Source organism: Thamnophis elegans, chromosome 2, assembly GCF_009769535.1.
Source record: "Thamnophis elegans isolate rThaEle1 chromosome 2, rThaEle1.pri, whole genome shotgun sequence".
Lineage (NCBI taxonomy): Eukaryota > Metazoa > Chordata > Lepidosauria > Squamata > Colubridae > Thamnophis > Thamnophis elegans.
In genome coordinates this window covers 162,201,579-162,345,467 of record NC_045542.1, presented here as the reverse complement: position 1 = coordinate 162,345,467, position 143,889 = coordinate 162,201,579, and the positions used below count along the sequence as shown (strand labels likewise).

The window sequence follows — 143,889 nt, the reverse complement described above, 5'->3', positions numbered from 1 at the left end:
GGCCCCAGTGCACAATGTCTACTGCCATATCCACTCCAACAGCTGGCTGCCTTGTACCCATCCCTCTCCGTGCAGCAGGGGGTCTTCGTTGTCCTGCTCAGGAGACAGAGCTCGGGGAGGAAGGAAAGGGCGGTTCAGACGGTCTCGCCCCACATCCCGGCCAATGGTAGAGCGGCCCAGGAGCCCTTCAGAGGCAATGGACTCAAGCGCTCCTCTTGGTGGGGTGGAGGTTCTTACCAGCTCCTGGCCTAAAGCCTCACAACCCCCCCCCCAGCCTGTCAAGTATGCCTCACTGCACCGGGAGTCACCTGGTGCTGCTGGTGGGTCTCAATGGCAACAGATGGTTGGTTGAGGTAGTGCCTCCTCCAGCCTAGATGCTTGACTTCAAGCCAAGGCCTCAGGGCTTCTGGAATGGCCCATGTGTGAAGAGCACTCAGTTGGCTCTGGCTGCTGGATCTCCGGATCTTGCGGCTTTTTCAGGATTTTTTTTAAAAATAGCCTCTCCAGATGAAAACTTCTGAGGTTGCTTTGGGAGGGGTCAGATGGGCCGCATTCCCCTCCTCCCCAGGAACCTATAGCCTCGGAGCCTGCTGCTACTCCCGGCCCTTGCATAGTAAAGAAAAACTTCCCAGGAGTGTGAGAAGTTGTTAATTGCCTTGCACTCATGAGAAATTTTTCTTTACTGTTCAAGGTTTTTCCTGCACATAACAGCTGAGAGACACTCACAGTGGGGTGCAATTTGGGTCAACCCCTCATCCCAAGGCAAGGCCAATCAACCATGGTTCGACTCAAGAAGCCAAGGGTTGCTCCCTCGACCAGTTCCACCAAAGATCCCCTTCATCCTTTTTGAGTTGATCGGCTTTTCTGCCCAAGGAACAACTGAGCCAAACTGCTCCTGCCTGGTGGCACCCCACCACTCCCCGTGCCAGACCACTAAGCCAACCGATGGTACTCAATGGGAGTTGACTGGGCACAAAGCTGGGGTGACAATGAACCTTCAAGGTCACCCTCCTGCCTGCTTGCCCAGCACTCATTCAGCCACCCCTTTCAATCCCCCGGCTGAATGCAGGCACTCACTGGTGACTGGAAAGCGAGGTTGTCCACCGCCTGTTTGCCCAATGACCCCCTACCCACCTATCTCTTCCTCCCTCCCACTCCTAACCATCCCTCCAGCCCCCGCAACATCCCCCTGCTTGGGTGCAGCCACTCACTGTCCAGCAGAAAGCAAGATCAGTGACCCCCTACCCACTTATCCCTCCCTCCCAGTCCAACTCCACTGGCTAGGCTCAGCCAATCACGGGCTCTTTCTTCTTCTGTTTCCAAACTAAGCCCCGGTTGATTGGTTAAAGTGTGGGTTGGATCCTAATGCTCCATCACTGGAGGCTTTTAAAAGGGAGAACTTTTTGGTAGCCGGCTGGCAAAGAAAGCTCTCAGCCAGCTGGGCGGGCAAAGGGAGTGGGCAGCAGCTGCAGCCTCAGTTTGGTGCGAGCTGCGGGCCTGGTCTGGGGAGGTGGAGAGTGGCTCGCCTGGGTGGCTGCTGTGATAGCTGCGGGAGGAGCACCCTTTCTCGCCTCTGACGGGACTCCCCCACAGTTGCAGCCGTAGCACCCCGCTCCTGCTGGTGTATTGAGCCAGGCAACAGAGCCAGCCGGGTCCCATCTGCATGTTGTACCCCCTCCCAGCCTTCACCCATGGTGTCAGGCCTGCAGTCATATTTCTTGTTGGATCTTTGGCCTGCCACACTCTCTAATGTTTTACTGTGCTGTTTCATTAGTGGGGAATTGGGAGGGGGAATAGTAAGGAGTAGAATGTGTTGTTGTCAAAATAAAAAATTCCTTTCTAGAAATCAAGATCATTTTTTTTCTCCACACCTCTGAGCCTGACTGGAGCTGGATGGGTAGAAGCTGCCAGCGTGGCAGTGGAAGATTGGACCATGTGATGGACTGGTGGGTGTGGGAGCAAGATCATAAATTTTCAACTGGGTGGGGAACCCAAGGAAGTTTTCAGATTCGGGTTTCCACAGATGTGCCAACATGACTCTCTTAATAAATTGGAACTTTGAGGAATATTTTGCCTTGGATTCTGATTTAACTTTGGATGATATGTGGAATGCTGACATTAACCCAAATCTCCTTTAAAATACTTCATCAGCTATCCCAAGCTGGGAAGTGGTTAGGGGTACTGAACCCTGTGCAGTACAAAATTTCAATGAAGATGGAGGAAGAAAAAAAGGCAGCAAAGAAGGCCAAAGATGACGGATCGCCTGTATTTGTCGAGACCATCTATGCATCTTCTAAAGAGGTAGTCAAGGCTGCAGAACCTAAAGGAAGGGAGCTTTAGGTTGGGGCTCGGCGAAAGGAACCTACCCCTAGACCTCCCTCACAGACAGATCTAGCACTGCAAGGCAAAGCTTCGGGATTTATGATCTCTAAGGAATTTCTGCTGGAAAGAGAGAGGGTTGCCAGGGAAATTCCAGCACACGACTTGAGGAAATGCCAGAACATTCGACACAAACAATCTCAATAATATTTTTCCACCTTGATTTCACACTAAATCCTTGTGGGCTGTTTCCATGGCTTTGGAAATCCATAAAAGGGATTGTAGAGAGAGAGGACCTGGGGAGGTGTTTTCTCCTCTCTACTTCAGAAATGAAGCCTTGACTGGATTCTGTCTGAAATAAGAAATCTATCTTCCACTTCGCCTTCTCACATTTTCTTCAAACTTTATACAGGGTTGGAGGCTCCATCAGGAAGACATCATGTTGCTGCTCCTTTTGCTGTTTCTGTGGACACAGGGAGTCTGCTGTGTGCTCAAAGGCAAATGTCCCCTGACTCTACAAAGAGGTAAATTAGACCCAAATAATTATTACAGGCCAGGAGACTTTTACATTACTGGCATATACTCTTCAATCAAGGCATTTTTAAAAAAAGTAACTTTCCGAGAAAAGCCTTCATCTCAAGTATCCTCGTAAGTAAATCTTCTTTACTGCATATTCTATATCATACTTATTTCAGCCGTTTCCTCCAGGCATTGTGTCATTTCATCTTTGCTGATATATTTTAAATCTTGCAGCTCATTAGCTTCCTTTGTAATTAGCAAGTAAATCATCAAGTAGGAATCTTCAGTTTCTCTTGACTTTGAAGAACAAATACTTTTCTTAATACCTTTGAAAGAGATCTGGACTGTGGACAGATAGGAGTGCCAATTTGGCATTTGTTATTTCCTTAAGTTGCTATGTCCGTGATTCCCATTTTGAATTGATAACAAATGCCATAATGTTATAATGACTTGAATGTAAATTTAAATCTTCAGTCAAAGTCTTTTGAGAGAGGAAATTAAAGTACAGAATTGTGCAGGATTGGAGAACTTACTGAATTTGTGAAGATTCAGAGCTCATTTTCTGTGTTGTTTGTGTCTGTGCATTCATTCTGGATTTATCATTTAAACAACTTCAATATTAAATACCAAAGAACATAAATAGAAGGAAAAAAGGGAATATATAAATCTTAGACCAACTGCAATGATACTGACAACCACAAGACCAAGCCAAAGCTAATGATAGATTTCTTTAAAGCTAAGTTGTGTCTTAAAACAAAATGTACCATAAAGTTAATGAATCTCAGTTCCATTAAAATACGAAAGGTCCACTGTGTTGGAAATGTGGAAGAAGGGATGGCACATTCTACCATATTTGGTGGTCCTGTACTGAGGCCACGAAATACTGGAGAAGGATTCAAAACTGGCTAAAAGAGGTTACCGGAGCAAGTATGGAATGGAAACCCGAGACTTTTTTACTAAGCATAAAACCAGAAAACATGACTAAATCTATATGGCATTTGAGCCTACATATAATTGTGGCCACATGAATACCCTATGTGCAATTTTGGAAATCTACTACCATACCATCGGAAGATGCCATAATTAAAAAGATTTATGAATGTGCAGAAATGGACAGAATGATGGGTTGGCTGAGGGACAAAGGAGAAACGGAACATTATCTTAGCTGGAACCTATGGTATATGTGGGCGACAAGGAGAACAGCAGGGACTTAAAATGGGGAAAGTTAAATAGCAGTTGTTAACAATGGGAACTAAAAGTGAACATGGGTATTGTAATAGATCCCTGAACTTTGTAACGAGAAAATGCTGGTTAGAGGCTAAACAATGAGGAAGGGAAAAAAAAGTTGGGCTGTGAATGACTGTCACCGCGGGGGGGTGGGGTTGTTTGTTTAAAGTTGTATTTGTATTTGTATGTCTTATTTTAAAAAATTATGTATAACCAATAAAGATTATTTTAAAATAAAATAAAATACGAAAGGTATCTGGGGTAAACTTTTAGCCTTCTTTGGATATATGAAGTAATCCATCCCGATATGCCAACAAACTTTGTCAACCTCCTCACTTCTCACATACTTGGTTAGTGCTTTTGAAGTATAATCAGATATGGCTGATTACCAAAAGCTGCTCAATGATGACGCAGCCTTCCATTTTTCAGAGGTTGGTAAAATGAGCACCCAGATTGTTGGAGGCAATATGCCGACTCTGTAAACAGCCTAGAGAGCGCTGTAAAGCATTGTGAAGCAGCGCATAAGTCTAAGGCAGTGGTTCTCAACCTTCCCAATGCCGTGACCCTTTAATACAGTTGCTCATGTTGTGGTGACACCCAACCATAAGATTGGTGTCTCGGTTCCTAAGACCATGGAAAATATGTGTTTTTCAATAGTCTTAGGCGACCCCTGTGAAAGGCTCATTCAACCCCCAAAGGGGTCCCGACCCACAAGTTGAGAACCACTGGTCTAAGGCTATTTCCTTTGCTTTTAATTATGATTTTATTACATTTTTTTTCCATTGTTCTAATTCATCTAGAAAAATTCCTGTAGTAAAAGGAATGGTAAAAAGAGATTAAATAAAATATTCTTTTCACTGATTAGTGTACATTTAATACATTATCTTTGTAGGAACTATGTAATGGAATACTCGAAATTGCTATCCTTCTGCTGAGCTGTCCAAGAGATCAACCAAGATTCCCGTTTCTTGCCCAATATCACCCTGGGTTACACTATCTATGACAATTATTACACTGCAGTAAAGACCTCAGATGCTTTGCTGGACCTGCTCTCAGAGGGGGAAGCCAATGTCCCCAACTACAGTTGTGGGAGACAGAGAAACACAGTGGCTGTTCTGGAAGGGGCTGAAACTGGCTTCTCCATCCAGATATCATCCATGTTGGGCATCTACAAAATCCCACAGGTGAGTCTTTGCTGGGAAGACCATTTTTAATCATGCAGCTTTCACTGAGGGAAAAAGTAAAGCAAACATAGCCACTCTGACCATGGTCCCAGCCCAGATTTGGGGACCTTCTGTTCTTCTGGGTTAAAAAAATTCTCTCCAGGAGAAAAGGGAGAGAAGCAGAGCATGAAGCAATGGGTGAGTAGAGGATACTCACTTCAAGGACTGAAATTAAGTCCTCATAATGGACGGACTTGTCATCTTTACATTTTGGCTTTCCTGGGTCTACAATGAAAGAATTTTTTTTTCCATTCCTTTTCAGATTAGTTACAATTTTGTTTCCCAGACTCTGATGGATAAAACAGGCTTTCCTTTCTTCTACCCGATGCTCCCTGCAGAAGGATTCCAGTATTCAGGGATGGTCAAGCTGCTCCTCCATTTCAAGTGGACCTTGGTTGGCCTGATTGCCATCGACACCGAGAAGGGGGAGAAATTCCTGACCATCATGACTTCCATGCTGATAAGGAACGGCATCGCTCCAGTTATCACGCAGATCTTTTCACCAACTTTTAATAGACTTTCGGTAGATGGCAATGTATATCGCAAATGGAGACAAGCAAATGTCTTTCTTTTTGTTACAGAGAGCCATTCAATTGATGCAGGAACATCCTGTTTAAATATTGTACATAACTATCTAAAAGAACCTGTTGCAGGAAAAATCCTGATGGCAACAGTGCTATCGGACTTAACCTTTTATTTGTCCGATAGAAGTTGGATCTCTCGTGAACAATTTCGTAGCCTCCTTTCCTTTGTTCTGCAGGGAAAGCAAAGGCTGGATTATCATCAACATAAGATGTTCCATTCTTACATGAGCCGCTTTATAATAAAGTCCTTTAGGTGCTCAGAAACCAAGGATGCCTTTTCTGTAAAAGTCTGGAGACGGTGCAGAGAGAGAGGAAACTTGCAGGGTCGTCCGCTACAGGTGAAAGATCGGATCCTATCTCTAGACAACTATATCATTTACAGCACCATCTGGACTGTGGCACAAGCCTTACATGCAGCCTTATTGTCCAAATCCAGGAGGAGAAAGATGGAAAGAGTTAAGAGCTTAGAAGCTCCAATGCTGAAGGCTTGGCAGGTATTTCATTTATGTTATGTGCGACTCTCATTCAGGCAACATTCCATTTTATAATTTTATGAACTGTGCAAATATTCTGAAAGAAAATCAATTGTTTTGACCAAAAAAAGAAAGAAACAGAATTCCAAGTTTCCTCTCACTTTAAGATTTAACTCAGTCTTTTCCCTTCTTTAGCAACATATTTTCCTTTGAAATTATTATTTTTTAAACCAACAAAGGAATAAAGAAGTGGAGAAAAAGCAGTCTTGTTCACCCAGCCTTCTCTTCATTTGCAAAAGAGAGAAGGCTGTGACAGTTAAGGATCTGGGAAGGTTCAGTGAGAGGGAATATGTTGAAGGATTGTAAGATTCTGGTGTAACTGAGCCAGAGGGACAGTCTGTCCCTTCAATGTCATTTCCTTAGAAAGCTATAGAAAGAAAGGCTGTCCAGGTTACCCTGAAATGTATATTATAGTTCATAAATCCTAACTTTGATGAAGACAAGAAGATTTTCAAACAATTTCTTGCCTTCTTCAATAATGGCATTAATCCAAACAATTTTGGGCAAATGGTTTTCATGGTGGTTATTATTATGAAATTGGTCATCAATGTTTTATCCAGTATTCAGCTGATTGAAAGAAAAGAAAATTGAGAATACTTTACACATAGATAAAGGTTTAGACAGCCTCTGTAGTCTCTTAACAGATCTTTAAGATAGGGAAGGTCAAGAAACAGGTAATTCAGTGATTCCTGGAATACTACTATATTTCTCATGTCATTCATGACATGGTGGTCCAAAAGGTGCTTTCTTTCAAAAGGCACCTGGATTTTCTTTTTTTGTAGAAGACGTTTCGCTTCTCCTCCAAGAAGCCTCTTCTGTTCTGGCTGAATGGTGGATAATGGAACTATTTATATTGCTTGCAGTCATGTGCCCTAGCTTTCTCCATGATCCAGCATATATTGGCAATTTGATCTCTAGTTCCTCTGCCTCCTGCCTGTACTTCTGGAACTTCTCAATCCACATACTGCCTTGAGCCTAGCTTGTAGGTTTTTGAGTATAACTTTACTAGAATGTGAAATGAGTGCAACGGTGCTGATAGTTTGAACATTCTTTGGCATTTCCTTTCTTTGGAATTGGAATGTAAGCTGACCTTTCCCAATCCTGTGGCCACTGTTGAGTTTTCCAAATTTGCTGGCAAATTGAGGGTAGCACTTTTACTGCATCGTCTTTTAGGATTTTGAATAGCTCAGCTGGAATACTGTCCCCTCCATTAGCCTTGTTATTGCTCAGATTTCCTAAGGCCCATTTGACTTCTGCATGCAACTGGTTGTCCCTTCTTTCCTCAGCTATTTGCAAAGTTTCCTCAAACAGCCATTCTTCTTTCTTGTATTTATTTTTCTATGGGATGGTTTTAGTTGTTAACTCTTGTACAATGTTACGAACCTCCGTCCATAGTTCTTCAGGCATTCCGTCTATCAGATCTAATTCCTTAAATCTATTTGTTACCTCAACTGTATATTCATCAGGGATATGATTTAGTTCATACTTGAGTGCGGTAGTGTTTTTCCCTACTTTCTTCACTTTAAGCCTACATTTTGCAATGAGAAGCTCATGATCTGAGCCACAGTCAGCTCCTGGTCTTGTTTTTACTGACTTTATAGAGCTTCTCCATCTTTGGTTGCAGAGCACATAGTCAATTTTATTTCTGTGCTGACCGTCTGGTGATGTCAATGTGTAGAGTCATATTTTGTGTTATTGGAAAAGAGTATTTGCTATGACCATTGTATTCTCTTGGCAAAATACTATCAGCCTGTGCCCTGCTTCGTTTTGTACAGAGAACTTTCATTTCCCTTGTCATGCAAACAGAGGGACTTGCAAAGGAAATATGGACAACCTGTCTAAGCATTGATATAATCTCTTCCATTCCAGACTTATTCTTTCCTTGAAAACTCTGGGTTTTACAATAAATCCATAGACGGAATGTATCTGGATGAGAAGGGAGATCTGGTCATAGACCTGAATGTTGTCAGCTGGCTGTTTCATAACAAGTCACTCCGCAGAGTGAATTTAGGCAGTCTAGAAAAACGGGGATCCCTGAATTTCAAGCTTATGGTCAATCCAAAGGGTTTGGAAGAGATGGATAAGCTGAACAAGGTGGGGAAAATCTTTCTTTCAGTCTTAGTTTGTTACCAACAGATTGCTTTCCTGAATTAAACAGAGCTTTTGAATGTCACCAACATCCTCAAAGATCGGCAACAAAGTCTTTCTATAGATATCAAGTTATATGTGAGAAATAAATCCTTAACCATTTAAGTAAACTATTTGCTAGTTTTCTGTGAACGGAAGTACATGTGAGTCAGGGATGGTTTCAGTTTATTTCCCCCAAAGGAATAGAAATAAATTTTACCTTGAACAGTTTAATATGTACATTTAGAGTCTAAACCAGCAATGGTGAACCTTTTTGGCTTGCGTGCTATAAGCAGGGGGAGTGCAGGGGGATTGTGCACGGGCGTGCCACACCCATAATGCAATGTGCGACACCCCCCCCCCATGGAAGTCACTTCCGGTCTGCCCATAGGGCTAGTTTTTTGCCCTCCAGAGGCTTCAGGGAAGCTCCTGAAACCTCCGGAGGGCCTCCAGAGGGGGCGGGGAAGGCTGTTGTCGCCTTCCCCAGGCTCCTATAAAGTCTCTGGAGCCTGGGGAGGACGAAAAATGGCTTTAAAAAAGTCTGAACTCAGCTTACCAGCATGTGCATGCGCTCTGGCCAGCTGACAGGGCAACGCCTCACGTGCCCTGACAAATGGCTCTGCATGCCACCTGTGGCACACGTGCCATAGGTAGGCCATCCCGGGTCTAAACTAAAATCGATATGTACAAAATTGTCAAGGAATTGAGCAGCAGGTGTCCAAATGAAGTCAGAGACACCGACACAAACTTGTAGTTAAATAAATATATTTTAAATCTATAGTTACAACAAACCAGATAGTCAGGCAGACATCATGAGATTTGATGACAGAGCACAAGCAGAAGAAAAAGGAGGGGAAAAGGGAAACTCCCCTTCCACACCCAAAGCAATCAATCAGAGCACAGATTCCCTCGTGCATGAGCCAGGACTCTGCAACCAATCAACTATAACTGTGTGTTCTGGCTCACTGCACCATCCCACTGCTCTAGCTTCTGAATTTAAATACCTTAACAAAATATTAATAAGAGAGAAGAAAAGGGAAGCAACATGCGACCAAATGATCTTTGAACTCTTTTTTATTTATTTTATTTTTTATTTGCAAACATACAAAATACACGCACAGAGAACTTAGATGTACACTACATTTACACAATACAGTACAAACAGGAACTTCCTGTTCTTTCTAATAGCAATTTCAAATCGATACAATTCTCCTTATGTTATTTCCCCTTCTAATATATTTCATTTGTGTTTCATCATTTTTAACTCTCTTATTTTACTTAACTATCTGCTATATTGAGTGATTACCTCTAATAAATTTAAGCTCTCGTGTGTGTGTGTGTGTGTGTGTGTGTGTGTGTTAGTTCTCCTTAACTTCTATTTTGGGGCTTTATTGGCTTCTTTCATTGATCCTTGTTTTTTTTCCTATCTCCACCTATACCATTTTCCCCATATCTGATAATATTCTGTTTCTTCTTTTCCCTGGATTTCTTTTGTTAATTTGTCCATTTTGGCACAGTCCATAACCTTTCTTAATATTTCATCTTCGCTTGGTATCAATTTATTTGTCCATTTCTGAGCAAAGGCAATCCTCGCCACCGTAATTATCTGTGAAATTAAATACTAGATTTCTTTTTTATATTTCGTTGTCATTATTCCTAGTAAAAAAAAAACCTTCTGGTTTCCAATCAATTTTGACTCCTCTTGATTCTAGCCAATTTTTAATCCTTTTCCAATACTTTTTAACCTCCTCACACGTCCACCATATGTGACAATATGTTCCATGTGTTAATTCACATTTCCAACATTTTGGTGAAATATTTACTGAGATTTTTGCTAACCTTCTGGTGCTAGGTCCATCTGTAAAACATTTTCTACTGGTTTTTCTTGTATGCAACTGATAATGTCATTTTTAAATTTGTCCCCCCAAATTTTTCCCATTGATCTAATTCAATATTGTAGGCAAAGTTCTGTGGTCATGTTACCCTTTGTTCTTTCACAATTTCTTCTTCCATTTTATATTTCAGAAGACATTTATATATTCTCCCTATTATCTTTCTTTCTGTGCTTTGGATTATTTTGTCTAATTCATGTGGTTCCATTTGGATGCCATATAATTTAGTATCGTTATTGATTTGCAAGTAGGTTAGCCAGTCAACTTTCATATTCTGTTCTGCCAATTCTTCGATTGTTTTTAAATTTTCCTGGCCATTAATTAAGTCTCAGTATCTTAACACTTTATTCATATCTGTAAAATTTGGGTGTGTCGTCCTTTCTGTCAGGTTTGAACTCTTATAATGTGCTTCAACTGTAGCAACTCTAAGCCTTGAACTAGAGATCATCAATCTCTTTCATTTTTATCCCCTTCTGGAAATTAAATCATAACCCTTTTTCTGGATGATCTTCCTCTCTCTGCTCAGTCCCTGCCTCCTTCCAGATGTGTTGACAGCTGCCATCCTGGATTTATGAAGGTGCCTCAAGAAGGGAGGCCTATCTCCTGCTATGACTGTTTTCCCTGTCCTGAAGGAACCATCTCCACCATGGAAGGTGGGTGGCATCAAAAGTCAATCTTTGGGTAGACCACACATCTCAACATTTTCTATGAGGGCATTATGATATGCTTTTTACCAAATTTACAGACACAGGCTAGGTTCATCAGCTTGATTCCAAAAGTCAGATTTTCAGGGTCATTTTACCCAAACAGGGCTTACAAGAACAGCCCATCAGAACAGGAAATCAGACTGTTGTTTCCAAGTAGAAACACAGGACAGGGGTGCCTGTTAGAATGGAATGGAATGGAATGGAATGGAATGGAATAGAATAGAATAGAATAGAATAGAATAGAATAGAATAGAATAGAATAGAATAGAATAGAATAGAATAGAATAGAACAGCAGAATTGGAAGGGACCTTAGAGGTCTTCTAGGCCAACCTCCTGCCTAGGCAGGAAACCTACACCACTTCAGACAAATGGCTAGCCAACATCTTCTTAAAAACCTGTAGTGTTGGAGCATTCACAACTTCTGGAGGCAAGTTGTTCTACTGATTAATTGCTCTGTCAGGAAATGTGTCCTTAGTTTTAAGTTGCTTCTCTCCTTGACTTGGTATTGTGCTAGACTAGGTTTTTATAATCTTAAATCAGGTTTTAGCCAGCTATGCTCAATTAAAATACTTAATTGAACATTGCTTGTGTTAAAAGTCTTTTCATTGCTTCTCCTTAGTTCTCTGCTCTACTGGCATCATAGAATAGAATAGACTTGAATTCTTTATTGGCCGAGTGTTATTGGACACACAAGGAATTTGTTTTTGGTGTATATGCTCTCAGTGTACATAAAAGGCGAGATACATTCATCAAGAATCATAAGGTACAACACTTAATTATAGACATAGGGTACACATAAGCAATCAGGAAACATTAAATATCAATATAAATCGTAAACATACAAGCAACATCTGACTGATCCAGCTGTTCTGATGATTCCTCTGTTTGATCAACCTCAGGTAATTCATGGCTTTGTGCCTGCTGAGGCTGATATTCCATTGTTCAGCTTGATTACCTGCCAGGCATAGCAGTGAATCTGTTTCTTCTTGACTTTATTTCTCCAGGCATAGATGAGAGAAGTAAGGAAAACAGAGGAAAACACCAATAAGGATAAACATTGACCAGACACTAAAATTTCATCTCCAGGTGATAGTCTGGAAATGCACTTTTTAAAATTTGCTACAGCAGACCTTGGCACATAAACTGGAGGCAAGTGGCTGGTTTTATCAGAGAAATATATATCCATTAGAAGAATCAGACTTGGAAGGGATGGTTGAGGCCATAAGTTCAATGCATTGCTCATTTCACCAAGCTGAATTAACCTTCCTCAAGAGCATTTCAATCGGGGATTTAGGCATTATACAAAGCAACAAGCTTTAAGTTGAATGTTACCTTTGCTCTTTTTCAGATGCAGAAAAATGCAGCAAATGTCCAGCAGATCAATATTCAAACGACAGCCGAGATCACTGTATTCCAAAGATTAAAACTTTCCTATCCTATCAAGAACAATTGGGGATCATCTTGGCTTCCATTGCCTTCTTCCTCTCTTTAATCACATGCTTTGTCTTGGGAGCTTTCATTAAATTCCAAGAAACTCCCATAGTCAAAGCCAACAATCGGGACCTCTCTTATATTCTTCTTGTTTGTCTTCTGCTTTCCTTCTTCACCCCCTTCTTGTTCATTGGCCAGCCAAGAAGAGTCACCTGCCTTCTACGACAAACAGCCTTCAGCATCATCTTCTCTGCTGCCATTTCTTGTGTCTTGGCCAAAACCATCACAGTGGTGCTGGCCTTCTGGGCCACAAAACCAGGGAATAAAGTGCAAGGGTGGCTGGGAAAGAGCTTTGCCTACTCCATCATCCTTTCTTGTTCTGGTCTCCAAGTTGTCCACTGCAGCATCTGGTTAGGTGCGTTCCCTCCATTTCCTGAGTCTGACATGCATTCACACTCTAGAGAAATCATTCTACAGTGCAATGAAGGCTCTGTTGCCATGTTCTATGGTGCCCTTGGCTACATGGGCTTGTTGGCTGCCATCTGCTTCACAATGGCTTTCCTGGCCAGGAATCTGCCAGGGTCTTTCAATGAAGCGAAACTGATCACCTTCAGCATGCTGATCTTCTGCAGTGTCTGGGTGTCCTTCCTGCCCACCTACATGAGTACCAAAGGAAAGTACATGGTGGCTGTGCAGGTCTTCTCCATCTTGGCCTCCAGTGCAGGACTTCTGGGCTGCATCTTCATCCCCAAGTGCTTCATTATTTTCCTAAGACCAGATCTGAATACAAAAGAACATGTGATGTCAAAATAAAATATAAATGTCAGTTTTGTGTAAGCATGTTCCAAAATCTCAGTTAATAATTCTTACAAGGAACCTTTGATATTTCAATGTTTCTCCTGAGAGGAAAAAAACATTCTTAGACAAAGGGGAGTGTGTTATCAAAATAGAAACATAAAAGTAATACATGCTAATTGGCACATAAAAAAGGGAACCTTGAAGTATCTATTATTCAAGGAGTTTTTTAGAATTTCTATGGCAATGTAACTCACAAATGTCTTTCTCCCAAGGTGATATGTTTTCTATAGCAGATAGTAACAGTAGAAGGGTACTGAAGTAATTTGAGGTTTGCTAATTATAAATATCTATGCTTACATCATCTATTACCTATGCATATTTATAACGGCACTGTTTTCTCCTCTTTTCCAAAATATATAAAAATGAATACGTCCTTTTATCTGTAGGAATCTCTCCCATTATTCTCTGATGGTAATACCTCCAGTGCACATTTTTAAATAAATAACTACTACAGTGATTCTTGATTATTGGTTTCTGATTCCTGTATTTGATTCCACATAAACTGGTATGTGGGTTCTCAATCATCCAGCTGTGACCAGGGTCAGCAGCTGGGGCAGCAGCCCTACAGGTTGAGTGTTATGAGACTGATCCCATGCCCCTTCCTGCTATCACATAAAGAGAGTGTATAAGGCAGGTGTCTATGTTTAAAAGTCTATTTTGCCTAGGGAGGGTTTTGAACATGTGTGGCTCATACTATTCCAATTCTCACCTGCTCCTGACCCTGCTCTGAGCTGAAGTGAGCAAAGACCAGAACTGTCCAGAAAGCAAAGGGGAAATTGGTTTTGGTGGAGTGAGTGGGACATTTTTGTCAGGGGTGGGATCCTACTGGTTTAATAACCAGTTCGCTGAGCATGTATGCAGTTTGCAGGGGAATCACCCACATTAATGCTGCGGAGAAAAGCAGCAGAGGTGCAGCAATCCGTTCTGCCATGCCGATCAGAAAATGGAATATAGGTGAGTGTAGCGCAGGGGTGCATAGGCAGGGTGGTCCAGCCAATATTAGTGCAATAGTGTCTGGTGGGTTGAGGCTCTACTACTATCACAAAGGAAAAGTGTTCTGACCCCCCTCCGTCTGGTGATTAACGCCAACACAGGCTTAGTAGTTTGCCACTCTTTATTTACTGCAATTACAATCCTGTTGGCTGAAAGCCCAACACGACTCACTGGCAAGACATTAGGAGCAACCCAGACTCCCACAGACAAGAGATACAATACAAACAAGAGCTTCTCCAGCTTGTTATGAACAATTGTGTCCTGCAAAAGGGCTCCTCCCAAAGTCTCTTCTTATATACTCTCTTGGGAGGAGCCAAGCCACAACCACCTGGGCTTGATTATCTCTTATGAGTCTGTCTCCATAACTGCTGCCTCTGTTTCTCCGCCCTTCGTTGCTGGGCATCAGTGACAAACTCCCTTTGATCTTCCCCACTACTCCATGCCTCAGGCACCTCCTGGTGGCCAACCAGTCTCCCTGGTCCCTGCTCGGAGTCTGAACCCTGCCCAGGGTCCTCCACATCCTCCATAGCCGACTCATAGGGTTCCTCGCTATCGGAGTCCATCGGCAGCTCCAATGGCTCCTGCTGAGCCACAACAGAAAAGTATGAACATTAATGTATGTGAGGTTATGGAAAGTTGGATGCCAGAGGCTCAACTGAGCAGTGTTTCAATAGTGAGTCTTGATAATTGGATTGGTTGAGGATTTGAAAGCTCAGTGCCAGCTGAAAAGCAAAGTGGGTTCATCACTCTGAGTGATGAGCCGAAGTGGCTCAGTGGTTAGAATGCAGTAATGCAGGCTACTTCAGCTGACTGCTAGCTGCAGTTCGGCAGTTCAAATCTCACCGGCTCAAGGTTGACTCAGCCTTCCATCCTTCCCAAGTGGGTAAAATGAGGACCCAGATTGTTGGGGGTAATAGGCTGGCTCTGTAAACCGCTTAGACGGGGCTGTAAAGCACTATAAAGTGGTATATAATTCTAAGTGCTATTGCTATTGCTATCAACCCAGGCAGGAGTAGGCAGGGGTAGTTACAGCTCTTTAGTGTTGGACCAAGGGAGACAAAGTGGGAAGTATTGGATGGGCAGGAACAAGGCAAGGTGCTTCTATAATCTAGTGGTGAGCCTGACTTCCATTTTGTGGTCCAGGGTTAATTGCTAAATATCTTGGCCTCAATGTGCCAGTGCTTAATGCCTATCTGCTTACACAAAGACTACCAACAATTCATGATGGACTATGCAACAGTTCTGGCACAAGTTACTGAAATCAGGTTGGCCAAAGCAGTAATGTTACCTTGTCTTAAAGCAGGATAGTGGTAGCCTTTGTTCATGAGAGTCCTTATCATTAGACTCCCTGCTCAGCATTACCAGAGAGACCAAATGTAAAGCACAGCCAAATAAACCAGTTATAATTTATTGTAAAGCTACATTGTTGTTATTATTGGCTTTATTGATTAGACACAGGCCTTATTAAAGCACAAGGTTCAAACACATCACCCATAAAATCCCATGCAAACAATTTAAAATAAGAGTATGGTAAAATAAAATAGTTATAGAATAGTATACAATATAATTTAATACATAAATATGTAAAAATAGAATAAAATGACATAAAAATATATTTCAATGTCACCTTTACAATCTACCCTAATCAATCTCACGTATGCAGATGTCAACCGAACCATTTTGTTTAAGTCCTGTGCTGTGTTAAATGTTATTTTCAGATTCTGGGCACACAACTTACAAGGTAAGGTCAAATAGGATGTGAGCCAGGTCTTCTACCTCTGCCGCTCCGCAAATGCAGAGATGCTCATGGTAGGGTATAGAATGGAATCTGACCATGTGTCAAGCTGTTCGAATCTCCCTTGCATAAATATCCCTCTAAGATGTTTTGGCAGTTGTAACCTCAAATAGCTGTGTACTTGAAAAGTATGTTGGTATTTGCTCAGCCATCTCAGGTTACCCACCTTACTAAGGATAGCTACATCATTTTGTGCATCTATATCCTTAATTCGTTGGGCAGCTCTTTTTTTGAATTGTTCTCCTGTTACACAAGAGACAGGAAGGCCACAGATTCTTACAAAATTTGTTATTTTGGTGAGCCAGGAGATTTGTGATTGTAATTTTATTTGCTCTAATAGATAAAACTTGGGGAGTCTATCAGACTTCATTTCATTGACTTTGCACCAGTAGTTCTATGCTCTAATTTTTGCATAGTGCATGAATTGTATGAATTCCCAATTCAGCTCTAACTGCTGCAGCAGATGTTCTTGGATCTACACTCAAAATACATCTCAAATGGTGGGACTGTGTTTGTTCTGGACTGTGGTTGAGTATACACCCCAAAGATCTGCTCCATACAAGTGCATAGGGGTAATCTTAGCTTTATATACTTTAATTAATGGTACTAGGGAGTAAGCGTTTATTAACCCTGGTTAATGTCAGGGTTCCAAATAGCATCCAAAATTAAATCAGAATCCAAGGCAAAAGATTCCTCAAAGTTCCAATTTATCAAAAGGGCCATGTTGACACATCTTGGAAAACCCAAATCTGAAAGCTTCCAGGTTTTTCCCACCCAGCTGAATGTTCAAGATCCTGCCCCAATACCCACAAGTCCATCACATGGTCCAATCTTCCACTGCCACGAAGACAGATTCCTCCCATCCAGTTCCAGCAAATACTGAGACAAAGATGACCTTGAGTTTCTAAGAAGAATGTTATTATGGCTACACATCACCCAACTCCATATAATCCCTCCTCCCATTTTCCCACAACAGAAAGTAGACAGTAGAAAGTGTGGCAGACTTGAAATCCAAAAGAAAAAAAATGCTTGCAGGCATGACAGGTAGATTAAAAGTGTCTTGCAAATCTGAAAGTTCAATTCTCTTGCCATCATCTTTACAGTCTGAGAACCAAGGAACAGTCCATTAGGAACATCTTGCTCCAAGAAACATGCAGCTGCGTGCCATGCTGCCTCTTATTTGACCATTCCCAGCATCTCTTTGCATTATCTCCCAAGGTCATTTGACATACCATTATGTGCTCCAGGATGTCAACATGTTAGTCTGGAATGTAGAGACAAACTGAGTTACCTACTGGCATAACAACTGTCTGACGGTATCCTTTCTCAGGCTTCTGGAGTTGTTTCTACAGGGGAACTTCATAAGGAGATCTGATAAAGACCAGGGGTTTGTGGTCTCCTTGGCAACTATGAGTTTCTCTCATGAAATCTCAGGCCAGACACCTCAAGGCAGGTGCACATTAAACTTCTTCTTTATCTCAGAGCAGATGTCACACTCCAGAGTTGGAAGGCCAGCACCATGTTGCTATAGTGAGATCACAATTTAATTGTGAGTAGAAAGTACCTTGGACCAGAAATTTGTCACTTAGTCCCTTTGACGGGACTCTCAGTCTAGAGAGTTCTTGCCTTCTTCTTGGTACCCATGTTGACCAGAGAGGAATCAGAAGAAGGACCTTAAAGGGTATCAATGCTTGATTCACTGTCTGGTGAGTCTGCAGGCAAAACTCTAGGTGGGACTGAATCCACCCGTGCCTTATAACCTGACTCTGATGTCATAAAAGCCACTCATCCTTATTCATGTACTTTTCTATACAATTGACTGCAAATAGAAAAAGGGAAATAATATTTATTAAAAGTGATACAGGTAGACCTGGACTTATGACCATAGTTGAGCCTCAAATTTCTGTTGGTCAGTAAGGCATTTGTTAACTGTGCTTTGCCCCATATCATGACCTTTCTTGCTTCAACTGTAACTGAATCATTGCAATTGTTAAGTTAGTAACCTGGTTGTTAAGTGAATCTTGACTTGGCATTTCAGAAGGTCACAGAAGGTAATCACATGGACACTGGACACCACAACTGTAATAACTATGGGTCAGTTGACAAGTATCTGATCCTGTAATGATTCGGATGGTCATAAGTCATTTTTTTCAGTGCTGTTGCAACTTTGACCAATCACTAAACAAATTGTTGTAAGTCAAGGACTAGCTGTAATCCTTTTCTATCATTACTTGAAATAACCTTGACTTTCTGGAGTGGGTTTTAGGAGTGGGAAATTAAAATGTCAAAAGTTGCTTGTCAGAATTATTAACTGATTTTTGGAACATCTTGCCCAAATCTCACATTTCTATTTTATTTTGACATCACATATTCTTTTGTATTGAGACCAGGTCTTAGGAAAATAATGAAACACTTGGGCATGAAGATGCAGCCCAGAAGTCCAGCACTAGAGGTCAAGATGGAGAAGACCTGCACGGCCACCATGTACTTCCCTTTGGTGCTCAGTTAAGTGGGCAGAAAGGACACCCAAACACTGCAGAAGACCAGCATGCTGAAAGTGATCAGCTTGGCTTCATTGAAGGCCCAAGGCAGATTCCTGGCCAGGAAAGCCACTGTGAAGCAGATGGCAGCCAGCAAGCCCATGTAACCAAGGGCACCATAAAACATGGCGACAGAGCCTTCATTGCACTGCAGAATGATTTCTTTTGATTGTGAATGCATGTCAAACTCAGGGAAAGGGGGAAAAGCACCCAGCCAGATGCTGCAGAAGACAACTTGAATACCAGAGCAGAAAAGGATGATATAGTTGGCCAAAGTTTTTCCCAGCCATCTCTGCACTTGATTCCCTGGTTTTGTGGCCAAGAAAGCCAGCACCACTGTGATAGTTTTGGCTAAGACAGAAGAAATGGCAGCTGAGAAGACGATGCTGAAGGCTGTTTGTCGAAGAAGGCATGTGGCTCTCCTTGGCTGACCAATGAACAAGAAGGGGGTGAAGAAGGAAAACAGGAGACAAACAAGAAGGATATAAGAGAGGTCCCGATTGTTGGCTTTGACTATGGGAGTTTCTTGGAATTTAATGAATATTTCCAAAACAAAGCATGTGGTTAAAGAGAGGAACAAGGCAATGGAAGTTAATATGATCCCCAGGTTTTCTTGATAGGATAGGAAAGTCTTAATCTTTGGGATACAATGATCTTGGTTGTTGTTTGAATGTTGATCTGCTGGACATTTGCTGCATTTTTCTGCATCTGAAAAAAGAGTAACATTGACCTTCAAGCTTGTTCTACTTTTTATAATACTAACCTCCCCTATTGAAATGTTGGCTGAGCTGCCAGCTGTTGAGCAAAAGTTGGAACCTTCGTCTCAGTACTCCCTTCCAAATTATATTCTTCTGAAAGGGTATCTAATGAAACAAGCTATTCCTCTTCCACATATAGACAACATGTTATTGAAGCTAATTTTTTTTTAAATTCCCAGATTTAATCCTGGGGCTGCAATTTTATTGTTTGGTCTTTGGCCATCCCTATTGGTAGCTTTCCCTGCTTTTTTGCCCATCTCATCCCTGACTAGACAGCAAGGTACCATCACTTCCCTTTGGACATGCATTGTGAAGGCTAATGCTTCCTCCAGTCACTCCATGCAGAAGGGAACAAGTAAGCAAGCAACAGGTAACATTTTATTTCCACACTGCTGTCCCTGTTTTTTTTAATAAAAGATTCAGCCTGTGTATCAGTGTATCAAGATAAAATGTAAGAGTCAGATGATCCCAATTTTATTGGAGAAGAACAAACAAATGAACAAAGCAAAACCCAGAGGTTCACTGCTACACTGGAAAGGCAGCCAAGCAGCACACAATGAAAGGACCTGTCTGATTTAAGAGTTCCCTTGTTGGAAAATGTCCAGTGAAACCGGCAGATGGAATCAAGAGAAAAATTAACAATGAGTTATTATGCAGCCGTGGGACGTGGTGGCTCAGTGGCTAAGATGCTGAACTTGTCGATCAGGAAGGTTGGCAGTTTGGCAGTTCAAATCATGAGTTATTGTGCAGCCACAAGAGATTCATGACTGAGTCCTTCCTAATCTCCATGGAACAGGGTCCGAAACCCCAGGCAGTAGACTGATACTAGTCCATGGTCTGTTAGGAACCAGGCCAACCACCTGAAGGTCAGCCTTGCAGCTACTCCCCATCACTAGCATCATTGTCTCAGCTTTGCCTCAGATCATCAGGCATTAGATTCTCATAGGAGTGTGAACCCTACTATAAACTGCACATGTGACGCATGTAGTTTGTGTGCTCCTCTCCTCTATGGAAAATTTGTCTTCCATAAAATGGTCCAAAAAGGTTGAAGCCCACTGCCTTGGAACATTATCAATCTGTTCCAAATGGAAGACAAACATTCTTGGGGAGATTCCTGTATTATAGGCAGAATAATGGTTGCCTGCCTCTGACCTAATACATAGCATTATGCTCTGGAACCTCTCACTTTTGTAGGAAATGGGCTGCATAATAATTTGAAACATGAAAAGTGTGATGGACAAAGGGTAAGAGAGATCATCATCTTGGTAAAATTAGTTTTTTATGTTCTGCTCCCACTTTAACCTCGATAGTTAAACCTCTTGTCACTTAGTAGGGAAATATTATATATATATATGATGGGAATTACTAAAAATCTTATCAAAATGCCCTCATGGAAAAAAAATTGGTACGTGGTATTCCTAGAAAGGAAAGTTTGCCTCTTCCTCTGGTGCCACTCACCTTCCATGGTGGAGATGGTTCCTTCTGCACAAGGACGACAATTGTAGCAGCAGATGGGCTTTCCTTCCTGAGGCACCTTCATGAATCCAGGATGGCAGCTTTCCACACACCTGGAAGGAGGCAAGGACTGAGCAGAGGGAGGAAAGCCAGAAAACGATTTATTATTTAATTTTCAGAAAGGATCACAAGAGAGAATTTGGTGATCCCCTGCTCATATTTAGCTTTGCTAAATATAATACTTCCATAAAGATTAGATTTTTTTTTTAGATTACTTTATTTGTATGCCGCCCTTTTCCCTGAGGGGACTCAGGGCGGCTCACAATTCAAGGGAAGGGAAAGGACAAACAGGTTACAAACATGAAGACAATACATCGTTAAAAAGCGCAACAGTCATACTATTCGAGTGGGGTTGAAGTCTTTAGCCCCAGGCCTGTCGGGACAGCCAGGTTTTAAGTGCTACGCGGAAGGTCTGGAGGGTGGTGAGGGTATGAATCTCCATGGGGAGTTCGTTCCAAAGGGTCGGAGCAGCCACAGAGAAGGCTCTCCTCCAGGTAGTTGCCAGTCGACATTGGCCGGCTGATGGGATTCAGAGGAGGCCTAATCTATGGGATCTTATTGGCCTAGTGGAGGTAATTGGCAGTAGGCGGTCTCTCAAGTACCCAGATCCAATACCATGAAGGGCTTTGTAGGTGACAACTAGCACCTTGAAGCGCACCAGGAGATCAACAGGCAGCAAGTGCAGCTCGCGGAGGATAGGTGTTATGTGGGTCAAGCGAGGTGCACCCACGATCGCTCGCGCGGCTGCATTCTGGACCAGCTGAAGTCGCCAAATACTCTTCAAGGGCAGCCCCATGTAGAGCACATTGCAGTACTCCAGCCTAGAGGTCACAAGGGCACGAGTGACTGTTGTGAGAGCCTCCCGGTTCAGGTAGGGACGCAACTGGTGCACCAGGCGAACCTGGGCAAATGCCCCCCTGGTCACAGCTGACAGATGATGTTCAAAAGTCAGCTGTGGGTCCAGGAGGACTCCCAAGTTGCGTACCCTATCTGAGGGGCATAGTATTTGACCCCCCAGCCTGAGAGATGGAACACTTGGCCAATTAGTGGGAGGGAAGCACAACAGCCACTCGGTCTTATCTGGATTGAGAACAAGCTTGTTAACCCCCATCCAGTCTCTAACAGCTTCAAGGCCCTGGCTCATCACGTCCATCGCTTCATTGAGTTGGCATGGGGTGGACAGATACAACTGTGTATCGTCCGCATACTGGTGGTATTTTATCCCGTGCCATCGAATGATCTCGCCCAGCGGTTTCATGTAGATATTAAAAAGAAGGGGGGACAGGACCGAACCCTGCGGCACCCCATATGTTAGGGGCCTAGGGGTCGATCTCTGCCCTCCGACTAACACCGACTGCGACCTGTCCGAGAGGTAAGAGGAGAACCACCGTAAGACAGTGCCTCCCACCCCCACCTCCCGCAGTCGTCGCAGAAGGATACCATGGTCGATGGTATCGAAAGCCGCAGAGAGGTCAAGGAGTACCAGGATGGAGGCATGGCCTCCATCCCTGGCTCTCCAGAGATCATTGGTCAATGCGACCAAAGCGGTTTCTGTGCTGTAGCCAGGCCTGAAGCCTGACTGGAATGGATCAAGATAACTGGCTTCCTCCAAGGACCGCTGGAGCTGAAAGGCCACCACCTTCTCAACAACCTTCCCCACAAAGGGGAGGTTGGAGACTGGACGATAGTTGTTTAGAATGGCTGGATCCAAAGATGGTTTCTTCAGGAGGGGTCTCACCACTGCCGCCTTTAAAGCGGGGGGAAAGACCCCCTCCCGTAGGGAGGCGGCAACAACCGCCTGGATCCAGCCCTGGTCGGTTCCTCCTCCCTACAGTGGGGGTTTGGTCTCCAAAAGTCAAGCCTCAGTAGGTAGTGAGAGCTCAGAAATGTGTTTGTTTGCATGTTGCTTCCACTCTTTTTACTAATATTGTGTACACATGCATTTTAGTTTAGCTTCTAAATGTACATGTTAAATTGCTAAATATAATGTTTAATGCATTTTTTTCCTTTGGGGAAAACCTACCCTGGGTCAAACATTCCTCAATTCTGAGATGACTAGTGAATAGTTTCCTTAAACAGGCAGATATATTTCTAAAAAACAACTTGATATCTACCTAACAAGTTTATTGCTTCTCTTGGGGGATGTAAATGACATTCAAAATCACTCTCTGTCCCAAGACAGCAACCCTGTTGGCAAGTGATTCATAAAAACAATGATTTTCTCCACCTTGTTCAGTTTACTGATTTCTGCCACACCCTTTGGATTGGACATAAACTTGAAATCCAGGGATCCCTGTTTGTCTAGGCTGCCAAACATCACTTTCCTAATTGACCTGTTGTGAAATAGCCAATTGACAATGTCCAGGTCTACTGTTAGTTCTCCCTTCTCATCCAGACAGACTCCTTCTATTGATTTATTGTAAAATTCAGAACTTCCAAGGAAGGGATGAAGCTGTAATGGAAGGAAAAAATGGGAAGGTTTAGATAAGATGTCCAGAAAGGAGAGAAATGGAAAGTTGGAATTCAATTGTCCCAATGTTTTTTTTTTCAAGAGGCAACTGGACTTTCTGGTTTTTCTTTTTTTTTTGAGAATTTTTTTATTGTTTTAGTTAAACAAAAAAAAATAAGAAAAAAATCATCTTTCATTACATCTTGTTGAAAGCGTATTGATTGCTTACAAATATATTCCGTGCGTTTCTTCCACAGTCCTTACATATACTTCATTCAAATCATGTTGTACATTTTAAGTCAAGAAAGAAAAGTTATGTATTTTACTATCCCTGTACCATAATTCTCATTTGGTTACCATTGTTTAAACATGTTTTTATCTAGAATCATTTATATTAGAAGACACAACCACCTACTGGCGTTCATTTGCAATTTCAATAGATCTCTAATACCATTGCACCTTTATGATATGTTCTAAAATTAATTTGATTAAGTAAGATATCTAAGCATTCCCCCCTCCCCGTAACACACCTGTATGTATCATTAAATATTGTCCATTAACATTTCATTGTTATTATCGTAGTTAACTAAAGGTTATTTATGAATTATCTCACCTCTCCTCTCCAGGCCCACACAATATTATAACTTTATAACCATCTTTAAACAATGATTTATTAATAAGATTTATAGGACTTTTCCCTCAATCCCAAATTAGTTAATTACGTGCTAAGAAAATAAACATTAGACATCTAAGACAATCTAAGAGATATTAATATTTCTACTTGACAATCTCCCAGAATGAACATTAGCATTTCTATGGCCTGGTTATTTATCCTAACTAGGGTTATTATTTTTCTATTAGTATCATTCTAAATTTATGCTAATGGATAAACATTCAATGGTAATCTAAAACAGTCTATAAGGTACTAAAATCTCTACTTAATTATCATCAAAAATTAACTAGCTTTTTCCATCAATTGGCATTATTAACCAGTATCTTTCCAGTAACAAAATGGTCTTTCATCTCTCGCCAGTTGTTGTATCAATTCTGTATCCAGAACCTTTACAGAGTATAAGACTTCTCTCCGCACTTTGAAGCTTAAACGATCTCTTATGTGGTTTTGTTGTCCTTGAGTTGTTATTAATGTAAGCTTAACTTTGGTTGTCAGGTTTGTTTCTGAATAGATTTGTCTTATTAACTCCATCTTTTTGGCTCTTTCTTTTTCTCCTACATCTTGGAGTTTGGGGTGGAACACCAAATTATCAAAGTCACTTTTCCAGCTTCCCTTCTTTCCACTTTCACTCATGTTTACTCCATTTATAAGTTCATCTGAGTTCTTATCTTTGTTTTCTGTATTTTCATTCATTTCTTTAATTTCTGGGGCTTTAAACCCATCATCTTTTTTTGTGATATCCCATAGTCTGTCCCATTTCTTGTAAAATCTCGCAAGTCCTTCTGAGATGTTTTGAAGTCCAGCCAAAATGTTTTGAATTAACAAGTTTTCTTCATCTGAGTATTGCTCCATTTTTTTAGAGTAAGGAAAAATATAAAGAAAAAGCAAGAAGAAGAATTTGGTACTGCAGCTCCAGCCTGTCAGAGATTTTGAAGAATATATCTATTTTTTATTTTAGACATATGTTCTTTTATGGTTTTCAAAGAAGAAGGGTTCTAAAGTTTTTCTTTCCTTTTCCAATTCTTGTCAAAATATTTTCCACACACCACTATTTGTGACCTTGGGTCTTTATCAGGTTTTAAAGAGACGTTCCAAACCCTTCTGTTGCACAGTCAGTATAGTCAGATAAGAGTGAACAAAGGAAACATTGTTACAACAGCAAAGGAAAAAAAGCTTCAGACTTGGGCTTCCAAGTGGCAGATTCCACTCTTTTAAAACCTCTTTCCTTAAGTATCTTTAATATAATATTGTAACAAGTAGAAGAAGAAATTTATTCAAGTAAAAAGAGTTTTAATTGAAGCCAAAAAAGTTAAAGTGGTAAAGGGAAATAGGGAAAAAGAGATCCCTTCACCTCAAGCGGAAAAAATGGAAGCGTTGCAATCACTCAATCCACAAAAGATTACAGGCAAGTGCAAAACATTTTCTAAGGCAGTCCAATAGGGATTAAATATGCTGCTTTGTTCTTGCTTAATGGACTAATTAAGCTTAAGAAAAGAATTTCTTAGGGCAATCTTCTAAAAGAAAAGGAAAAGAACCTCACCAGGTAGAAACACTTTCATTTCTCTCTTCCTGGAGCCGTCTTTAACTATGTCAGCCGGGGGGGGGGGGGGCTGCCTATTTGCCACCGGTTGGAAGCGCTTCCCTTGGGTCGATCAGGGACTTTGCAATGTCCCTGCAACCAGCAAGGTCTTGTCTTCCTGATCACCATCTCTTCAGGATGGTTTAGGTCCTGCCGGACCGTCCAGGGGCAAAAGCGTCATCGGCAGATTCAGACAGTCAAATCCACACAATGTAACGTTGCGACGTTGGCTTCTCCTCCCCAACTTTCTGGTTTTTCTTTGAAGATCTCATCCAAGAAGCTTTTTCAGCTCTGACTGGATGGTTGGAATGGAAGGATTTATACTCCTTGCAGAAAACTGGTTATTTGCATTCTTTCAGCAAGTTGTTAAGGTCATTAACTTACTTTATCTATACTTTATCAATATACAGACCACATGACTGCAAGGAATGTAAATATAAATCCTCCCATTCCCCACCATTCACTCAGAGCTGAAGAGGCTTCTTAGCTGACAAGTGAAATGTCTTCTGGCAAAAAAAGAACACCCAGTTGCTTTTTGAAAGAAAGCACTTTTGGGGCAACCAATTACCATATCTTTCAGAGTATAAGATGCACCTTTCTCCCCCAAAAAGAGGGTGAAAATTTGGGTGCATCTTATGAACTGAATGTAGCCCCACCCATCCCCACCCGAGGCCAAAAATGCGAGGCACGGAGGCAGCGATGGTCTGTGGCAATCCCTGCAGACTGGAACAGCTCATTGTGAGGGGGGTATTTCGTCAGTCCGATCCACCCACCAATCAGCTGTGCTGAATCAGGCTGCAGTAAGTGCTGAAGCTGACCTGGCTGGTCAGAGTGTTCAGCAGCAATCACATTCAGAAAGCACACACAAGTAACTGATTCAGCAGGAATCAAAATAATAATAATACACAATACATTACCAAAAGCAGGTTTTCCAAGGTAGCAGTAAATACAAGCAAAACACAAGCAGTTTCACTTTCAGTTCTTGGCTAAGCCAGGCTCCTTCCTGTTTCCTTCTTGCTCACACAGTAAATTTCAGAGTCCATGTATCCCTCTTTGGCTGACTTAGTTGCTATGCCTATTCATTGGCTGACCCTGTTACCATGTGTCAGCTGAATTCCATGGATGCTGATAGGCAGAGGCAGAATATTTTCTCTTCTTATCTTCTTCCCCAAAAACTAATGTGCGTCTTATACTCAGGAGTGTCTTATACTCCGAAAAATAGGGAACCTGGATGAGTGAGAATCTCATTTGGAATTCAATCAATTTCTTTCTACTCAGGATAAATGATATTTTCAAAACAGCTGCCCAGTTCTTAATGTTACAAAATGGACTGTTGGCTGCAGGAGAGAAGCACATAACAGAAAAGAAATACCTGCCAAGCCTTCAGTCTTGGATTTTCCAGGCTCTTAACCCTTTCCATCAATGTCCTTTTGAATCTCAATAAGTAGGCTGCATGTAAGGCCCATGCTACAGCCCAGATGGTGTTGTAAATAAAATGATTGTCTAGACACAGGATCCGATCCACTACATGTTGTGGCAGAACCTCAAGTTCTTCTCTCTCTCTGCATCGTCTCCAGACTTTCACAGAAAAGGCATCCTTGGTGTAGGAGCACCTGAAGGATTTTTCTGAAAAACGTCTCATAGAATAGTAAAATCGAATATGCCCATCATACTTTGTCATTTGTTTTGTCTTCAAAAGAAAGGAAAGAATGCTTTGAATGAATTCAGAGGGAAATTCTTGCTCCAAGAAAAAAATTGTAAGTCCCAAAGCACTGTTGTCACCAGGATTTTTCCTGTAAAACTTTCCTTAATATTTTGATGTACTAGATATAGAAGTGCTATTCCTGTGCCGATTGAATCAAACTCTGCAGCATAAAGAAAGGTGTTAACTTGTCTCCAGTGCTGATATAGAGGAATATCTATTAAGATCTCAAGGCTATTTGGCAAAAATGTCTGTGATATAACTGGACAAATGCCACCACTTATCAGCATCGATGTCATGGTTGTTATGAACTTCTGCCCCTGGTCAGTGTCCGGAGCAAGCAGCCCAACCAAAGTCCACCTGAAGTGGAGGAGCAACTTGACCATCCCTGAATACTGGAACCCTTCAGCAGGGAGCATTGGGTAGAAGAAAGGAAACTGAACTTTATCTATCAGAATCTGAGAAACAAAATTGTAACTAACCTGAAAAGGAAGGAAAAGTGGTACTTTATCTGAGACTCATATAAGACAAAATGTAAGATACCAATTCTGTCCCTAATGAAGAGTTATTTCCACTCTTTGCAATAAACATGCCTCTACTTCATGCATTGCTTCTGTCCCCATTCACTTCTTGAAAGGATAATTTTTTATCCCAGAAAAAGCATGTCAAATCAGGATTGGCATCACAATTAGGGCGATATGATTGCTCTGCTCCTTCACTTCGAGTAACCTCCTTAAAGTCTATCATTTCCATAATAAAACTTGTCTTCATTTGCAAGGAAGGACCTCTGATTGATTATAACTAGTCTTCCCGGCAAATACTCACCTGTGGGATTTTGTAGGTCTCTAACATGGATGATATCTGGATGGAGAAATCAGTTTCAGCCCCTTCCAGAACAGCCACTGTGCTTCTCTGTCTCCCACAACTGTAGTTGGGAACATTGGCTTCCCCCTCTGAGAGCAGGTCCAGCAAAGCATCTGAGGTCTTTTTTGCATTGTAATAATTTTCATAGAAATTGTAACCCAGAGTGATGTTGGGTAAGATATAGGGATCCTTGTTGATCTCCTGGATGGCAAAAACGAAGGACAGGATTTTCCAGTATTGTGGCTCTTTTATCCTGCACAGACAATTTATTAAGCATACAATTACCAATCAAAAGAATGTTTTGTTTAATCTCTTACCAAAATATTTATAATCTGCCTTAGTTCAAGAATTCTGAACAGATTAGAGCAAACCTGAGAAAATGTAAAAAAGAATTGATAAAAACCAATAAACTACATTAATAAAAGATATCTGACTATATTTCAAAGGCACTAACCAAGTGTTTGTTGGGGAACAGATTTTGTACATTAAACTTATTTGGATCAATAGTTTCAGCTATATAATTAACAATTGAACTTCTATGCCACCGATCTTGCTGAGGCTACTCTTGGCAGTTTACAGTCATGTAATTAAATTACCACATGAAATATAAAACAATAAATAGGAGTCAAACATTTAAAATTCAGTTCAACCAATCATCTCAGGGAGCAGGCTATTCCAGAGGTTGAGCATCATGGTTTCTATTCTCTCTAGACTAAGAGATCTCCCCAAATATACAGGTCTAAAGGAATCTATATCGTTTTAGCTGTGGGTTATTTTTGAGGTCATAAATATCCTTGCAATTGGTCTAAGATTTCAGACTGACTTCAATATGCTTTCTTTTTCTCTACAATTACAATTTTCTTCTACAGTGTCTAATATTGGAGTTGTATGATTCGTTTTCCCTCGTTAAATATAGAATCATTAAGGATACACTCAGGCACAAAACCCAACAGAGAACAAGAGTTGTGATTTTAACAAGCCCAATACATTACTGATTCCTGAAAATGTTTACATTTTAATGACCACTGTCTAAAGTCATTTGACTTGAGTCTTAATCTACATTCAAATTATTAGAATATTTGGCATCAGTTTGAGAAAGGAATCTCAGACAAGGGAACTCAGATAAATAATACATGCAGGTCTGGAATTCTTTCCTATGAAACCCCCTGCTATCACGTTTTCAGTATAAAGAAAAAGTATAACATTTTTGCATTTTTGTTTCCATTTTGTCCCTTTTACAGGAAAAGGAAGAGGTACAAGGGAAAACTCCACCCTCTCCTCCCTATCTGCAGTCTACCTCTCCTCAGAGGATGTCAAAAAAACAGCTGTTTGTCCTTCAAGGTCATGAAAAACTGAAGATCCTTCTTTGATGATTGTACTTTAGAATTTCAAAGGAGCCTTATCAGCTGCTGGGTTTAAAGTAGATTCCCCAACAGTGAAATGGTGAAAAGTAAAACTCAGAAATGGAATTGCTCTAATGCAGGACAGGAAGATTGACTTACATCAATACTTGAGTCAATGGAGGTTCTTTGAAACGTAATGTTTGAAAAAAAGCCTGGGTTGCGGGAATGATGCCACCAATGGAAAACTCTCCATGCCTGTAGTGATTCTTTGGATAGACCTCATCCCTCTGCAGAGTCAGGGGGCACTTGGCCTGGCGCACCACCCACACTCCTTGAGTCCAGAGAAGCAGGAGAAGCAGCAAAATGATGTATTTTTGGTCTCCAGTCCTACGTGTGGTTTGAACAAATAGTGAGAAGAGATGGAAGAAAGCTTTCTCAAATCTGATAGAAGGCAGCCAAGACTTCATTTCTAAAGCAGAGAGAGAGAAAAAAAAACCTTCCCCAGTTGCTCTTAAATTCCACCAAAGCCTCTCTCTCCAGTCTCATTTATGTACCCACAGATTTGCAGTGCCATGGACCACAGGGATTTTGTGTGCAATTGAAGTGGAAACATATTGTTGAGATGTTTGAGTCAACATTCCCGAAAGGCTGCTGCACAATCGCTAGAGAATTATCAGCAAGACAACTTGAATCAGTATAATTTGGATAATGGCAACCAGGAGAGACATCACAGATGGGGTGAAAAGTTTGGAAGTCAGCCACGGGGCTGTCTTAATGCATGGGCCTGATGGGCACTTGCCCATGGGCCCCACGAGTATAGAGGCCCCATACCAACACCAATTTTGTTGGAAGCGTCAGTAAAATAAATGTTTAATTTTATTGATCATTTACATTTTTATTCATGTGCGTAGTTGTCCTAGGAGCCCCAGTACATTGCTTTGCCCAGGGCCCATAATGCTGCTAAGATGGCCCTGGTCAGCCATTGAGATGGGAAAATTTGGCTTCAAATGTCTCTAAGAAAATGTGTTTATGCAAAACACAATCAAGACTGAGTATTAGCATGAGTATAAACAGTGGCCACCTTGTTCTGGATATAATTGGCCTCAATTTCTGGTGAATTTCAGCTAGGGTGTCAAATAAGTCAAGGATTTGCTGAAGTTGGAGGTTGATCCTCTTTTGAATAAAGAAAATTAAATAAGTACGGGAATCAAGTTCCTTGGGGTTTTTTTTGACTTGTGTTATATAATTTACTAAACCACAACAAATATTCTGAGAATGGAGACTTTAGTCATTACGTTAACTAAAATATTAGTCAACATATTATATTAGTGGTTTCAGGTCCCCCTATTTAGTGGTTTCCATTTTTTTTAGAATGATGGTTCTATATTGGAAGAAAAAGAAGTTTTTCATTGCTTGCGAAAATGGAAGCACACCATAAAACACATACTTATTTCTTAAACAAAACATTAATCACAATTCTGAAGTGTGAGTGAACCTGGAGGATGTCCTCATCCAGTGCTTAAACCTAAGAAACTATAGAGGACCACATAAACATTGTATTTTTAAAATAAGGGAATTTTTTTTAAAAAAACGTTTCTGATTAAGTACCCAGAGTTTTTCCCACTTAGCCAATTCCACATTGTAACTGATTTTTTTCACCCAGGCGACCATAGTTTCTTTGACATGCTCCTCCTCTAGCTTGTATTCCAACAAAAATCTATACAGCACTTTGATCAGCCTGTTTTCTGTCTGTATCAAAAGTTTATCTAATGTTGTGTAGTCTTTGGCAATACCTTCCTTTTTCCTATCCTGTGCAAACCTTGACTGTATCTGTAAAAAAGACCACCATTCTACTTGTGATTGGACAGAAGGATTGATAATGTATTAAGTATGCTAATTGTCAATGGTTGAGACTAGCTGTATATAATGTGAATGTATGGTCACTTCAACTTTGCGGTACTGCATTGTTTTAACTGTAAAAATAATAAAAATATATTGGGGGGAAAAAGAAAATTTAAAAAAGGTGAATGAGGAAATAGAATGGACAAAGAAGTTATCAAAGGTAGTGGAATTAATTGAGTTAGCTAGTAATTAGTAGAATACATTGCACTAATCCAGACAGGATGTAAGTGGTTGATGATCCTTCTTGGATTGTAAGGCTCTGCTCACAATCACTTATGTGTTAAGTGCACATAACCATTTGGATTTGAGCTCTCCTAGAACTTGGAGTCAACTAGGAGAATTCCCAGATTGTATACTATTTTGGTGCATGGATGTACTACCTTAATGGGAGTTATTGATGAATCAGCTCCAGCACTATGCGATCCAAAACCCAGGGACACTGAGTTCCAGATAGGGCTGAAATCAACTTGCCATCCCCATCCAGACCCTCATAATTAGCATATACTGGGTAGTCACACTGGTGCAGTCCAGAGTGAAAATGTACAAGTGGGTGAGTAAACACACCATGCTTAACCTGGAGCACTTGGGTATGTAGGCTGAACCCATCAATGGAGGTCAAGATGGGGCACGGACTTGGGGCATAGACTTTCTTTGCTCAGCCACCTTGGATCCCAGAAAGGTAGACCGAGAGAATCTCTTTGGCAGGATCCGATCATGGGCTGTCCCAACAGGGAAATTGTAAGTGATTATTTCTCTGTTGGCAGGCATTAGACTATTAAGCTCAACAGAGGGTGGGAACTGGCTGTCGTTTTGTAAAACATTTTCAGACAGTTAACATTTTGTGTAGAAAGTCTTTATGAGGTTGAATTCCAAGAATATGAGCCATGGTGGCTCAGTACCGAGAATGCAGTATTACAGGCTAATTCTGCTGACTGCCAGGAGTTTGATCCTGACTAGCTCAAGGTTAACTTGGCCTTCCATCTTTGCGAGGTTGGTAAAATGAGGATCTACTGTTGGCAATACGCTGACTCTGTAAACTGCTCAGAGAGTTATGTAAAGCACTAAGGAGAGGTATAGAAATCTAAATGCTATTGCTATTGATTTCTTTACAGAAAATGCAGTGTTCAATTAATGAGGGGGGATTTGGTTTACTGAATCTGGAACTATATCATTAAGGTTACCTATTATCAAATATTAAATACTGGAAGCCAACAATTGGAATTAATTTTCCAATCTGAGCAATTTTGGAATGTACATAAATAGCACCTTTGGTTGGATTGATAGTATTGGGCTCTTAAATTAGTAATCTGGTTGTTAAGTGAATCTTGACTTGGCATATCAGAAGGTCACAGAAGGTAATCACATGGATACTGGACACCACAACTGTAATAACTATGAGTCAGTTGACAAGCATCTGATCATGTAATGATGGGGATGGTCATAAGTCAAAGTCATTTTTTTCAGTGCTGTTGCAACTTTGACCAACCACTAAACAAATTGTTGTAAGTCAAGGACTATCTGTAATCCTTTTCTATCATTACTTGAAATAACTTTGACTTTCTGGAGTGGGTTTTAGGAGTGGGAAATTAAAATGTCAAAAGTTGCTTGTCAGAATTATTAACTGATTTTTGGAACATCCTACCCAAAACTCACATTTCTATTTTATTTTGACATCACATATTCTTTTGTATTGAGATCAGATCTTAGGAAAATAATGAAACACTTGGGCATGAAGATAGCAATAGCAATAGCAGTAGACTTATATACCGCTTCATAGGCCTTTCAGGCCTCTCTAAGCGGTTTACAGAGAGTCAGCATATTGCCCCCAACAATCTGGGTCCTCATTTTACCCACCTCGGAAGGATGGAAGGCTGAGTCAACCCTGAGCCGGTGAGATTTGAACCGCTGACCTGCTGATCTAGCAGTAGCCTGCAGTGCTGCATTTAACCACTGCGCCACCTTGGCTCTTATGCAGAGCCCAGAAGATGCAGCCCAGAAGTCCAGCACTGGAGGCCAAGATGGAGAAGACCTGCACAGCCACCATGTACTTCCCTTTGGTGCTCAGGTAGGTGGGCAGGAAGGACATCCAGACACTGCAGAAGACCAGCATGCTGAAGGTGATGAGCTTGGCTTCATTGAAGGCCCCAGGGAGATTTCTGGCCAGGAAAGCCACAGTGAAGCAGATGGCAGCCAACAAGCCCATGTAGCCAAAGGCACCATAGAACATGGCGACAGAGCCTTCATTGCACTGCAGAATGATTTGTTTGGATTGTGAATGCATGTCAGACTCAGGGAAAGGAGGAAAAGCACCCAACCAGATGCTGCAGAAGACAACTTGAATACCAGAGCAAGAAAGGATGATATAGTTGGTCAAAGTTTTGCCCAGCCATCTCTGCACTTGATTCCCTGGTTTTGTGGCCAAGAAAGCCAGCACCACTGTGATGGTTTTGGCCAAGACAGAAGAAATGGCAGCTGAGAAGAAGATGCTGAAAGAAGAAGGCATGTGGCTCTCCTTGGCTGACCAATGAACAAGAAGGGGGTGAAGAAGGAAAACAGGAGACAAACAAGAAGGATATAAGAGAGGTCCCGATTATTGGCTTTGACTATGGGAGTTTCTTGGAATTTAATGAATATTCCCAAAACAAACCATGTGATTAAAGAGAAGAACAAGGCAATGGAAGTCAAGATGATTCCTAAGTTTTCTTGATAGGATAGGAAAGTCTGTGTTTTGGGGATACAATGATCTCAGTTGTTGTTTGGATGTTGATCTTCTGGACACTTGCTGCATTTTTCTGCATCTGAAAAAAAGCAAGAGTAATATTGACATTATATCTCTATGCCGAGCTCCCCTATTGAAATGTTGGCTGGGTTGCCATCAGTTGGGGAATCTTCTTTATATAAGCTGAGGTTGGAACTATGGTTTCAGTGTTCCCTGTCAACTTTCATTCTTCTGAGAAGGCATCCAATGGCATAATGTAGATAACTTGTTGTTGAATCTAATATTTAAAAAATGGAATGCCCAGATTTAGTCCTGGGGTTGGAGTTTTAGAGAAAGTATTACCATAATGAGATGGTTTAGACCATTATGGGTGTATCTCATTACACCCAGATTACCACTGTTCTTAGTAGTCATTCCAGATTATTTGCAGAACTAGCTTTCTCTATCTGCCAACTACATTTAAAAAGATAGGCATCTGGACTCCAGTATATTAAGAAGTGCCATGTGGCAGGACCCAGGAAATTTGCCTAGAAAGATTAAATGATTCTTTATTTACCTCTAATAGGTAGGCTTCTATGTAGCAAAGGTGTCAAACTTGATTGCATCATGGGACATATTGTGATGTAGCGGGATATTTTTTGCCCTTTCATATATATGAAAATGATTTTCTTCTTACCTTCTTTCTGTGGCTATTTTAAGCAACACTTATTGGGAAATGATTCTGGTAACAGTTGTCCCAAGAAAGTGTTTATTGAAATGTAAAAGGATGGAATATTAAAGAAATATTGCTTTTTGGCTTATTCAGATACAGAAAAATGCACCAAGTGTCCAGATGATCGATACCCAAATGAAGACCGAGTCCAATGTGTCCCCAAAAGCACAACCTTCCTTTCTTATGAAGAACATCTGGGAATCACCCTGGTCTCTTTTGCCATATTCTTGTTCCTAGCCACAGGTCTTATTTTAATTATATTTATTAAATACCTAGAAATGCCCATTGTCAAAGCCAACAACTGGGACCTCTCCTACATCCTCCTGGTCTCCCTCCTACTTTGCTTCTTGCCTCCTTTTCTTTTCATTGATCAACCAAGGAAAGCTACCTGCCTTCCCTGACAAACCGTTTTGTCGGAGAAGGCATCATCTTTTCAGTTGCCATTTCTTCTCTCTTGGCCAAAACAATCACAGTTGTTCTGGCTTTCCTGGCCACAAAACCAGGAAACCATGAAGAAATGGCTGGGGAAGACCTTGGCCAACTCCATCATCCGTTCTTGTTCTTCTGTCCAAATTGTCATCTGTTCTATCTGGCTGGGAGTTTCTCCTCCATTCCATGACTCTGAATTCCACTCTCAGCCTGGAGAGATCATCCTGCAATGCAATGAAGGATCTGTTGTCATGTTCTACATCACGCTCAGCTACATGGGCTTCCTGGCTGCCATCTGCTTCACAGTGGCTTTCCTAGCCAAGAATCTTACTGGGGCCTTCAATGAAGCCAAGCTGATCACCTTCAGCATGTTGGTCTTCTGCAGTGTCTGGATATCCTTCCTGCCCACCTATCTAAGCACCAAAGGCAAATACATGGTGGATGTTCAGGTGTTCTCCATCTTGGCCTCTAGTGCTGGATTGCTGGGCTGCATCTTTATACCCAAGTGCTACATTATCATTCTGAGGCCTGACCTGAATACAAAGGAGCAGCTTACAACCAGAAGAAATGTTGACATGTGAGATAGATGATTTCCACTCTCAACACATTCCAACAGGACAACAGGACAAGCATAGAAATCATTCCAAGCTGCCCCCATACATGAACTGAGGCAATGACTTTGACTGAAATAATTAAATAGGAATTGGAAGACAGCGTCCCCTATCCTTATCCAGTATAATTGCAAGATGGTGGCTGAGCTCTTTTGAGCTGTCAAATTAGCATATCTGTCCTGTGCTCTTAGTGTACATGATGCCTAAAATACCACACCCCAAATATATAAAACCTGACACTTATGCAATGGGAATGTTGCTGATATTACAGAAATATTTTTGGTTCTTTCAAAGTTTCATTATTTTAATTTTATCATATGTTATTGGCAATTGGAGTTCTTTGCACTATTAGACTATTAGACATTTCCAAGTCTATAGAATTTTCCAATAAAAAGTCCATGCTATCATTTCTGGAGGTCTGTGTTAGTGGAGTTAGTTTGAGAACCAAAATTAGGAGCACCCCAGGCCAACTTTCCTTCTGTTCCCATTATTTTACCACCACCACCCCAAGTTTCCTCCCCCGCCTCTGTGTATTTAGTCACCACTTTCTTAGGCTTAGGAGTTATTTTAAAATTCTTGTACTCATATCAGGTCTTTAGAGTAAAAGTTGGTAATTATCTCATCCAGTTTTAATGCTCTGCCCACAAACCTCTCCAGCACAAATCTTATGGTCCCGGTTGTCCCAGCTTTGTGATTGCCAAGAATGGCCATCGTCCCTGCTGCTGTTTGGGAAAGCTTGCTTCAGACCTAACAAGGAAATTGCTAGTTTCTCATGGTCAGTGAAGTGCCTCTCCTTCCTTCACTCCCTCTACAAGGCAGCTATGACCCCGTAGAGTCTCCCGACAGCAGTTACCAGCTGGATTTCGCATGGCTCAGTGGAGTACACTATTTTTCAGCTGTTCTCGCCATGATGTCAACTGGAAGTCTTTCTAAGTTTCCTGAGAAAATAAGACAATGTTCAGTATATTTGCGTGTTTATGTGTTTGTTTCAGGGGAGAGGGAAGGGTAAGTAGGGCATTGCCGAGCTTGACAACATAGAAAATCTTATCTTGAAACATCATCCTTTCCCATCCTGGCCCCAGATAATTAAGACCATTATGTTCTTATGTTCCTTGGACATTATATCATTCATTTTGTTTTATTTATATCCCAAATTTGTTCAGTTTCTTAAAGTAGTACACATAGTTCCCATTCCTTTTTTTCACTTCATCCAATGTTTTGGAGTTAAAAGGTTAAATAATTGTCATGAAGTCACCCATGAACAGAATGGACTTGACCAGGTTCTCTCTGCTATAAAAGGGCTGCTGCCAGTCAGAGATTTTCCTGGATTGTACAGTTGTCACTAATAAAGAACTGTTGTTACTGCAAGCCTGAGTCTGCGTCTTCCATTCACCCGATCTAACATTGGAACTGAACCAGATGGATGGTTCTTCCCTTAAAATGTCGATTTTCCCAAATTGCATTCCCTTGGGAGACACGGATCCCAGCATTATGCATGTTACCCCATTTGAATTACTTTGGTTCAAATAATTTTGATTCAATTTTGGTCCAATTGAAGGCTCCAGATGAAGAGTGTTTTAGTTGTATCCAGATGATGAGGAGAAAAGCAAAAAAGATGGAGGGAGGGAGGTGAAGCTCAAGAGGGAACAGTTTCCCACAGGAATGTTCTGGGCATCTCAGGCCAAGGAAATCCCGATACATTGCTTGGTTCACAGAATTTACCAAATTCCTGCAATTTACAAAATGCAGCTGCTGCTTCAGATAACCCTAAGTCCCTGCTAAACATTCTCTCTTTTGGGGTACATGTTGACACAGCAATTTTGGAGCCTCCCCAGAGACCCTTTTTGAACAGAAGAGGGGTCCTATGGAAAGGGTTTTCTCTAGTGAAATGTTTCTCAGCCTCAGCAATTTTAAGATGTGTGGATTTCAATTCAGAATTCTTCAGCCAAGAAAGAGAAGTTATTGGACTTAGGGTTATGGTTAACTTCTTAAAGCACGCTTCTGGGGGAATTCTGGGAGTTGAAGTCTACATAGCTTAAAATTGGCAGGGTTCAGAAATGCTGCTCTAGTGGTAGTTTCTGTTGTGGTTGTGATTCTTCTAAAATTCCCTGCATCAGGTGCAATTTTGCTGCTAAGATGGATTTCCTCATCTCCTTTTCCAAAGATGATTTTATTGAGTTATTTTGGAAATCCTGAAAGAGATTTTTTTGTTGTGGCAAATAATCGAATCCAAAATATTTTCAAAATCTTTCTCAAGGTTATTTAGTTAGCTACTTTGTCTTATGGAGCTCATAGATGCAAATATCCTGGCTACAAATTCAATCCTCTTTTCATGGTTTGCATAATACACTAAATGCCAAAATGTTGAAATAACCAGCTCAGTAGGCCACAAAACAGTGTATAAAAGTCTAACCCAGATTACAACTGTCCAAGTTTGTACCAGTGCAGTTGTTACGGCTTTTACGAAACTACTGTATTTTTTGGACTATAAGACACACTGAAATATAAAATGCACCAAGTTTTCAAAAAGGAAAACAGGAAAAAAAGTTTTTGCATTCCTCGGCTCCCAGGAGCATTCTGCAGGCCTCCCAAACCCTCTGTACATTCCATTTTTGAGAAAAACGGAGCTGTTTTTGGCCTCCCAAACCCCCCACGCATCCCGTTTCTGCACTCCCCAGCTCCCAGGAGCACTCTGCAGGCCTCCCAAACCTTCTGCACACCCTGTTTTTGTGAAAAACAGGTCTGTTTTTGGTGAAAATAGGACGCGCGGGGCGGGGCTTCAGGAGCAAAAAGGGCCGTATTTAGTGCATAAGATGCACTGACATTTCCACCCTCTTTTAGGGGAAAAAATGTGTTATATACTCTGAAAAGTATGGTAGTTTGAATCTAGGTTCACATATGGAATGAAGAAATGTAGTGCATGTTCCCAGAAGAGATTTAACCCAGAGACGTCTGCTAAAGGACTGATCCTTTCCTATCACAAGAAGGAAGTTCATTTTTTTTCCATATATGAGATGGCCAAGATGGTATGGTTGGATATGTTGTCATGTGAGAATATAAGTTGATACTTTTTGTTTCCATTGTAGAATGCAATTGGTGGCAGAGCTCTATAAAAAGTAATTGTAAGTAACTATATTTTCCCATTTCCTTGTGAAATATCATCCTTGCATGCAATCAAGCAGTCCTTTTGGAATTTACCAAAATCTAGCAGATAGATATAAACTGTGGGTGATAACAAAGTTATATATTTAGGAGAATGGTTGTTTTGTTTTATGTTGAAAGCTGAAAAATATTGCACAAAATATTTCTGTTAGAATAGAATTTGATGTGCTAGTTTCCTTTATAGAGTGCTTTGAATGCATTCGAGGTTGAAAAATTAACAATAAGTAGCTCTTCCTTCTTTATCTTCTGCCTTCCTTTGAGTAATATACTTCTTGTCTGCAATGAAGCATCCCTGTGTTATAACAACACTGACCCCAAACCCACGTCATTTGATTGCATGTGTTGACAAGGCCTTTTCAGAACTGTCACTAAGGACATTTTAAGAGCCGAGGTGGTGCAGTGGTTAGAGTGCAGCACTGCAGGCTACTTCAGCTGACTGCTAGCTGCAGTTTGGCAGTTCAAATCTCATCGGCTCAAGGTTGACAGCCTTCCATCCATCCAAGGTGAGTAAAATGAGGACCCAGATTGTTGGGGGCATTAGGCTGACTCTAAACTGCTTCGAAAGGGCTGTAAAAGCACTATAAAGTGGTATCTAAGTCTAAGTGCTATTGCTATTTTACATTAGGGAAGATTGTCCTGGATCAGTTCTGGCTCCCCTTGTAATTTCTGTCCCTGTACAAATTTCAAGCAAACCTCTTATCTTGGTTTACTTTTCTGAAGTTTTCATCATGTATTAAATACTAAGTCTACATTTCCACATCATAGCAAATCACAAAAAATATCTAACCAAGATCAAAACTAACCACATTGTGCTAATGCAGCTGCTATGTTATTCTCTTCTCCTAGGATCATATACAGGAAGTCCATGTGACTTTTTATTTATTTTTATTTCTAAAATTTATTACGACAAAGTGACTCTGGGTGACTTACAATCATCGTAAAACACAAATAAGCTAAATCCATCTATTAAAATCCAATTAAAGATGGGGAGGTGGGAGCAGGCAGGGTCGATGGGGGGTCTATTGTTCCTCAGTCAGCACCTCCACTTGGCTGTGCCCCCAATGGGGTCCCGAGCAAACTGGCAGAACCAGATCTTTAGGTCCTTACAAAAGGATGGGAGAATTGGTGCCAGCCTCACATTGGGGGACAAGATGTTTCAGAGGGCAGAGAAGTCTTTACGGTCACTTGAACTCCATGGCCCTTTCTATTAAGGCCCCTCATTTGTCAGCAAGCACCTTATCTTTTGAGACAAAAATTCAATGCAAGCACCATTCCACTGGGTTCTCTGTGCGGATGTTTGTTGTTGGAAAGTGGAAGAATATTGAAAAAAGAATGAAAGAAATTGTGTTTCAGGACACCATTCATCCCTGTGTGCCTTTTCTGTCCTACAGTATCAGAATGTGTTCTGATAAGAACTGTATGTATCTCATCTGCAGAATGAAGAGATTCACATTTGTTACACACGTACACACCTAATGTAAAGAAAAAACGTATATCCTTTTTGTACACTTCTCCCTATTTATTTAACAATATAGTCTACAGATTGAGTTTCCTGCTTCTTAGTAAGCTCACATTCAAACATTTATATTTCTAGAAAAGATGGGAAACTATCCATCCATCCATCCATCCATCCATCCATCCATCCATCCATCCATCCATCCATCTATCTATCTATCTATCTATCTATCTATCTATCTATCTATCTATCTATCTATCTATCTCCATATGGAGTGAAATACCAACTCTTAACATTAGGCAGGATTCAATGGTAGAGATAGTATTAGAAGACAGGGAGCCCTAGAGTTAAATGTCAACAACCTAGACTAGCACCAAACTCCATAGCTCCAGGTGATCTTCCCCAGCAATCTCGGCACAACATACCACAATGGAGGACAGCAGAAGTCAGTTTCCAGAGAGTTAAAGTTTCTTCCTCCAGCATCACTTTCTGGACATGTCCTGACAGGAAGGATGACAACCATGGTAGAAGAATCTCCCCCGGGCTGTATCTGCAACATTTCACATATATGCTTTTCTCCAGAGGCCTCTTTGTACATGGAAGAAGTTCAGAAGCCCCAGAGGACAAATTACCACTCACAGTAATTATCGCCATTCTGCTCTTTGAGGTCTCTTCTGCTACTTCTCCAGTGGCTGCATTTGATGTAAACTTCAGACAGAGGCAACATGGAAGAACAAGATAAAAACCTCTATTCATGCTGAATGGTTTGCACAAGCTTTAAGATATGCAAAGGCTGTGCTTTTGAATGTACTTTCTCTCCTTTTCAGATGAAGCTTGGCTTCTCTCTGTTTGAATAAGGAAAGCCACGGGATATTCCATTTTAAAGGAGTGCTTTGAATTCCTCTAACTCTTCTTTAGACACGAGAAGAGATTGATTCAGCCCTTAGAATTATGGGCACCCTGCTTCTGCTTTTGATGATGCTGTTTTCCCAGCCACTCTCTGGAAAGCTTAGAATGAAGTGCCCACGAAGTTTGGAGGACCAGGATGATAAAAGACCATGGAGCTTCTACAGGCGAGGAGATTATCTCATTAGTATAATCCTCAGTAAATCAATAATAGAAGATAACATCTTCCATTTCAACAAGATTCCTTTCACAAGGGTTCGTATGTAAGTCATTCAGTGTGATGGAGTTGTATTCCTTCCCTCTGCAGTTCTAACACCCTCGTTCTATTCTTCATATTCCACTTATTCCTAAATTGCAGGAACTGTCTAATTTCTTGAATTATTCTGATATACATAAGTTCCCTCTTTTGTGTTATTTTCTGGAAGGACACAAATATAAAGACTGGGCATTAAAGTATCTGAAAGAATTCCATATTATTTTCCTTCCTTGTCCCATCCTCAATTCATGAATGAAATGCTGACTTTTGTTTAAAGTAGTGATTGCTATAGTTTCCCCTGATCAGCACATTTCCATGTTTTTATAACTGCTCAATGATATTCAATGCCTGATCCTTGTAGAAGTAGAAGATGTCTTGTTTTTAGAATGTCATTTCTCAATCACTTATTTCACTTCCTTATTATCTGCTTCCTTTTATAATAGTATAATAATCATTACATTATTTTGAAAACTGGGTACTGGACTGATGAAAATTGGTACTGCTACAATTAATGGACTATCTGTGATTCTTAACCTTGGTGCAGCACTATCTCTTGTCCCATTTTCTCAACATTCACAATATTACATGTTATATTTTCAATTGACCATAATGTCACCAATCATCCCATTATTAATTATTAATCCATATAGTGGTTAAATATTTCAATTCATGTATATATCAATTGTTCCTTACATCATCATTGATCCGTTTAATATACAAAAATCTTTCTGATGTAAAATTGTCACTACATACAATTATACCAAGGTATTCAAATCATCCCATTCTTATACATTAAAATCATTATTGTACTTTATATATCATGTGAATAGTACTCTATATCATAGCAAGAAAAGAAAAAAAAACTATTGCAACATAAGTAAACAATTTCATTCCCACGTTTTTTTATCTAGCCATTGGTAAAACAAGTCCCATACTTTATAATATTGCTCATCCTCTTGTTCTCTAATTTCAAATGTAAGCTTACTCATTTCAGCACATTCATTTATTTTCCGAATAGTTTCCTCCTGTGATGGTACTTTCTCATTTTTCCAATTTTTGACAAATACAATTCTAGCAGCTGTTAAAACATTCACAATCAGATATTTCAAGTCCTTGTTGTATGTTTCTGGTATTATTCCTAATATAAAAAGTTCCGGTTTTAAATCTATATGTTTATGTATATTTTCTCCAACCACATGTGGATTTTAGTCCAATAGTTTTTTGCTTCAGTACAGGTCCACCACATGTGGTAGAATGTGCCCGGCATCTGATGACATTTCCAACATTTTTCGGATTTATTCGTGGACATTCTTGCAATTCTCGATGGGGATAAATGCCACCTGTAAAACTTCTTATACAAGTTCTCTTTATATGCAATTGACATTGTCATTTTATAGTTCTGAGTCCACAGGTTTTGCCATTTCTCTAGTTCAATCCCGTGCCCAAAGCTTTCCCTCCAGGCTAACATAGTTTCTTTGACTTGTTCCTCATAGAGTTTCACCTCTAGTAAGTAGCCACAGAGTTTTTAAATTACCTTTTCATCGGTACCTGTTACGATTTTATCTAATTCAGTCATTTTATCATAAAAACCCTCCTTTTTTAGCTCTTCATTATACCTAGAATGTATTTGCACATATGAATACCAATTAACTTCAATACCTTCCTGTTTCAAGTCTTGTATAGATTTGAGTTCACCATCTGTATTTAATAGTTCAGCATACCTAACTGTTTGTTCCTTCTTGTATGTTATGAAAAGGCTTCAATAGTAGATATCCAGACTGGAATTTTAAATAATGTAGCCTCTTAACCTTTTCCCATTTAGTAACAAAGCCTCTCTTATTTGGTGCCTTCTAAAATAACCATGTGCTTTAATTCCCTTATACCATAAAAAAGCGTGCCATCCCAACAGCAAGTCGTGTCCCTCTAGATTCAAGAGCCTACTATTTCTTAACATTATCCATTCCTTGATCCACATCAGACTAGCTGCCTGGTAGTATAGCTCCCAGTCAGGTAAAATATATTACATGTTGATGGGTGACTATTCTTTGCCTCTGGTTTTAGATACTGTATTTTTTTGAGTATAAGATGCACTGGAGTATAAGACGCACCAAGGTTTTGAAGAGGCAAATTAAAAAAAAAGTAGGTGGGTAGATAGAGGGATAGAGAGGGAGAGAGAGAGAAATACAGTAGGTAGGTAGGGAGAGAGAGTGTGTAGGTAGGTAGATAGATAGAGGGAGAGAGAGAGAGAAAGAGAAATACAGTAGGTAGGTAGGGAGAGGGAGAGAGTAGGTAGGTAGATAGAGGGATAGAGAGAGAGAGAAATACAGTAGGTAGGTAGGGAGAGAGAGTGAGTAGGTAGGTAGATAGATAGAGGGAGAGAGAGAGAGAAAGAGAAATACAGTAGGTAGGTAGGGAGAGGGAGAGAGTAGGTAGGTAGATAGAGGGATAGAGAGAGAGAGAAATACAGTAAGTAGGTAGGGAGAGAGAGTGGGTAGGTAGGTAGGTAGATAGAAGGATAGAGGGAGAGAGAGAGAAATAGAGAAAGTAGGTAGGGAGTAGGTAGGTAAGTAGGTAGATAGAGGGATAGAGAGAGAAATACAATAGGTAGGTACAGGGATAGAGAGAGAGAAAAAAATACAGTAGATAGGTAGGGAGAGAGAGAAAGTAGGTAGATATGTAGGTAGATGTTTCCAGGTGTATTTATCCATGTGCTGGAGAAAGAAATTGCTGACAACCTGCAGCACCTAAGACTTGTTTCTGCTGGGACAGCACTTGACCAATGTAATTCTCATCAATCACTCTAGCTAAAAAGTTTTCTGAAAGGAAAAAAAAAAGTTTTGCACTCTGCAAACCTCCCCAAAATGGCCCGTTTTTACGAAAATGGACCCGTTTTTTCCAAATAAAAAGAATGAATAGCCTTGGGGGGGGGGGCTTGCAGAGTGCTTGGGGGGGGCAAAAAAGAGGCCGTTTTTCATCAAAAAAATTGCATGCATAGTCTTATGGAGGCTTATAGAGTGCTGTTGGGGATTGGGGGGAGCTGTCTGAAAGCCTCCATAAGGATATGCACAGCCATTTTGGTGAAGGGGTGGGGCTTCGGGAGGCAAATAATGCTGTATTCGATGTATAAGACGCACTCAGATTTTCAGCCTCTTTTTTGAGGAAAAAAGGTGCGTCTTATACTCCAAAAATACGGTAAGTATTGACTTCAGTCACAATAATCATGTATTGACAAAGATGATGAATAATAAAGAGTATTATATTATTGCTGTTTATCATGCCGATATTAACGGGGATATTTTTTTATACTAGTCTAGCTTATGCTTCCTATGGAATAAAACCATTTATTTTCACCATTCAAATGGTCAACAAGGATATCCAGCTTCCTAACAATCTCACACTTGGATACAACATCCATGACAACCATTTGACCACACTTGGCACTGCAGAAGGCTTGATGGACACGCTGTCTACTGGAAGGGCCAATGTTCCTAACTACAGCTGTGGGATGAAGGACAACCTTCTGGCTCTTATTGATGCAGCTGATATGGAGATCTCCATCCAGATGTCAGCATTAGTAGGCACCTACAAAGTCCCAGAGGTTTGTGTGTTTGTTTGTTTTTCTACCTGGTAAAATGAGCTGAGCGGTTGTGGGTGCATGATAGTTCCAGCCATATCTTCTGCTTGGAATTCAAGAGCTGCTTTTCACTATGGCCATTCTAGGTGTCATGGCTGGGGATTTCGATACACAGGGGAGAAGGAGCAAGGACCAAAGCAGACATATCTTCTCATGACAGCATCCCCATTGGTTTGGTGGCTTCTGCTGCATGTTTGTGATGGCAAGGAGACACTCTGTATTCAATCAAAGGGTCTTCTGTACAATGGGAAGATGCAGCACTGATGGAAAACTCACATTTTTTACATTATAAAATATAATGATATTTTCAATGCTGAATAAAATAAAATGAAATGAAAATAAATGCCAATCTTACCTACTGCTGATAAAACATTTATGTCTTATAGACTCATGGTGGCCACTACCATTAATTCACCATTTATTCTAAAAATTGCAAGCATGTTAGCCAATGTGTGGATTGTTTTTTACCCTAGTATATGCATGATCAAATTCATCATAAAATGCTTGAAGACCAATATAGCCCCCAAATAAAACTTTCTGCCAGTTGAACTATTCAAAAAATCATTAATCTCAAATTGTGAGTACCTCTGTTATCAGGATTTTAACGGATTAAACAGATTTTACAGTTATGTTTTTGGTAGGTTGGGCTATAGTTTCTTTTTGCATGAAGACTGGTGCAAAAAAAAAGGAGTTAAGCAGCTGTTCTTTGTCTCTACTGCCTGTTACTCCCTTGCCATATTTTCTCTTTAGTGGACTGACTGTTTCCTTGACTTTTGTCTTGTTATTTATACATTGAATGTAAATGTATAGGTTGCTTTCCTGACTTCATCTTTGCAGATTTGGGCTATCTGTGGATATTCTGCCTTAATTATAGGTCTCTCTTTCCATGTTTTTGTACTTGTCCTTTCTCAGTTTATCAGAGAGATCTTTGTGCAACTATGCTGGTTTCTTCTTCAATTTCTTGTTTTTCTTTTTTCAGTGGTATTGTACCAGACTGGGCTTTTATGATCATATTTTCAGAGTTTTCCATGCTTCTTGAGTTGTTTTCCCCTTTAGGATTTTCATCCATGGAATCTTTTCTAGGGTCACTCTGAGTTTGTTAAAATCAGCTCTTTTAAAGTTTAAGACTCTGGTTGGATTAGGTTCCATTGCTTGTATTTGCATTATGTTGTTCCAATATGATGTGGTAACTCTTGCCCAAAGTTCTGGTAATCTCAACTGCCTCTATCACTCCTCCTCCTCCTCCTCCTCCTCCTCCTCCTATTACTACTACTACTACTACTGCTGCTGCTGCTACTACTACCACCTCCTCCTCCTCTTCTTCTTCTTCTTCCTTCTCTCCTTGTATTCCCACAAGTGCAGGGTGCTTTTCAGATCATTGAATGCCACTTTGCACAGTCAGCTGCACCTCCAGGGTGCAGGCTTGTGGCTTGCATATCTTTGTCGATGGTGTCTGTTTTGGATGTCTGTGAGGTTGCCAGCCATTGACTTCTAGTTGGTAGGAAGTCTTGGCCATGATGGAAGGTGCTTCTCTCTGGACATGTCCATACCAGCAGAGTCAGCCTTCTCTCATCTTCTTTATAATTGGTGCCACACCAAAATGCTGTTGAATGGTGTCATTTGTGATTGATCAAGGAGTGAGATGCCCAATATCCAATGGAGCATTCAAATTTCCATGACATGGAAATAGCTTTTGATCTCTGTTGTTGCTGCCCAGCATTCTGTGCCATATAGTGCAACAGGGCAGATGGTTGTCTTGTAAATCTTAGATTTGAGATTGGTTGGCATTCATCTGTCACTTAACACACCAGTGAGTTCTCATCGATGCATTCAGGCTGAATTCATCCTTGCTCACACCTCACTTTTTGATGTCACCATTGCCTTGGAGATGGAATCCCAGATACCAAAAAATGACCACCTTCTTAGGTTTTCTCCATTCATTTGAAGCATTCCAAGGGTGGTAACATTCTCTAAATACTCTGTTTTCTTGATGTTGAGGTGGAGTCTGAAATGGTTGAGGCAACCATTCCATGTTTGAACTTGCTGCATTAATTCGTCTCTGGTAGTGGAAGCAAGTATAACATCATCAGCATAGAGCATAGTCCAGAGTGCGTTCTGCTGCAGGTCATGCATGATGGTGTCAATGACCAATATATACAGAAGTGGTGACAGTGCAGAGCCTTGCTGCACCCAAACCATCACTGGGAATCTGTCGCAGAGGCCAGCTGAGCATCGTACTTGGCTGCTGGTGTTCTTATATAGCATTTTGACCCATTTCGACTCTATTAATAAGAATTAGGTCCAGTATTGCTTTACCACTTGTTTACTCCTCTACCTTTTGGATAGCAATACAACTTAGACTTATATACTGCTTTACAATGCTTTACAGCCCTCTCTAACTGGTTTACAGAATGAGCAGATTGCCCCCCCCCCCCAAAAAAATGTGGGTACTTATTTTATCAGCCTCAGAAGGATAGAAGGCTGGGACAACCTTGAACCAATGAGTCTAGAACTGCTGAACAGCTTGGAGTCAGCAATTAGCAGGATTAGCCTGCAATACTACATTCTAACCACTGTGCCACCACACCAGAGCTCTTTTAAATGGAAAAAAAATGACAAAGTTGTCAGCTAGGTTGGTTAGGAATCTATTCAATCTTCCACTTGCTGCAGAGTTTGTTTTCTAGTTGATATCAGAGTAGTTAGAGTCCCCCCATTACTATTGTGGTATGTTTCCTACATACATTTGTTAATTGATTAGAACAAAATTTATCTATTTCTTCTGCTTGGTTGGGTGACCTGTAGTATGCGCCTATAGCAATGCCATTCTTTTTTTGTTGACCCATATGCATTCTAGGAGGTCTTCATACTTGTTTTGTGCATTTCTGTAGAGATATAGTGATCTTTTGTAGATAATGAAACTCCTATTTTCCCCCTCCCCAGGCTCCAAAAAAGCTGTGTGCACATGCACGGGATAGCGGAAGGGGCGGGTGTCACACATACATGCACAGGGAGCACTAGGGCTTCAGTATTTTGGGGGTAGGGTGTATATTAGCCCCCCCAAAAAAAACAGGCTAGGCCTTATTTTGGGGGTAGGTCGTATTTTCAGGGAAACACAGTAAGCAGACTGCGACATAATTATATATGGTCATTATACCATTGCTACAGCAACCTACAAGGACTTCAGCTGCTGCCCTCAGAACTGAATTGGGAATTTATAAAATTTCTTCTTTGTCTGAAATCAGGTCGTATAATTATTGTTATAAAATAGAACATAGAATAATAGAATTGGAAGGGATCTTGGAGATCTTCTAGTCCAAGGGGGTCAAACTCATGGCCCACAGTCTGGATCCGTCATGCACTGGCTACGCCCACCCTCGGTTTAGCAAAGGGGGAAAAAAAGTTGGGATACGTCATGTGATGACAATGTGACGCTGCGGGATTTTCTAGTCCAATGCCCTGGTCAAGCAGGAGACCCTATATCATTTCAGACAAATGGTTGTCCATTCTCTTTTTGAAAACCTTCAGTTGGTTGATTGCTCTCACCATTAGAAAATTTTTCAGTTCTAGGTTGTTTTATTTATTTAATAAAATCCAATAAAATAAAATTTAATAAAATTATAGCTATGGGAACTGACAGATATCTAAAATTGTGTCTGTCAGAACAGACAAAATTTCAATTAAAGAGTTCTTGAATTGTATAACTGACACATTATATGGGGGCCTGTGGTCTACCTTCTGTCAGCGTTCCCAGTATCATGCAGAATTAAATCAGAGTCCAAGGCAAAATGATCCTTAAAGTTCCAATTTAATAAGTCAGACATCTTAGCACATCTGTGGAATCCCAATTCTGGAAGTTACCTAGGATTCCCACCAGTTGAAAGTTCATGATCTTGTCCCCACACCCACAAATCCATCACATGATCCAATCTTCTTCCACACTGGCATCTCCACCCAGCTGGTTCTGGTCAGGTGCCAGAGGTGCAGAGACAAAAGATGACCTTGGACTTCTAGAAAGGAATGACAACAACACATTCCACAATTCTACTCCTTTCTATTCTCCCCTCCCAACTACCACACTAATGAAACAGCATAATGAAATAAGAGAGAGTGTGGCAGGTCAAAGATCCTAAAAGGGATATAACTGCAGGCCTGACACCTTCCTCACTTACAACTGGAGAAGAATGTAGAAAGAGTGTTACACACAAAGAATCCGATATATAGAAGCAGAGAAATATCTAGCAATCTTCAAAAATTAAATGTTTGGCGGAGACAAGAAAATGTTATCGAAGATTTATCAATTTTTGACCTGCCAAGATGCTAATGAAGAGATGGATAAAAGCCTTCTAATAGGAGAGAAACTTCGGCTATGAGATTGAAATGGGCAAATGGTGGGATCTATGGAGTAAGACCATTAAACTTACAATATCTACAGCATTCAAAGAAAACATATACAAGATGGTTTATAGGTGGCACTTCCCCCCAACGAGGTTAGCCAAAATGTTTCCTGGGTTATCTCCATTGTGTTGGAAATGTGGAAGAAGGGATGGCACATTCTACCATATTTGGTGGTCCTGTACTGAGGCCACGAAATACTGGAAAAGGATTAAAAAATGGCTAAAAGAGGTTACCGGGGCAAACATGGAATGGAGACCCGAGAACCTTCTACTAAGCATTAAACCAGAAAACATGAGCAGTTCAATATGGCATTTGAGCCTACATATAATTGTGGCCGCAAGAATAACTTATGCACAATTTTGGAAATCCACTACCATACCGTCGGAAGATGCTATAATTAAAAAGATCTATGAATGTGCAGAAATGGACAGAATGACGGGTTGGCTGAGGGACAAAGGAGAAATGGAACATTACCTTAGCTGGAACTTATGGTATATGTGGGCGACAAGGAGAGCAGCAGGGACTTAAAACGGGGAAAATTAAAAGTGAACATGGGTATTGTAATAGATCCCTGAATTTTGTAATGAGAAGATGTGGCTTAGAGACCTAACAATGAGGAAGGGAAAAAAAAGTTGGGCTGTGAATGACTGTCACCGCGGGGGGGGGGGAGGGGAGGGGGGGTTGTATGTTCTCTTAAAAAAAATGTATAACTAATAAAGATTAGTTTTAAAAAATTAAATAATATATGGTCCTTCATTGGAACAATATACTAACATCTTTATTATGATTATTATTATTATTACTTTGCTGCTTTGCATATCCACTGGGAGCTTCTGCACTAGAGACAAATTCCTTGTGTGAATAATTGGCCAAATAAAATATTCATTCATTCATCTGCATATGTGAATCTAATTGTGGTAAACCGTAGGGGTGATAGAGAAATATGATTTTCAAAAAACTATTCTAATATGTTCATTAAAACCAATCATATTTTGTACTTGATCTGACCCCCAAATATAAACAGAAATCTTCATTGCTCTTTCAGATCAGGGATAGAGTTGCTTCAGAGGCTCTGAGTGATAAAAGCAAATTCCCTTTTTTCCACCGGATCCTCCCCAAAGAAGGGTTTCAGTACCCAGCAATCGTCGAACTGCTCCTCCATTTCAGATGGACCTTGATTGGTCTCCTTGCTATGGAAACAGAGCCGGGAGAGAATTTCATGAGGACCTTTACTCCTATGCTTGTCAGGAATGGAATTTGTGTTGTTATATCAAAATTATTCCCACTGCGTTATCATACATCAATCCTCAGGGAAGCCAGCTCTAAGTGGAAACAAGTCAATGTCTTTGTTCACTTTGTAGAATATATTGTACTTTACTACATATTTTATTCTTTCCAAGCATCACTTGAAGTTTTGCCAGGACCCATTGAAAAGAAAGTCTGGATCACCACAACTTTGGGAAAATATTTGTTGCATCATTATGGAGTGCTCAGATACATTCATAGTATTTGGAACTTTGATTTTCTACAAAATGTAAAGCCAAATTATGGTGATTTTGAACCCCATCCCTCTATAGATATCCAGTTTGAACAACATAATTTTTACTGTCGTTTTTCAAGGCATGTCTTTTCTGCCAAGGTCCGGAGAAGGTGCATCCAGAAAGGTAGAGTGGAGACCAAAGAGAAATGGGACAGTGATTCTGTTTACTTTACCTTTATGACTCTGGTCCATGCCTTGAAAGCTGCACATTCTGCCAGATCCTGGAGGAGATGGAAGGAGGCCCACAGGACATTGGGTCTTCCAAGGCTACAGCCCTGGCAGGTATGGAGTCTCAAGAAGAAACCAAAAAGCTAAGTTCCTTTAAAGAAGGAATTCATAAGAGAAGGGAAAAGGGCATCAGATTTGGCTAATCTAGTTGCTTGGGAAATAATTTACCAATGAATTGGCAACAGATACTGTGTATTTTGATATTAACAATGCTATTTTTTTGTATTTTTAAAGAGATTGCTATATGAATGGTTTGTGATTAGCATTGTAGAATTTTACTTTTATACATTTGAAGGAGAACCTAAGTCCATTTTTTGACCTGAGCCTCAGCTGGGTTCTGTTTTTCCAGTTTATTTAGTGTATGATGAGAACATGACAGTGTCAGCATTCCAAATACCACACAGAATTAAATCAGAGTCGAAGGCAAAACTATCCTTAAAATTCCAATTTTAAGTCCAAGGGGGTTAAACTCATGGCCCACAGTCCTACCAAAGGGGAGACAGAAGAGAAGTAAACATCAACACACTATCCAGATAATTATACACTCAGAGGGTATGATAGTGGCCTCATGACTGGACATCCAGTTCAGCTATCTGGCCAATCGCCTCTGACGTTGCCTCGTGCAGCTCTTCTAGGGAACCAGAGAATGCAAGACATGGGCAATCTTGTGCAATATAGCAATAGCAATAGCACTTATATACAGCTTTATAGCCCTCTCTAAGCAGTTCACAGAGCCAGCCTATTGCCCCCAGCAATCTGAGTCCTCATTTTACCAACCTCAGAAGGATGGAAGGCTGAGTCAACCTTGAGCCTGGTGAGATTTGATCTGCCAAATTGCAGGCAGCCAGCAGTCAACAGAAGTAGCTTGCAGTACTGCATTCTTATCACTTTACCACATATGTGTGATTGTTTGCACATCAGCACCACAATTGCAACAAGGGGAATCTCACCATCCTCATTGATAGAGGGCAGAGGCACTTCCTCCAGTATCACACCTAATTCTGTTCAATTTTCTTCAGAGTCAAAATCAGGTGGCTTGGTAGAGGGATCATTGATGGCCAGGCCAGAAGAAGGTACCTTGGACCATTCCTCTCTCTGGGCATTCCTTGGATTAAACTAGGTAGATGTTAATAGCAATAGCAATAGCAGTTAGACTTATATACCGCTTCATAGGGCTTTCAGCCCTCTCTAAGCAGTTTACAGAGTCAGCATATTGCCCCCAACAACAATCTGGCTCCTCATTTTACCCACTTCGGAAGGATGGAAGGCTGAGTCAACCCTGAGCCGGTGAGATTTGAACAGCCGAACTGCAGAACTGCAGTCAGCTGAAGTAACCTGCATTGCTGCATTTAACCACTGCGCCACCTCGGCTCTTACAAGCGAATGACTGTTAAGGTGTGTTTAAATATTAGTAGCTCAGGTTGGTAATTAGGCTGTTGGTTTGAGCTCCAAGCTTGGCATTTTGGTTGCAAATGTTTCATCAGGATTTGAGGAGACATTTTTTTTATTTTAAAAAAATTATTTTCAAAACAAACATACAAATCCTCCTTTTTTACATACTGTAGAAAGTGTATCAGTTGGTTACAAAAGGCTTTTGTGCATCTCTTCCACCATCATCAGCTATATTAATTCTAATATCTTAACTCAGATATTTATTATATTACCATCATCATACCTCCACTTTTATTTGACTATAATTATTTAAACATCCTTCATCATAAAATATACCAAGATTTAATACATAACCACATGCTGGCATTTCATTTGCTTATTTATAAAATCCTCCCTTAACATTAAATCCTCATATTCTGTTTTAGCTAAACATCCATAATATTTAATACCAAAATTTTCTAATCCTCCATGTATATAATTTATTATCATTATCCTTTCTTTATTTAACTATATCCTATATCATACCATTTCCCCCCATTAATTAAAACCTAGCTGTGTCTAACCATTTGAAGAGACATTGAATGGTAACAAAATGTTTGCAAGCAAAATGCCAAGCTCAGAGTTCAAACCAACAGCCTGAATACCTGTTTTCCATGGGATTTCAATCTCGTGACGGACAGTGCATTGTCCTGGGGAATAGGGAGGAGCTTATTGTTCAGTATCCTTGACCGCAGCTGAATGAGAGCTTGTTATCTTCTAATATGGGCTGGTAGGCTATCGTTAAGTACTGGTAACTGATACACAAGTTTGGGATGCAATGTGCTAGAGATGATACGCATTGTCTGGTGGAGTTGGACATCAACCATTGGGGTGTGGGCATTGTTAAGCCACACGTTAGTACAATATTTAGCTGTAGAATAAACCAAAGCTATGACTGTTGTTTATAGGGTGTTAGCATCAGCACCCCGGGATATTCCCGCCAGTCTGTTCGGTAAGTTGTTGCAGGTTTTCAATTTTGCAGCTGTTTTTTCAGGTGTTGTTGGAAGTTCTGCCCACTATTATCCCCAGATACTTTGGTGAGTTATTACATTGAAAAATATGGTTCTGGAATTTCACTGAAGGCTGGGAATTTGTGTACCTATTGCTGAGGTGGAATGTGGCTATTTCTGTTTTTGTTAGGGTTGGTTAGAGGTGCACTTTTTAGAATTAGTCATCCATTCTGGAGATCTTGAGGAAGAGTGTCATCACTGAAGTTGCTTCTTGGGACTGGGAGATTGATATCATTGGCATAAATACTCGCTTCCCATCTTGACTATTTCAGCATGCTCCACATGGGGCAGAAACTCCAGTTGGTGCCAAATGCAGCGGCCCACGTGATTTGCGCAGACTTTGGTGAGCACATGTATCACCTCTCCTGGGGGAGCAGCATTGGCTGCTGATTTGCTTCCAGGTGATTTATGATTTTTCAGAAATATTCTTATTAAGTTCGGTATATATTTTTTTTATTTATTTAAAACTTTTATATGCCGCCCAATCCCAAAGGACTCCGGGCAGCTTACAAACAGAATATAAAAAAAACATAAAAACAATACAATTTAAAACAACAATCATCTATCATAAGTTCATTCTAGTCGGGGCTGGACCTCAATAGTGAGGTCAACAGCCCCAGGCCTGCCGGAACAGCCAAGTTTTTATGGCTTTCCTGAAGGCCATCAGAGTGCGTATGGTCCGGATTTCCGGGGGGAGCTGGTTCCAAAGAGTTGGAGCAGCCACCGAGAAGGCTCTTCTCCGAGGGCCTGCCAGCCATCATTGTATGGCCGATGGCACCCAAAGGAGGCCCAATCTATGGGATCTTACTGGTCTCTGGGAGGTATGTGTCAACAGGCGGTCTTGAAGGTATCCTGGCCCTAAGCCATGTAAGGCTTTAAAGGTGATAACCAACACCTTGAATTGAGTCTGGAGACCAATAGGCAGCCAGTGCAGCTCATGGAGGATAGGTGTAATGTGGGTGTACCTCGGCACACCCACTATCACCCATGTGGCCGCATTCTGAACTACAATAATCCAGCCTCGAGGTGACAAGGGCATGAGTGACCGTTAGAAGCGCATCCCGATCCAAATAGGGCAGCAACTGGTGCACCAGGCGAACTTGGGCAAAAGCCCCCCTGGTCACAGCCGACAGATGATGTTCCAATTTCAGCTGCGAATCCAGGAGGACTCCCAAATTGTGAGCCCTCTCTGCGGGCCATAAATTTTCTCCCCCCAGGGTTAAGGATGGACTGTCCAAACAGTCCTTCGGGGGCAACATCCAAAGCCACTCAGTCTTATCGGGATTGAGCACAAGTTTGTTCGCCCCCATCCAGATCCTAACAACCTCCAGACATTGGCACACATCATGTCCACCGCTTCACTGAGCTGGCAAGGGGAAGAAAGATATAATTGAGTATCATCAGCATATTGATGATACTTTACCCCATGCTGTCGCATGATCTCACCAAGCAGCTTCATGTAGATGTTAAATAGGAGGGGGGACAGGACCAAACACTGCGGCATACAACACTCGAGGGGCCTAGGGGTCGACCTCTGCCCCCCAACAAACACCAACTGTGACCTGTCAGATAGGTAAGAGGAGAACCACCGTAATACGGTGCCTCTCACTCCCACCTCCCCCAGGCGTCGCAGAAGGATACCATGGTCGATGGTATCGAAAGCCACTGAGAGGTCAAGAAGCACCAGGATAGAGGAATGTCCTCTATCCCTAGCCCACCAGAGATCATCGGTCAGGGTGACCAAAGCAGTTTCCGTGCTGTATCTGGGCCTGAAACCAGACTGACAGGAGTCTAGATAATCCATTTCTTTCAAGGTCCATCGGAGTTGAAGCATCACCACCTTCTCAACAACTTTCCCTAAAAATGGAAGGTTGGAGACGGGACGATGGTTTTTCAAAACAGCTGGGTCCAGGGAAGGCTTCTTGAGGAGGAGTCTCACCACTGCTTCCTTTAATGGTTGCGGGAAAAAACCCTCCTGCAAAGATGTGTTGATAATCGTCTGGAGCCAGCCTCGTGTCACCTCTCTGCTGGTCGAAACCAGCCAGGAGGGGCACGGGTCTAATAAACAAGTGGAGGCACTCATCGCTCCCATGGCCTTGTCCACTTCCTCTGGGGTGACAAATTCAAACTCATCCCAAAAAATCTGATTAAGACTAGCCCTCGGCATCTCGGCTGGCATTGCCCAAACGGAGTCCAGGTCCGTCCAAATCTGAGTGATTTTATCCGACAGAAACTGAACAAACTCCTCAGCTCTTCCCTGCAAGGTTTCCCCCACCTCCTCACCTTTCAGGAGGGAGCGGGTCACTCTAAACAGGGTGGCTAGGCGAGATTCTGCGGACGCAATAAGAGCAGAAAAATGCGCACATTTTGCCGCCCGTATCGCCACTAGATAAGTCCTAATAAAGCCTCTTAGTAGTGATTGATCAGACTCAGAGTTACTAGTCCTCCAGCATCGCTCTAGGCATCTCTTTTGGCGCTTCATCTCCCGGAGTCCCTCGGTAAACCAAGGTGCCCTCCTGGAGCCGCTGCCGCGGAGAGGCCTCAAAGGTGCAATCCGATCCAATGCTCCAGCCGCCGCACTATTCCAGGCAGCGACCAAAGACTCGGCCAGATTGCGGACAAGGGAATCAGGTATCTCTCCAAGTTCTGAAACCCCTCAGGGTCCATCAGGCACCAAGGGCGGAACCACTTAATCGGCTCTGCCTCCCTGCAGTGGGGGAGGGTAGTGTCCTGAAGTCAAGCCTCAGCAAGGAGTGATCTGAGCATGACAAGGGCAAGGTCTCTATTCCCCTTAAATCAAGATCACGTCTCCACTGCCCCGGAGAGAAATACAAGGTCAAGCGTGTGTCCTGCCCTATGAGTCGGACCCTGAATTACCTGGGTCAGATCCATGGTTGTCATGGAAGCCATGAACTCCTGTGCCCCATCTGAGTGTTCACCGAGAGACGGCAGATTAAAGTCCCCCAGTACTATTAGTCTGGAGAACTCCACCGCCAATCTGGCTACTGCCTCTCGTAGCACAGGCAGGGCTGTCGTGATGCAGCTGGGAGGCAAGTACGTTAGCAGCAAGCCCAATTGAACCCTTAGGTCCAACTTCAAGAGGAGAGACTCACACCTCACAATCTCTGGGGCAGGGATCCTGCGAGAAACTAATGACATTCAGATGATAACTGCTACTCCCCCACCCCTTTTTCTGGTGTCGTGGTTGGTGGAGCACCTGAAACCCATCTGGGCACATTTCTGAGAGGGGAACACTCCCCTCTTGGCCCAGCCAGGTTTCGGTTATACATGCCAGGTCTGCCTCCTCGTCCAATATTAAATCTCGGACGAGGGGAGTTTGTTCTCAAACGACCTGGCATTTAGCAACAACAACCTGAGACATGGGCCCTGTATTCCTCTGACACCAGATCCTTGAATTGAGCCTGAGGGGCCGGAACAAGCAATCGCTGTAATGTAGCGAGTCCTTGTTCCCCAATAATAGCTAGCCCTACAGCTCCCGCCATATCTGCCCCTCCCAGTCATGACCAGGATCCTCCGACTTCCCCCTATCCCCGTAGACCCCTCCCCCTCTCCCACAGCCCCCCTTCTTCCCGGCAGGTCATATATTCCATTCACATCAGGCCAGGAGGTGAGTCTGGGACCTCTTCCATTTCTGCTTCTGCATTCAGCGGAGGGGACTCCAGGCTGCATCCCCGGTCCTACCATACTTACTGATCAAACACTCTCTTCAAACACACCCCACACTAATTACTAATAAATTTATTAAACACTAATAAATTAAAAGTGGGCACATTTTCTCTCAACATTCATACTATTTTGTTATAGCAGATTTGCTACTCTTAAAAAAAGCAACCAAAGCTACAGAGGCTATGGTTGCAATCCAATACATATATACATATACATATACAAGGGCAGAGGCTAGAAGGGCCCAGAAGAAGAAAGGTTAACGTGAAGAAGTCCCCCCGATCCAGCCTGTGCATGGAAATCTCAGTCCAGACAAAAGCAAGAAAAGAGTTCACCTCTGCATGCGGTCCTGAGGATGCCGGCATTGCAGACTCTCTGGGCTGCGACAACCATGGCGGCCGCCATGTTTCCAAAGGACTCGGGCAGTGTCCCATAGTTCTTGCGGAGAGACACCTTGTTCCGGATCTCACATTTGAGCGCGTAAAAGTATGAGTTCGGTTTTTCAGTAAATCCGATGAAATTAATCAGAATGGCAGGTAATGTTGATGGCAGCTTCTTCTCTCAGAGGAGCTATCGTTGAGACGCAGTGGCCTTTCAGCTCCGACGGTCCTTGGGTGAAGCAGATTATCTAGATCCTTTTCAGTCGGGTTTCAGGCCTGGTTACTCCACCGAAACTGCTTTGGTTGCACTGACCGATGATCTCTGGCGGGCCAGGGATAGAGGATATTCCTCTATCCTGGTGCTTCTTGACATCTCAGCGGCCTTCGATACCATCGACCATGGTATCCTTCTGCGACGATTGGGAGAGGTGGGAGTGGGAGGCACCGTGTTATGGTGGTTCTCCTCTTACCTCTCGGATAGGTCACAGTCGGTGTTGGTTGGAGGACAGAGGTTGATCACTAGGCCCCTTAAATATGGGGTGCCTCAGGGCTCGGTCCTGTCCCCCCTCCTATTTAACATCTACATGAAGCCGCTGGGTGAGATCATTCGACGGCACAGGATCAAATATCATCAATACGTGGATGATACCCAGTTGTATCTGTCCGCCCCATGCCAACTCAGCGAAGCGGTAGAAGTGATGTGCCGTGCCTGGAGGCTGTCAGGGTCTGGATGGGAGTAAACAAGCTGGCACTCAATCCAGACAAGACCGAGTGGCTATTGATGTTGCCCCCCAAGAATGGACCAGATATTCCATCTCTTACCTTGGGGGATGAAACTCTTCACCCCTCACAGAGGGTCCGCAACTTGGGTGTACTCCTGGATTCTCAGCTGACATTAGAATACCACCTGTCAGCTGTGACCAGGGGGGCTTTTGCCCAGGTTCACCTGGTCCACCAATTGCGGCTCTACCTGGACCGGGAGGCACTTCAAATGGTCACTCATGCTCTCGTCACCTCTAGGCTTGATTACTGTAATGCGCTTTACTTGGGGCTGCCCCTGAAGAGTGTTTGGAGACTACAATTGGTCCAGAATGCGGCCGCGCGAGTGATATCAGGTGTACCTAGGTACACCCATGTTACACCTATCCTCCGCGAGCTGCACTGGCTTCCCATCGGTCTCCGAGTGCGATTCAAGGTGCTGGTCGTTACCTTTAAAGCCCTACATGGCTTGGGACCTGGATATCTGGGGGACCGCCTCCTGCCACATACCTCCCAATGTCCTATAAGATCTCACAGGGTGGGCCTCCTTCGGGTACCGTTGACCGGGCAATGCCAGTTGGCAACTACTCGGGGGAGGTCTTTCTCTGTAGCTGCCCCAGCCCTGTGGAATGATCTACCCGCAGAGATCCGGACCCTTCCCACTCTCGTGGCCTTCCGTAAAGCCACTAAAACCTGGCTGTTCCAGCAGGCCTGGGGCTGTTGACCCCAAATACGGTCGAGCCCCACTTAGAATAGAGTGCATGGTGTGTTTTTTAAATCTATGTTTTTAAATCTATCTTTTCTTTTCTTTCATTCTTTTTTGATTTACTTGTATTTTAAGCCGCCCGGAGTCCTACGGGATTGGGCGGCATATAAATGTTATTAAACTTTAAACTTTAAGTCTCCAAGTCGGTGAAGGTGCTCCAGGGCCGGGAATGCAGCCTCCGGTAACCTTTCTTTCTTCGCCGGGGCCGGGATCGCAGCGGATCGGTGCTGGGGGCTTGCAGTTCTCCCGAGGGCAGAGGGAGGGGGCTTCCTGAAGGGCCCAGTCTCCCCTTGGGCCTTGGACTGGGCAGGTAGGGCAATCGACGCTTCCACTGTTGCTTCAGAAGCCTCTTGCTGCAAGTAGTCCAGTAAGCCAGGTTGATCAAACAGCAACCAGGGCCAGCAGTCCAATAAGCCAGGTTCGTTAAACAGTTACCAGAGCAAGAAGTTCAGCGAAGCAGGCAAACTGGCAAGCCCCGTAAGACAGAGAATAGCAATCTCCAGGCTTTGGCAAGCACACACGAGGCTCCACAGATTCAGTCCTATAGCTTTAGTTCAGTAGCTTTAGCAGTTTTTTTCTGTGCATCATTGAAGTTCTTGTGCAAATATTGCAGTCATCATTGCTAAAAATCAGACATTTTCTATTGGAATTTTTATCAATATTTTTTTTTTTTTTTGCGGGGGACTTGATATTTTTAGAAAAAGTAAAAAAAAATGTTTAAGAATTATTATACAATTTGTAGACAAAACAATATTTAGCAGCGCTACTGTTAATAACAATATTTGTTTTGTTTTGTTCTGTTCTGTTCTATTCTGTTTTATTCTATTATTTCATTTTATTTTATCTTATTATTATTTTATTTTATTTTATTATTTTATTTTATTTTATTTTATTTTTTAATTTAATTTAATTTAATTTAATTATTTTATTTTATTTTATTTTATTTTATTTATTTTATTATTTTATTTTATTTTATTTTATTATTTTATTTTATATTATTTTTTATTTTATTTTATTTGGAAAATTTATATTGCTGCCTACTTGTTCACAGTGACTCAAGTCTGCTTGCAGGAAATAAAAACACAATAGGAAAAACTAAAAATAATTAGAAGTGATAAAATAATAACCCCCCACCTTCCCACCAGAGGACCACACACATTCATACCAGCCATTTAGTGGGCTCCATTCCACTCTGGAAAAATAGATGACCAAGGACTAATTGTTATTCATACAACTATTACCTAGTTTTATGAGAAAGATTAAAAAGATAAAAAATATCAAGTTTGATTTAGTTAATCATTATACCATCCAGCCCTCAATTAATTTGGTTCTTAAAATCATTTGTTAATATTTTGCTGAAATCAAATCATATCACCACCTCTCTCATAATCTATTAAGGAAGCGAAATGATTCGTGAGAATAATATTTGGGAAAGGGAGAAGATAACCTTCCCAGGGAATGATCAGATCAACTCAGAAAAGGTCCTTCCTAACTTTTCAGGCTGAAAAATGAATTAGTGGGAGATTTGTACTTTTGCAATATTTTCTTGATAGCACTCCAATGAACTAGAATTAGCTCATGTGGTTGTATTTCCTGCCTGGTCTACCTGGGAGCAGATTAGCTAGGAAGCTTTCATTTTGAAAAATCCATGCTGCCTGGTAATCATCCTCTTGTTTTCCAGGAATGTCTGGATAATATATTTTTTGTTGTTGTTTAATTTATTTGATACCTGCTCTAGGATGTTTCCTATAATTGATCAAATGTGTCTATTATATTTTCTCAATACATATTTTGTCAATATATGATTGAAAAAATTTGCTGAGCCTTTTTTGTTCACTTATAAACTTAATGGAACTAAGAAATAAGGAACAAAGAAAGATTTACTGTATATAATTCCTGGATGTTTCCTTTCTAGTTCCATCCCTTTCTGGAGAAGAATGAGTTCTATAATCTTTCCCACTGGAAACTTTACCTGGACCAAAATGGAGAAGTAACTGCAGACATGGACATTGAGTTCTTGGTGGCTTCAGGACATTTGACCAAAAGGAACCTGGGGAGTATTGAAAGACAGAGACTTACTATCAACCAGAGTTCTGTTTCATGGCTAAAGTTGATTAAAAGAGTGGGTAAAATATTGCTGTATTTTCTCATTTTTCTAAAGATTATGACCTATTTCAAGTGGGTTAATTTTAGTCACCATGGTGCATGACCTTAACTGAAGGTCTTTTGAATGTATGGAGGAGAAAACATATAATTTTCTGACACTGCTTTGAAGGGGACTATTCATAAATATGTCCTTCAGATGCTTCATATTCTCCTATTGTCTACAATATGGAAGACTGTCTTAAACTGATTCAGTCATGTCCAGCAATGGATCTGCCTGATTATTCTTTAGGATACAGACAATAGTTCATTTGTATCACTCCTATGATTTAGATTCTGCTTCAGACTGGTGAGAAACTCTCTATATAGTCCAGACACCTTTTCTTTGGCATTCCTTGTTTTTCTCTTTAGCCTCTTCCTCAGTCCAAATGTGTGGAAAATTGTCATCCTGGATTTGTCAAGAGGAAACGAGAAGGAGAGCCAGTTTGCTGCTATGACTGCATTCCTTGTCCAGAAGGAACCATCTCTACTCAGGAAGGTAGGTGAGATCCAAGAAAAGGACAGGTTGGTGGGATTCATCCAGACCATTTTTATGAAAGTCAATGTTAAATGATGTGTTGAAATTCAAAGGTTTTCTTGCTTATTTTCCAACTGAACAATTTGTTATCTAAAGGAAGGAATAACAAAAACATCTTGAAGGAGGGACTGGATAGAGATAGGAGTGTATGGCACTTTGTGCCAGAGAAAATATATCTTCTGGTTTTTATTTTGGATGTCTCCTTCCACATTTATCTTTCTATGAATATCTGAGTTTTTTTAAAACTGGAGGAACCATCTTAGGTCCACATCCTGGAAGGATTATTGCAATGTACTTTGCATTGGCTTCCCCTGGTAGATCATTAGATGTTGTTGCTGGGGCACAATGTTGTGCTGTGGACAGGTATGTGTACATCTTATTACAACCATATCATCACTGGTCCTGGTAGCTATGCCAGATGGTTAAAGAATTAGTTTTCTCTATTATTAAGAATTTTTGATTTTATTAAGAATTTATATGCCGCCCTTTTCCCTGGAGGGACTCCAGGGAATCTATTAGTCAACTAGATTTCATAGGATTGGCATTCTTTGAGTCCAGTACATTAAATTTAGGGTTTTTGCCTAGAAGATTAACTAATGCATAATTTAGCTTTAATAATGTAAATATTATTATAGCCTATGAAAGTTCTGCACATTACACAGGAAATCCTTCAGGTCCAAGGGCTTCCCTTAATTTCATAAGATATTAGAAACATTGTTATTTTTTAAAAAAAATATTTTTCCTATCTTCTTTGTCTGGAGACATTAAGAAATTAATCTTGGAAAATGCTCCTGGTATCAATTGATGTTCTTGAAAGGTGAAAGGATAAAATATTAAATATTTCTATTTTTTTCAGATACAGAAAAATGCACCAGGTGTCCGGATGATAAATACCCAAATGAGGATCGAATCCAATGTATCTCCAAAGGTGTAACCTTTCTGTTTTATGAAGAAGATCTGGGCATCATCCTGATCTCTTTTGCCCTACTCTTGTTCCTAACCACAGTCCTTGTTTTACTCATATTCCTTAAATACAGAGAAACTCCCATTGTCAAAGCCAACAACCGAGACCTTTCTTACATCCTCCTGGTCTCCCTCCTGCTTTGTTTCTTGTCTCCTTTTCTCTTCATTGGTCAACCAAGGAAAGCCTCCTGCCTTCTCCGACAAACTATTTTCAGCATCACCTTCTCAGTTGCCATTTCTTCTCTCTTGTCCAAAACAATCACAGTGGTGCTGGCTTTCCTGACCACAAAACCAGGAAACCGAGTGAAGAAATGGTTGAGGAAGAGCTTGGCCAACTCCATCATCCTTTCTTGTTCTATTGTCCAAATTATCATCTGCTCCATCTGGCTAGGAGTTTCTTCTCCATTCCCTGACTCTGACTTCCACTCTCAACCTGGAGTGATCATCCTGCAATGCAATGAAGGATCTGTTGTCATGTTCTACATCACCCTCAGCTACATGGGCTTGTTGGCTGCCATCTGCTTCACTGTGGCTTTCCTGGCCAGAAATCTCCCCGGGGCCTTCAATGAAGCCAAACTGATCACTTTCAGCATGCTGGCCTTCTGCAGTGTCTGGGTGTCCTTCCTGCCCACCTACCTGAGCACCAAAGGGAAATACATGGTGGCTGTTCAGGTCTTCTCCATCTTGTCCTCTAGTGCTGGTCTATTGGGGTGCATCTTCATCCCCAAGTGCTACATTATCATTCTGAGACCAGACCTTAATACAAAGGAGCAGATTACAACCAGAAGAAATGTAGAAATGTGAGACAGAGGAATGTTAACTCTCAACATGTTCCAAAAGACCCAAGCTAGAAAATGGTACAAGTTATTTTCCATGGATGACTAGAGCAAAGTGTTTGCTTCCCATCATTAAAGAGTGACTGTAGCATTGTGAAGAAAGCAAGTTTTTGGAGCAGTGGGAAAGTTTCAACCTGCTAGAAATTCAGAAGAATTGTATGTGGCAACCACGACACTCTTGCTTCTCAATACATTTTACCAAAACTGCTATGGTAATGCAACAGATTTGTTTGTTTTTATTTAGACAATAACTCTGTATTGAATTTAGTAGATTGTAGATTGGTGGGAAAATAACTCAAGACTTATTCATTATTAATATTCATTCTTATATCAGGTATTAAATATGCATTTTCCCTATTATTATTTTATCCTCCTTTCTTGAAATGTAGAAATACAAGTGCTTCCTTTTGTCTGTAGGACTTTGTCCCACTATTTTCTGGAGGGAAATTCCACAACATAAATATGCAGGGGATGACCAGGCTGAGTCTGATGGTCAAATGGGTCATCCATCATGAGGTCCCTTTGCACCCACAAGAGATCCAGCCCATCTCGAATTATTTTCTATTCTTAATTCCTGCTAATTTCTTTTGATCATTAGTAGTTCAGATTCTTGTAGAGAGCTTACTGTTCTGACCCCCCCCCCCCCAATGGCTCATTAACAAACGCAGGCAGACAAAACTTAAAAGGACTTTTTATCAGTTTTCAGTTCAAACTGGCTTCGAGCCCAGAAAATAACATAAACAAAACTCTCCGATAAGAATTCAAAACAAAAGTCTTACAAACTCGGCAGTTCTTTCGCAGTCTTCACAGATCAGATTTACATGAAAACACCAAAGCATTTCTCCAAATGTAACAGGCATAATCACGAGTAATAAGCAAGCAATATTGTACCAGACACGGAACACACGAAGGAAAGGGATCCAGATTGAAAGGGATCCAGATAATCGGTTTCATCCAAGGACCGCCGGAGTTGAAAGGCCACCACTTTCTCAACAACCTTCCCTACAAAGGGGAGGTTGGAAACTGGATGGTAGTTACTCAAGATGGCTGGATCCAAAGATGGCTTCTTCAGGAGGGGTCTCACCACCGCAGCCTTTAGAAGGAGCGGGAAGGATCCCTCCTGCAGAGAGGTGTTAACTATCGTCTGGATCCAGCCACGTGTCACCTCCCTGCTGTTCGCGACCAGCCAGGAGGGGCACGGGTCCAGTATACAAGTGGAGGCACTCACCGCTCCCATGGCCTTGTCCACTTCCTCAGGCATGACAAGTTGTAACTCAATCCATAAATTCCGCTCAAGACCTTTCTCCAGTACCTCGGCTGGCTCTGAGCAATTGGAGTCCAGGTCTGTCCAAATCCGAGTGACTTTATCCGCTAGAAACTGAACAAACTCCTCAGCTCTACCTTGTAAAGGGTCATCCGCATCCCTCTCTTTCAAGAGGGAGCGGGTTATTCTAAACAAGGCAGCTGGGCGCGATTCAGCAGATGCAATAAGAGCAGCAAAATGTGCACATTTCACCGCCCGTATTGCCATGAGATAGGCTCTGATATAGGCTCTCATCAGTGCTCGGTCTGACTCAGAGTCACTGGCCCTCCAGCGGCGCTCTAGACATCTCTTTTGGCGCTTCATCTCCCGGAGTTCCTTGGTAAACCAAGGAGCCCTTCTGGATCCGCTACCTCAGAGAGGCCGTAAAGACACAATCCGGTTTAGAGCCCCCGCTGCCGCTGTATTCCAAGCAGCAACCAAGGTCTCCACCGGACTGTGGACGAGAGCGTCAGGTATTACACCAAGCGCCGTCTGAAATCCCATAGGGTCCATCAGGCGCCTGGGGTGGAACCACCTAATCGGTTCCTCCTCCCTACAGTGGGGGATTAGTCTCCGAAAGTCAAGCCTCAGTAGGAAGTGATCAGACCATGACAAGGGCAAGATCTCAATACCCTTCACATCTAGATCACATCTCCACTGCTCTGAGAGGAATATGAGGTCAAGTGTGTGACCCGCTGAGTGAGTCGGGCCCCGAATTACTTGGGTCAAGTCCATGGCTGTCATGGAAGCCATGAACTCCTGTGCCCCGTCAGAGTGATCACCGAGCGAGGGCAAGTTGAAATCCCGCAGTATCATAAGCCTGGGGAACTCAACCGCCAGCTCGGCTACGGAATCAAGGAGCAAGGGGAGGGCTGTTGGAACGCTGTTGGGAGGAAGGTACGTTAGCAACAAGCCCACTTGACCCCCAAGGTCCAACTTCACCAGCAAGGACTCACACCCGACAAGCTCCGGAGCAGGGATCCTACGAGGAACTAAAGACCCTCGGATGATGATAGCCATTCCCTCACCCCTTCGCTGGGGTCGCAGCTGATGAAGCACCTGAAAACCCTCTGGGCACATTTCGGTGAGGGGGACTCCTCCCTCCGGGCCCAGCCAGGTTTCAGTAATACATGCCAGGTCTGCCCCCTCTTCTAATATTAGGTCCCGGATGAGGGGAGCCTTGTGAACCACAGACCTGGCATTTAGCAACAGCAGCCTGAGACCAGGGCCCTGACAACTCTCGCCATCTGGCCTTGGAGTGGAACTAATAGGGCCGGAAGGAGGGATCTCTGTGACGTAGCGGACCCCCTCAAATATTGGATCATGTCATCCCTAGTCCTTCTTTTCATTAGACTAGACATGCCCAATTCCTTCAACCGTTCATCATATATTTTAGCCTCCAGGCTCCTAATCATCTTTGTTGCTCTTCTCTGCACTATTTTTATAATGGAGAGGGGAATGACTAAAACTAGATGCAAGACTCCAGGTATGGTCTTACTAAAGTTTTGTAAGGATGCTTGATTGCGCGTTGCTTCCCTATACATTTTTATCTCAAATTTTTGTGCATCAATTTTTGTACTTCCAATTTACATATTAAATTGCTCAAGGTAAAATTTGATAGATTTTTTTTCCCTTTGGGGAAATGAACTCAAATCTGCCCTGTTTCAAATATGCATCCCGTCAGAGATTAATGAATCGTTTTCTTAAATAGTTAAAGATATACACTATTTCTCATAGACAGCTTCATTTCTAATGAAATAACTTCTTGTCTCTCTTGGAAATTGTAAACAACATTCAAAGCCGCTCTCTGACCCAAGAAAGCAATCCTATCGGTAAGAGATTTACCAAGACTGAAAATAAAGGTTTTCCCCACCTTGTTCGTGTTATGCATCTCTGCCACCCCCTTTGGATACAGCATAAACTTGAAATCTAGGGATTCTTGTTTTTCTAGACTTCCCATCATTATTCTGTGAACTGTGCTTTTGTAAAGCATCCAGTTGACAATCTCCAGGTGCACTGTCTGAACTCCATTCTCATCGAGATACACTCCAGTTATGGATTTATTATAAAACTCAAAGTTTCCAAGGAAGGCATGAAGCTGGAATGGAAGAAAAAAAACGGGATATGGCACACTGCCCCCCCCACCCCCGGTTCCGTTATACAAAGGTGTTACTGTCCTACTGCACATTCCAGTGATGAAATCCTCTGAAGTCTGCTACCAGTTCAGTGAGTCTGCTATCAAGCACATGGTTTGTGCACGCATATACACCTGAGTTGCACCTGCGCAGCGCTAAAAAAGGAACATTTTGAAGCCTTCCAAGTCTGTAAAAATAAGTAGAACATCGGGGTGGGGAATCCCCTGTGCCATGCAATTTAGATTAGCTAGAAGGCAGGAAATCCAATGATTCTAGCTAATATAAATCATGTGTCACGAATGATCTTCACCCAGCTGATTGTTGGAAATGCCAGTTGGGCCAAACCAGTAGCATTTTTTACTACCGGTTTGGATGAACCGGCCTGAACCGGTAACATTTCACCCCTGGCACATTCCCTCTTGTTCATCCTTCCAAGATGATAGAAGCATGTTACTTGTGAGAGTGCCTTCTGCCCTACACATTTGCCCACCTTACATGCCATCAGAAGAATTGAATTGAATTGAATTGAATTTATTGCACTTATATGCCGCCCTTTTCCCCGAAGGGGACTCAGGGCGGCTCACAATCCAAGTCAGGGAAGGGGATACAGATAAGGGATAAAAAAGACGAACAAAACAATACACAATTTAAAAGCACACAACAATCATACCATTCGAGGGGGGGGGCAAAAGCTCTTTAGCCCCAGGCCTGTTGGAACAGCCAGGTTTTAAGGGCTTTGTGGAAGGCCTGGAGGGTGGTGAGGGTTCGAATCTCCACGGGGAGCTCGTTCCAGAGGGTCGGAGAAGCCACAGAGAAGGCTCTCCTCCGGGTAGTCGCCAGCCGGCATTGGCCGGCGGATGGAATTCGGAGGAGGCCTAATCTGTGGGATCTAATCGGTCTATTGGAGGTAATTGACAGCAGGCGGTCTCTCAAGTACCCAGGTCCAATACCATGAAGGGCTTTATAAGTGACGACTAGCACCTTGAAGCGTATCTGAAGACCAATAGGCAGCCAGTGCAGCTCACGGAGGATAGGTGTTACGTGGGTGAACCGAGGTGCACCAACGATCGCTCGCGCGGCTGCATTCTGGACAAGCTGAAGTCTCCGAATGCTCTTCAAGGGCTGCCCCATGTAGAGCACGTTGCAGTAGTCCAGTCTAGAGGTCACAAGGGCATGAGTGACTGTTGTGAGGGCCTCCCGGTTCAGGTAGGGACACAACTGGTGCACCAGGCGAACCTGGGCAAATGCCCCCCTGGTCACAGCCGACAAGTGGTGTTTGAAAGTCAGCTGTGGGTCCAGGAGGACTCCCAAATTGCGGACCGTGTCTGAGGGGCGTACTGTTTGACCCCCCAGCCTGAGAGATGGAAAACTTGGCCAATTGGTAGGAGGGAAACACACCAGCCACTCGGTCTTATCCGGGTTGAGTACAAGCTTGTTAACCCCCATCCAGACCCTAACAGCCTCGAGGCACTGGCACATCACGTCAACCGCTTCACTGAGTTGGCACGGGGCGGACAGATACAACTGTGTATCGTCCGCATACTGATGGTATTTTATCCCGTGCCGTCGAATGATCTCACCCAGCAGCTTCATGTAGATATTAAACAGGAGGGGGGACAGGACCGAACCCTGCAGCACCCCATGATTCAGGGGCCTAGGGGTCGATCTCTGCCCTCCGACCAACACCGACTGTGACCTGTCCGAGAGGTAAGAGGAGAACCACCATAGAACAGTGCCTCCCACCCCCACCTCCCGCAGTCGTCGCAGAAGGATACCATGGTCGATGGTATCGAAGGCCGCTGAGAGGTCAAGGAACACTAGGACGGAGGCATGACCTCCATCCCTGGCTCTCCAGAGATCATCGGTCAGCGCGACCAAAGCAGTTTCCGTCCTGTAGCCAGGCCTAAATCCCGACTGGAAGGGATCTAGATAATCGGTTTCCTCCAAGGACCGCTGGAGCTGAAAGGCCACCACTTTCTCAACAACCTTCCCCACGAAGGGGAGGTTGGAGACTGGACGATAGTTGTTTAAAACGGCTGGATCCAAAGATGGCTTCTTCAGAAGGGGTCTCACCACCGCCGCCTTTAAAGCAGGGGGAAAGAACCCCTCCCGAAGGGAGGCGGTAACAACCGCCTGGAATAAACTTGCAAGTTCACCCATATTGCTATCTTGTGGGAACTAGGAAGCCCAATGGAGCCTGTTCTCTGAACCAATCCCCTCCTGTTTGCAAAGGGAAGAGGGATATTAAATGACATTTGATCGAACGGAGGAAAAGACAGCTAAACAGTGAAAACCTTGTAATATTCTCTTTGAAAACCATTATCAGTTTCCACCCATTGCTTCTTGTCCTGCCCTCAGGTACTTTGGAGAATAGCTTGACTCCCTCTTCTTGGTGGCAGCCCCTGAGATACTGGAACATTGCTATCATGTCACCCACCCCTACAATATTCTGTTTGAAAACCAATTTAGAAGAAGAATATGTTTTTTAAAAGGAGAGAAATAAAGGGTATACAAAAGGGAGAGTGATGGAAAGTTCAAATTTATTTATTTTTTATTCAGAACTAGCCGATAACCCAGCATTGCCCAGGTATTTATTTATAGGGGGGAAATGTCTGGACCAAAAATAATTTCTAATATTGGATTTTTCCCCTTACCAGAGAGAGCCCCTGTGTAGAGTACTGTGACGCCATTACCATGGCAACTCCACTGCACTGCACAGTAGAAGCCATTTTACGACAGTACAGTACAAGCCATTTTATGGCTGTACAACAGGCTGTATCTTAACAGAACAGACATCCCAAGGGGTTTTACAGGTGTCTTGCCCCCACAGTATTTGTTTCCAGGGAGTTAGTCATCTGTGTACCAAGTTTGATTGAAATTGCTCGAGGCAATTTCGAGTTATGTTGGAACATACACAGACACACAGCCATTTACAGGTAAATAGGTAGGTAGGTAGGTGGGTGGGTGGGTGGGTGGGTGGGTGGATGGATGGATGGATGGATGGATGGATGGATGGATGGATGGATGGATAGATAGATAGATAGATAGATAGATAGATAGATAGATAGATAGATAGATAGATAGATAGATGATAGATAGATAGATAGATGATAGATAGATAGATAGATAGATAGATAGATAGATAGATAGATGATAGATAGATAGATAGATAGATGATAGATAGATAGATAGATAGATAGATAGATAGATAGATAGACAGACAGATAGACAGATAGACAGATAGACAGATAGACAGACAGATGATAGATACATAGATAGATAGATAGATAGATAGATAGATAGATGGATGGATGGATGGATGGATGGATGGATGGATGGATGGATGGACGGACAGACAGGATAGATAGATAGATAGATAGATAGATAGATAGATAGATAGATAGATAGATAGATAGATAGATAGATAGATAGATAGATAGATAGATAGACAGACAGACAGACAGACAGACAGACAGACAGACAGAGGTTTTTTTTTTCAGAATAGCTGCCCAGTTCTTATTACTGTAACGCGCGCTACATGGGGCTGCCCTTGAAGAGTGTTCGAAGACTTCAGTTAGTCCAAAACGCAGCCGCGCGAGTGATTGTGGGTGCTCCCAGGTACACCCACGTCACACCTATCCTCCGCGAGCTGCACTGGCTACCCATTAGTCTCCGGACCCGCTTCAAAGTGCTGGTCATTACCTATAAAGCCCTACATGGCATCGGACCTGGGTACCTGAGAGACCGCCTCCTGCCGATTACCTCCCATAGACCGATTAGATCTCACAGGTTAGGTCTCCTCCGGATTCCATCTGCCAGCCAATGTCGGCTGGCGACTCCCCGGGGGAGAGCCTTCTCTGTTGCAGCTCCAGCCCTCTGGAATGACCTCCCCGTGGAGATCTGGACACTTACTACCCTCCCGGCCTTCCACAAAGCCACCAAGTCCTGGCTGCTCCAGCAGGCCGGGGGGCTTGTGAAACATCCAGCCCCACGGAAACTGTGAATGTTGCATATTTTAAAGTGTTGCTTTTGCCTATTTATCCCCCTTCCCTTGTTTATTGTGAGCTGCTCGGAGTCCTTCGGGAGTGGGCGGCATACAAGACAAATAAACTAAACTAAACTAAACTAAACTAATTACAAAAGAGATTCTTGATGACAGGAGAGATGCATGAAACAGAAAAGAAATATCTGCCAAGCCTTCAGCCTCGGACTTTCCAAGTTCTTACCATCTTTCACCTTAGTCCTCCTGGATCTGGACAAATAAACTGCATGTAAGGCCCGTGCTAGAGCCCAGATGGTGCTGTAAATAAAATAATTGTCCAGGCACCCTGGGACAAAGCCTGCATTTCTTTTCTCTCTCTGTACCATCTCCAGACCTTCACAGAAAAGGCATCCTTGGTGTAGGAGCACATAAAAGATTTCTCTGCAAAGCCTTCTATGAAAGCATCAAAATGCTCTCTATCCACAGTTTATGCCAAGGAAAGTGGCTGCTCATTCTTCAAATCCAAGAAGAAAAGAACATTTTCAAGAAAACGCCTGAAAATTTCAAAGGAGGTTTATCATGTGTGGTGTCTATAATAGATCCCAAAAGAAGAAATGACAGAATGCTTGGGTGGAACTGTTGAAATACACTATATAGAAATAGACAAATAGTTGGGGGACCTTGGAGGTCTTCTAGTCCAACCCTCTGCTCAGGCAGGAAACCTATACCATTTCAGACAAATGGTTGCCCAATCATGGCGACCAAAACTGAATGCAGATTAGAAACAAAGTTGGACTATTGCACTGCTAGAAGATAGACTTACCCTGATAACTGAGTTGAAGGATATTTTTCAAAGCTTAGTATTTGGAAAAAAGCTAGATTTTCAAAGACGATGCCCCCAATGGAAAGCTCTCCTGGCTTATAATAATTCTTTGGGGCCACCTCATCCATCTCACAGAGAGCTGGTCATAAATACTTCCATTCTTCACCATCCCATCAGAGCTGAAGAAGCTTCTTGGATGAGAAGTGAAACATCTTCAAAGAAAAAAAAACAGAAAGTCCAGTTGGCTCTTGGAAAAAAGCACCTTTGGGGCACCATGACCTGGGTAACTCTCTAAAGTTACCTGTATCAGGACTGCAGTTAAAAGTTGAATGATTATTGTTATGTATGTGTTAAAGATGAATGTTATTTATGACTATAAGCATGCTAGTATAATTAATATGATTACAAATAAACTAATGTAACTAATTATTGCTATAATTACTACGTATATTATTATTATTACTACTAGCATATCTGTTGTTTGTCGATAAAATAGTGCCTGGACAATAAACTGTTTTCAAAATATTTATATATAAATACAAATTTTTTTTTTTTTAAAGGATTGCCATTGATAAGTTAGTAAGTTAAGTGTACCTGGCTTGCACCAGTTGCCAAGCATTTGAATTTTGATCACATGATCATGGGGATGCTGCTAAAGTAGAATAAAATATAGATTAAAAATATAAGAATGAAGACGTGGCATAAAAAGGATAGCTAGAAGCTTGCTTAAAGGGACAGAGAAATGCCACCAGCCTCTAATCACAAGATGTTCCAGCCAACATCCCTATGTCAAAAGTCCAAACCACAAGGTTCAATTAAAGTTCACATAAAGGCACGTAAGTCAGTACCTATGGCTCAAGACAAAAGAAGAAGTAAGACCCTATCTCCTTATAAGGCTTTTTCCTCAAGGTAACCAATAAGAAATGAGTTAAGTGTTTCCGTGTTACGCTGCCTTTGAGAATGTATAAGAATGCGTGCTTCGATAATGAAGGTGGTTCAGAATTTGCAATGTTAGCCATTGTGTTAACTTTCTGAACCTGGCTGCCAAATAAACTTTTCCTGTATCCTGAGAAGTCTAAGCTTGTCATTTTCTGCAACACTGCAAACTGTGCAAAAGGGTCATGTCACTGTTCTCAGTGCCGTTGTAACTTTGAACCGTCACTAAATGAACTATTGTAAGTTGAGGACTACCTGTTCAGCAGCTTAAGAGCAAACAAACAGCTCCTAATTCGCAGGACACTGGAAGAATTTTTGTCAAAAATAATAATTCAGCAGCTTAAAAGGAAACTTCCTAACAGTGAGGAATTCAAAGTGACAATAAAGTTATTCTAAGTCACCAAGTGAGAGCAATTTTACCAGTGGAACAGCTTGCCACCAGAAGTTTTTTTAATGTTTTTTTTTCTACAAACATCGTTGTGTGAACAGTGTGGAACTAGAGTTACATTTTAGTACAAATAAAAAATACTCTTCATATTTAACACAATTAACAATCTTATAAACTCTTAGTAGTAATGCACATATATTGTTGAATTATCATATTTCCTTAATTATTCCATATTCCATATAATATTTTTATGCCAATCACCATATTCGTGATATTCCTTTTATTACAGATAAAATACCAATAATCATATTTGTTATGCCTAACAGATTTATATTTCCAATAGTAATACATCGATCTACATTGAATTATAATCTTCCCTTTTTGCCCTTTCTGATTTATAGTTATACCACAGTTATATATTTTTTTTAAAGTCCCTTTTCTTTTTTTAAAAATTTTTTTTAATTAAAGTGTTTTTTCCAAACTTTTAACAACAATTATCATCTTTGCAACTTTTCCACATTGGTATACCTCCATTTTTACCATTTTTATCAGTACATATATACATATACTTCTTCTATACATTTTCATCTACTAATATACTAATTTATCTCCAATACATCTAATATCCATACATAATTACTTATATTTCTTTTATACATATTACTCTACCAATGTACTTAATTTATATTCAATATATTCCTCTTATACATTTTAATCAGTGTACTATTTTATATACAATATATCTTCCATGTTTTTATCTTGCTTATTTATGCGGCTTTGTAATTATTTTCTGATTTGTTACTCTTTCTTCCCTTAATGCTTTCTTATTCTTTACATCTTTCCTCTAGCCATTTATACCATATATTCCATACCAAGTAGTAACCAGAGTCTCCTTTATCTTTTATTTCTGGTTATCCCTTTCTAATCACATTTTAAAACAAATAAAGCAATGTTCATCTTAGTTATGTTTGTCAACTTATATGTAATTCTAATAATAATAGTACACAAGTTTTTCTTGGATTATGATCTTATGATCTTCCGTATTATCTTGCCACCAGAAGTTATGGGTGCTTCTTTGGAAGAAAGACCGGACAGACACCTGTCTGAAATAGGATAGGGTCTCCTGCTTGAGCAGGGGGCTGGACTAGAAGACCTCCAAGGTCCCCCCCAGCTTGATTCTGATTCAGAAACAGCTCTTATTCGCACAAATCCAGGAGTCTTCGGTTTTTAAGTGAAATTCAAGTTGCTTCCAGGAGAAAGGCGTTTTCACACGACTCGGGTCAGAAGGCGCCTAAAGACCCGATCGGCCGCAAGGAAAAAATGTGTCCCCTGGAGAAGGCGTCTGCACGTGCTCAGAGGACCGTCGGCTCACCCAGCGGCAGAACAAGCCGCAATGGAGGCCGGCGATCAGCAGAGGGCTCTGGACCGCGGCTCGGTTTGCTGAGCCAGGCCGGCTTCGTTCGCTTGACGCTATTGATCTGGGGAGGAAGAGGACGATCTTCCAGCCGGACGGCGAGTTTTGTATCCGGAGAGAGGTAAGCGGGCTTAGTGGCGCAACCGGGGGGGAATCCGGTTTTGCTTCACTGCTGGGGGGTGGGGGGATTCCGATCCCTCCGGTCAGGAAGGAGCTCCCTCCCCCAAGGTCTTTTCACCCACGCACCCCCAGATCCCACTCCACGGGGGTTCAATAAACACTCCCACCCCCGAACTGCCGCCCTTCCCGCGATCATTTCTAATGATCGCCGCAAACATCAAAGGAGAAAGCTACAATGCAAGCAACTTCAAACGTGACGTCAGTAGAATTCCGAGGGGATTCCCCTCTCTCCCTCCCTCTCTCCCTCTCTCTCTCCTCTCTCTCTCTCTCTCTCTCTCTCTCTCTCACACACACACACACACACACACACACACACACACACACACACCACACACACAAACAAACACAGACAATTCCGGGATCTAGACTATAGCCCCCATCGGTCGCCGGCCGCGGGGTTGGGAATCGCCTTTCAGAGCAGGAGGTGAGCCTCAAATCCACCAAAGTAGCCCTTTGGTTACTTGGCTCAGGAGACCTTTGAGAGCCAGAACAAAATAACTCTGTATAAGCTCAGGGGAACTGACCCTGGCTGACTCAAGGTGCTTTTTCAAGAGGCCACTGGACTTTCTGTCTCTCTGCTTTTTTAAGACATTTCGCTTCTCATCCAAGAAGCTTCTTCAGCTCAGAAGATCCAAAAAGCTTCTTCGGAGCTGAAGGAAGCTTCTTGGATGAGAAGCGAAACACCTTCAAAGGAAAAAAAAAACAACAAGTCCAGCGGCTTCTTGAAAAAGCATCTTTGGGGACAACCATGACTTTGGATGACTGAGAATCTCCATAGACATGTCCCTGGCTGAAATCATGGAGTAATTTTGGATCACAGCTCTCTAGCTGGGCACTGTGGAAATTGGTGTGTGTGTGTGTGTGTGTGTGTGTGTGTGTGTGTAATGTTATTGATTTTTAATTACATTTTAGTGCTTAGTAAACATCATGTTTGGGTATTTAATTTGCTGAACAATACTGATTTTATTCTTAATCTCCACCCTCTTTTTCCCAACCACTGGTAAAATAGATTCCATGTTTGATAGTACTCTGTGTCTTCTTTCTGCTTCATTTTCAATGTCAGTCTATCCATTTCTGCACAGTCCGGTATCTTAATTATCTCTTCATCTTGCAGTCTTTCTTCATTTTTCCAATAGGGTGTGAATATAATCCTCGTTGCTGTGTACAGCATGTAATATACAATACAATAGCAGAGTTGGAAGGGACCTTGGAGGTCTTCTAGTCCAACCCCCTGCCTAGGCAGGAAACCCTATACCGTTCCAGACAAATGGCTATCCAACATCTTCTTAAAGACTTCCAGTGTTGGAGCATTCACAACTTCTGGAGGCAAGCTGTTCCGCAAGCTGATACTCCAGTGCGTCTTATAGTCCGAAAATATTAAATATATACTTTTCTTATCTAATTTTTCTGATATTATACCTAATAAGAACAGTTCGGGTTTAAAATTTACTTGTATCCCTATCATCGTTTCTAGCCATATGTATATCTTTGCCCTTTTTTTTTTTTTTTTTTTTTTTTGCTTTAACACAAATCCAATACATATGATAAAATGATAAGTCGTAGTCTTAAAATGATCTGGATGGCATGAAGGCCATGGCTCTATTTGGTACCTTTGGGGCCAATGTCTCTTTTCCATTTCAGCCTACCCTGTATGGTGGTTGTCCCAAAGGTGCTTTTTTTTTTTCAAGAGGCAAGTGGACTTTCCGGTTTTTCCTTGAAGACATTTCGGTTCTCATCCAAGAAGCTTCTTCAACTCTGTAGCACGGTGGTGGTGGTGGTTGTGGGGGGGAAATAGGAGGGAATGCTATGTATGCTGCATTAACCACCTTCATAAAAGACAATGGGTAATCTAACATAAAAATGCGTATAGTCAAAGCTGTGGTTTCCCCAGTTGCAATGTAAAGCTGTGAAAGTTGGACCATAAGGAAGGCTGAGCGCCAAAGAATGGAGGCCTTTGAACTATGGTGCTGGAGAAAACTCCTGCCAGTCCCTTGGACTGCAAGGAGATCAAACCAGTCAGTCCTAGAGGAGATCAACCGTGACTGCTCTTTAGAAGGAAATCAGATCCTGAAGATGAGACTCAAATACTTAATGAGAAGGAAGGACTCATTGGAGAAGAGCCTAAGAGCTGGGAACAATTAAGGGCAAAAGAAGAAGGGGACGACAGAGAATGAGGTGGCTGGATGGAGTCACTGAAGCAGTAGGCGTGAGCTTAAATGGACTCCAGAGGACGGTAGAGGACAGGAAGGCCTGGAGGAACGTTGTCCATGGGGTCACAACTTCGCAACTAACCACAATAACAAATCTAACATCTGCTATATAGGTCCTCATATTTTTTTTATTCTTATGCAGATGGGGCACACGGAATTAAGTGCTTTTCAACATCCATACATTTGTAATTTAAAATAGCAGTGCCATCGAGCTCTGATCTAGCCTTACAAGTTACTTGTGTTCTGACATAAATTCTCACAATATTTGACCGTTTGAATTTTTGTTTTTAGCTTATTTTGCTAAAAGCTTTCCCCGCTATTAAAACTTCTTCCAAATTGTCTGAAGCCAAAGAAAAGGGTGAATTCGGGCCTCTGTTTGACATGATTTTTATTTTTCCATTTATTTATTTTTTTAAAAAGGATCATTTTGTGCAGGCTGTGTGTAAAGAGATTGTGGGGCAGTTAGGAAAGGTGTAGATGGGAGTATAAATCTAAACCAGTATTGGTCAACCTTGGCAACTCTTAAGAGGTGTGGATTTCAACTCCCAGAATCCCTCTGCCAGAATGGACAGCTTAATAGCCAGCATTCTTAAAATCTTTTTTAATATTCTTTTTTCTAGCTGTGAAGGCATTGTGGTTTCCCAAACAGCCACGTTTGATGGAGCTAGGAGAGATTCCTGAGTCTTTAATGGAGCAAAGTCCCGTCCTCCAGAACATAGATTCAGAGTGCCAAGGTAAATTGGATTGTCTTTCAATTATTGTGACCCAAGTCTTCACCATTCACTGCTCAACTTCCAGATGCTGCTAGTTCTGACCGAGGCTTCCCAAGAGCATGAAGCAAACTCCTTGTCCCATCAAAAAACCCTTGTATTAATTTACTGTGAATTCTGCTCATTCACATCCAGCAAAGTCTTTCAGGGGAGGATTTACAGTCACAGACCTTCTCTGGCTTGGAGAGCTGACAGGCCGATATCTGCAAAATATGGCAAGGAGTCTCGGAGAGTCACGAACCAACTAAGTGAACTAATTGCCTCCTGCAAACTCCACTCCCCTTTCGCTCCTCTTTTATTTCTTCTGGGAGGGGCCATTCATCGTCCAACTATGGCCTTAGTCCCAAGTTAACCCCTGTTCTTTAGCTGTTCCCTTTGTCTGGCAACTCTGTGCATGCGCACACTCGGAACAGGCTCCAGCTGTTCATCTGCCTCACTGATGTCTGACTCCGAAGGCAGCTGATAACTGGCATACAGCTCTGTCCCACTCTCTGCCTCCGACACAGAGCCCTCATCAGAGCCTTCCCCAGACTCCAAGACTGGCCCATCTTCCTCACTGTCCAAATCTGCTGCCAGCTCCACTGACCGCTGGCAGGCCATAACACTGTGTTTTTTTTAACCATTCCCAGCAGAAGCCACTGTCTAGTTGCACTCTTTAAAAATATAGGCCCCCAGCTACATTGTATAGGCAGTTCTCGACTTACAACAGTTCATTTAGTGACCGTTTGAAGTTACGACCACACTGACCAAAGTGACTTATGACCATTTTTCACACTTCACGACAGTTGTAGGATCTCCCATGGTCAAGAGATTACAATGCAGGTACTTCGGGTTTCAGGTTTCAGGTTTCGTTTTATTTATATGCCACCCTATTCCCGGCGGGACTCAGGGCGTCTCACAAACCCAAAAGGGGAAGGGAAACACAAGAACTACAAATACAAGCATTTAAAATAACCAACAGACACACAATCGAGAGGGGAAGGGAGCTCATCAACCCCAGGCCTGCCGACACAGCCAGGTTTTAACGGTTTTTTGGAGGGCCTGGAGAGAGGTGAGAGTCCGAATCTCGGCGGGGAGTTCGTTCCAAAGGGCCGGCGCTGCCACAGAGAAGGCCCTCCCCCGGGTAGTAGCCAGATGGCATTGGCTGATAGATGGAATCCGGAGGAGGCCAACCCTGTGTGATCTAATGGGTCTTTGGGACGTAATTGGCAGCAGGCGGTCTCTCAAGTACCCAGGTCCAATACCATGAAGGGCTTTATAAGTGGCGACTAGCACCTTGAAGCGTATCCAGAGACCAATCGGTAACCGGCAATTGACTCATATTTATGATGGTTGCGGTGCCTCAGGGCTTTTCGCAACCTCCTGACAAGCAAAGTCAATGGGGAAGTGCCGAGGTGGCGCAGTGGTTAGAGTGCACTACTGCAGGCTACTTCTGCTGACTGCTGGCTGCCTGCAATTTGGCAGTTGAAATCTCACCAAGCTCAAGTTTGTCTCAGCCTTCCATCCTTCTGAGGTGGGTGAAATGAGGAGCCAGATTGTTGGGGGGCAATAGGCTGACTCTGTAAACCGCTTAGAGGGGTCTGTAAAGCACCATGAAGTGTTATATAAGTCTAAGTGCTATTTCTATTCACTTAACAACTGTGTTACTAACAACCGCAATGATTCGCTTAACAACTGTGGCAAGAATGGGGCAAAACTCACTTAACAACTGTCTCGCTTAGCAACAGAAATGGGGCTCATTTGGAGTCATAAGTCAAGGACTACCTGCATGACATTGTGTAACAGCGCCCATCTTTTGAAAAAGTCACCAATATGCCTGATTGGTATGGTGGTGTTGTATCTAAGGGGTTTCAATTTTGTTATCAGAGTGGAGAAAAAATATTTTTCCTCATCTATATGGGATATTCACTTGACTTAACTTCTTGTTTCAGTAGTTCAAAGGCCGAAGGCTCAGGAGGAAGAGGAGAAGGAGGCCATTTCCAGTTCGGATAACTCTGAACCATTCGGCGTACGGGAGAAACTGTTCAGCAAATCCGATTTCCACACTCTGAAGGAGGAAGAGAATTTGGAAATCAAGCCAAACAATGAAGAACAGACAAGTAAAATTATAACTCAGCCCCTTCATAATGGACCAGGCGATATAAGCAATGCAGATCAAGACAAGAGACAACTTGTGTGCAGCCGATGCAGAAAAAGCTTCACCAGTACCTCCAACCTTACCGCTCATGAGAGAATCCACACCGAAGCGAAACCATATAAGTGCCGTCGTTGTGGAAAAAGCTTTGGCAAGAAATCAACTCTCATTGCTCATCAGAGAATCCACTTGGAGGAGAGACGGTACAGATGCCGTGTGTGTGGGAAGAGCTTCCGGCAGTTCTCAAGCCGTGTCGCCCACGAGCGAATCCATACCGCAGAAAAACCCTATGCTTGCCCGGAGTGCGGGAGGAACTTCAGTCTGAAATCAAGCTTGGTTTCCCACCGAAGAATCCACACGGGAGAAAAACCTTACGCGTGCTCTGAATGCGGGAGACGTTTCAGCCAGAAATCGGCTCTGATTGCCCACAGGCGAACCCACAAAGGTGAGAAACCCTACGTTTGCTTGGCCTGTGGGAAAAGTTTTAGCCAGAGCTCCAACCTCATTGTTCACAAGAGAATCCACACTGGGGAAAAACCATATCCCTGCCCTCGCTGTGGGAGAAATTTCGCCTGCAGCTCCAGCCTCGTTCGGCACCAGAGGATCCACACGGAAGACAAACCGTACAGATGTGCGGCCTGCGGGAAAACCTTCAGCTGCAATTCGAGCCTCAGCAGGCACCGGCAGACCCACAAGGGGGAGAAACCCCACGACTGCCCCGATTGTGGCAAAACCTTCAGTGTGAGCTCCCAACTCAGTGTGCATCGGAGGACCCACAGGGGAGAAAAGCCCTATGAATGCTCAGAGTGTGGGAAAAGTTTCAGTGTGATGGCGAGCCTTAACGCCCACCAGAGAATACACGCTGGTACGAAAACTTATAAATCTTCCGACTGTCCCAAAAGTGTTTCTCTAAGGTCGAGTCTCAGAGCTCACAAGAAAAGACACAGAGAAAAGGCATTTGATTGCATAGAGTGTGGCAAAACCTTCACCTGCAGCTCTGGGCTCATTCGCCACCAGAGAATCCACACGGGGGGGAAACCCTTCCGTTGTGGAGACTGCGGGAAAAGCTTCATCTTAAGCTCCAACCTTATCGCCCACCAGCGAACTCACACGGGAGAAAAGCCGTACCAGTGCTCGGAATGCGGCAAATTCTTCAGCGTGAGTTCACAGCTCAACGTCCACCAGAGAACCCACACGGGGGAAAAAACCGTATGCGTGTTTCCATTGCAGCAAGAGCTTCACGTGTAACTCTGCTCTTATTAGACATCTGAGGATCCACACGGGAGAGAAACCGTATCAGTGCTCGGAGTGTGGAAAAAGGTTCAATCTAAATTCGAATCTGGTCGTCCATCAAAAAACCCACGCTGGAGGGAAGCCCTATAAATGCATTTACTGCGGGGAAAGTTTCTATACAAGGCCACATTTCGTAGAGCATCATAGAGCCAGGCATTCGGATGCTATAAACATGAAAACAGCCGAAAGCAACGTTAATTCTAAATCCATTAATTACCAAATAAACTCTGTAGGATGGGGTTGATCAAATTGGTGGAGAGGAGCCGAAATCTACTGGAAAACTTTACATCAGAGGTCCCCAAACTTGGCAACTTTCAGACTTGTGGACTTCATCTCCCCAAATTCTCCTCCCAGAATTCCACAAGTCTTAAAAGTTGCCAAATTTGGAGGCCCTTGGTTTACACTAACCATTTTGCAATATTCTGTTGCTTCTCATAGTCCCTAACCCTTATATTTGGACAGTGCTAGCCATTTCTTAGATGGTTAAGGATCCTAAAACTTCATCCTTCTTTAGGTTCTGCTTCTATATTTTTAGGGAAACAATTTCAAAGGAGGTAGAAAGTGCAGGGGGGAAAAAGCACCTTTTGGTTATCCACATCAGTGGTGGGTTTCAAAAAATTTTGGAACCTACTCTGTGGGTGTGGCCTCCTTTGTGGGAGTGGCTTGCTGGCCATGTGACCTGGTGGGAGTGGCTTGCCAGCCATGTGTTTTCTCTCTATCTCTCTCTATATCTATCTATCTCTTTCCTTCCTTTTGTCTCTCTGTCCCTTTTTTCTTTTTTTCTTTCATCTCTCTCACTCTTTTTTCTTTTTTTATTTATTTATTTCTTCCTTTCTTTCTCTTTCTCTCTCGCTCTGTGTCAGTCTGTCTGTCTCTGTGGGGGGGGGGGCAATGGTGGGTTTCAAAAATTTTTGGAACCTCTTCTGTAGGTGTGGCTGCTTTCCGGGTCCACTGGTGGAACCTCTTCTAACCGGTTTGGTAGATTTGACAAACCGGTTCTACCGAATAGGTGCGAACTGATAGGAACCCACCTCTGATCCACATGTACTGCATCTTCAAGTAGCAAAGCTCCAAAGTTGTAAAAATGAGACTTAATTCGATAAAAGTCAACCACATTTTTTTAAAAAAGGAGAGAAATCTATGGCCTTTTTTATATATATACAAAAATGTTTGTGATGCCCGGAAACATTGTTTATTTCAATTCCTGACTTTTTTTTTTTAAGTCACAACAGGAAGGGTGAGGTCCTGCTGGCTGTGAGGAATTCTGGGAGCTGAAGTCCACCTATCTTTAAAGTTGCCAAGTTTGAAGAAAAAGACCGTTGGCTTACCTGAACGGTCGTTCTCGGGGCACACAGCCTATCTGCCCTTGGACTGAGTGATGTTTTTCTCTTGACCACGCCTCCCTTTGCCTCACCATGCTCAGTTTAAAAACGAAGTAAGACAGTCCTGTAAGCAAGTACAGTCAATACAGTCACATCATGCCAGAAAAACACCCCGGGTGGGATTGGACTCTTCTCGCAGTGTCCCGAGAACGACCGTTCAGGTAAGCCAACGGTCTTTCTCCAGTGCACTGCTCGGAGACTCCAAGCGTGGGACATGCCCAAGCTATTGATCTTTGTAACACTCTTCTCCCAAAGGAGGCTTCGGCTGAGGCAAAGGTGTCAATTTTATAGTTTTTAATGAAGGCGGTGGGGGAAACCTACGTGGCCGCCCTGCAAATGTCTAGAATAGATGCTTGGGTTGCCCAGGCCGCTGAAGCTGCTGTGCTTCTAGTGGAGTGTGTGGTGACCTGGCACGGAGCCGTCTTGCCCTGGTGCTCATATGCCAGTTTGATGCAAGCGTGCAGCCAACGACCCACTGTGTGCAACGAGACCTTGTGGCCAAGGGACACAGGAAGGAAGGAGATGAAAAACGCCTCCGAATGGTGGAATTCCTTAGTCCTCTTTACATAGATACGCACGGCACACCTCACATCCAACTTATACCATTCACGCTCCCTAGGGTGAGAAGGATTAGGACAGAAGTTAGGTAATATAATCTCTTGAATCCTGTGAAACAGAGAGTTAATTTTCGGGGTAAAGGAGGGATCGAGTCTCAGAATGACCCTGTCGGGGTGAACTATGCACAAGTCCTCCCTGACAGAAAGAGCTGCCAGCTCGGATACCCTGGGAAGGTACCCTCATGGCGCCACCTAGATTTCTTGGCGGTGGCCTAGATCTGAGCTGCCTTAACCAGAACAAGGTAGCCCTGGTAAAGAATGAGGCCGAGGTGGATGCCTTAATGGCCCAGGCGGACGCCATGTGAGTTTTGTGGCACGCCTTCTCCGACCTCTTGTCCTCTGCTTTCAATCCCTCCAGAAGCTCAGCCGGTAGGTTCGAGTTAGATGTTAAGGACACTGTCGGGGCGTCCACTTCTGGGAACTTCAGAATGTCCTCCATTTTCCCTTCTACAGCATAAAGGGTCTTGTCCCCCCCCCAGTGGGGTTGGTCAGCGTGCCGGGTTGTAGCCATTGACGCTGAGCCATATCCATAAAGAGGTCAGGTACAGGGATGACCTCCGGGGCAGAAACCGTTTCCTTAAATAGCCCATGCTTGTGATCTTTGGATGTAGAAGCCTGTGCAGTCTCAGGCTTGGAAGTGGGGCCTAGTTCCGTAGCCGTCATAGCCTTGTGCAGGATCGATTTAAATAATGACGGCTTGAAAAGGCCAGTGAAGGCCGGCTTGTCAGAGGGAAGGTCTTCGTCTTCAGACAGGACGAATCCCTCAGCCCCTTCCTGCTCAGAGCTGGAAGAATCAGAGTTAGAGGAGGAAGATGAAGCAGATGTAGAAGCCGGCTCCTTAGAAGTGGGGGCCTGATGCTTCTTTTGGGGGGCCTTAGATTTTCTGGAACCCCTATGCTTGATCCCCTCAGCGATCCCTTGGGAAATAGCCAAGGAGATCACGTCCCTCATCTCCGCCGAGAGGGCCGGACTTTTGCCCTTTCCTGGGCGATGTTTGCTAGGCCTGCGGTGGCCAGCTCTGCCTGAGCTAGAATCGCCCTCCTCACGCAGGGTATCCTGAAGGGAGTCATGTTCCTCCCTGATGGAAGAACTAGGGGAATCAGGGTAACCCCAGGAAGCCTCTGGTGAGGGATCCCTGGATCCATACTCCTCCCCAGAAAGGAATTCGCTGCCCCCTGGGGATTGGGCCTCCCGAACAGAGGGGGAAAGATCCCTGCTGCGAGGGGTAGGAAGAGGTTCCGCCGCCCTCCCTGGTTTCCACGGTGGCTCCTGCAGTCCCTGGGGAAGATCTGCCACTAGAACCCTTGTGCCCTTTGCCTTTCCTAGCTATGGGATCCAGCTTGCTATGCTTGCTGGAGGGCCCTGCTTGCTCCTCCAAGGCCTCCTTGCATTCCTCAGCCATGTTCAGGGCGCGCACGGGGCCTGGAAGCTAGCTGCTGCTGGGATGGGCACACGCGTTGGCCAGCCGGCTCGAAACACCCTAGCAGACTCTTCAGGAGGGAAGGGCCGCCTGTTGGACAGGGTCCTTCCTCCCACCGCCCTTGGAGCCCCGAGACTTAGCTTTGGAGGGAAAGGCCAGCTGGCGCCCCAGACTAGCCTCGAACCTCCCTGCAGTGTTCTGCTGTCGCTGAGGGGTGAAGATGAGCCTCTCCCTGGGCTGCTGAGTAATCTTCGCTCTCCCGAAGTGCTAACCGCCTCTCTCGACGACCTCGCTCCGGAGCAGTAAAATGGCGGTCAGTGTACGCGCAGCCTCCTCCCGCCAATTTTCAAGCTCAGGGAAACTGCCTCAGGGAAAAGCGCGTGAAGCGGCTAACGGTCACCGCTGTTGCCGGGCAAGCTTGGAAACCGTCTCAGCTAGCGGCGAAAACACCTGCGAAGCCTCCATGGAATAGCGGTCGGGAATGGGAGCCTGGGTGCAATGCCTGGAAGGCCTCCCACCACCCCCACCGCTCGCCAGCAGCCGCTGGACAAGCGGTTCGCACACCCTGGACCGCTTGCGACCAGCGGTGACAGGGCTGGCCCGGGTGCCCTCTCAGCCTCAAAGACGAACCTGCACAAATCACTGAATGTAAAGATGAATCAAGGTGGTCCAAGAATTTGGGAAAAACCCCAGCTTATCTGTCTTTGAACTGGAGCACTCCTAAAACAGTCCCAACGGGCAGACTGAGTTTTTAAACTGAGCATGGTGAGGCAAAGGGAGGCGTGGTCAAGAGAAAAACATCACTCAGTCCAAGGGCAGATAGGCTGTGTTAACCCACGCTTGGACTCACCGAGCAGTGCACTGGAGAACACTGATCCATAAGGTCATGATCTAGGGAAGGCTTGGTTGTTGGAGGGACTTCCTGCCCACCCCATACAACTTACTCCCAATAGTAAGATGGGCAGTGTATAAATTTAATAGATAAATAAAAATAATCCAGCAGAATCAACATGTTCCAGGTTCCACCAATTATTAAGCAATGGCCGTTAATGAAACCCAAGAAACCAGCATGTCAAGATATTCTCCTAAGAATCCATAAGACCTCCATTCTTGGCTTGGGGAATTCTGGAAGTTAAAGTGTCCATGACATCTTGCTGAGATTGAGAAACACTGGTTTAAATAAATCCTTAAAACCTGACTGCTTCTCAGATGTTGTGGGTTGTGGTGATTTGTGAGATTGGACTGTTTTTCTCTGGATTTTATTTTATTTCATATTATATGGGTGGGCCATTTTAAATTCTTGTTCTAGCTATGCCTCCTAGAGTCATATTGGAGTAGCAATTAAATTAACTCCTAGGCAACCATTTAAATATGAGCCAGCCACGTGCAGCAGCTGCATAAACAGAGGGATAGAATCAAGACCACGTGAAGTGTTAATGCCACTTTATAATGCCTGAGAGACACTCATTTCCAGCTAGGACTGAGATGCAATCTACAGTACTATCTCCACTCAGGCCTTCACAGTCTGCCTGCACTGAGTAGCCACTTCTACAGCACCACTCGTATAGCCCAGGTGGGAGATGAGCATGCAGGTGGCGAGAACAAAGAAATCAGATTGAATCTGTAGTACTGTCAGGATTTACTAAATCCTGATTGGGCAAGGTTCTACACAGTGGTGGGTTTCAAAAATTGTTGGAACCTATTCTGTGGGTGTGGCCTCCTTTGTGGGAGTGGCTTGCCACCCATGTGACTGGATGGGAGTGGCTTGCTGCCCATGTGACCGGATATGAAATTATGAATTAGTACTTAGATCGGTCCAAGTAGCTATTCAGAAGTTAGTGGTTGGAAGCAATCGTAAAGCAAGATATGGAATTAAAACCAGAAATATTTTGTTGGCTATTTGAAAGGGAGTATAATATATATTTAATTTTACACATGTTAGCAGCTGCTGGAATTGTGTTTGCACAACAGTGGAAAAACAGAGATATGTAAATGAATAAATATTACAATGTGCAGGAATAAATAGACAATTAAAATCAAGAAGGCTTTGAATACTTTTTCACGTGGGATTGATTTTAGCAATTGCCAACTAATTGAAACAGAAATTAGAAATCCAAAAGTATGAAAGAAAACACCAATTATGTAAGGAAAGGTCCCTAAAATGTATAAGGAAATATTACTAGATCATTATTAATGCGTAGATAACTGCGGGACATTACACACCCACCAGTGGTGGGTTTCAAAAAATTTTGGAACCTCTTCTGTAGGTGTGACCTGCTTTCCGGGTCCACTGGTGGAACCTCTTCTAACCGGTTCGGTAGATTTGACTAACCGGTTCTACTGAATAGGTGCGAACTGGTAGGAACCCACCTCTGGTTCTACACCACTTAAATATGAGCCAGCAATGTGGGGCAGCTGGGAAAGCAGCCCAGTACTCTTCAACATCTTCATCAATGATTTGGATGAGGGAATAAATACAACACAAATGTAACAAAGGCAACAGTAAAAATATTGGGTTTCTGTCTGGATGGTCTCTTGTGACGAGCCGATGGACAGAGAATGGAAGCAGTTAGCTTCCTCCCATAATTGGGGCATACCAGGGATTGTGACTTTAAATATATACCTTCTCCCTGGCTCAGCTGATAATGGAGGACAGCCTGTGGCTCAAGTGGTTAATACATCTGCCTAATATGCAATACAGTCCAGGTTCGAATCCCAATAAGGGTATGGCTAGCTGATGAGAGCTAAATAGCTTGAAATAGATCTATACTAGTCTCCCTTTATTTATTTATCAGCACAAATACTACACAAATGTAACAAAAGGCAACAGTAAAATATTGGGCTCTTGTGACGAGCCGATGGACAGAGAATGGAAGCAGTTAGCTTCCTCCCATAATTGGGGCATACCAGGGGTTGTGACTTTAAAATATTTATTTATTTATTTATTTATTTATTTATTTATTTATAACAAGAGCACTGCAGATGGGGACTGCAGCCAAGAAATTAAAAGACCCTTGCTCCTGGGGAGGATAGCTATGGCAAATCTAGACAGCCTACTAAAAAACAGAGACATCATCCTGCCAATAAAAGGGCATGGGTTTCCCAGTTGCAATGGATGGCTGTGAAAGTTGGACAATAAGAAAGGCTGAGTGCCAAAGAATGGAGGCCTTTGAACTATGGTGCTGGAGAAGACTCCTGCAAGTCCCTTGGACTGCAAGGCAATCAAATCTGTCAGTCCTAGAGGAGATCAACTCTGACTGCTCTTTAGAAAGAAATCAGGTCCCGAAGAAGAAACTCAGATACTTTGGCCACCTAATGAGAAGGAAGAACTCATTGGAGAAGAGCCTAATACTGGGAAAGACTAAGGGCGAAAGAAGAAGGGGACGGCAGAGAAGGAGGTGGCTGGATGGAGTCACCGAAGCAGTAGGCATGAGCTTAAATAGACTTGAGAGGATGTTAGAGGACAGGAAGGCCTGGAGGAACATTGTCCATGGGGTCGCGGTCAGTCACATGACTTCACAACTAACCACAAATATATTTATATTCCTCCTACGATCGGGGCCTTGGTGAGGTGAAGGGGCTTATGTGGGTAAATGAAATTGTGGGTTATATTGTCAGACATTTATATATCCAGAAGGGTCTCCCAAGGTGAACAGGCCATGATGGATACCCCAGATTAACACCGATCACATCTGGCAACCTGCATTGGACCAGCGTAGCAGATTATGATCTATTCCTTCCACAATCTCAAAAACGGACCTCACTCAGGACTGTATTGGTTGGAAACATGCGGAAGAGGCCCTCATCCTGCAGTTGATAGACAACAAAAAGCATTTTATTCGACAGCAACTGCATTAGCAAACAAAAGGCAAGCTTAGAGAGAGAGGCTAATTATGAGGCACTTCTAATTTTTGCTTTAATCTGTTTCTGTGATATACATTATCCTCTTCTCCTTATAATACAGAAACACAACTGCATGTTAGTGTCCAAAATCAGAAACGTGGAGACCAACCACCAAAGAACACTGGCAAAAAAACAACGACACTGTGAAGGGGAATTGAATGAAAACTAATGAGGTTCTTTCTCTGTTGGACACATTCTCTTCTACTAATTGATGCCGGTGTACAAATGGGAAGGGCTTAATCTGTCCTCATTAACGGCTTCCTTCATCACTGTAGTGCATAGCTAAAGTAGATCTTGAAAAGGTTGACTTGCCAAGACTTCGACAACAACACCGACAACTTTTATCAGGAAGACAAAAGTGCCTACCCAAGAGACAGTCACAACATGGAAGATAAGGGGATGAGTGGGGGGAGAGGATGGAGCAGGCCCACTGCAGGATCCCCGCATGTATCAAACAAAGTGTTGCCTCTCCCATCATGCTCAGCCCTGGAAAAGTGAATGCTTGCCACAGTGTGATTGCAGAGATTGATTGTCTGATACATATACACCCTTGTACAATATAGTGGAGTCCTGTGCTATCAGGCCAACCCGGACTGCAACTCCCATCTGTTTTAGACAGGAAGACCATGGGTCTTGACATCTGGAAGGCTCGAGGAAGAGAGTCGCCCGTGGGCACCCTTCCGGAGTTGAGCATTTGTCTGTGTTGCAAACTTTTATGGCGTTTCCTCATATCGCGGCTGCTCCTCTTGCAATTTGGCTAGGTTCAGAGCTTCTCGGGCGTGGATCTTCTGGTGCTTCACCAAGACGGTGCGGTGGGTGAACCTCTTGCCACAAGTGGGGCACTGGTGAGGCCTCTCCCCCGTGTGCACCTTCTGGTGGCGGATGTGGACGGCCCGATCGGAGAAGCATTTCCCGCAGGTGGCGCACTTGAAGGGCTTCTCGCCCGTGTGGGTCCTTTGGTGCACCATCAGGATTTGCCACTGGCTGAAGCTCTTCCCGCACTCCGAACAGGTGTAGGGCCTCTCCCCGGTGTGGACTCGGTGGTGCTTGACCAGCTGAGAAGACGTGTTGAAGGATTTCTCGCAATCGGGGCATTTGAAGGGTTTCTCTCCCGTGTGGGAGCCCTCGTGTTTCTTGAGGCTGGAGCCGCGGCTGAAACCTTCCCCACACTGGCCACATTTGAATGGCTTCTCCCTCACGTGGACCTTCTGGTGGTTGAGCAGCTGAGACTTCTGAGTGAAGCTCTTGTCGCACTCGGAACAGCTGAAGAGCTTCTTTTCAACGTGGACTCGGTAGTGCCTGGTGAGGACCGAGCTGACGGTGAAGCTCTTCCCACACAGATCACAGGTGTAGGGCCTCTCTCCCGTGTGGGTCCTCTCGTGGGCAACCAGAGTGGACTTGAAGCTGAAGCATTTCCCACAACTCTGGCACATGAACGGCTTCTCGCCTGTGTGGGTCCTCTGATGGGCAGCGAGCACTGTGCTCCGGCTGAAAGTCTTGCCACACACGCCACAGGTCTTCTTTTCTCGACTTCTGTGCCGTCTTTGGACCAAAACTGGTTGACTTGAGTCCCCATCTTCTTCTGCTAGAGGAAAGCCTTCAGGTCTCTGTTGACCTGGTTTGTCCTCATCCTTCTGGTCAGCTCCATCCCCAAGAGCTGCAGGACCGTCTCCATCTTCTTCGGTCCAATAAGGTTCTTGCAAGGAGGGCCCACACAATTTCACGGGCTCGATGTCTTCCAACTGGGGATCCCCTTGCTTCGTCTCAATCACCCACTTGTCATCTGTGGGGAGCATAGAGGAAAAAGGATTACTCAAGCACGGCAGCCACATCAGAGCAAAGTATTAGCCCAGTACCCCATTTCCAAATTACCCAATCAGATGGTTCCAAGCAGTTTCTCAAATATGATGTAGGAAATATTTTGTTCCAAGCTCAGATGACAAAAAAATAAAACCCCACCTATTCCAAATTATCCAGTCAGATGGTTCCAAGCAGTTTCTCAGATATGATGTAGGAAATATTTTGTTCCAAGCTCAGATGACAAAAAATAAAAACCCACCTATTCCATCCCATTAGAAACAGGGCAACTTTTAAGACTTGTCGACTTCAGTTCCCAGAATTTCCCAGCCACTGGAAATTTTGAGTTCAATTGTCATAGTTTGGGGACTACCAATACATTTGTGATTGCTTCACTCTTCATGCAAATCCAAAAAATGGAAATGGGCAAATCCATGGCTGGCTAGGGGAATGCTGGGAGTTGAAGTCCACCCATCTACAAGTTGCCAAGGTTGAGAAACATGTTCTAACGCAGAGGTCTCCAAACTTGGCAATCTTAAGACTTATGGACTTCAACTCCCAGAATTTCTCAGCCAACCATGGATTTGCCGTCCAGTCGTTTTCAAATTGGCAGAGTTGAGAAGCACCACACTAGAATATGACAAAGAACCAATTGCATGAAAATAATGATGGGAAAGGGGCTGAAACCTGGCTTTTTATGAAGCTGAAATAAATGGTTATAACCTCCTGTCATATTTCAGAATTATTCTGTCCACCCACATGCCTGAAGAGTGAAGCAATCACAAATGTATTGGTAGTCCCCGAACTATGGCAATTGAACTCAAAATTCCCAGTGCTCAGCAAAACAATTGTCAAGTGCGGTTTGCCTCATTTTATGACCCTTCTTGCCACAATTGTTAGGTGAATCACTGCAGTTGTTAAATTAGTTCTCTGCAGTTGTTAAGAGCCATGGCGGCACAGTGGTTAGAATGCAGTATTGCAGGCTAATTCTGCTGACTGCCAACTGCCGGCAGTTTGACAATTCGATTCTCACCCGCTCAAGGTTGACTCAGCCTTCCGTCCATCTGAGGTGGGTAAAATGAGGACCCAGACCATTGGGGACACTGGGCTATAAACTGCTTAGAGAGGACTGTAAAAGCACTGTGAAGCAGTATATAAGTCTAAGTGCAATTGTGGTTGTGATAGTTATAGTGGTGATAGAGAGGGGTGAAGTGAATGGGGCTTCTCCATTGACTTTGCTTCTCAGAAGCTTACAAAAGGTGACCACATGACACTGGGATACTGCAACCCTCATGAATATGAACTAGTTGTCCAGTGCCCGAAATTTGGGGGATGCTGCAATGGTCAGAAGTATGACAAAAAAGTCGTAACTCACTTTTTCAGTGCTGTTGTAACTTCGAGTGCTGATCAAATGAATCGTAAGCCAAGGACTATCTGTACACTTAATTTCCAGAATAATTTAACTCTGAGAAACAGGTTGGAAAGTAGAAACATTTGCTCAGCCCCGAATAAGTAGAAAGCAGGAGAAAGACTTACTAGAGCCCTGCCTTGTTATCCTTATAAAACAGCAGTCAAGGTTTGGATCAGGCTTCCGTGGTTCTGTTAATTTATCCTAGAGTTGTGGCCCACCAGAAGAGCTGGCAGCAGATTCGGACAGTGAGGAGGTTGGGGAGGAAGATGGGCCAGTCCTGGAGTCTGGGGAAGGCTCTGATGAGGGCTCTGTGTCGGAGGCAGAGAGAAGGCCAGAGCTGTATGCCAGTTATCAGCTGCCTTCAGAGTCAGACATCAGTGAGGCAGAGGAACAGCTGAAGCCTGTTCCCAGTGTGCGCATGCGCAGAGTTGCCAGACGAAGGGAACAGCTAAAGAACAGGGGTCAACTTGGGAGTAAGGCCACAGGTGGACGATGAATGCCCCCTCCCAGAGGAAATAAAAGAGGAGCGAAAGGGGAGTGGAGTTTGCAGGAGACAATTAGTTCATTTAATTGGTTGGTGACTCTCCGAGGCTCCTTGCCAAGTTCTGCAGATATCGGCCTGTCATCTCTCCAAAACAGATAAAGTCTGTGACTGTAAATCCTCCCTTGAGAGATTTTTCTGGATGTGAATGAGCAGAATTCACAGTAAATTAATAAAAGGGTTTTTTTGCCGGGACAAGGAGTTGGTTTCATGCTCTTGGGAAGCCTCAGTCAGAACACCTACAAGAATCCTGCAATTTGTTTCTTGACGTGGCCTACTCCAAAGGGCTGATGTTCAACTTAAAACAACTTCTGAAAATCCAGGCACCTTGGAGACAGCAGCATACCACAAGCTCTTACCTTCTGAGTCACTGCCACTGTCGTGCTCCTCCTTGACCCCGATGGAACTGGGCTGTCTCTCTCCAGCCCCTGACGGAGGCCGCTCGGCCGTGGAAAACCCCAAAGCCACCTCCTGCACCAAACCTGGTCCCTGAAAGAACCCCAAAATTTATCTTTAGCAACAAGAAACAGAAGAGAAAATAGGTTGGGGAGATTTCGCAAAGTGAGGGTGCCAGTTTCTTGCCCCACAAAAAGACACATCACATCCGGAGATCACACATGTTCTTCAAAAAGAAAAGAGGGCTCACATTCCTTAAAACAGAGGTGGGAAACAATGGCCCCTTTATGACTTGTGGACTTCAATTCCCAGAATTCCAGCATGGCTAGCTCAGGGGTTCTGGGAGTTGAAGTCCAAAGTCATAAAAAGACAGGGTCTTATTTTCTCTTTGCCCCCGAAATAAGCACTGGGCCTTATTTTTGAGGAGGTCTTATTATTTTTGAAGTTCAGAAGGCGGCAAGCGTCATCACCTCATGGCTGCTGCTTCTGTGTTGCAATATTTTCGCGGAGGGCTTATTTTAGCACATGCGCTCAAAAGTCCGATTGGGCTTATTATCCGGGGAGGTCTTATTTTCAGGGAAACAGGGTTTCCAATAAAACTGTTCTTTGAGGAATCTACCTGCCTCAGAATTCTGTTTGCTGTGGGTGTATTACTCAGAACCCTGACCCTCACAAAGTGAAAGGGAGAGAGGAGAAGGCACGTTCAAGACTTGCAAGATTTTATTACCAGATGTATAATAAAAGTCATATTGGCCTGCATAACTTTGGTTTCCTAGTCTGGGCTTCCTGGAACGGATAACTTCCCCCTCCCTCCATATTCCTGGACCCCCTCCCCAGTCCTAGCATATTCCCATTGCAAAGTTTGCATTCTCTAAAGTCTCACCTCCTGTGGCCGTCCTGAGGGAAAGCCTTCAGCCAGGGCCACCGCTTGGTCACAGGTGTGAGGCCCAGCCGCTTTGACCCACCTCTGGAGATGGGAGGGCAGGATGGCCAGGAACTGCTCCAGGATCACCAGCTCCAAGATCTGCTCCTTGGTGTGCCTCTCCGGCTTCAGCCACCGGTGGCAGAGGTACCAGAGACGGCTGCAGGCTTCACGGGGACCCTCAGCGTCCCGGTAACAGAACTCTCTGAAAAGGGCTCGCTGGGTGTCGGTGGCCGCCGAATCCTCTCTCAGGACGTCCTCGCCCACCTTCCAGTAGTCGTCCACCTTGGCAGCGTTGGTCTGCTCGTTCTCCCTTTGAGTTTCTCTGCTGAGATCCACCAATCCTTTGTATCTCCAGTAGGTTTCAGCTGCTCCTTCCAAGGAAGCCAAGCATGCCTTGGCGTTCTCCCACGGTTCAGAAACCGGTTCCTCCTGCTTGGAGGACTGCATTGCCTTCAAAGCAGCCCGGGGATCCAAATATTTCAACCGCCGATCACCTGCCTCGCTCTTGGCTGATCGGGAGCCCCCCATTTTTGCAAAACCTTCTGCATTCCCAGCTTGGAGCTCTTTCGTCGTTCTCCCTGTCTTCCCTTGGGTCACCCCAGCTTTGAGCCCTTCTTGCAATTCTCTTTCCGATTTTGCGTCTGGGTTTTTCCCCTTCTCCGTCATTATTTTATGTCTCATGACCAGCTTCCTTCGCCTCCTAGAGAAACACAAGTTTGGAAGCATTTTTAATTGGAAAGGCCAGCGTAGGTAAATAGGTGTGAAATAAACATGTGTGTGGCACAGTGGCCTATAGGTGGAGCTCTCTACACACAGTTAGGAGACTGAGAGAGAGCCTAGGTAATCCTAGGCAGATATTTCTGTCTCTGGGCTCAAAGAGAAAATATCTGCTGTGAACGCCAGACAGGCGTCAGGAAGGGCATTCAGCCAGTAAATGCTCAGCTCCATTAATTCCTCGCCCTGATTCCACACTGATCCAAGGGATTACAGGATCATTAAAAGAAAAGAAAAAAACATGTACATATCTCTAGGCCAAATTATCCACCCGTAATTTATCAGCTCTAATCACAGCCAGGGTGTGTAAGCACAAATTGCTAGCTAACATTACAGGTAGTCCGCAGTTCATTTAATGTTTGAAGTTACAACAGCAGCGGGGTGGAAAAGTGACTTATGACCATCTTTCACACCCAAGACCACTGCAGCATCCCCATGGTCATGGGATCAAATTCAGACACTTGGCAACTGACTCTTATTTATGACAGTGGCAGCTGTCCCGGTCTGGGATCATGTGATCACCTTTTGCACTCTTATGACAAGCAAAGCCAATGAGGATTGCTTGCCAAATTCACTTCACAACCATGTTACTAACTTAACAACTGCAGCGATTCACTTAACAACTGTAGCAATAAAGATCACAAAAAGGGCAAAGCTCAACAAGTGTCTCACTCAACAATGGAAATTTTGGGCTCAATTGTGGTTGTGAGTTGTGGACTACCTGTATTAGGCTATATTGTCTTTTAAAATTATATATTAGAGATACACACACACACACACACACACACAAGCATTAACACAACTTTGACAAGAAACAATAGATGCTTAGTGTTATGCTGCTGCTAAACCTAGAATATAGAGATAGAGATAGATGTAGAAATAAATGGATGGATGGATGGATGGATGGATGGACGGACAGACAGACAGATTCAAAGCAAAAAAAAAACAAGCCTAATGTTCCTGCTAATAAAATCAAGCTTCCAGGTTCAGCAGCAGTGTAGCCCTTTCATATCTATTGCTTCTTGCCAAAGTGGTGTTAATGCTTGTAAAAACGGAACCTAAAGTTTTATCTTTGTAAAGGATTACAGAGATTGTAAGTGTATTTAGTAACATCTTTTCAGTTCTTTTCAAACAAGAAAAGAACAAGCAAAGTAAGTGCTTCTTAACCTTGGCAAATTTGCTGGCTGGGGAATTCTGGGAGATGATGTCCATACCTCTCCAAATTGCCAAGGAGAAAAACCTAGATAAAAATTAATGCAGCCATCCCGTGAAGCCACTATTTGCGGTTACTTCCAGCTGTTACTACCCAAACTTTTATTAATACAACCCGCTCTTTTATTATTTTCCTCTTGAGTGGGGCCAGCTTGTCTACCACAACAGAATGAGTTTTCCCCCTTGGCAATGGTTGCAACAGACAAAGTAAGTAATATCCCAAAGAATTACCGACTTTATTGCCCAAGTTCAAAGAGAGGGACCAAAAGGAACATTTAGTTCCCCAAAGGATACCAAAAAAAAAAAACATTTTAATCTTCCCGGTGCCAAAGGTTATCCAAAATTTCCAGTCGCCTTCTTTAGTTCCTCTAATCCTAACTAGAAAAGAAAGGCTGGGTGCCTATTATTTGTTAAGGCACCAGGTTAAGGATATGTTTGGGAGCAGTTTCCTAAAAACAAAGAAAAGCAAAGTTTTAATTTTCGATTGGGGCAAGGAAGACCTTTTACCAAGAGCCTCTCCTGCCTACTTAGTATTTCAGGTTTCTCCCTGCAGCCTGGCGACAAAATACAGGAAATGAATTAGAAAGGGGACTGTAGATGCCAGCTAGTCCAAACCCTCCCTGTGACACCCGCCACTCAGCCAAATCCAGAGCAGGGCAACTGACCCGCTCCTGGGTTTTTTATTATTATTATTATTTGCTCCCGCGCGGGTCTCAGCCCCTGATCCCCGGCCGGGGATGATGGGTGATGTGGTTAACAGCTAACCTCTGGCGAGCTACGGCTTGGCGGATCGTGCCTGGCAGGGTTGATGCCTTAATCTTTGCTAAATGGCCTCCGGAGAAGAACACCGCCCTGTGTGCAACGTGTGGGTGGGTGGATGTTTGAAGGTGCAAAGGTGTGCGTGGGGAAGTGTAAAAGGGCCGAGAAGGGCTCCCCCCTCTCCCTTCCACGCTTGCAAGGGTCTCGCGCACCGCTTTTTTCATCCCCGGGGTTTGGGGTTTCTTTGCAAAGGCGCGCGTTGCTGCAAAGGGCATCTCTCCCACCACCACCTACCCCTCCACCGCTGTCCGTTTACCCGGGCTTTCCGGCGTCACGGCTCGAGAGAGGGGGGGGGATTTCCCCCCTCGGCTTCTGGAAGCCCAGCTGCACGCTCCCCCACCCCAAGCGGAGAGGAAGAGGAAACGCCGCCCAAAGTGACAAGCGCGCAACTTCTTCCAATGGCTTCTCTCCTCCCTTTCTGGGAAGTGGATCTCGGTCAGTTTAACTCTTCAGCCTCGGGACCTCTGCCGGCAGGAATTAAAAAGGGGGCTAAGTTGGCAGAAATCCGACCCGGGGAGGTGATTATTTTATTTTATTTTTATTTGGTTTGTCAAACATGCACAAGATAGGAGGCGTAAGTAGGAACGTGGCTGTGAATAAAGGAAATGAGTACAAATAAACGGGGACAGTAGGACAGGGACGGTAGGCAGGCTGGTGCGCTTATGTACGCCCCCTTACAGACCTCTTAGGAACGGGGTGAGGTCCACGGTGGACAGCCTAAGGTTAAAGCTGGGTGGGGAGGTTGAGGATGTAACCACGGAGTCAGGTAGAGCATTCCAGGCGTTGACCACTCTGTTGCTGAAGTCGTATTTTCTGCCATAGGGTTTGGAGCGGTTTACCTTGAGTTTGTATCGATTGCGTGCGGGTGTGTTGTTGTGATTGAAGCCGAAGTAGTCGTTGACAGGTAGGATGTTGTAGCAGACAATTTTGTGTACTATGCTTAGGTCCAACCGACCCCGCAGGCAGCGCAGATTGTCCGAACTCAAAACATTTCGAGACTGATGGCATAAGGGATTTTGTATTGTGAGCAGAGGAGTGGAGGACTCTTCTCGTGGATCGTCTCCATCCTGTTAATGTCCGGTACCTAGGCAGACGAGCTGTGTTTGAGAATTGGTCTGGCAAAGGTTTTGTACACCCTGGTGAGCAGTGCAATGTTGTAGGAGCAGAAGCTTCCCAAAATTAGGCTAACAACTCTTAATGTCTTTTTGGCAATGCTGTTACAGTGAGCTCTGGGGCTTAGATTATTTGCGATGAGTACTCCTGGGTCCTTGTCACCAAGAAAGATTACACACACACACACACACACACCCCTCTGGGCTCCAAGCTGCAGAACCAACCAGTCTGGCCACAGATGGCTGGAAGAGCAGAAGCTGGCAAGTTGCCCTCTGATATTGCTTTCCAATCAGGGTGCTGGAGAAGACTCTTCTTGGGACTCCCTGGGACTGCAAGGAAATGCAATCAGTGAACCCAGATGCAATCAACCCTGACTGTTCTTTGGAAGGACAAATTCTGAAACTCAAATACTTTGGCAACCTAATGAGAATAACAGAATAATAATAGAATTAGAAGGGACCTTGGAGGTCATCCAGGCCAACCCCCCTGTTCAGGCAGGAGACCCTATACTATTTCAGACAAATGGCTGTCGAACCTCTTCTTTAAAATTTCCAATATTGAAGCACCCGCAACTTCTGAAGGTGAGTCGTTTCACTGATTAATTGTTCTGGCTGTCAGGAAATTTCTCCTCAGTTCTAAGTTCCTTCTCCCCTTGATTAGTTTCCACCCATTGCTTCTTGTCTTCAGAAGTTTTGGATGCTCCACCACTGGAGGTTTTTACAGTCACTTGCCTGAAACCCAAAGGTGCTTTTTTTTTTCAAGTGGCAACTGGACTTTCTGGTTTTTCTTTGAAGATGTTTTGTTTCTCATCCAAGAAGCTTCTTCAGCTCTCACTGAAGAAGAATGCAAATGTCCAGCTGTCTGCAAATGATGTGTTCAGAGTCAAGACATCACAGAGTTCATTCCAAAATGCCTCCCTCCCAATCAGGCGCGGCTTGGCTGTTGCCGGCTGTCAGTCGTAAGTCGAGGACCTGCGGCCGGTCATAAGTCGAGGACTTTAGGACCGGTCGCAGGCTTATTCTTTTTGTACAGTTTTTACAAACAAAGCAATAAGCATATAGCAACAGTATTATAATTGGCTCCTTCTCCTTGTCAATCTCTAAGACCATCCCAGCCAGGGCAGAGGCTTCACATAACTCAATAGTTCCTGGTAAGTGCCTGTTGTTGTTAATTAGGTGAGCTCATAGGTTAAGAGGTAACCAGTCACTGAGATCATGGCAGTGTGCTGCGCATGTCTTTACGTAACCTTTCCTCTATTCCTACATGCAGCTGGAGCCTGTTCCTAGTGTATGCATGCACAGTCGCCAAACGAAGGGAACGGCTAAAGAACAGGGTCGACTTGGGAGTAAGGCAAGATGAGGAATGGCCCCTCCCAGAGGAAATAGAACAGAAGCGAAAGGGGAGTGGAGTTTGCAGGAGACACTTAGCTTGCTTAATTGGTTGTGACTCTCCGAGACTCCTTGCCAAGTTCTGCAGATATAGGCCTGGCAGCTCTCCAAGCCAGATAAGGTCTGTGACCTTGAAAGACTTTGCCAGATGTGAATGAGCAGAATTCACAGTCAATTAATAAAAGGGGGTTTTGTCGGGACGAGGAGTTTGCTTCATGCTCTTGGGAAGCCTCGGTCATAACAGAAATGCACTCAGATGACTTTTTCAGAACAGGCCAAAAACTGCTGGTCACTGGAACATTAGCAATAGCAATAGCAGTTAGACTTATATACCGCTTCATAGGGCTTTCAGCCCTCTCTAAGCAGTTTACAGAATCAGCATATCGCCCCCACAGTCTGGGTCCTCATTTCACCCACCTCGGAAGGATGGAAGGCTGAGTCAACCTTGAGCTGGTGAGATTAGAACCGCTGAACTGCAGATAACAGTCAGCTGAAGTGGCCTGCAGTACTGCACCCTAACCACTGCGCCACCGTGGCTCTTCCCCCTTGGGGGTGGGGGGCGGGGAGTGTCAGCAAATTCAAAAGGAATCCCAGCTGAGAATCATTGCCATAGATTGTTGATTTGGAGAATATCCATTTTTTAGTGCTAACTAATAGTGTTAGCTATTTTTAGTACAGGGATAGATTTGTATTGAATGCTTCTTTTTTTTAAATTTTGTGTTTTTTGTAGACTCCAAGTCTTTAACACCCAAAAATGAGTGCCCCAAAAAAAGCCAAGACAGATAGTGGAAGATCATTCCAAGAGGCCTGGACAGAGTCATTCGGAGTAATTGAACACAGTGGGAAAGCATTGTGTACTTTGTGTAATGAAAGTGTTGTGTGTCGCACATCAAGCGTCAGACGGCACTTGGACACCAAACACAAAAGTGTCGCCGAACTTGGTGCCACTGAAAGAAGAGAATTTCTTGAAAGGAAATTGAGAAAATATCATTCCCAGCCTCTTAGTTGTCCCAACTATCTTTCCAAGACAAATCACCTGACAGCTGCCAGTTTTCAAATTTCACTCTGCATAGCAAAACATGGCAAGCCCCTCTCTGATGGGGATATTATCAAAACAGCCATGTTGTCTCGGTGCAATTCCATTTTTCATGATTTCCCAAACAAGGATAAAATTGTTAAACGCATCTCTGAGGTGCCACTTAGCAGAAACACTGTTAAAGATCGAGTCCAGCGCATGGCAAGTGATGTTAGCCAGCAGCTCACCACTGACTTGCAAAAGGCAGCCTGTTACTCCATGTGCTTGGATGAAAGCACAGATGTAAATAATCACGCGAGGCTAGCAATAATTTTGCGTTACGCTGTTGGTGACATCATGAGAGAAGAGCTGGTGAAACTGGTGTCTTTGCCTGAAAGAACACAAGGGATAGATATCTACAATGCTGTGATGGAGGCTTTTTCGTCACAAGACATAAGACCAGAAAAAGTGGTTTCAATTACTAGTGATGGGGCACCTTCTATAGTGGGGCCAGCATCTGGTTTCATACAGTTGTTTGTTAAAGAAATAAAGCATCAAGTCATTCAGTTCCATTGCATTATACACCAGGAAGCTCTTTGTGCCAGGGAAAGCAGCAAAAATTTTGACATTGTCCTCAAAGATGTCATAAAAATGGTGAATTACATCATGGCTCATGCTCTGGATTTTCGACAGTTTAAAGCACTTCTTGAGGAGGTAGAGGCACAGTATAATGGTTTACTTATGTACAATAACGTCCGGTGGCTGAGCAAAGGACGAGTCCTGGAGAGATTTGTAGCCTGCTTGGATGAAATTAGGCTGTTTATGAATGAGAAAGGGCAGGAATATCCACAGCTCACTGATATGGCCTGGCTTACCAACCTCATGTTTTTTACAGATTTTACAGCACACTTCAGTGTGTTGAACAAACAACTTCAAGGTGTAGGGAAAACAGCAGAAAGGATGCTTTGTGACATCAAAACGTTTGAGAGAAAACTGCAGGTTTTTGAAAGAGACCTTGGAGGTGGGCAGCTGAAATATTTTCCAAATCTAAAATTGCATTTGGAAAATTCTGTAATGTTTGCAGGCAATCCTAGAAGCCATCGGGAAATCTACAAGGAGTTTTCTGGCATTGTAGCAGCTGCAAAGGTGAATTTAAGTAACAGGTTTTTACAGTTCCGTAAGATGGAGACAACCCTGGGTTTTCTTACTTCTCCAGATAAAGCCAAATTTGAAGAACTTGATCTTTCCCACTTACACTGGTTAGATTTAGAAAATCTGGAAATGGAGCTATTGGAATTTCAAGAGAACTCCATGTGGAAAAATAAATTCTATGTCCTGCGAGAAACACTTGAGAAGATAGAAAGGATGATGAAGGAGAGCACAGTTACTTCTGACAGAGTCACAGGTGCTTCTGAAAATAAAATCCTTACAGTGTGGAATTCTCTGCCAAATAATTTCAAGTCAATGAAAACACTCGGGATTGCTTTCCTTACATTGTTTGGATCATCTTCTGCTTGTGAGGAGCTGTTTTCAGCTTTGAATTACATCAAATCTGACACCAGAAACAGAATAACAGATGACCTGAGTGCTGCGTGTGTTGCTCTGAAACTTACAAAGTATGAGCCAAGGTTAGAAAAATTATCAGTGTGCATGCAACAGCAAAAGTCACATTAATCAAAAGCATGCCAAATGCAACGTTTTTACCCTTCAATAAAGTTGTTCGTATCATTGAAAGCTCTGCTATTGGGTTTTTTTTTTCAGAGAAAAGACATTAATCACGTATGATCAAGATCAAGTGAGGTATTCAGGGGTGGGATTCAAAAACTTTTAACTACTGGTTCTGTGGGTGTGGCTTGGTGGGAGTGACAGGGGAAGGATACTGTAAAATCCCCAATCCCTCCCCACTCCAGGGGAAGGTTACTCCAAAATCTCCACTTCCTCCTCATCAGCTGGGACTCGGGAGACAGAGAATGGATGGGGCGGGGCTGGTCAGAGGTGGTATTTACCGGTTCCGAACTACTCAAACTTTCTGCTACCAGTTCTCCAGAACTAGTCAGAACCAGCTGAATACCACCTCTGTATTTATACCACTTTATAAAGCTTTAGTAAGACCACACCTAGAGTACTGCATCCAGTTTTGGCCACCATACTATAAAAAAAAGATGTTGAGATTCTAGAAGTGCAGAGAAGAGCAACCAGGATGATTAGGGGACTAAAACATACAATGAATGGTTGCAGGAACTGGGCATGGCTAGTTTAGTGAAGAGAAGGACCAGGGGAGACATGATAGCAGTGTTCCAATATTTGAGGGGCTGGCATAGAGAGGAGGGGGTCAAGCTATTTTCCAAAGCACCCGAAGCACTCATTCAAGAAGCTTCTTCAGGGCAAGCAAAATGTCTCGAAGGAAAAACAATGGAAGCCCAATTGCCTCTTCAAAAACCATCTTCGGGACCTGTCCCTTTAACGCGGATATTAATGCTGATATCCTCCACTAAATGTATATTGGTGTATCCCATTTAATCCATAGTTTGTATTAACAATGAGTTGGTGAATGAGTTGGTGAGTCCCCAACCTATATTTCAATAAAACACAAAAGATAGCATCCATATTAAAATTATGCCTTTAAAAAAAAAAAACCCACAGGTTTCTGAGTCCCTCAGGATGGAATTGTGTTGTGTTTTGAATGATTACACATTTAGGAAACCTTTTGGAGGGTGATGGCTTGTTTATACTTCTTTTCTGCTGAATTTACTGTTTTCTAAATTAATGCATTGCAGAATTTCAAGGCACGGATACAGGTTGTCCTCGACTTAGGACCGCAATTGAGCCCACAATTGATGTCGCTAAATGAGACAATTACGTCCTCGCCAGAGTGCTTAAGTGAATCACTGCAGTTGTTAAGTTAGTCCCACGGTTGTTAAGTGAATCTGGCTTCCCCATTGTCTTTCCTTGTCAGACAGTCGCAAAAAGGGAATATTGCAACCGTCATAAATATGAACCAGTTGCCAAGAATCCGAATTTCAATCGCTGGACCGTGGGGATGCGGCGGCGGTCGTATGTGTGAAAAATGGCCATAAGTCATTATTTTCAGTAACTTTGAATGGTCACTAAATGAACTGTTGTAAATTGAAGACTTATCTGTACGGGGGGGAGGGACTGGGGATTTTGAGAGTGTATATACAGAGGCTGCTTTTAGCACCACAAACAGCAGCAACAACAACGCCAGTGGAGAGGTAGGCCTTCCACTTAGAACTATGGGACCCAACCATCCCTCTTATAGCCACTTCAAAGATTTACAGGTGTGGGCTTCAAAAATTTCAGTGCCAGTTTGCTTGGTGGGCATGGCCAGCCTCCTGCACCATGGCGAGGAGGTCATTTTTTTTGCTCCAGGCTCCGGAGGCTTCCCTTGAGGGCACGGCCAGCCAGGGGTGGGATTTGGAGGTTCTCCGAATCAGCCATAACGTTAACTACGTGTTCTCCCGAACCTGGGCAAACCCGTACCAGCCTACCCCTGCTACACTTTTAATTCTGAATGGAATGGAATGGCAGAGTTGGAAGGGACCCTGGAGGTCTTCTAGTCCAATCTCCCATCCAAGCAGGAGATCCTACACCATTTCAGACAAATTTCCACAAAGAAGAGGAAGTCAAGCTATTCTCCAAAGCACCTGAGGGCAGGACAAGAAGGAATGGGTGGAAAGAAAACAACCTAGAACTAAGGAGAAATTTCCTGATAATAAGAACATTTAACCAGCGGAACAGCTTGCCTCCAGAGGTTGTGAATGCTCCAACACTGGAAGTTTTTTCAGAAGAGATTGAACACCATTTGTTTGAAATGATATAGGGTTTGCTGCCTGAGCAGGAGGTTGGACTAGAAGACCTCCAAGGTCCCATCCAAATCTGCCGTGCAATGCCTGAGAACGCATAGACAACCATGAAAACAAACAAAGGGATAGCAAGAGTTCTTACACAAGGCACAAACAATCAGATTCAATTTAACCTACACATCATGGGAAGACTCAGCTTTCTGGAGAAGACTCGGATGCTGGGAAAGATGGAAGGGAAAACAAAGAAGAGGATGACCAGCAGCAAGGACTCAGTTACAGAATAACTGAATAGAATAGAATAGAATAGAATAGAATAGAATAGAATTAGAACAGAACAGAACAGAATTTTTATTGGCCAAATGTGATTGGACACATGTGAGCAATTTGATGCATAAGCTCTCATGTGAGCAGCAGGTGATAATCATAAAATACAATCACACTGAAGATTTTTAAAGAAGAGATTGGACAGCTATTTGTCTAAAATAACAGAATTACAGAATAGCAGAGTTGGCAGGGACCTTGGAGGTCTTCTAGTTCAATCCCCTGCTCAAGCAGGAGGATCTGTCTGGAATGGTATTGGGTCTCCTGCTTGAGCACGGGATTGGACTAGAAGACCTCCAAGGTCCCTGCCAACTCTGCTATTCTGTAATTCCTTCAGGCCACCAAATCTTGAGATGGAGCTTGCCTTAAGCATGCTTAGGATACTGGATATTGCACCCTAGAACTCCTCGGTCGTGGAGGGGTTAAGGGAGCAGAAGAGGGATTCCTAGAGAGGAAGGAAATAGGGTCGGAGGAAAGTGGAGGACTGGATCTTTCCAGCGAAGGGCCGCCCTGCTTCTGGCAGAAAGTCACTGCTTCGTGCAGGTTGCACCCTTTGCCTGCAAACTCTGACAGGCAGCAGCAGCAGCAGCAGCAGCAGCAGCAGGAGCCTCTGATTGCCTCTCCGAAGAGCATCTGGTAAGCACCAGCTTGCAGAGCAGCCCAATGCATCCTGGCCCATGTGGGAGGCGGTGCCTTCTGGGTCGTCCTGCATCAGCACCATGGGCTGGAAAGTTCCTGCTTTGGGCCGTCGCAAGCTGGGGGTGCAATTTGCAAAGGGTGTTGCAAAGGGTGTTGCATGATGGGCTGTTGTTGACCAAGTCCGTGTCAACTGGGAGCGATCCACCCAGCTAGAGAGATTTTCCCCCTGGATGATCTGTCCTCAAGCCGATTCTTCAGCTCTTCCTTTTTCGCGAGAAGATTGAGAGAACTTTATACAAATAGCTTGCTCATATTATTGGGGGGGGGGGGGGGACGGGGACAAAAATTGTCATTTGATGTTAATGCCTTATTTTACTGCAACAGAGAGAGTCAGAAGTCAGTGATTCTTTCTCTTTCTTTTTTTCTTATTCTTCCTCACTTTTCTTCCCCCTCGTCCTCCGCACCGCTTTCCTATTTCGTATTTGGTATCTTATTATATTTTATAACTCAATACAAATATTAAACAAGAAGCCAATCCTTCAGGTCTTCCAAAGGCACTCCAACCTAGAACCAAAGAGAAATTTCATGAGAACAAATTTCCTGATTAGAACAAATTAATCAGTGGAACGACTTGCCTCCAAAAATTGTAAATGCTCCAACACTGGAAGTTTTGAAGAAGATGTTGGTGTAGGATTTCCTGCCTAAGGAGGGGGTTGGACTAGAAGACCTCCAAGGTCCCTTCCAACTCTGCTATTGTATTGTATTGTATTGTATTGTATTGTATTGTATTGTATTGTATTGTATTGTATTGTATTGTAAATGCTACGATGAGGCTATTCCTACAAGGATCAGGACTAAGCACGCCATGGTCTGTGACACTCTGTGGAAGTGAATGTTGGACTCTGAAGAAGCAAGATAGGAAGAATACCATTGGCACCTCTATAGTGTTAAAGAGGTGGGTCAGTGGCTAAGACTTCTCAATCAGTGGCTAAGCTTGTCAATCAGAAAGATCAGCAGTTTGGCAGTTCGAATCTCTACCACAAAGTGAGCTCCCATTTGGCAGTTCGAATCTCTACCACAAAGTGAGCTCCCATTACTTGTCCTGCCAACCTAGCAGTTCAAGAGCATGTAAAAATCAAGTAGAAAAATAGGGACCACCTTGGTGGGAAGGTAACAGTGTTCTGTTTGCCTTTGGCATTTAGTCATGCCGGCCACATGACCACAGAGAACGTCTTTGGACAGTGCTGGTCATCAAGAGGGAGCAGCGATTTAAAAAAAGCAGGCAAAGCACAGGAAGATCACTTAACTCGTTAGCGCCTCATTAGGGCTGAAAAAAAGCTTCAAAAAAGCTACATTCATAGTATAAGAAGTACCCAAATTTTCAGCTTCTTTTAGGGGAAGGAAAGTGCGACTTATACTCCAACAAATACGGTAAATTGTGTCTCCTCTTGGTTTTACAGGGATGGGTCCATGTGCTCCAATATCACTTTAAAAAAGCAGAAAGTGATTCTCTGCCCATGTTGAATGTTGCCCAGGAGCTGCAATCAAACCTACGACAAACCAACGTTGATGGCCTCCAAGCAAAACGAGCCGTTTCTTGCAATCAGATGGGTAGCAAGGCTGTTGAAAATGTCTTGGGAGGACCTACGCTGAGTCTAAGTGCAAAACATCAGCCCTTCCGGCAGTTTTGCTATCAGAAAGTTGCGGGTCCTGACAGGTTTGTAGTCGGCTCCACGAGCTTTGTCGACAGTGGTTGAAGCCAAAACATCACACCAAAGCGGAGATCTTGGATCTGGTGGTGCTGCAGCAATTCCTGACGATCTTGCCCCCAGAGATCGAGAGTTGGGTGAAGCAGTGTGGCGCAGACACCAGCTCGCAGGCAGTGGCCCTAGCCGAAGGCTTTCTCCTGAGCCAAGAGGAGGACAGGAAGCAGGAAGATCAGAAGGTGAGGGAGATGCCTCCTAGCTAATTTGAGAGGAGGTTAGATCTTCCTGGAAGTCACTGTTGTGGCCCGCCAGCAGAGCTGGCAGGAGATTCGGACAGTGAGGAGGTTGGGGAGGAACATGGGCCAGTCCTGGAGCCTGGGGAAGGCTCTGATGAGGTCTCTGTGTTGGAGGCAGAGAGAGGGCCAGGGCCATAAGCTGCCTCCAGAGTCAGACATCAGTGAGGCAGACGAACAGCTGGAGCCTGTTCCCAGTGTGCACATGCGCAGAGTTGCCACATGAAGAGAACAGCTGAAGAACGGGTTGACTTGGGAGTAAGGCTCCAGGTAGACGATGAATGGCCCCTCCCAGAGGAAATAAAAGAGGAGCGAAGGGGGAGTGGAGTTTGCAGGAGACAATTAGTTCACTTAATTGGTTGGTGACTCTCCGAGACTCCTTGTCAGGTTTTGCAGATATTGACCTGTCAGCTGTCCAAGCCAGGTAAGGTCTGTGACTATAAATCCTCCCTTGAGAGACTTTGCTGGATGTGAATGAGCAGAAGTCACAGTAAATTAATATAAGGGGTTTTTTTTGTTGGGACAAGGAGTTTGCTTCATGCTCTTGGGAAGCCTCGGTCAGAACAGTCACCCCTTCCTTAATCCCATCAGTTTTTTTCTGGGGGAAAAACTTCGTCTTTGGAGGAGATTGTGGAGATCCTTTCCCCAAATCTTGTCCTCTTTCTAATCTCTGTTCTTGGATGCAGATCCATGTCGGTGAAGTAGCTCCACAGTGGATCTTAGAAGGAGACCACCAAGAAGATACATCACTGGGTAAGGAATACGGAGCAATTTTCTATTGACTTTCTTCAAAAATAACTGTTATATTTGTTGTTGTTGACTTCCAAGAAATACTTTTAGGATTTTGTCTACCCATACTTCCGCATTCAAAAGAGTTTAAATGAAGAGGAAGATTTTGTTGACCTCTTTTCCCGTTGGATTGAAATACAGGTAGTCCTCAACAGTTCACTTAGTGACCATTCCAAGTTACAACGCCACTGAAAAAAATGACGAGCATTTCGAAACACGGTGGCGCAATGGTTAGAGTGCATTACTGCAGGCTACTTGTGCTGACTGCCGGCTGCCTGCAATTTGGCAGATCGAATCTCACCAGGCTCAAGGTTGACTCAGCCTTCCATCCTTCCGAGGTGGCTAAAATGAGAACCCAGATTGTTGGGGGCAACAGGCTGGCTCTGTAAACTCCTTATGAGAGGGCTGTAATAGCACTGTAACGTGCTATTGCTATTTTCACTCTTACAATCATTCCAGCGTCCCCAGGATCCCTTCTCAGATGTGTTAGGTGCTGAACCCCCCTCAGATTTGGCAACTAAACCGGCTCTGAACGATTGGTGCTGTAGTCACAGCCTCTGTTCCGGGCACCGAATTTGCTGAAGGGAACTTAGTGGAACAATGCTCCCTGCAGCTTGACCAAGACTTTGCCCAGTAGGAAAAGCCTGGCATGGAGATGGTTACAAGGGAAACATTTCTTTCCTTTCAGGGCCTGTTGACTTTGGAGAAGGTGGCTCTGGGCTTTACGGGGGAGGAGTGGGGGCTGCTGGATCCCGAGCAGAAAGCTTTGCATGAAGAAGTGATGGAGGAGATTAAGGAAATCGTGGTTTCTCTCGGTAAGCAGCCCTCCCCACAACGCTGTTTCTCAAAATCAGTGGGTCAAAGCCATCCTGTTAGTTTTTTTGAAGAGTCAGCCATTTGTCTCTGAGTTCCAGCCGGCCCATCCAGAAAGACTTCGTGTATTTACCGTATTTTTCTTTCATTATAGTGAGTTAAGCCTTAGTTACACAATTCCAGACATCCCTGTTTGCTTTTTATTTTTTTAAAACTGTCAAATTCTCTCTTATCTCTGGCTCCTTGTCATCTTTGCTTGTGCACATTCTTTGATTTTTACCTCTTAATTTGAATTCTATTTTTCCCCCAGAGGCTGAGACACAGCAGAGTGAATCTAAAGGAGAGCCAAGCAATCTGTTTTTTGAAGGAATCGAAAGTGAAGTAGAGAGAGAAAAGAAAATAACAAACTCTGAATTGGACAGTGAGGCCCGTGAAGGGCAAATAGAGAAAACAGCAGGCAAAAACGAGTGTGTGGTGTGTGGGAAGATCTCCAGTTGCAAATCCTCCTTTTATCTCCACATGGGATCCCACTCAGGGGAAAAACCGTTCCAGTGCCAAGTGTGTGGCAAGAGCTTCAAGCGGAGAGATATCCTGATTTCCCACCACCGAACTCACACCGGCGAGAAACCCTACGAATGCTTCAAGTGCGGCAAGTGCTTCAGCGACATCAAATACCTCAGCTCCCATAAAAGGATCCACACGGGAGAAAAACCATACAAATGCAAGGAGTGCGGGAAAGGCTTCAGTCAGAGCGCCAGCCTCACTTCCCATCTCCGGATCCACACGGGGGAGAAGCCGTACCAATGCCCGACCTGCAGGAAGGCGTTCGCTCAGCAGTCGAACCTCAACTCCCACCAGATCAGTCACACCGGAGAGAAACCCTACGAATGCCCGGAGTGCGGGAAGAGGTTCAGCCATGGGGCAAGCCTCACCCACCATCAGCAACTTCACACCGGGGAGAAGCCGTACGGATGTCTCGAGTGCGGGAAGAGCTTCAGCAGTAGCAAAAATCTCATTTCCCATCAAAGAATCCACACCGGGGAGAAGCCGTACACTTGCTTGGAGTGCGGGAAGACCTTCAGCCAGAAGGTGTACCTCATCACTCACGAAAGGATCCACACGGGAGAGAAACCCTATAAATGCCTTGAATGTGGGAAATCCTTCACCAGCAGCAAATACCTCCTTTCCCACCAGAAGATTCACACCGGAGAGAAACCGTATGCGTGCTTGGACTGCGGGAAGAGCTTTCGCCGGAAGTTGCAACTCGCCATTCATCGAAGGACTCACTGGTGAATGCTCCTTGAGGGGAGAAGCGAAAGGGATAGCAGTCATCTCTTTGAGGTACAGGCAGTCCTTGATTTACGGCCATGATGGAGCCCAACATTTATGTGGCTAAGCAAAACAGTTGTAAAAGGAGTTTTGCCCCATTTGCAACCTTTCTTTTCACAGTTTGGATCCCTGCAGTTGTTAAGTTACAAACCCAGTTGTTAAGCGAGTCTGGCTTCCTCGTGGACTTTTCTGGTCAGAAGGTCGCTAAAGTGGAATCCAGTGACCCCGGGACACTGCAACGGTCATAAATATCAACCAGTTGCCAAGCATCCGGATTTTGATCATGTGATTATGGGGACGCTGCATCGGATGAAAGTGTATAAAATAGTCATAAGTCACTTCTTTTAGTGCCATTGTAACTTTGAATGGTCGCTAAGTGAATGGTTGCAAGTCGAGGTCTACTTGTAATCCAGACAATTATGACCTTCCTCGCCAGAGCGCTTAAGTGAATCACTGCAGTTGTTAAGTTAGTCCCACGGTTGTTAAGTGAATCTGGCTTCCCCGTTGTCTTTCCTTGTCAGACGGTCGCAAAAAGTGATCAGGGAACATTGCAACCGTCATAAATATAAACCAGTTGCCAAGAATCCTAATTTTAATCACTGGACCGTGGGGATGCAGCGGCAGTCGTATGAGTGAAAAATCGCCATAAGTCATTATTTTCAGTAACTTTGAATGGTCACTAAATGAACTGTTGTAAATTGAAGACTTATCTGTACGGGGGGGGATGGGGATTTTGAGAGTATATATACAGAGGCTGCTTTTAGCACCACAAACAGCAGCAACAACGCCAGTGGAGAGGTAGGCCTTCCACTTGGAACTATGGGACCCAGCCATCCCTCTTATAGCCACTTCAAAGATTTACAGGTGTGGGCTTCAAAAATTTCAGTGCCAGTTTGCTGGGTGGGCATGGCCAGCCTCCTGCACCATGGCGAGGAGGTCATTTTGATCGCTCCAGGCTCCAGAGGCTTCCCTTGAGGGCGCGGCCAGCCAGGGGTGGGATTTGGAGGTTCCCCGAATCAGCCGTAATATTAGCCGTAAGAGCCAAGGTGGCGCAGTGGTTAAATGCAGCACTGCAGGCTACTGCTAGATCAGCAGGTCAGCGGTTCAAATCTCACCGGCTCAGGGTTGACTCAGCCTTCCATCCTTCCGAGGTGGGTAAAATGAGGACCCAGATTGTTGGGGGCAATATGCTGACTCTCTGTAAACCGCTTAGAGAGGCCTGAAAGGCCTATGAAGCGGTATATAAGTCTACTGCTATTGCTATTGCTATTAACTACGTGTTCTCCCGAACCTGAGCAAACCTGTAGCAGCCTACCCTGCTACACTTTTAATTCTGAATGGAATGGAATGGCAGAGTTGGAAGGGACCCTGGAGGTCTTCTAGTCCAATCTCCCATCCAAGCAGGAGATCCTACACCATTTCAGGCAAATTTCCACAAAGAAGAGGGAGTCAAGCTATTCTCCAAAGCACCTGAGGGCTGGACAAGAAGCAAGGGTGGAAAGAAAACAACCTAGAACTAAGGAGAAATTTCCTGATAATAAGAACATTTAGCCAGTGGAACAGCTTGCCTCCAGAGGTTGTGAATGCTCCAACACTGGAAGTTTTTTCAAAAGAGATTGAACACCATTTATTTGAAATGATATAGGGTTTGCTGCCCGAGCAGGAGGTTGGACTAGAAGACCTCCAAGGTCCCATCCAAATCTGCTGTGCAATGCCTGAGAACACATAGACAACCATGAAAAGAAACAAAGGGATAGCAAGAGTTCTCACACAAGGCACTGTGGGAAGTTATCATCCAGCCCTCTCCCAGAAAAAAATGAAATATCCTAGGAAATATTGAAAAGGCAGAATGTTTCTCTGGATGTGAAAAGAAGCATGTTTTAAAAGACAGAATAGTTGCCTGTAGCTTCCTGCCCACCCCCACTTTGTCAATAGGCCCATTAAGACTAGCCAGGCTAGCCCACTTTACATACACTTTACATCTACTTGTAATCCAGACAAGAAACCCATGTTCCACCGAGGCTTCCCGAGAGCATGAAGCAAACCCTTTTATTAATTTGCTGTGAATTCTGCTCATTTACATCCAGCAAAGTCTTTCAAAGGAGGATTTACAGTCACAGACCTTATCCGGCTTGGAGAGCTGCCAGGCCGATATCTGCAAAACGTGGCAAGGAGTCTCAGAGAGTCACGAACCAATTAAGCGAACTAATTGTCTCCTGCAAACTCCACTTCCCTTTTGCTCCTCTTTTATTTCCTCTGCGAGGGGCCATTCATCGTCCACCTTTGGCCTTACTCCCAAGTTGACCCCTGTTCTTTAGCTGTTCCCTTCGTCTGGCGCCTCTGCACATGCGCACACTGGGAACAGTTCCTGCATTTTATCCCCAGAGCTAGGGTGGGGCTTTGCCAGCAGCAGTGGCTCTTCTGTCCTAAGGATCGGCCCACAGATTTCCACTGCTCTCCTCTCCTCTGCCTTCTGCATATCCACGTGTCAGGCACTGGACCCAGCTGCACTGTTCCCTCTAAGGTGCGCGGCTGCGCGGCCGCGCACATGGCAAGAAACCCCCGCGCAGAGGTTTCTAACTGCCGCGTAGAGGTTTCTTTCAAAGCAAACGTGGGGAAGTCCTTTGCAGGCGGCTAGAACTGGCCGCCTGCAAAGGACCTCCCCAAACTTGTTTCAGCGGCAGCTCTCAGCCTGGGCGGCAGCGTCACGCAGGCTGTGGAAGGAGGGGGAGGAGGAGGGAACCAAAGAGAGGCTTTTGCCGAGTCTGCGCCCCACAGCCAGGACCGTCCTTGCGCCTCAAGCCGCGTTTCTTCCTGCAAAGCCCTTCTGGCGTCAAGCGGAACTCTCGGGTTGCCCGAAGGGCTTTGCAGGAAGAAACGTGGCTTGAGGCGCAAGGACGATCCTGGCTGTGGGGCGCAGACCCGGTAAAAGCCTCTCTTTGGTTCCCTCCTCCTCCCCCTCCTCCTCCTTCCACAGCCTGCGTGACGCTGCCGCCATAGGCTGAGAGCTGCTGCTGCCGCTGCTGCACAACTGAGGGAGGGAGAGCGAAAGCAGAGGTAGCCTCAAATTTAATTTAAATTCTTTAAAAGAATTTTGGATTTCTCCTCACCAAACCTTTAAGACTGAAAGTTTTTCCTAACATGAACTTGAGCTAATATACTTAATATGAGAAAGGTGCAGCAATTAACACTGCTTTTTAAAAAGAACAATATTTCTCAATTGTTTATCTGTATGAAGTCTGCCTATCTTAAGTTCCTACTATACAAAAGGTATTGCCTTCTAAGGCAACCTGTATACAATACATTAGTGGCCAATGTTACATTGCTCCTAATGACAAAATTAGAGTTGTGTTAAGCCTATGAAAAAAATCCCAAATGAATAAAATCATTATTAAGACCCAATGAAAAAATTACAAAAATTATGCATAAACTTTCATGTTCCCCAAATTTCCAATCCAAAACTTAACCCAGATTCTTCAGACATAGATTTGTAATTCAGAGTCAGACTCGATTATTAGAATGAATGCATTAATCAGGGGTGAATAATGTTGGTGAAATCTCATCTAACCTTCCATAATAATAACATACATACACAAATAGCTGACAGCCACATCTCTGAAACACTATTAAATCTGAACTAAATGTTTATCTAGAACTCAAATAAATAGCTGCTTTTTGGTTTTATTTTTTTAATATTTATCAGTCTCTCTTTTATTCCATACTTCTGGTTGAAAGACTATTCTATGTCATGCTAAACAAATGCATATTCTAGTGGCGGTGGGGGCTCGTTGGCATCTTCAGCAGCAGCCCTGCCTCCTGTGAAAAAAAACCGAAGATGGAGCAGATCCACGCAGATGACGTTGCTGCAACATGACTGGAGGAGGAATTCTGGGAGTCAGCAAGGCTTAAAGCTGTCAGGTTTGAAGACCCCTGGGTTTTTTTTTTCCTAAAGGGTTAGGGGTGCAAGGGTCTTGTAACTTGACAGCTTTAAGACTTGCGTGCTTCAATGCCAGAATTTCTGAGCCAACATTTTGGTCACTAAGCAGGACCGTTGTTAAGTGATACTGATATTATATAACACTTTTAATTAAGCGGGCACCTTGAATAAACATAACTTTGAGTTTCAAATAACACTGATTTCGTTGTTGTCTTAGGTGACATCTGTGAAAAAAATTCAGGTGCTCAGGCATGAAAATGTGCCGCTCAAACACTATACTTTTCCGCTCACACTGAAAAAAAATTAGAGGGAACATTGCCCAGCTGTTCCCCCTCTTCCTCATCATCCACCTCCAGACCTGGGGGCTGTTGACTCTCCAACTGAGGGCTGACGGACAGGTTCCACCTCTGTTTCTCTCTCTGCCAGCTCCATTCCCTCTTCCCCCTCGGAGCTCTCAGATTGCCTTGATGCTGACTCTGACTCCCACCCCTCCTCCTCCAATTGGCTGCTGGAGGGGCCGGTAGCCAACAAGCCACAACAGACCTGCAGTTGAACAGGACCAAAGAAAAGGCCTTCTGTACATCTATAGGATTCGCTGCTCCCTTTGTTCATGTTCTTTCACCAAATGTGACTATTATCTTTATTTATGGCGTGATTCGTTCCACGTAGATTTAGTTTTAGATGATGTTTTACTTTGTGTTCTATCTGCCTGTGTTTGCTATAGAACACTAGAGTCCTTTGTCATTTTCAAAATGACTCTTGTGTTAGTTTAAATCAGGGGTGTTAAACTCACAGCCTGCATGTTAGGAATATAATCTAACGGTTGGGTTGGCAATATATAAATCATATAGCAATGCTGTACCTATTTCTTTAAACCGTACTGTAAAATGTGATTGGTTGCTGGTTTTCCTCAATCAGCCATAAGAAGGAGCCAGAACGACTGTTAGCTCTCTGTTTTCGTTAGATGCTGGGCTGATCTGATCTGAGTGTTTTGGAAGCTGGCTGTTAGAAAGTGCCGTGAGCTATTGTAAGTTTTGCGATTGTTAACAAACTTTGTGTACTGACCTGATTATATGATATTGGACTATGTTATTTGGATTATCCCTTAACTGAAAGACGTTGATGACTGACTGACTGACTTATCCGTGTATGACTTGGACTGTTTAATGGACTCTGATACCTCTATTTCCACGAAAATAAAAGCCTATTTAAACTGCAGTGTCTCTGTATGCTGGTTTGTGTGTTCTCCAACACAACTCTCACAACGCTTCTCTGAACGTACTTGCTCTCCCAACAGGGAGCTTACCTAACACCGCAGACCAAATGCATTATGTACTGGCCACACCTGCTCCCGGTTTAGCGAAGGGGTGGAAAGTCACAATAAGTCATGGGACGACAACATGACACCCCGGGTTTAAGTTGCTGCTAGTTAACCTAAATTGTGAGTGAACACTCGAAAATCAGGGTGTGTTATAAATGCCGTAATGTTGTTATTAAAATATTGTGGGATTTCCAAGTAGAAACTGACTATGCACATGACACACCAGATGTAACGGTGGTTGAAAGAAGAAGGTGTGGATAATAGCAATAGCAATAGCAGTAGACTTATATACCGCTTCATAGGCCTTTCAGGCCTCTCTAAGCGGTTTACAGAGAGTCAGCATATTGCCCCCAACAATCTGGGTCCTCATTTTACCCACCTCGGAAGGATGGAAGGCTGAGTCAACCCTGAGCCGGTGAGATTTGAACCGCTGACCTGCTGATCTAGCAGTAGCCTGCAGTGATGCATTTAACCACTGCGCACACCTTGGATGTGGCAATACCACGGGGTAGTAGAAGAGAAGAGAAAGAATTGGAGAAGATCACAAAGTATCAAGATCTGAAAATCAAGGTTGAAAGATTAAGGCATAAACTGGCCATCATGGTCTCAGCAGATAACGGTATACTCCTGAAAAAGCACATTTGGGACAACCATAACCTAGATGACTAAGAATCTCTACAGACCTCTGTCTGGACAGTGGGGAATGGAAGGATTTATACATCTTGCAGGCAGCTGGTCCTTCCATTCCGCACTGTCCAGTCAGAGCTGAACAAGAGGGGGGGGGAGGGAGGGAGGGAGGGAGAGAGAGATGCTGAGAGTTCCTGGCTTTATGCCCTCTCTGGTCTTGATCTTGTATTCTGATTGGTTGTCAGACTCCCATGGGACCATGCAGGGGCAACTCTCTAGGCTGCGTTTTGAGTCCAAGTTTGGTTGAGCATTGCTTCTTCCCAGGGGCCCTGTGGTGAGATCGGTAAAGGGCTAACACTGTCATGCCTTAATCCCATCACACTGGAGATGAAGGGGGAGATCTTTGTTATGTACAATAGACCAGCCCAGGCTTTTTCAATGGCCCATTGACAAAGATGGGGGCTATTAAGAGTGAGTCTGCTTCCTATGTAAAAACATTTTCTCCATTTTTGATCCAGGGAAATATAATATTCTGTCTTTTCAATATTTCCCAGGATGTTCCATTTTTCTAGGAGAGGGGTGGGTGCTAACTTCCTACAGTAGGTAGTCTGTGTGCTAAATTTGGTGGATGGGGCAAGGAAGGGCAGTGAAATGGCTCTGCCTGAAGGGGGTAAATCTTTGTTATGTAGAATAGACTGCCCCAAGCCTTAATGGCCCATTGACAAAGATGGGGGGGTGGCTATTAAGAGTGAGTCTGTTTCCTGCCTAGAAACATATTTCTCCATTTCTCATCCAGGGAAATATAATATTCTGACTTTTTAATATTTCCTAGGATATTTCATTTTTCTAGTAGAGGGGTGGGTGTTCACTTCCTTCAGAGGTCTTCTAGTCCAACCCCCTGTTCAAGCAGGAGACCCTCTACCATTTCAGATTAGTGGCTGTCCAGCCTTTAAAAAAAAAGCCTTCAATGATGAAGCACCCACAATTTCTGAAGGCAAAGCTGTTCCACTACTTAATTGTCCTCACTGTTAGGAAGCTACTCCTTAATTCCAGGTTGCTTCTCTCCTGGATTAATTTCCAACCATTGTTTGTCTTCATTCCAGTGTTTTGGAAAATAAGTTGAACCCCCCCTCCCCTTCTTTGTGGCAACCTCTCAAATACTGGAATATTACTATCATGTCCCTCTCTAGTCCTTCTTTTGACTCAATTCCTGCCACAGATCCATCATATGTTTTCGTCTCCAGGCCTTTAATCTTCTTAGTTGCTCTCCTTTGCACTTTTTCCAAAGCCTCAACATCTTTTTGTAATGTGGGGACCAAAACTGGATGCAGTATTCCAGGTGTGGCCTTACTAAGGATTTATAAAGTGGTACTAATACTTCATCATTACATCCCTCGTATCTCTATCGTCATCTCTCTCCCCCCTCTCCCCATGTTTGATTTGTCAAACATGTACAAGATAGCAGGTATAAGTATGAACATGGACATGAACACAGGAACTGAGTACAAATAAATGGGGACAGTAGGACAGGGATGTTAGGCACGCTGGTGCCCTTATGCACGCCCCCTTTACAGACCTCTTAGGAATGGGGTGAGGTCCACAGTAGACAGTTTAAGGTTGAAGCTGGGTGGGGGTTTGAGGATGTAACTACGGAGTCAGGTAGAGCATTCCAGGCGTTGACCACTCTGTTGCTGAAGTCATATTTTCTGCAATCGAGTTTGGAGCAGTTAACCTCAAGTTTGTTATCTATTGTTTGCCCGTGTATTAGAAACAACTTACATCTAAATACTAGTAAGACAAAGGAGATGGTGCTACATTTCCGGAAGCACAGAGAGGAACCTGCCCCACTGTATATCGAGGGGGGGGGGGGCTGTGTGGAGAGGGTTTCCTCTTTTTAAATTCTTGGGAGTGCTTATTAGTCAAGATCTCACCTGGAAAAACAACAGGTCTCTGGTGATTGGAAAGGCCCAACAGAAACTTTATTTCCTTAGTGTCCTGCAAAAAAATCAGTGGAACAACGGCGGATAACCTCTTTCTATCGGCCCAACATAGAAAGTGTCCTCGCAAATTGTATTACAGTACGATATGCTGCTTTAACAGCTGCGGACAGGAAGGCATTACAGAGAATGATCAATTCGGCACAAGAAACCATTGGTTGCCCTCTGACACCACTGGATGACATCGCCAGATGTCGCTGCTTTAGCACAGTAAGGAAGATACTCACAGATGATTCACACCCCGGTCAGTGTCTCTTTACACTTCTACCATCAGGCAGAAGACATCAAAGCATAGCCAGCCGAACAAACAGGTTTAAAGATAGTTTCTATCCTTGGGCTGTGAGACTTTTAAACACAACCACAATCACTCCATGCACACACTAGGTTTTTTCTTTTTCTGTCTTTTTTCGTTTCTGTTATAATTTTGCACCAGAGAGGTTAAAAACCAATTTCGTTGGATTTAAGTACAATGACAATAAAGATTATACTTATTATTGAGGAGGAAGCTGAAGTAGTCATTGTCAGTTAGGACGTTGTAGCTGACAATTTTGTGTAATATGACCTACTAGGCGGTGTAGTTCAAGGTTGCCCAAGGCGAAAATTTCAAGCCTGGTGGCATAAGAGACTCTATTGTGAGCAGAGGAGTGGAGGACTCTTCTCGTGAAATACCTCTGGACCCGCTCAATTGTATTAATATCATCTTATATCATCATATCTCCGCATCCATCTGTGTAAATGTCCAAGCTTTCCTCTCTCCCTACTCTTCTTCCCTCCCCCTTTTTCTCCCCCAGCCCAAATCTGCCTCTTGGCTTTTGAAGGGTTACAGGGATGGAGGGAAGGGGATTCCTAGAGTGGAAGGAAGGAAGGAAAGAAAGAAAGAGGGAGGGAGGGAAAGTTTGGGGAGGGGAGGGGGGCCCCTCCACGACCAAGCCACCTCCCCATCCGGACTGGCGAGCCTATCCTCCGCAGCAGCGCCGGACGGGGAGGTGGTGGAGGGAGAGAGGGATCCGAGCGAAGAAGGACGAATCGGATGCGAAAAGGGTGGGGCGAGGTGGGAGCCGGCCTGGGGGCTGAGTTTGGGTCTGGGGTCCACCCGCCCTCCTGCTCAGCGTCTCCCCGGGCCTTTGTTTCCCCATCCGAAGGGCGGCGGGGGGAGCGGTGAGTCCGGATCTTCAGCGGGGGGAGCGGTGAGTCCGGATCTTCAGCCTTGCCTTTGGGGGGGGGAGGAAGGGGGAGAGATGGGGGGATGGATCGAGCTGCAAAACAGGGCGGAGAGGAAGCCAGGCGCGGTCCAGCTGCGCTTGGAGAGACAATGCAAGGAGGCCTTTTGAGTGGGGGGTATCGGAGGGGGAGAAGGGAAAACAGCAGGTGAGAAGGATCAAGCCTCCCCCCCCCCCCGGCCGGGACCCCCAAATCTCTGCCCCCTTTGCATGCGATTTCTCCCTCCGGGGTTATATTGTCGCGCCTACAGCTGTTTCCCGAGCCTTCCCCGCCTCCGATCCCGTCTCTTTTGGGACGGGAAAGGAAGAACCGGCGGAGCCACGAAGGGGGCCGTAGCGTTTCACCCCGGTGCCTCCGGATCGGGGTCTCCAGAGAGCGCTGGGTGGAGGGAGCCGTTTTTAAACAGGGTTGAACTGGGAAAAAGTTAACACGGCTTCAGGTTTGGTCTGTGCTTATTCATTGGGAGGAGGATGTTTTTTTTGGGGGGGAGGGGTACATAAGACCCCTGTTGGAAGAAATTTCCTCCTTCTGGGTTCAGTTCCAGGTGGGGGAAAAGAGACTGGAAATATGGAGAGTGCTTGGAAAGATGATTTTAATGGTGGACAGGACCACAGGGCTTGAGGTCCTGGGGGGAAAAGGTGATCACATGCTTCCAGATGTTGGGTGAAGAAGAGAAGGTCTGAAAGTTCCTGGCTTTATACTCTCTGTTTGGACCCCACCTGTCTGTTTCCTATTCCTGTGTAAGAAATGTATTCTGATTGGTTGTCAGACTCCCATGAAGCCATGCAGGGGCAACTTTGTAGGCTGTGTTTTGAGTCCAAGTTTGGTTGAACATTGCTTCTTCCCAGGTGTCCTGTGGTGAGTTTCTGTAGAAGGCTAATCCTACCATTGTTATGTAGACTAGCTCAGGCTTTATTTCAATGGCCCATTGACCAAGGAGCAGGCTGTTAAGAGTGAGTCTGTTTCCTGCCTAAAAACATGTTTCTCCATTTCTTATCCAGGGAAATATAATATTCTGCCTTTTCAGTATTTCCTAGAATATTTCATTCTTCTAGGAGAGTGGGGGTGCTAAATTCTTACACCCCCTCCTCTATTTTTCTCCATAGCAGTAACAATCCTGGGAAGCAGAACTGGCCTTATTAAAGAGTTGAAACTTTTTCAGCCTTAGCCACTTTTAAGGTGGGTGGACTTCAACTCCCAGAAATCCCCAGCCTTTGTTCTTACAGATTAACAACCCAAAACCTACTTATTTATCCAACAAAACTATTTAACCTGAATAATGAGGTTTTGTCTTAGAAAAAAAACAGCTAATACAGATTGACAGAGTTGGAAGGGACCTTATAGGTCATCTAGTCCAACCCCCCCCAAGCAGGAGACAAGGGTCGTAAGTGTGAAAAATGGTCATAAATCACTTTTTTTCAGAGCCGTTATAACTTTGAACAGTCACTGAATGATCTGTTGTAAGTCGAGGACTATAACAAAATAACGTTTCCTGAAGTGAAATCCTGAAGTGAAAAACAATAAGCCCTCCCCTTTAATAAGCCCAAGGCCATATTTTGTGGGTCAAAAAAATATAAGACCCTGTCGTATTTTCGGGGAAACACGGTAGGTAGATAGAGAGAGAGAAAGAGAGAGAAATACAGTAGGTAGGTAGGGAGAGAATATAGGTAGGTAGGTAGGTAGGTAGGTAGAGGGATAGAGAGAAATAGAGAGAGAGAAATACAGTAGATAGGTAGGGAGAGAGAGAGAGTAGGTAGGTATATATATAGGTAGAGGGGGAGAAAGAGAGAAATACAGTAGGTAGGTAGGGAGAGAATGTAGGTAGGTAGGTAGAGGGATAGAGAGAGAGAAATAGAGAGAGAGAAATACAGTAGATAGGTAGGGGGAGAGAGAGAGAGAGAGTAGGTAGGTAGGTATATAGATAGAGGGGGAGAAAGAGAGAGAAATACAGTAGGTAGGTAGGGAAAGAGAGTAGGTAGGTAGGAAGATGTTTCCAGGTGTATTTATCCATGTGCTGGAGAAGGAAATTGCTGACAACCTATAGCACCTAAAACTTTGTTTTTGCTGGCACCGCAGACCAATGTAATTCTCATCAACCACACTAACTAAACAGCTTTCCGAAAGGGGAAGGGAGTTTTTGCACTCTGCAAACCTCCCCAAAACGGCCCGTTTTTCCTGAAAACAGGCCATTTTTTTATCAAGCAAATTGCATGCGTAGCCTTATGGAGGTGGTGCAGTGGTTAGAGTGCAGTACTGCAGGCCACTTCAGCTGACTGCAATCTGCAGTTCAGCAGTTCAAATCTCACCGGCTCAAGGTTGACTCAGCCTTCCATCCTTCCGAGGTGGGTGAAATGAGGACCCAGACTGTGGGGGCAATATGCTGACTCTGTAAACCGCTTAGAGAGGGCTGAAAGCCCTATGAAGCGGTATATAAGTCTAACTGCTATTGCTATTATACAGTGCTCCCGGGGACTAGGGGGGCAAAATGCCCTGTTTTTCACTCATTTCTGCCTTCCCCAGCCCCCAGGAGATCTCTGAAAGCCTCCATAAGGCTATGCACAGCCGTTTTGGTAAAGAGGGTGGTGTTTCAGGAAGCAAAAAAATGCTGTATTTGGTGTATAAGACGCACCCAGATTTTCAGCCTCTTTTTAGAGGAAAAAAGGTACATCTTATACTCCTAAAAATACGGTTTGTCACCCACTGACTCATCTCAATTGTATGTATTGCCCCCGTCCTCTTTTTTGCTGTCAGAAGACTTCAGGAACTTCTTCATCCAGTAAGGTCCACAAGGCTTTCCTGAAGGCCTCTGCAGAGCTCCAGATCGATCTGAAGCTCTGTTGTCAGCTACAGAGGCCTTCAGGAAAGCCTTGGCAGCAGAAGAAATGGGCCAAGGCCTGGCTGCAACTATCCGAAGGGAAGTAGTAGGCCAGTTCTAACCCCTCACTATCCCCACCCTATCTTAATTTTTACCCATCACCCTGGAGAGGGCGGGGTCTTAATTGCGCCTTATTTGTTCAGGCAGATCCTGTGAACGCAGCAGCCGTCTTTTGCAAACTAGGGTTTAAGGTTTTTTATCCGCAACATGTGAATCAGGTCTTGGTTTTTTTGCTTGTCTGCAGGCAGAAGAGCTGGGGAAAAGCTGCATAGTGGTGTCCTCTGTCGCAGGGGTCCATCCAAGCCCTTTGGGGGCTCAGCAGGACTTGGCACCCTGCTGTCCGGGCCATTCTTTGGCAGGAAGAGAAGGTATTGAACAATGCCGTCAGAAATGGCCTTGCAGGAGAGGCCAAACATGGCCGAGCTGGATCACAGATCGGGGAAGAAATCAGGGAAGAAGGAGATCTGCCCAGTGGCCAAAACAAATTATCACCTCCGGGGTTCAAGCAGTGGAGAACCCGGGGTGCAGAAGGTCACGATCAAGGACGTGCCCAGTTCTGATGTCCGGCGAGAACAATTCCGGCAGTTCGCCTATCAGGATGCGAAGGGTCCCCGAGAGGTTTGCAGCCAACTCCACGATCTTTGCCACCAGTGGCTGAAGCCGGAGAGGCACTCCAAGGCTGAGATGCTAGATCTGGTGATCCTCGAGCAGTTCCTGGCCGTCCTGCCCCCAGAGATAAAGAACTGGGTGCGGGAATGCAAGGCGGAGACCAGCTCCCAGGCGGTGGCCTTGGCCGAAGGCTTCCTGCTGAGTCAGGCGGAGGAGAAAAGGCAGCAGGTGAGGACAGGGCTTTGATTGAGGATCTCTTGACTGCTTTCTGCTCATTACATTTTGGAATGGGATGGAATGTGACTACTCCAATACTGGAAGTTTTTAAGAGATTGGATAACCCTTTGTCTACAATAGTAGAGCAGGCAATTGGACTAGAAGACCTCCAAGGTCCATTCCATTCCACAACTTCTGGAGGCAAGTTGTTCCACTAATTAATTATTCCCACTGCCAAGAAATTTCTCCTCAGTTCTAAGTTGCTTCTCTCCTTGATTAGTTTCCATCCATTGCTTCTTCTCCTGCCCTCAGGTGCTTTGAAGAATAGTTTGACTCCCTCTTCTTTGTGGTAGCCCCTGAGATATTTGAAGACTGCTATCATGTCTGCCCTAGTCCTTCTTTCTATTAAACTAAACATACCCAGTTCCTGCAACCATTCCTCATATGTTTTAGCCTCCAGTCCCCTAATCATCTTTGTTGTAGAGGTAGTCCTCCACTTACAACTGCAACTGAGCCCTAAATCTCTTGTTGCTAAGCAAGACAGTTGTTAAGTGAATATTTCCACATTTTAAAAACTTTCTTGCCATAGTTGTTAGGTGAATCACTGCGTTTGTTAAGTTACCGTATTTTTTGGAGTAAGACACACCTTTCCCCCCCTAAAAGAAGGTGAAAAATAGGGTGTGTCTTATACACTGAATATAGCCCCACCCACTGACGGGCCCCAACCCTTTGGCCTCTGCCTCCCAACAATTTACTACTTTGCAGCAAATGGGGGCTTGCGGAGGCTTCAATAAGATATAGCAATCCCTGCAGCCTGTAACAGCTGATGATCTGGAGAAATTGAAAGTGAAATTTGCTCCACTTGGCAAATTGCTGGGAGGCAGATTTTTTTTCTTGTGTTAATCAGACTGTTTGCTGCAAGGAGGTAAGTCCACAACTATAAATGCCTCTAGAATGTTCAAATTATTAGGCTTATTTTTAAAAGACTGTTTTATTACTATTCTAGACAACTTAACAAAATGAAGAAGCCTTTTAAAATAAATGCTTGAACTGAATGCTATTGTTTTAAAAAGTGATATTCGTTTAAATAGCAGAGAATAACTATACTTCCAGAAAGCACATCCATTTTAACAGCATCTGTACAAGTATAGTCTGAAATATAACACTACAAGCAGTGTATATTGTCTGTACTGTTTGCTGTTTGTTGCAAGGAGGCAAATTGCTGGGAGGCAGAGCCAGATATTTTTCCCTTGTTTTCCTCCCCAAAATTTAGGTGTGTCTTATACTTCAGAGTGTCGTATACTCCAAAAAATGCAGTAATAACATGGCTGCTCAGTGAATCCCTGTTGACTTTGCTTGTCAGGAGGTCACAAAAGTGGATCATGTGACCCCAGGACACTTCAGCCGCCATAAATATGAGCCAGTTGCCAAGCATCTGAATTTTGATCACAGGGCGACAGGGATGCTCCAACAGTCGTAAGTGTGAAAAATGGTTATGTCACTTTTTTCAGAGCTGTTATAATTTTGAACAGTCACTAAACAAACTCTTGTAAGTCGAGGACTATAACACAGTAACAAAGTTGGAAGAGACTCTGGAGGTCATCTAGTCCAACCCCCCACCCAAGCAGGAGGCCCTGCACCATTTCTGACAGATGGCAGTCCAGTCTCTTCTTGAAAGCCTACAGTGATGAAGCTCCCACAACTTCCGAAGGCAACTTCTGTTCCATTGGTTGATTGTTTTCACTTGTCAGAAAAAAATTCCTTATTTCTAGGTTGAATTTCTCCTTGTTCAGTTTCCATCCATTATTCCTACTCCCTGTATTTCTTCTCTCGTCTTTCTCTTTGCTCTTTGGGGTTAATTGTTTTCTTTTTCCTTTGAAGGACCGAGTTGTGACAGAACCCACCAACTTTCCCAGGGTAGGGAAAAAAACACAAGGGCCTCATTTAAAGCCACCCATAAGGCGGATCAAGCAAGAAGTAGACAAAATTGCCATTCCATTAGGTAAGTGCTTGGAGGCTATTTTCTAGCTTTGCCTTTTGCTTGCAAGTGTAACTAAAATTATACTAACCGCTTTTCTTTTCTTTTTCATGTTTTATTTATGTAACATCCAATTTTAATCATACAGTGTGTTCTGGGTACAATTATGCTTAAATAATCATATTATACATCTTTGTTATAGTTCCTCTCCATATTAATAATATAATAACATTAATATTTAACATTTGAGATCATCTTCTTTAACAGCTGTCCTCCAATTTCCTCCAATGGTATGTCCTCCTTTATAACTTCTGTTATTTAGCCATTGATAAATTATGTCCCATATCAAAAAGTATTCGGTTTCTTCTTTATCCTTAATAATAAGTGTTAATCTATCCATTTCTGTGCAGTCTAATATTTTCTTAATCACATTCCCCTCAGATGGGATCTCATCATCTTTCCATTGTTGTGCAAATACAATTCTAGTTGCAGTTAAGATATGCAGGATCAAGTATGTGGTCTTTTTATCATATATTTCAGGTAGAATGCTCAACAAAAATATCTCTGGTTTCAAATCTATATATTGTTTTATCATTTTTTTCCAGCCATGTATGTATTTTCAGCCAATATTTTCTTGCTTCTGGGCATGTCCACCACATATGATAGTATGAACCAGAAGCTTGCTTACACTTCCAACATTTTGCTGATCTACCGTATTTTTCGGAGTATAAGATGCACCTTTTTCCCTCAAAAAAAGAGGCTGAAAATCTGGGTGTGTCTTATACACTGAATACAGCATTTTTGGCCTCCCGAAATCCTGCCCCTTCAGCAAAATGGCCGTGCATAGACTTTAAGAGGCTTTCGGAGTGCTCCTGGAGTCTGGGGAGGGCAGAAATTAGGGGAAAATGGGCTGTTTTTTGCTCAATTTTTCCCCAGCCCCCAGAAGTACTCTATAAGCCTCCTGAAGACTATCCATGCCCTTTTTCGACAAAAAATGAGCCCTTTTTTGTGAAAAACGGGCCATTTTTTGCTCATTGGGGGGGCACTCCCCCCCCCCCGGGCATTCTGCAAACCTCCTAAAGGCTATTTGTGCCCTTTTGGGGGGGGCATTTTCGGGAAAAACGGGACCATTTTGGGGAGATCTACAGAATGCATCTTATATTCCGGTGCATCTTATACTCCGAAAAAATACAGTATCTTTAAACATTTTTTGCCAATCTTGCCGGTGCAAAGTGTCATCTATAAAACATTTTATACAGATTTTCCTTAAATGTAAGGTATAGCAATCGCTTTTCGGTTCTGAACCAATGCAAACGTAAATCTGGATTAGGCAGCTATTTGAAATTAGCAGCATATTCTTTCTCCTAAAAAGGCTGTCATGATAAGATAGTCAGAATTTTAAAAAGCTCTCAAGGCAAATGCGGAATGCCCCTCCAACTCCCAGGAGCACTCTACAAGCCTCCTAAAGGCTATGCATGCCCTTTGTGGGGGGCAAAAAATGGGGCATTTTTTGCTCATTTTTGCCCACCCCGCCAGGAGCACTTTGCAGGCCTCTCAAACTCTCTGCATGCCCCGTTTTCCACAAAAAATGAGGTGTACAGAGGATTTGGAAGGTGCAAAAACTTTTTTAAAAATTTACCTCTTCAAAATCTTGGTGCGTCTTATACTCCAAAAAATACGGTAATTATATTGACTTGCCTGGGAGTCAGCCAGAGCTGGTTTTGCTTTCATTCTTTGCCAAAATGCTGTACTCAAGTAAAGTTTTGCATTAAGAGACTGGATCCCCTCAACAGTGCTTGCTTAGTTGGGTTCATCAGTCAGAACTTTGACACTGAGTTTGCCTTCCAGATCCCAGAAATCAAATCATCTTTGCATTTTTTTCCCCCTGTCTCTCTCAGGGAACGAACCACAGCTGGCCACTGGATGTAGCCCACCTTCTACACAGTTGGATCAGGTAAGGGAATAATCTCTCAGAGAGATAACTCGGGATTCACCTCCTTGGATTCGAAAGAATTTTTCTGCTGTCAGATACAGGTAGTCCTGTAGACTTACAATCATTCAAAATTACGACAGCCCTGAAAAAAAACACAACATAACTATTTTTCACCCTTAACAACCACCGCAGCATCTCTGTCAAAATTCAGACACTTAGGGACCAGTTCATATTTATGACGGCGTTGCAGTGTCTTGGGGTCATGGGATCCCCTTTTGCAACAAACGAAGTCCACGGGGAACCCAGGTTCACTTAACAACCATGTTACCAACTTAACAACTGCAGTGATTCATTTAGCAACTGTGGCAAGCAAGGTGGGACAAAATTCACTTAACCACTCTCTTACTTAGCCCCAGAGATTTTGGGTTCGATTATGGCCATAAGTCAAGGACTAGCTGTATATCCCTAAAGAACCCTTTACAAGGACCTAGGGGCCTCCTGTTCAGTTCCACTGGATATTCAAGAAGGACCCCACTCCCCCCCCCCTTGGACTTCGCTAAGAAATGTGCTGCTTTAATTGTGATAATATGACATTTGCTGCCTTTTAGGTGATGCTTGAGGAAGTCTCTGTGACTTTTAGCGAGGAAGAGTGGGCGCTGCTGGATCCCGACCAAAGAGCCCTGCACAGGGATGTGATGGCAGAGAACAGTGGCATCACCTCCTCTTTGGGTAAGTTTCCTCTTAGAAAAAAAGAAAAAGGGCAGGGAACAACACAGTTTAAGAAGGAAAAATATGAATATTGAATGGTACCCATGAAAGGAAGATTAGGAATCCTTTTGGATTATATACAAAAGTCAATAAAAAAGAATTAAGTTAGATACAGTTATAAGTTTTGATTATTAGGGGTAAAATACTATGATACAGGACATAGTGAAATAAATGAGGGATAATGATGACTATCTATCTATCTATCTATCTATCTATCTATATATATATATATATATATATATATATATAGCAATTTGGAAAGGAGATTAGAAAAGTCTGTTATTAAATATTATGGATGTTTAGCTAGAATAGGACATAAGGATTCAGTGTTATTGGAGGATTTTAGAAATCTTAAATGCCAGTATGTGGTTATGTATTAAATTTTGGTATATTTTATGATGAAGGGCGTTTAAATAATTAAAGAAAATGGAGGTATGATGATGGTAACATGTATAAATATTTGAGTTAAAATACTTGAGTTAATATGAATTATGCTTGATGAGTAGGGAAGAGATGCACGAAAACCTTTTGTAACCAACTGATACACTTTCTACAGTATGTAAAGTAGGAAGATCCTTTGTGTGTTGTGTTTGCTTTGAAAATAAAAAATATATAAACTCTTTAAAAAAAACTAAATTAAAAGAAGGAAAAATAAAATAATTTAAAGAAGCAAATTCCACCCTTTGCAGCAGGGGTCCCCAGCCCCCCGGTCCATGATCCATTGCTGGGCCTATTGGGAACTGGGCTGCAGAAGTGGTGGGCTAGGGTGCAACACTGCCATTTGTGAAAATGCCACATGCAAAACCATCCCCTCTTCTCTCCCCATCCACCCCGGCAACACTTCCACTGGCCCACCAAGCTGGAAAGATTGGAGACCACTACTTTACAGGAGCTGGTCTTCTGGTTTCTAGCACTCCTGGGTGTGCAAAGAGCAGTTGGTTGATGTGCATGTGCGTGCTGGAACCCAGAAGAGCAGCTGGCAATGGTACACATGCCCTGAGAGGGGTAGATTCATTTAATAACCATCCAATTCACTTAACAACTGCAGTGTAGTTGTTACAATAAAGAAGAAGAAGAGTTGTAAAGTTGGGCATGACTCACTTAACAATTCTGATCTTAATTATAATCGTAAATCAAAGGTTGCCTATTGAAGTTTGTTAGTACTATTGTTTTTCTAGATGGATGGATGGATGGATGAATGGATGGATGGATGGATATGCTAGAGAGAGAGAGATTAGATTGACAGACATGATAGATTAGATTAGATTAGAATGGTAGGTCGGTAGAGAGATGGATGGATGGATAGGATAGGATATAAAGAGAGATTAGATTGACAGACATGGTAGATTAGATTAGATTATATTGATAGGTAGATAGAGGTAGATGATGGATGGATGAATATAATAGAGAGATTAGATTGACAGACATGATAGATTAGATTGGTAGGTAGGTAGAGGTGGGTGGGTGGGTTGGTGGGTGGGTGGATGGATGGATGGATGGAATGGAATGGAATGGAATGTAGAATGCCAGACTTCATTTTATAATTTACCCAAAATCTTTTTGTTTTTCCCTCCTGCCAGGATGTGACTGGCCAGAGAGTGAAAACAGAGAAATCCATGAGATATTGTTTGGGAAAATTGGAAGCGAAGAGGAGGACAAGCAGAGACCAGACACCGAAGCTGGCAGAGTGAAGGATGAATCTCCGTGTTCTTACAACACCGAATTCTACGAGCTTCCGGTCCGCGAAAAAATAGAAGACGGGATCGAATGGAGCCAATGCCTTCTGTGCGGCAAAGCCTTCGACTGCCAGTCGAGCCTGATTGCTCACTGGGAGAGCCACACCACCAAGAAGCCCTACAAATGCTTGGAATGTGGGAAGAGCTTCAGCACCAGGCAGTACTTGGGCTGCCACCGGCGGGTCCATACCGGGGAGAAGCCCTTCAAGTGCGCCAAGTGCGGGAAAAGCTTCAGCACCAGGCAATACCTCTCCTGCCACCAGAGAATCCACACCGGGGAGAAGCCCTTTAAGTGTTTGGAGTGCGGGGAGACCTTCTGCTGGGCCAATTCCCTGACCTTGCACCAGATCGTACACACGGGAGAGAAGCCATTCAAGTGCCTGGTGTGCGGGAAAAGTTTCAGCCGAAGCACCAGCCTTTCTTCCCACCAGAGGATCCACACTGGGGAGAAGCCATACAAATGTTTGGAGTGTGGCAAGAGGTTTATCCACAACACCAGCCTCACTTACCACCAGCAGCACCACACCGGCGTGAAGCCCTACAAGTGTCCCGAGTGCGGCAAGAGGTTCAGCCACAGGACAAGCCTGACCTACCACCAGCGCAGTCACACCGGCGTGAAGCCGCACGGCTGCTTGGAGTGCGGGAAGAACTTCAGTACCCGCCAGTACCTCATCTCCCACCAGAGGATCCACACGGGAGAGAAACCGTATAAGTGTGCCGAGTGTGGCAAGCGCTTCGTCCACAGCACCAGCCTCAGTTACCACCAGCGCCTTCACCGCGGGGAGGAGCCCTTCCAGTGTTCGGACTGTGGGAAAGGTTTCATTACGCGCCAGTGCCTGACTTCGCATCGCCGGATCCACACGGGGGAAGAACCCTTCAAATGCCTGGAGTGTGGGAAGACCTTCCGGAGACGCACGAGCCTTATTTCCCACCAGACCATCCACATGGGAGAGAAGCCGTACAAATGCCTGGAGTGCGGAAAGAGCTTCACGACAAGTAAATACATCCTGTCCCATCAGAGGATCCACACCGGAGAGAAGCCTTACAAATGTCTGGAGTGCGGACAGACCTTTTGCTGGGCTAACTCCCTCACCTTGCACCAGATCACGCACACGGGGGAGAAGCCCTTCAAATGCATGGAGTGCGGGAAGAGTTTCAGCCGAGGCACAAGCCTTACCTCACACCAGCGGATCCATACCGGCGAGAAGCCGTACAAATGTTTGGTGTGTGGGAAGAACTTTAGCACCAACAGGTATCTGACTTGCCACCAGCGGATCCATATTGTGGATAAAGCTTATAAATGCCTGGTGTGCGGGAAGAGCTTTAGCACCAGCAAATACCTCAGCTGCCATCAAAGAATTCACACCGGGGAGAAGCCATTTAAATGCTTGGAATGTGGAAAGAGCTTCTGCTGGGCGTATTCCCTTACTTTACATCAAAGAATCCATGCAGGTGAAGATGGATTTAAATGCTAGGAGTATGAAAATTACTCTGGTTTTGGAATTTTTTTTGGAGGGGACGGAAGGATGAAGGAGCCCTTATTGTGGAAGGATTTTGGGGAGGAAAAACTATAGAAATCATTGTGGAAAGAGGTTTGTGTACAACACGGACTCCATTTCTTTGCATTAGATATGAATTTATTTATATATACATATATGTGATTGATATTTTTTTTTTGGTGTGTTGGCCCAATGTGGTTGTCCAGTGTTTCCGATGGCTTCTTTTGCCAGCCTCGCTTCTCAGAACTGGGAACTGGATTTGAATTCTCAGCTTGCGCTACATCTAAGCGATCATCGGACCTTAATTTGAATTCTTGGAGCGAGAAAGAAAGGGCGTTATTCTGTGCAGTGATCTCGCTTCTCAATGAGGACCAGAGACGCAAGAGGATCTGTAGAAATGCCTGGAGTTTTGCAGAAGTTTTTCAGTTGGAGATGACGATTCAAGGATCCCCACTAGGAATATGCTAGAATTTAGGAGGAGTGGTGCGGTGGCCTAAAGGTGGAGCTCTCACCTCTCAATCGGGAGGCTGTGAATTTGATCCTAGTTAGAGGCAGATATTTCTCTCTCTGCTGAACAAAACTCCGCAACGGCAACAGGAAGTGCATCCAGCCATTAAACCCTGCTAGTGCCATTCACTTGCCCAGACACCACCTTTGCAAGGGATTATGGGGTTAAAAGAGGATGTTGCTAGGAATTTAGGATTGCTCATCCATAGTATATCAAGATCCCTTGTGGGTTCGTATCAAATTGAACTTTTAAAGCTCTATGATTTTAAGAATAGCTCATCATCATCAACGTTGTCTTACCTATTTCTATAAGTATCTTCTGATCCTTGGCCACCAAGTCTCCCTCAGCTTACTAACCGAAATGCTTGACTCTCCAGTTTTGAGAGTCCTTAAGTAATGTGCCGCTTCTCAGTGCTTTACAGCCCTCTCTAAGCAGTTTATAGACTCGGCCTATTGCCCCCAATAATCCAGATCCTCATTTTACCGACCTCGGAAGGATGGGAGGCTGGTGAGCTGATGAAAATCGAACTGCTGTCAGCTGGCAATCAGCAGACGTAGCCGGCAGTACTGCATTCTAATCACTGCGCCACCACGGCTCAGTACCACCAAGTCTTCCAGCACGGAATTTCAAGAAGACGATACGGCTTCCAGCAAGCAGAATCTGTTTGCCAGAGTCACGTTTACTCTCTTTCCTGCAGCAAATGCAACAACATTCAAGATTGCCGGAGTGGAGGGGGATAATTTTGTGGGTGTTCCCAATTCATTCTTACTGTTTTGTTTTTTTTAAATTAAGAGTTATATCCTGCCTTTCATCCTGGAGCCTCCCTCACGGGGAGCTTATCTCCCCAGCAAAATTCTGCAAGCTAAACAGCTCAAAATCAACCATAAGATTTCCACAACGGAAGGTGGATTTAAACTCAGATCTTTCCCTTCTGGTCTAATCCCAAACATTGCTCTATTGTCATAAGAATCCATAGAGGGGAGGAGGACGTGGGGGAGAGGGAGACACCTGTAGCTGTGTCCTAGTGTAAATCTCAGCCCTGGCTTAATTGTATGTGGCATCAACATGCAGGTACCCAAGAAACTGGTGTGATGAAAATCATCTGGTGGGTTTTGTGCTGGAGGGTAGATTTGAACTCTGGTCTCTCCTGAATAATCTAAACCCAGAATTGCCAGTAAGGCCTTCTTTGGAAGGGATGGCGCATCCTCGGACTGATGTTTTGCAATAGGGGCCCACAATGCATTGCAACCATTCCAAAATGTGACTGCTGGACCCCGAAAGATTGGCCATCCCTGCTTTAGCCTCTCTGGATCTAGTTCTCCTCGTTCGTTTCCTCTTCCTCCAGGCTGACTTTGAAAACATTTTGGGACTACTGTTGCCAAACCAATGACTCGGAACAGGCCGAATGGACCATTCCTTTCTGGGGTTTCTCCTGGCTGTGTTTCCCACCCATTGTTCTGACCAAGGCTTCCCAAGAGCATGAAGCAAACTCCCTGTCCGGACAAAAACCCCTTTTATTAATTTACTGTGAATTCTGCTCATTCATATTCAGCAAAGTTTTTCAAGGGAGGATTTACAGTCACACACCTTATCTGGCTTGGAGAGCTGACAGGCCAATTATCTGCAGAACTTGGCAATGAGTCTCGGAGAGTCACGAACCAATTAAGAGAACTAATTGTCTCCTGCAAACTCCACTTCCCTTTCGCTCCTCTTTTATTTCCTCTGGGAGGGGCCATTCATCGTCCACCTGTGGCCTTACTCCCAGATCGACTCCTGTTCTTTAGCTGTTCCCTTCGTCTGGCAACTGTGCATGCACACACCGGGAACAGGCTCCAGCTGTTCGTCTGCCTCACTGCTGTCTGACTCCAAAGGCAACTGATAACTGGCATACGGTTCTGGCCCTCTCTCTGCCTCCGACACTCAGCAGAGCCTTCCCCCAGACTCCAGGACTGGCCCATCTTCCTCCCCAACCTCCTCTCTGTCTGAGTCTGCTGCCAGCTCTGCTGGCCACCGGCAGATCACAACACCCATCATTCTAGGCTGCCTACTGTGTGGGGATCGCGAACTTAACCTCACAGACAGTTTAGGAGCACTCACACCGCTTTGAGACTTGAGGGGGGGGTGTCATGGCTGGATCCAAGCAGCACAGTCTTTTTTGGTGGTGGCAGCAAGACAAACCATCTGCTTGAACGACAGAAGTTGCATCGTTTGAGAAACTGCACAAAGGAACTTGTGGTTCGCTTCCACAGCTGCTAACAACTCACAGCAATTTTCCTACAAAGATTCGTTTGAGCCATGCTGCAATGTTGCTTCCTCTGGTTTTAACTCTAGGCCCATCGTAGAGATGGGCAGAATGTTCAGAGCACGGATCTACATGGGAAGAGCTATTTTTGAGCGGGCTTCGCGTCTATCAAAATATAGCTCTATGAGGTGCGTTGATCTGTGCCTGTGTGACGGCATGTAGTCCAGGGTCGTGGGACGGTGTGGGGGAAGAGGCTCTTTCACAGAGAGCAATGTCGCTTTGGGACCTTTGATATGCAGGAAGAGGTTGAAGGCGGAGCATCTCCTAGCAGAGAGGTAGAGGCCTATAGCAATAAAAAAATAGCACTTATATATACCGCTTCACAGTGCTTTATGGCCCTCTCTAAGCGCTTTACAGAGTCAGCATATCGCCCCTAACAATCTGGGTCCTCATTTTACCCATCTCGGAAGTACGGAAGGCTGAGTCAACCCTGAGCTGGTGAGATTGGAACTGCTGAACTGCAGTCAGCAGAAGTAGCCTGCAGTACTGCATTCCAACCACTGCGCTATCGTGGCTCTTATGACTTGGGGACTTCGACTCCCAGAATTCCTGAGCCAATATGGGGTAGCTCAGGAATTCTGGGAGTTGAAGTCCACGAGTCATAAGGGCCTTCGTACCCCAGCCCTGGCAGAGTACATTGAACACCTATGCAGGTAAGTGCCCGAGTCGGGCAAGGTTGATATCCAGTCAAGAAGCCAACAATAACACCACGGGAGGAGATGCTTCTAATTCATCTCTTATTGCTCATCTAGAGACTGCGAGCTTCCAAGCTACGTTGTCTCTAATGAAGGAGAATATTTGGAGCACAGGTTTGACATGAGAGGCTCTTGATGCTCTCTGAGCTTGCTTGTTTTCTTACAGATGTTTTATTACCCAAACTAGGTAACAGCATCAGTGCTAGTAAAGAGTGGGGTTTGCTGTCAGTTTATATTTCAGTGTTGGTGGCGGTAGTATTAGAGATTCCTTGGTTGGGCTGTTTTCTGTTGGCTTCTTTGGCAGTTTCTTGTTTGCTGTATTGATGGTTCGTTTGATGTCGATTGTCTGATGTTGATTGGTCTCATTGCGGTATTGGTGGTTGGCCTGATGTTGGTCTGATGTTAACCTTGGAGTTAATGCACCTTATCAACTCCAAAGTTGGTATGAATTCCAAGGTTAATAACATGGCGCAGTAGTGAGAATGCAGCATTGCAGGCTAATTCAGCTCACTGCCAGGAGTTCAATCCTGACCAGGCTCAAGGTTGACTCAGCCTTCCATCCTTCTGAAATAGGTAAAATGAGGACCCAGAGCCAGTGAGATTCGAACTGCTGAACTGAAGTCAGCCGGCAGTCAGCAGAAGTAGCCTGCAGTACTGCATTCCAACCACTGCGCTATCGTGGCTCTTACGACTTGGGGACTTCGACTCCCAGAATTCCTGAGCCAGCATGGGTAGCTCAGGAATTCTGGGAGTCGAAGTCCACAAGTCATAAGGGCCTTCGTGCCCCACTCCTGGGCAATAGGCTGACTCTATAAACCATTTGGAGAGGGCTGTAAAAGCACTATGAAGCGGTATATAAGTCTTAATTGCTATTGCTATTGGACTAACAATCAAGAAGTAAACAATACCCCCATCGAGAAACTGCCAAAGAAGCTAACAGTAAACAGCCCAACCAAGGAATTTCTAATACTACCGCCACCAACACTGAAATATAAAGTGACAGCAAATAACACTCCTTACTAGCACTGATTATGTTACCTAGTTTGGGTAACGAAATGTCTGCAGGAAAACAAGCAAGCTCAGAGAGCACCCAGGACCCCCCCCCCCCCCATGTTGTCTCTTTGCTCCATGCAAGAACCCCACCAACCTGTGACTCTGAACTACATTCCACCACAGCACAGCTGAAACAAAAGGGGGCCATTTTGTCCCTCCTGAATGGGCTTGGTCCAAATGGAAGCGGTTGAATGGGGAGGATGATGATGGCCCGGCGAGGTGGGGAAGAAAGCAGGGTGGACAGTGGGAGGCATCGCCTGAAGACATCGGTGGCAAGGAAAGAAAGACGTTGCAAGCTGGAGCTGGTGAGGTACGCCACACGGAGAAGGAGCGACGTGAATCAGACGTGCTCAAGCGTGTCCTTATCCAGATTTTGCTTCGCCCCCAAACCAAGCAGCCGAAGCCCTTAAGAGCTTGTTACTGCGGGACTGTGGCTGAGTTTGGCAGAACTTCTGAAACAAGATGGCTGGTTCTGGGTTCAAAACAAACAGCCGATCCTGTCTCGGGGCCCAGCCCTGTTGTTGTTGATGAACTTTGGATAGATGTGTAGAAAAGTGGGTTTAATGGGAAAAGTAGAGTAGTAATCCTGTGTTTAAGCAGCTCCTCCCCCATCATAGGAATCCGCTCAGGTGAGGCACCGTGAATTGGAGAAGAGAGGTGTGAATCGATTTAGGAGTCCCCCCAACCACCTCCCCAACGGGTTGTGTGGCCCACTCCTGGGCAGCAACTTCTTCAGAACCGGGCTGCACAAGCTAGCGGGCGAGCGAGCTTTGTTGCCGAGAATTCAGCTTTAGCGTCCAAAGCCGCAGTCTGCTTTCCCACGGCGTTTCTTGTTTAAACGGTGCCAGTCCATGCATGTTTTAAGGGAAATTCAATGAGTTACATGCAGCTTTTGCTCTTTGTATTTTGGTTGTGTGTCCCCCCCCCCAAACCATATCTCTGTAATTTCATTTTTGTATGTCTTCTCGGATAGTTAACTGATTAATCTCCTATACTAAAAGCATGGAATTACGGATGGGTCTTTTGAGTGACAGCTTTCCTGGAAGCGTACAAAAGGCAGGGTCGTGCACAAGCCTAGTCTACAGCGGGAGGGGATAAATCGCACGTCATGTGTGATTTTACAGTGAAGTCCCGCATGGTATGACTGACATTATAGTGTCGTGTTGCCGAACCTTTTCGGCACTGAGTGTTGAAACCAGAATGTGCGTGCCAGAAACCAGAACAACAGCTGCTCTTCTGGGTTTTGCACTCCCATGCGCATAAAGACCAGTTGGCCGGAAACCGGAAGAGCAGCTGCCCGGTGTGCATGCACGCACTGGCCAGCTGCACTTCCAGTTTCCGCCAAGCTGGTCTTCACGGGCATGGGAGTGTTGGAAACCGGAAGACCAGCTGTCGATGGTGCACATGCGAGAGGGCTCTGTGTGCCACCTCTGGCATGCATGCCATAGGTTCGCCATCATGGTCTACTCAGCAGCTGATACAGGTAGTCCTTGACTTACAACAGTTCATTTAGTGACTGTTCAAAAGGACTGGTGTGGTGGCCTAGAGGTGGAGAGCTCTTCCCTCACATTCGGGAGGCTGTGAATTCGATCCTAGGCAGAGGCAGATATTTCTCTTTCTGGGCACACCGAGAATATAAACTGCTGAACAAAACTCGGCATTGGCAACAGGACGGGCATCCGGCCATTAAAACACTCTGCTCCATTCAATTGCCCAAGCTCCACCCAGCAAGGGATTTCAGGGTCGTTAAATGAAGATGATGATTTAGTGACCATTCAGAAATACCACACTACACTGACAAAAATGACATGACCATTTTTCACACTCATGATCACTTTTGACATGATCGAAATTCAGAAACTTGGCCACTGACTCATATTTATGACAGTCGCACTGTCTCGGAGTCACACGATGATCACCTTTTGCAGCCTTCTGACAAGCAAAGCCAATGGGGAAGCCAGATTCGCTTAACATCCATATTATTTAACTGCAGTGATTCACTTAGCAACTGGAGGGAAAGGGAAAGGGGACAAAACTCACTGTTTTGCTTAGCAACAGAAATTTTGGACTCAAATATGGTCATATGTTGAGAACTCCCTGTAATAGCTAAAAGGGAAAGAAAACTAAGCAGAAATTGGTCCCAAACCAGGAGCAACTTGCGTCAACCTTGCCTTTTGGGTTTAACAAATGAAGAGTTAAAACAAGCCATGGTTTGACAGATGAAGCAAGATAGTACGCTAATGGGGCTTCTCTATGCGTCAAGGGTGATTTTTCAAACTCTCAAAGTATAACTGTTATTGATAATTAACAAGAATTACATGTGTCAGAAGAGCATTTTCCCTCCCCTATTAAAACTAAATCCCTCTGTCTTTTAAGGCCAGGGAAAACGAAATTATCATTTTTATGCTGGTCGTTAACTGAATCACTGTGATTTCCAGTCCCAACTGCAGTCAGTAAGCAAGGACTGCCTGCCATCAATGTAATGAAAACAACATTGTGCATTCATAATGCAAACACCATTTCTTGTGGATGTACCTAATATGGGCAGAGCTGGATCACAAGGTTACAATATTGTCATTTGTACCCACCCACCCCCCATCTGGAGCCTTCTGGGGCAGAGGTGGTATTCAGCAGGTTCTGACCAGTTCCACAGAACCGATAACTGAAATTTTGAGTAGTTCGGAGAACCGGTAAATACCACCTCTGGCTGGCTCCGCCCCCATCTATTCTCTGTCTCCTGAGTCCCAGCTGATCAGGAGGAAATGGATATTGTGCAGCAGACTTGAGAACATTTAAGACTTGTGGACCTCAATTCCCAGAATTCCCCAGCGAGCATGGCTGGTCTTCTAGTCCAACCACCTGCTTAGGCAGGAAACCCTATACCGTTTCAGACAGATGGCTATCCAACATCTTCTTAAAGACTTCCAGTGTTGGGGCATTCACAACTTCTGAAGGCAAGCTGTTCCATTGATTAATTGTTCTGTCAGGAAATTACTCCTCAATTCTAAGTTGCTTCTCTCCTTGATTAGTTTTCACCCATTGCTTCTTGTTTTACCCTCAGGTGCCTTGGAGAATAGTTTGACTCCCTCTTCTTTATGGCAACCCCTGAGATATTAGAACACTGCTATCATGTCTCCCCTAGTCCTTCTTTTCATTAAACTAGACATACCCAGTTCCTGCAACCGTTCTTCATATGTTTTAGCTTCCAGTCCCCTAATCATCTTTGTTGCACTTCTCTGCACTCTTTCTAGAGTCTCCACATCTTTTCTATATTGTGGAAACCAGAACTGAATCTAGTATTCCAAGTGTGGCCTTACCAAGGCCTTATATACATATGATCTTCAGGTGATCTTGATTCTATCTCTCTGTTTATGCAGCATAGAACTGTTTTGGCAGCTGCTGCACACTGCTGGCTCATATTTAAATAGTTGTCCACTAGGACTCCAAGATCCCTCTCACAAGTGTACAGGTAGTCCTCAACATATGACCACAATTGAGCCCAGAATTCCCATTGCTAAGCAAGACAATGGTTAGGCAGCCCTAAAGGTACTTTTTTTCCAAGAGGCAACTGAACTTTCTGTTTTTTCTTGAAGACGTTTCACTTCTCACCCAAGAAGCTTCTTCAGCTCTGAAGGTTCTTTTTCAGAGCTAAGGAAGCGTCTTGGATGAGAAGGGAAACATCTTCAAACAAAAGCAAGAAAGTCCAGTTGCCTCTCCAAAAAAAGCACCTTTGGGACAACCATGACCTGGATGATGGAGAATCTCAATAGATAAAATTGTTTGGCAATTTTTTTCCCATATTATGACTTTTCTTGCCAAGGTTGTTAAGTGAATCACTGCAGTTAAGTTAGTAACCCAGTTGTTGAGAGAATCTGGGTTCCCCATTGACTGCCAGGAAGTCACAAAAGGTAATCGCATCACCCCGGGACAGTGGCACCATCATAAATAGGACCCAGTTGCCCAACATCCAAATTTTGATCCCATGACCATGGGGATGCTACAATGATTGTAAGTGTAAAAAAAATGGTCTCCAGTCGCTTTTTCAGTGCTGTGGCAACTTTGGTCATTAAATGAACAGTTGTAAGTCAAGAGCTACCTATAATAAGCAAGGAAATTGCCCTTGATGAGGTAATATGCAAGATCATTATCCGGGCAAAAGGTACTGGAAATGAGACAACACTTGGAAGAGACTCAATCAGATGCCTCTTTGATTCACTGGAGAAGAAGAGGAATATTAACCTATTCAAACCTGCACGATCCTGCCAATAACTCCAAACTCAGGGAGAAAAAAAGACTTTTGGCTTCCTGTAGAGTTGATTTCCTGGTTTGGTCTACCTAACAGGGCCGACAGAACATACTGTAACTGTCCAAAGTTCTTCCTTGCACCCTTTTTCCATCCCACCCCTGCGAGGCCATTCTGTCTGAGGTCTAAAACGAATTACTGGGCATAAAATTCAGGAGGTATGAAACCAGTTGTAGAGGAAGTGATGAATAAAATTGCATCACAAATGCCAACACGACTTCTTACATGCACTGCAATGCAAGGACAAGAGGACCAAGCTTGTATTATGACATCATAAGGTCTGCCTTGATACCAGACACCTCATGGCTAGATAGGGATGACACAAGTAAGTAAAGAAAGAAAGAATGCTTGTATTTAACAGTAACCATAGATCCTGGTGCTGACTAGGAGAAATTTAAGAACTCAGAAATTGGGGGTGCTCCATCACTGGAGGTTTTTGAGAAGAGATTGGGGAACACTTATCTGTCTGAAATGGTATAGGGTCTCCTGCTTGAGCAGAGAGTTGGATTAGAAAACCGCCAAGGTCCCATCCAATTAATGTTTTGTTATTCTGACAATGAGGAGACTGATATTGTTTGCTGCCTGTAAAAGAAAAAAACCCAAAGCATCGGAGGAAGGACAGGAAACAATGGAGCTAAACAAGGAGAGAAACAACAACCTTGAGGAGAAACTTCCTAACTGTGGACAATTAACCAGCTTGCCTAAGAAGAGACTGGACAGCCACTTGCCTGAAATGGGATAGGGCCTCCTGCTTGAGCAGGGGGCCAGCCTAGAAGACCTCCAAGATCCCTTCCAACTCTGATTCTATTGCAACAGATTAAAAAATTTCTCAGGAACATAAAGCCAAAATAGCTCACCTTACTAGAATTTCCATGCTGGATTACCAAAACAAAATGTTAACAGAAGAGCAAGAATTGGAAGGATCTTCTGGTCCAACCCCCCTGCTGGAGCAGGAAGCCCTATACCACGGATGCCAAACTCGATTTCATTACATCTGGGTGAGGTTTGACTTCAGGGGGCCAGGGTGGGTGTGGCCAGCTCGACGTCACTCATGTCAGGGGCACCAGTGGTGGCCTGAGCACTCTGCCATCCAAAACGGGCTCCTGAGCTCCATTTTTTGCTGCGACAGCTTCCTGCAACCCTCTGCCAGTGAAAACACAGCTTGGGCCTCCTGAGCTTCATTTTTGGCAGTGATGGCCTCCTGCAATCCTCTGCCAGGAAAAACTGAGGTGGGGAGGGCCGCAGGCAGCCCTCCCGAGCCCTGTTTTTGCTGGCAGAGGCAACACAGGCCGGCCCTTTGCTGTTTCCAGGGCAGCCGGGTGTGCCAGGTCTAAGCACCCTGTGGGTCTGATTAATTGTCCTGTCAGAAAATTTTTCCTTGCTTCTAGGTTGCTTCTCTCCTTGATTAGCTTCCATCCAGAGGTGGCATTCAGCAGGTTCTGACCAGTTCTGATGAACCGGTAGTGGACAATTTGAGCACTGTTATTTTTCAGAGTGTAAGATGCACCAAGTGAAACAAGCCCAGGAAACAAAGTTGCTGGGGGTGTTTCATCTAGATTTTGAAGAGGTAAATTTTAAAAAAAGTTTTTGCACTCTGCAGCCCCCCCCAAACCCTCTGGACGCTTTATTTTTTGTGGAAAATGCAGCATACAGGGAGTTTCAGAGGCTTGCAAAGTGTTCCTGGGGGGTGGGGTGGGGGACAAAAACGAGCAAAAAACAGACCCATTTTTTGTAAAAAAATAAAATAAAAACAGGGCATGCATAGGCTTTGGGAGGCTTGTAGAGTGCTCCTGTGGGCTTGGGGGGGGGGACAAGCAAAAATGGCCCATTTTTCCTCATTTTTGCCCTCCCCAGCCCCCAGGAGCACTTTGCAGGCCTCCCAAACCCTCTGCATGTCCATTTTTGAGAAGGGGGCAGGGTTTCGGGAGGCCAAAAATGCTGTATTCAGTGTATTAGAAGCACCCAGGTTTTCACTCTCTTTTTTGGGGGGGAAAGGTGCATCTTATACTTCAAAAAATACGGTAGTTTGGAGAACTGTAAATACCACCTCTGGCTGGCCCCGCCCCCATCTATTCTCTGCCTCCCAGTCCCAGCTGACTAGGAGGAAATGGGGATTTTGAAGTATCCTTGCCCTGCCACGCCCACTGAGCCACGCCCAGCAGAACCGGCAGTAAAAATATTTGAATCCCACCATTGCGTCCATCCGTTGCTTTTTGTTCTTCCTTCAGATGCATTGGGGACTAAGATACACTGCTATCATGTCACCCCTACTCCTTCTTTTCATTAAACTAGACATGCCCAGTTCCTGAAATTGTTCTTTAAATGTTTTAGCCTTCGGTCCCTTAATCATCTTTTTTGCTCTTTTATTTTTTTGCATCCTTTACAGAGACTTAATATCTCAACTCCAACAGAGTGATACAATCAAGATCATATGAAAGCCTTGGGAAGGCCACACTTGGAATACTGCATTCAGTTTTGGTCTCCAAGATGTAAAAAAGATGTGGTGACTCTAGAAAGAGTGCAGAGAAGAACAACAAAGATTGCGAGGTGACTGGAGGCTAAAACATATGAAAAATGGTTGCAGGAACTGGATATGCCTAGTTTAATGAAAAGAAGGACTAGGGGAGACATGATAGCAGTGTTCCAATATCTCAGGAGATGCCACAAAGAAGAGGGAGTCAAACTATTCTCCAAAGCACCTGAAGGTAGGACAAGAAGCAATGGGTGGAAACTAATCAAGGAGAGAAGCAACCTAAAATTATGAAATTTCATGACAAAACAATCAGTGGTACAACTTGAAAGTTGTGAGTGCTCCAACACTGAAAGTTTTTAAGAAGAGATTGGACAACCATTTGTCTGAAATTATATAGGGTTTCTTGCCTGAGCAGGGGGTTGGACTAGAAGAATTCCAAGGTGTGTTTCAATTCCGTTATTCTATTTTTTTATATCGTGGTGACCAAAACTGGATGCAACATTCCAAGTGTGGCCTCACCAAGGCCTTATAACACAGTAGTAACTCTTCATTTTGAAACTTCAGTGTTGCTGACCCCTGGCATTAGCAGTTTTTTAAAATGCTGGCTCATATAATTTAGTACCTCAGAAAAAGTGGATAGTCCAAATACCATGTTCCACTGCAGGGGTCACCAACCTTTTGGAACTCAAGGACCATAAATTCATAATTTTAAATTCCGCAGACCACTAGTATGACCTGCCTAATGACCGGCTGGATGAGCGTGGCTGGGTGGTAATGTGACTGGGTGGGCGTGGCCAACTTAATGTCACCCACATCAAGGGGCACCTCACCTGGCTCTACTTTCCCCTCTCATCCCAACCACTCCTTGCCTGCCAGCCCAGGCTCCTTAGGACTCCAACAGGAAGCAGTTGTTGGAGCTAAGCAGCCACCATGAATGAGAAAGAGTTGGCAAAACAGCTGGCTCAGTTGAAATTGCATCTGACTGAGGAGGAAGCTCAGCAGAAGCCCCTCACTGAGGACTACGAGCATAGGCTTTCCAAACAAAGGGAAGATCTGCAGCAGTGGTGGGTTTCAAAAAAAATTTAGAACCTCTTCTGTAGGTGTAGCTTGCTTTGTGGGAGTGGCTTTCTGGCCATGTGACTGGTGGGAGTGGCTTGCTGGCCATGTGACTGGGTGGGAGTGGCCAACTTCTAAAATGTGGTGAAACTCACTTAACAATGCTCTTGCTTAGCAACCAAAATGTTGGCATTTGAAGCACATAAGTCTTAAAGCTGTCAAATTACAAGACCCTTGCACCCCTAACCCTTTAGAAAAAAAAAACCCCAGGGGTGTTCAAACTTGACAGCTTTAAGACTTGTGGACTTCAACTCCCAGAATTCCTCCTCCAGTCATGTTGGCTCAGGAACTCTGGCATTGAAGCGTGCAAGTCTTAAAGCTGTCAAATTACAAGACCCTTGCACCCCTAACCCTTTAGAAAAAAAAAAACCCAGGGGTGTTCAAACTTGACAGCTTTAAGACTTGTGGACTTCAACTCCCAGAATTCCTCCTCCAGTCATGTTGGCTCAGGAACTCTGGCATTGAAGCGTGCAAGTCTTAAAGCTGTCAAGTTACAAGACCCTTGCGCCCCTAACCCTTTAGAAAAAAAACCCAGGGGTGTTCAAACTTGTGGACTTCAACTCCCAGAATTCCCCCTCTCACTCTTCATCTTGATGATGTGCGGACGGGCGCAGGGGAGGGAGCTGGAACCGGTTC

General features: G+C 43.8%; 4 protein-coding genes across 9 annotated transcripts; 3 read left to right on the top strand and 1 right to left on the bottom strand.

Moving 5' to 3' along the window:
• The first annotated feature begins 75,108 nt into the window (after nt 1–75,108).
• Nucleotides 75,109–82,294, top strand: LOC116502776 (zinc finger protein 501-like). 2 transcript variants are annotated; one of them, XM_032208702.1, is made up of 3 exons: nt 75,109–75,193; nt 78,083–78,196; nt 80,164–82,294. In XM_032208702.1, the coding sequence occupies exons 2-3, from the start codon at nt 78,121–78,123 to the stop codon at nt 81,612–81,614; spliced, it is 1,527 nt and encodes a 508-aa protein (XP_032064593.1). In that variant the 5' UTR covers nt 75,109–75,193; nt 78,083–78,120; the 3' UTR covers nt 81,615–82,294. The 2 variants fall into 2 exon arrangements, with proteins under 2 accessions (XP_032064593.1, XP_032064594.1); XM_032208703.1 differs by lacking the exon at nt 75,109–75,193 and adding an exon at nt 75,592–75,676.
• A 6,295-nt stretch (nt 82,295–88,589) lies between these two features.
• Nucleotides 88,590–97,206, bottom strand: LOC116502766 (zinc finger protein 397-like). 2 transcript variants are annotated; one of them, XM_032208686.1, is made up of 4 exons: nt 97,113–97,206; nt 94,010–94,751; nt 93,090–93,219; nt 88,590–90,764 (listed from the first exon to the last, which is right to left on the bottom strand). In XM_032208686.1, exons 2-4 carry the CDS (start codon nt 94,730–94,732, stop codon nt 89,695–89,697), a joined length of 1,923 nt encoding a protein of 640 aa, XP_032064577.1. In that variant the 5' UTR covers nt 94,733–94,751; nt 97,113–97,206; the 3' UTR covers nt 88,590–89,694. The 2 variants fall into 2 exon arrangements, with proteins under 2 accessions (XP_032064577.1, XP_032064576.1); XM_032208685.1 differs by having other exon boundaries at nt 97,091–97,201.
• Nucleotides 97,207–97,256: 50 nt separating this feature from the next.
• Nucleotides 97,257–102,106, top strand: LOC116502765 (SCAN domain-containing protein 3-like). 4 transcript variants are annotated; one of them, XM_032208679.1, is made up of 3 exons: nt 97,257–97,374; nt 97,679–97,760; nt 100,088–102,106. In XM_032208679.1, exon 3 carries the CDS (start codon nt 100,112–100,114, stop codon nt 102,044–102,046), a length of 1,935 nt encoding a protein of 644 aa, XP_032064570.1. In that variant the 5' UTR covers nt 97,257–97,374; nt 97,679–97,760; nt 100,088–100,111; the 3' UTR covers nt 102,047–102,106. The 4 variants fall into 4 exon arrangements, with proteins under 4 accessions (XP_032064570.1, XP_032064571.1, XP_032064575.1 ...); XM_032208680.1 differs by lacking the exon at nt 97,679–97,760 and having other exon boundaries at nt 97,271–97,374; XM_032208684.1 differs by lacking the exons at nt 97,257–97,374; nt 97,679–97,760 and adding an exon at nt 97,553–97,622.
• Nucleotides 102,107–105,983: 3,877 nt separating this feature from the next.
• LOC116502519 (zinc finger protein 420-like) lies at nt 105,984–132,836 on the top strand. The gene is made up of 10 exons (XM_032208398.1): nt 105,984–106,115; nt 106,874–107,101; nt 107,842–107,908; nt 109,068–110,046; nt 120,245–120,297; nt 122,453–122,901; nt 124,771–124,891; nt 126,766–126,821; nt 127,409–127,529; nt 129,149–132,836. Exons 1-10 carry the CDS (start codon nt 105,984–105,986, stop codon nt 130,777–130,779), a joined length of 3,837 nt encoding a protein of 1,278 aa, XP_032064289.1. The 3' UTR covers nt 130,780–132,836.
• The last annotated feature ends 11,053 nt before the right edge of the window (nt 132,837–143,889 follow it).

Coding starts and splice junctions, on each gene's coding strand:
- LOC116502776 (XM_032208702.1), top strand. CDS start 78,121: ATGGAGCTAGGAGAGATTCCTGAGTCTTTAATGGAGCAAAGTCCCGTC. Junction 78,197..80,163: donor CATAGATTCAGAGTGCCAAG/GTAAATTGGATT, acceptor TTCTTGTTTCAG/TAGTTCAAAGGCCGAAGGCT.
- LOC116502519 (XM_032208398.1), top strand. CDS start 105,984: ATGAGGCTATTCCTACAAGGATCAGGACTAAGCACGCCATGGTCTGTG. Junction 107,909..109,067: donor CCAAGAAGATACATCACTGG/GTAAGGAATACG, acceptor TTTTTCCCCCAG/AGGCTGAGACACAGCAGAGT. Junction 122,902..124,770: donor CGGAGGAGAAAAGGCAGCAG/GTGAGGACAGGG, acceptor TTTCCTTTGAAG/GACCGAGTTGTGACAGAACC.
- LOC116502766 (XM_032208686.1), bottom strand. CDS start 94,732: ATGAGACATAAAATAATGACGGAGAAGGGGAAAAACCCAGACGCAAAA. Junction 93,220..94,009: donor CCTCAGGACGGCCACAGGAG/GTGAGACTTTAG, acceptor GGGTTCTTTCAG/GGACCAGGTTTGGTGCAGGA. Junction 90,765..93,089: donor CAGTGGCAGTGACTCAGAAG/GTAAGAGCTTGT, acceptor TGCTCCCCACAG/ATGACAAGTGGGTGATTGAG.
- LOC116502765 (XM_032208679.1), top strand. CDS start 100,112: ATGAGTGCCCCAAAAAAAGCCAAGACAGATAGTGGAAGATCATTCCAA.